The following is a 125,567-nucleotide window of genomic DNA, read 5'->3' on the forward strand; positions in this document are numbered from 1 at the left end:
GATGAGAATCCTTTCAAGCCAGGTTTCTTGGTGGAAATTTCATTAGGCTGCTCGTCTCTTTTGAGTAGTAACACATTGAGTGTAACAACGTGTAGATCCACTTAACCAACACAAGTAAATTGTAATGTGTTCGCATTTGCTGCAAGTGAGTGAAGCAGCCTCCTAGATTTCCCCCAGCTTGTAGCTCCCATCCCCCCGACAGGAAAGTCTCCGACTTGACACCTGACCACCTGACACCCAGCCAAGGAACCGCATCTAGCCAGACATCATTTTCAATAGAGCTCGGTTTTCATATAAACTGGAGTATAACCTTTTCTTTCTGCACCTTTATATAGCAGATATCTTGGGCACCCAACCAGATCGGAGGAGCTCAGCCCAGAGAGGACAGGGAACTCCCCAGAGGCCATTATGGGCTTGTCAGAGTTAGCAGACAAAAATACAGGGTACCCAGTTAAATCTGAATTTCAGATAAACAGCTGATTTTTTTACTCTGAGCAGAAGACAAATATTGCACAGATGTACTTAGGCCAGGAAAACTTCTTGTTTCTTGTTGTTTATTTAAAATTCCAATTTCAGGGCAGCCCCGGTGGCCCAGTGGTTTGGCGCCTGCCTTTAGCCCAGGGTGTGATCCTGGAGACCCGGGATCGAGTCCCACATCGGGCTTCCTGCATGGAGCCTGCTTCTCTCTCTGCCTGTGTCCCTGCCTCTCTCTGTGCCTCTCATGAATAAATAAATAAAATCTTAAAAAAAAAGTCTCTTAAAAAAATTTCCAATTTTACTAGGACATCCTGTATTGTATCCGCCAGCCCCATCACCATCAGGGGAAGGCGTCAGGCAGCGGAGGTTCAGAATTCCGACCTGCCCCACAGGTCCTGGCTGCTGCCTGGCCTGCAAAGCCCCTCCGCAGGCCCAGAGCAGCTGTTGGCAGCTCTTCCAAAGGCCGGCCAGCTTGGGCCCGGGCGCGGGGCATGCAGTCGTGGAGGAAAACTGCCTGCCTGCGGGGAGCTTACAGCCTCGTTGGGAATGAGGACAAGCTTCCGAGAGTCCACGCTGTCCCCAAACTTGGCAAAGTCACACGTTTTTATATCGGGAGGGTGCATGGCAACTCCCATCCAATTACCAAAGTGATCCCCACCCCCCGATGAAGAGCCACTGATCTGAAGTTCATCTCAGCACCCTTATCATCACCTGCTGAAAGACACATAAATCTGTTTCCCAGGCTGAGTGACAAAGTGCTTTCTCACCCATAAAATCTGCCTTGAAGCAATGAATGAATGCATTTGAACAGATTTATGCAAACCAGTGTCTCCTGCAGTTTCAGGTATCTGGTGGGGATCAGCACTTATGCTCCATCCCTGCCCCTCCCCCAGTGCACCAAAAGCTCTCAAGTACCTGGTGGCCATGGTGACTCTGCGTCTGGTCACCTCGGAGGCCAGGTCTCCCAGGTTGTTGCCATTGATTGTGGGGCTCTTCTGGGCCATGGCCTTGCATGCAGAGGACTCAAGGAATTTGGGTTCACCGCACCTGTGAATCTATAATACAAACGCCAGTAAACATCCCTCAGGGGTCAGATGCGGGTCCAGCACAGGATGGTTTGCAGAGCATTTCTGCTGCCATGTCCTCAGCGGGTCCTCCCTACAACCCCACCTCCTCATACTCCTCAAGCCTCACCTGTCTCGAGGCAGATATTTCTTCAAAATCGAGGGCAGTTATGATTACCCCCAAGTAAAAAGCTGGGGGAAATAGAGGCCCAGAGAGGTGACCCGTCTCTCCCCAGGTTGCACAGCCAGGCCCTGTGCCGTCCTGCTTCCCCTCTAACAAGTGCTCCTCCTACGGAGCCGTCCCTTCCCAGAGCTGTTTGGCATCACTGACACATGCAGGGCTTTATTCCCAGAGTGCTTGCCTTCTAAGGAACAGGAAGGGGACACGGGCCAAGCTGGGGCTGACAAGGCTACTTGTTCAGATGCACACCTGGCATAGACTCTGGGCGCTTGATTGTTAACAAAGTCACAGCAGCCATCCATTTAGGGCCGGCTACCCTGGGATGTCCTTTTATGTTCTCTTATGTGACAACCACAGTAACTGTGCAAGGAAAGTTCTAGGATCCCCGTCGAATGACCAGGGAACCGGAGCTGTGGAGGAATTCAGTGGCTTCCCTGGCACGGAGCTGGAATCTGAACCGAGGCCTGCCTGGCTTCAAAGACTCCACTATGCAGCCAAGCGACCCCCAAGTTCTGTCCCAGGGACAAGCCACCTCAAAGGAACAGGCGAGGAGGCTCCATCACACTCTCGAGGTGACCCTGTGGCGTCAACTGCGGTGGCCTGAGCTCACCAGCCTGATCTTCTGGCTGGGAATTTGGTTCTTAGGAGGACGCCAGACCCATTTACCTTTTGATCCCAGCTCGGCTCGGCGTAGGACCCCTTCCACACTTCAGCTCATGGTCCCGGGGAGGAACGCCCCATACAGACTCCGTACCCACAGGGCAGCTATGCCTCCTCCTCAGAGAAGGGAAAAACCAACATGCCACCGCTGTCAGCCCACGCTTGTTTTATTCCCATGTAGTCAGGCGCTCTCAGGAGCTGCCCTTAATGGGATTGCTTGGCCCCTGGGAAGGTAGCAGCTGATGCAAATTTTCCCTGAAGACATGCCTTGATCAGGAACCCCCACAGATGTTGCAGGGAGAAGAGCAGGGGAAGGGCCCTGCGGCACGTGGGATGCGAGGAAGCCCCGCCTTAGATGCTGGTAATTGTGACATCCTGACATGTGATCTAACGACCACGTTTTCTCAAGCGAATTCACGTGCACTCCTCCCCCTAGCCTTGCTCCCAGCCTTGCGGATGATTCACAGCACTTGGCTGTGACTGTGCCTCTCCCTGCTGAGGCGGCAGGTGCTTCGGCTTTGACATGGAAAGGATTGGTTTCAGGACTCTCGCTTTTGAGCTGAGCGATCTTGGGCAAGTGATTTCACCTCTATGAGCCTCGGTTTTCTTACCTGCGAAAGGGGAGTGACACTCTTCCTCCTAGGGCAGTAGTGATGGTTGAGAAAATATTTGCAAAAATCCCTCATTTTTACATTTCTTCTCTTAAAAGTGTTTAAATATACGCCCTAGGATGTATATAGATGTATACATACATTTAGCCCCAGGATGAATACAGATCTGTGTGTATACATAGGTTGCCCCTCATGTCATGCCGTTGATGGAAACCTTTTCCTCACAACTATAGTTTTTGAAAGCAGGAGCTCTATTTTTCCCTTCCCTCCCCTCCCGGGGCCTGGCAGAGTGTTGAGATCCTAGTGGGAGCCCAACAATGACTTACATTGAGTTGGAATCTGTGATAGCATTGTGCTCCCATGTTTTCTTCAGCCATATGATTAGGGAAGTCTCTGAAGTATGTAGGATTTTCAAAGTGTAAACAAATATCTGCATTGTGTCTGAATATGTCACAAGCAACTGTTATGTGTCAACTTCGGAAGGGACACAGTGACTGCATTGATTTCTTAAAGTGGTTTTGTGTTTGCTACTGTTTGACACAATAGCTTTGGAGGACATTTCAGCTTTAGATAGAAACCTTTGTTTGCTATCATTCAGATACATCTAGAGCAATTAAATGCATTACAAACCCAGTCACTTCCTCCTACACTAGGTATCCTTTATGATGGTCCATTCGTATCTGAGACATGTTTCCGAGTTGTGACATCCAAGCACAAAGTTTTCGGTCCAGATGGGTAAGAAGCAGCGCTGGTAATAAAGCAGTTTGGCAGTAAGAGGGTCTTTCCTCACACTGAGCACAATAAAACCCCAATGGAAGGAAACTGCTGCTTGCAAAGCTGGGATTCAAAATATCGTCTGCCTGGCATCAAAGTTTACGAACTTAACCGTGTTTGTCCACTCATGAAACACATGGGTGGGTAAGATAAAATGGGAACGTGTATTCTCTAGAAACAACAGACAAACATATACAACTACCAACATGATTATTAATTGTAAATAATGGCAGTGAACCTTCTGTTAGGCTCTCTTAGTTAAATGCGTGGCACACGGAGTGAGGTGATTTGAGTGATAGGAACTGCTGTGAGGGTCCACACGGCAGAAGAGGGATGGGAATCCTCTTGGAAGAACAGGATGGGTGACCCTACCGGGCTTCCCAGGAAGACGTGAACTGGAAAGTCTAGGGACTCCATTACTTCGCCATTCCTACAACAACAGGTGCCCCAGGCTCCAGGACTCTACAACGACTGTGACTCACTCACAATCACGGGGAACCTTACAAACCCAGTATGATGTCTGTAGATTGTAGGATAAGCAGCACTAACGTGAGATTGTGAGCCCCTGCCGGTACTCAACCCCCTGGCCCACTCCAAAGTCTTTGCACTGCTTGGCTGAGTGCCAACCCGAGGCATGCTCACCTCCCGCAGCTGTGACTCATCTCACTTTAAAGCTGTGACTGCAAACTTCAAGTGGGAGCTTATCCCAGGCCTAGAAACCTCTCATCTCAAACCTCAGACACTTCTTCCCAGTCTTCATTGTGCGTGGGAGGCTGAAGCAGTGGTAAGAACCCACAAAGCACATCTCCCCATATTCTTCTCCTCTTCATCCACACCTACAGTTGAACCACCGGCCGTCGGAACCCTTTTCCAAAGTCACGCTCACACTCGAGCACCAGACTTCATCCTCCCTCACCCACTCACACGTGGTCTTTGCTCAGCAGTCCTACCCTCCCAAACATCAAATTTCTGCTCTCTGTTGGCTCTTTCCTAACAGGGTACAGGCATGTTATTTCTTCTGTCTTAAAACCCTCTCTTGAACCCACTGATTTTCCCCACACAAAACAAATAGGCAAAAGTTTCTTGGAAAAGAGTGGTCTATATCTGCTGTCCCTAATTCCTTTCCTTCCATGCTCCATCAAACCCATTCCAGTGGCACTGGAAACCATCAACGGCTCCCTCCTTCTGGAGACACTTTCTTCCTTGACTTCCAGGACACCACATTCCCCTGCTCCAAGTGCACTGGTTACTCCCTCAGTTCCTTGGCTTGTTTTTTCCTATCTTCCTGCATTCTTACCATTGGAGCATCCTAGGCTCAATCCTTGAATCTCTTCTGTTCTCTACACACATTTCCCTGTGATCTCACTTAGTTGTATCATTTAAATACCATCCATAGGATGATGACAACCCTCTGTCTTTCTGTGGTCCAGATCTGTCCCCTACACTCCAAATTCAGACATCAGCTGCCTACTGGACATCTACATTTAACTAATAACCATTTAGGAGCGACATGTCCAAGACTGAGCTCCAATCAACTCCTTCAAACATGTGCCACCATCTTTCTCATTTCTTTTCATGGCAGCCCTCCCCCAACCTTTCGGCTGCATGAGCCTCAAATCTGGAAGTCATCTTTGCCTTTATCTCTCTCTCTCTCTCTTTTTCTCAGATTCACGTTTAGTCCATCATTGGAGTTTTAGCTCGATCTTTAAGTTATACTCAGAATGCAGGCAGTTCTCACCACATTCACTGTCACGCCCTGGCCCACAGCTCATCATCCTTGGCTAAATAATTGCAATGCCTCCTAACTGGTTTGCCTGTTGCATCCTTGTCCCTCTGTTAGCCTGTTCTCAACACACAGCCAGAGTGATCCTTTTAAATTACATCATGTACTCTTCTGCCTCAAACTCTCCAGTGGCTTTCCATCTCACTCAGAGGAAAAGCCGGAAGCCTTTACAGTGGCATTCAAGGCCCAGTACAGTCTGCCCTCTTCACTCAGCCCCAATTTTTCTGACCCCAACAATGATCACTTTCTCCTTTTCTGACTCTGCTTCAACTTCTGGCCTCCTTACTGTTCCATAAACACCCAGGGACACTCCCTCTTTAAGAAGCCAGGCTTTGCACTTGCTGCCTCCTCTGCCTGGACAACTCTTGCTGCAAATATCTAATCTAAAGTCTGACTCCTCTCTTCCTTCATGTGTCTGTCTGTTCAGTGCTGCCTGAACAACGAGGCCTTCCTGGAGCGCTCCAAAAAGTAGGAGAGTGAACGTCTGCTATGTTCACTGCCGTATCTCAACACCTAAAAACAATGTTTTGGCATTTCGGCGTGTGGTAGTGGATGCTGTGGTGTGCCCGCCGGATCTGCTTTCGGACAAGGCCCTTGTCATCCTGGCTGCTGGCAATGTTGGCGGCTGACAGCTTTCAGCTGCAGACAGGTGCCTTGGCCAAGTTCATGCCCCTCCCCTAGAGACAAAGGAGAGCCCTCATCCAGCCCAACGTGGGGGGATGAATGCCCAGCCTCCTTGCCTCACTTTGGAGTCGCCGGTTGGATGTGGGATGTCCGGATCTGCAGCTGCCTGTAGAATAAGCTGAGGCCTTTATTGTGACTCCTCCTACTTGCTCTGCTCTCCTGCAGGTCCTGACATGCAGGCCCCTCCACCAGTGAACTTCCCGCACATAAATCGTCACTTCAGGGGCACCTGGGTGGCTCAGTGGTTGTGCGTCTGCCTTTGTCTCAGGTCGTGATCCTGGGGTCCTGGGATCAAGTCCCACATCAGGCTGCCCACAGGGAGCCTGCTTCTCCCTCTGCCTATGTCTCTGCCTCTCTCTGTGTCTCTAATGAATAATCAATCAAACAATCAATCAATCAGTGTTTCCCAGGAAACTCAAGCTAACACCGGTGGGCGCCAGCAGTGCTTTGAGGAAGTGGAGCCTAAAAACAGATTTTGGCGGTGGGTTACCAGGCAAAGGCGCCCCGTCTCCGGTGGCAAGCGGAGCACTCACAGCCACGGGCGAGTGGTAACGGCCAGTTGTTCAGGTTCTCATCGGTGGTGCATGGGGACGGGATTCTGCTGAATAGTACAGTATCTCACGCTTTTGAAAGGCTCCTGGGAAGGACTGTGAGGACTTCCTGCCGACGATGGAAAGCGTGGCTCTTGATCTGCAGTTGAAGGCGAGGTGAGGAGGAAGCCACCTTGGCAGCATGGAAAAGGACCCCACTTCTCCCTGACCGAAGGACAGCGGACGCGGGGCGTACGGCGAAGACTTCAGTCCTGAACTACGTAGCATCCCAGAGAAGGCGGGCTTCTCGGTCCCAGCAAGGCAGGAAGGGATCAGGATCCCGAGACTTGGGATGGAGACTTGTGGGGGCTACATTTGGAGGCCGTGAAAGCCCCCAGGGCTGCGGGAGTGACCCCGTGCTCCCCACTGGAGACCCGCACTCCTGCCTGAAGCTGCGCCAGGGGCCGCTGCCTTGCAAGGCAACACGCGCGCTCAGGATGCGCCTTGTGGCCCGCAGACCGCTATGGGTGTCCGGTCACCACGTAACTCACCAGAAGGTGCCGGGTCCGCTGAGAGAGGAAGGGACTAGAGCTGAGCTATGCTTCATTCCCCAGCAGGGACCCTGGGGGCTGGCGCCCACCCGCTCCCATGGCGGCTCTTGGAAGCTGGGAGTAAGGGACAGCCCACGCTGGATAAAGTAGAAATTCTAGAACAGATGGAAGAAGGGAACAAAAGGATTAGAGAAATGGACATCCTAGACCGGAAATAATGTAGAAAGGGCAGAAAACTCGCCAGTTGAGTACGCTCTGCGGGTGAGCCTGGAGGATACTCACTTTACCAAAGGGACCAAGTAATTCCTGCACTAAGGGGTTCCAGCATTACTGGGAAACTCAGGGGGTGGCTGGCCTCTGTAGGCCGAGGTCACAGCACGAGACGCAATTGTTGCAATTGGCCTCACAGAGCAGTGAGCAAAGGAGGTTATAAAATAAGAGGTCAGTTGGGATCCCTGGTGGCTCAGTGGTTAAGCATCTGCCTTCAGCTCAGGGCCTGATCCTGGAGACCCGGGATCGAGTCCTGTGTCAGGCTCCCTGCATGGAGCTTGCTTCTCCCTCTGCCTGTGTCTCTGCCTCTTTCTGTGTGTGTCTTTTATGAATAAATAAATAAAATTTAAAAAAAAAAGAAAAGAGGTCAGCTAGGCATGCGCAATGATCAGAAACATAGAGGCCAGGAATAGAGAGTCCTGGTCCAGGTGTGACCCAGTGAGTCCCCTCGGTCTATGCTCAGTGGACATTTCCAGATGTTTTGAATATATAATTGGACATATTTGTAGGCTGGCAGTATTCTAACATGGGGCCCTGGCCTCAAGTCAGAGCTGTTCCGTGGAAAATGCTAGGTTGCCTCCCCTCCCAGCAGAGTAAATAAATGCCTGGGGGTAAGGTGGGAACAGCCCTGGTCAATGCTCTCCTTAGAAACCTAAAGGGTGGGACACCTGGGTGGCTCAGCGGTTGGGCGTCTGCCTTCAGCTCAGGGTATGATCCTGGAATATGGAATCAAGCCCTGTGTCAGGCTCCCTGCGAGGAGCCCACTTCTCTCTCTGCCTCTCTCTCTCTCTCTCTCTCTGTGTGTCTCTCATGAATAAATAAATAAAATCTTAAAAAAAAAAAAGAAAGAAACCTAAAGGGTGCAGGGGTAGTAGCTCCTAGAACATCCCTACTTAATTTGCCCCTCTGGCCTTTACAAAAACCACACTGAAGACGATACAGCAAACTCAACAGTTGTAACCCGACGTAGTTGCAGCTGCCACGTTCAAAGTCCTGTTTGTTAGAGCAGACTGATGTGGGCCTACCCCACCAGTGAAGTTTTTAGGGGTCCAACGGTCTGGGGCATGCTGTTCCATTACCTCCCAATTAAGGGACTAAATATCATACCTCCCACCACTCACCACTCATCTTAGAAGAGCATGGTGACCGGCAGGCTTCTTTGGATTCCGAAGCAGCATATTCCAGACTCAGGAACACTGCTCCACCTACATACTGAGCAACACGGAAGCGTGCCAGCTCTGAGCAGGTTCTGGAACAGGGGAAGCCCCTCCAGGTGCAGATGGTGGGGCAGGTGCACTCACAGCCACTTGGTCAGTACTACCTAGAAGGCTTCAGGGCATTAAAGGTACTGGTGATGAAACAAGCTGTTGTGTGCGAAGCTCCAGTAGGAGAATTGCAATGCAAGGCCATCTGTGATGGAGTTTTATACAAGCTTCCTGGGGGATACTGAGCCCCTGTCCTTGGGATACGAAGGGATGAAATGGCCAGAACTGCCCGTCTTGAGTGGTTCTGCTAGACCCTCAGAGCCCTGAGTCTGAGCAGGCCCTGCCACGATCCATCGTAAGAGGCAAGTGACACCTCCAGAACAGCAGAAGTAAGGCCCAAGGGACAAGCTTGACTCAGGGCCCCACAGCTTCCAGCAGTATCACACCAGAACCTCTCCCTAAGCTCACCCCAATGTGTGCATCAAAGTTCCCTGATGGTCAGCTCAGACAGAAGGGAAAACCTCCAGTCTGGTTCTTGTCAATTCGACATGTGGGTCTGACCCACAGTTGGATATGTGGCCTCGAACCACAGCGATGAGGGCAAATCGTCCTGCACTTGGGTGACTGGAATGGACACATTCTAGATATGGTTTCGCTTTTTCTGCCTGCAGGACCTCAGCTGGCATCGGCGGAGAGCTTATGGAGTGTTTTTCCATCCTGGTGGTATCCTGTGTGTCTTTGGACCACAGAACCTACATGACGTCAAGAGACGTGCAGTGGGCATATGGCAGGGAGCCACTCTGTCTATACACCTGCTACCCCCTAAAAGCTGCCAGCCTGCTAGGATGGAAGGGCCTTCTGAAGACACAGTGGAGGGGTCATGTAGGGGAGAGGAGAATACACTCCCGGGTGCTGTGGCAGGAAGCGTCTAAGACTCCCTGATGATCCTGGCCTCCTGTCATCCACCACTTTGTGCAATCTCCGCCCCTTGAGTGTGCACCTACTGACTCCTAAGAAACCGAATATGGACAAGTGACAGGATGTCACTTCCAAGACAGTGTTACAGGAAGACCGTGGATTCTGTCTTGAGTGCTTTCTCACTGCCTCTCGGATGGATTGCTTGGAAGCCAGCAGTCATAACAGGAGGCGGCCCCGTGGAGAGGCCCAGTGACCAGGGGCCTGAGGGCTGCTGACAAGCATGAGTGATCATGGAAGAGGACGGTCTCCCCATGAGCCCTAAAATGAGGCTGCAGCCTGTCATGAGCTTTACGGCACTCACAAAAGGCCTGGAGCCAGAGGCACCTGGCTGCCCCGCACCTGTATTCTTGATCCACCGAAACAGAGACAATATTTGTCACTTGAGCTACTAAGTTTTGGGATAATTTGTTACACAGCATTGGGTAAAATAGATGGATTACCCTTTTAGAAACCAAGGGTGGAGAGGAGTTTACCATCACTCCCAGTGACCCACTTGGAGAATTTGGGTTTCCCATCCCTGCAATGCTGGGCCCTGTGGGGTTAGAGATTGAGAAGGGGAATACATCTACTAGTGACACAGGAACATACCCATTCAACTTTTTTTTTTTAATATTTTATTTATTTTCTTAGAGAACAGGAGCAGGGAGAGGGGGGAGAGTGAGGGAGAATTTCATCGCTGAGCATAGAGCCTCACTCAGGGCTTGATCTCATCATGACCCCGAGATCATAACCCTATGATCGTGACTGGAGTTGAAATCAAGAGTTGGATGCTTAACGGACTGAGCCACTCAGGTGTCCCAGGAACATACCCATTAAACTTTATAGCTTAGAGTTACTTTGGGATCATTTGACAAGGAACAAGTGAGGAAAGAAGTTACAGCTGGGCAGAGATACTTGACTCTAGTCAGGAGGAGGCTGGACCAGGGAAGAATATATAAGTCTCCTGCCCAGAATTGCCCTCAATTGAAGACTGCCCCCACCCCCAAATGAGGCGCTCCCTCCTCCTCCCAATAATCAATGTGAAGGTAGACGACCTACAAGGACCTACATACCAACAAGGATGTTGGGAGGAATCGGCTGATACACATTGATTAGAACAGTGCCTGGCACACTGGCACTTTCCAAATGGTTGCTCTTTTAACACAGACATAGCAAGACATAGCAAGACTGCCTCTCTCTGTGTGTGACTATCATAAGCAGCTAGGAAGCAGCTAGTTTTGGACATGTGGGGTCAGAGTATTACCCTTTGTGACCACTACTTTTCTCCTGCAACCTCTTGTCAAAATAGAGCTGGGAAATGCCTCTGTACTAGAGTATGGATGGCAAGCTGAGGAGGAGCAGCATGGTCTGGCCCTAGTGGCCAGGCTGTCCCATCAGTGACCTAAACCACCAAGGAAGGAAGTAGCGCTCCCGTCTCTCACACTCCCTGGCTCTTTGACTAAACTGAGTTCATGGGATGGTGGAATTGCACTTTTTTGGGATGTGGGATCTAGCAAGGATGATGCCTGCCACGTGTCAGGTGCTACACAAATGCTTCTGGAATAAAGTCTCCCATGTACTCTTTTGCATGGGTAAGAACGGGGCTGACTTGTGGGAGGCCTATTCGCCATTCTGTGCTTTCTGATCACATCTCAAAATCCCTTTGGTACAAAGGTTAAAAAAATTCAAGTACTTGAACCATGCCCTGATTCTGGGGGTGGGGGGGGAGGGACAATGTGGGTAAAGTTTATGAGTAACTCCATTTTTCCCCTGTAAGGCTTTAAGCTGGATATAAAATCTGGTAACATAAGCATTTAAGAGGAAAATTTGTAACATCCTTTTCTAGCCCCAGATAGAAATCCAATACCCAGTCAATGCCCCCCCGATGGGCATCACTAGCAGCTTCTGTGGGGAGTGTAGCTTTACTCTTGGTGTGATACTCTTTTCAGCCTCTCATACCGAAGTTTGACAGCAGCTCCTCCTTGGCACCGATTAACTTCATTTACGTTAGTATTTACATTTTGTGCCAAATATTAAAAACTGTCTCGGTTGAACAGTATGTGTACTTACAGTTTGAAAACCACAGCCCTAAGTCAGAACACCAGGTATCATTTCACACAGAGCAGCAGGACATTAACGGACATTGAACACTTTCCCTCTGGACAAGCCAGGATACATCTGTCCCTCCTCTTTTTGCTCCTCACACTATCCTTGGACCGGAGACTTAACTCATCTGGAAGCACAGGCCTGCTTGAGGACATTTCCCTGCTCTGATTCTGCACTGAACACTAGCACACTTGGGGGCTCCCTTTTTACTTCAGATAAGCACTGCTGGCTTCAGCTTTTTTTGCTCAGAAACCTGTAAGATCAAAATTTATAAATAAGCTTACATAGCTGGTGTGTCAAATGGGAAGAAACAAAGCCAGGTGAGTACTGCCTAAATGCCTTTAGAAGATCTTAATCATCAGCTAGAAACCTAAGCAGTGGAGATAGACAGAGGGGGGATGGAAAAAGCCTTCACTGGAAGATGGCTCAAGGCATCCAGAAAGCATGTCAGGTTACTAGTGATGGCAGTCTGACCGACCTCAGGCCCCAGCTGTGCCTCTGCCTCTTCCACCAGACTATGCTAAGAATCGGACTTCCGTACTCCCAGCAACTGATACGTGGTTAATTCTTGACCCCTCGCCTAATGTTACCAGAGTCTTATCTCTTGTTTAAACTCTCCTGTTGAGGTAAAATTTTCTTCTCCTATGGTACCTATTCCTCTGTTGAGGGGAAGGTGTTTTTAAAAATTATTCTTACAGTGGAATATGGAGTACATTAGTGAGTCTTAAGCAAACTTCAACCACTTGCTAGATTTCACTCACGTGATGCCCACAGGTGGTTGGCTGTTAAGTCTATATTATTCAATTGCTACCAATTTAGCCCTAAAAAATTATTAAATTAGGTGTGGGGAAAACTAAAGAATCTGTAAAAATTCAAAGGAACTCTGTACTTATACTTTAGGTAAAAGACACTACCGGGCATCTCAAAGAAATGGCATAGGCTTCATCAAAACACTGGATGGGGGATCCCTGGGTGGCGCAGCAGTTTGGCGCCTGCCTTTGGCCCAGGGCGCGATCCTGGAGACCCGGGATTGAATCCCACGTCGGGCTCCCGGTGCATGGAGCCTGCTTCTCCCTCTGCCTGTGTCTCTGCCTCTGTGTGTGTGACTATCATAAAAAAAAAAAAAAAAAAAAGAATCCCAAGTAACACCAGGTCAGAAGCTTCATTTCTCTGTTTCTGTGTTAAGGTGAATATGACCTGCCAACCCATTGTACCTCAAGGAAGGCTGAAAGTCAATAGCACTCTCGGCCTGAAATATGTTGTCATTGCCTTCGGGACTATTTCAGAAAAACCATATAGAGCCACCACTTTGAGCACCAACAGCCGACTCAACCCTACCCTGAGGGTATCAATGAAGACCAGTACACAGGAGGAGGAAAGGGGCCAAGCAAATGATTTCCTTGGGCAACATGCGAACGCCAAGATGGCCAGGGTGACATTAAGACATCAGTGTCCAGTTCTTTTCATTACACAAGCAGAGATATTATGGCTGAAATTTCTTAATCACTTAAGATACAATCAAATTAAGATGCTTTCCACAAACAGATCAACTGTGGCTAACTGGATTATGGGTAGAAAGGAGACTGGGAAGGGAATGTGTAAATACTGCTGACACCAATGAGCTGTGAGATCCGCTGGGTACAGGAAACTGCTAGAAGACCTGCTAGAAGACCTTGTGCTGGACACATTTACCTAAGGGTCCTCTCAGCTTTTTTACGCCTAGGGTATATTCTGATTCTATCTGCTACATCTAGACTCCAGCCAAGCCAAGAGTATGTTGGAACTTTGTTATCTGTACTGTGAAAATAAGCAAATTAAATCTTGGTGATCATGGTTTCCAGTTAATACAACCCACTCAACAGCACACATGTGGTTGCTTGCAAACATAGAGTGCAAACTATACAGGTGGTCACTTAACAATCAGGAGGATTGAACTTAAGGATTAGGATATGAAAAACAGGGGCAACTGAATTGACTTAGTAAGGCAAATACGTGAAGTGGTGATTATAGTTCTTTTGGTACACGTCTGTGATCCTAGCATTAGTCACCCATAAACTTTAAAAGTGAAAAGCCTGGCCATCTAGGTAGGGCTGAAGAGTACTGGAGTGTTCTATGTATTTCAGAATTACAGCATCCATGAGTAAAGAAGGAACACAGGTCATCAGTAAGTGAATTACTAATTTTCCTAAAGCTGGGCCTGGAAGCAATGTGTTCTGGATATGGAATTTTAGGCAATTAAAATCCCTCAGCACCTCATTTATTTTCTTTTTTATTTTTATTTTTTTTTTATGATAGGCACACAGTGAGAGAGAGAGAGAGGCAGAGACACAGGCAGAGGGAGAAGCAGGCTCCATGCACCGGGAGCCTGACGTGGGACTCGATCCCGGGTCTCCAGGATCGCACCCTGGGCCAAAGGCAGGCGCCAAACCGCTGCGCCACCCAGGGATCCCAGCACCTCACTTTAAAAATGAGTAATGATACAGCAAATCCCGCACAGACCGTTATCAGTGATAAGGACTGTGGATGTGCTGGGAAAAATACGAAAAATAAATATGTCAGCACTGAGATCTCCTTTGGGCCCTTTCAGTATCAGCCCTGAAGAACAGCAAAGCTGTCCTCTTCACTCAGCACTTGGCATCATCCAGAAAGACTGCTCTCCTCCTCGACATACTTGTTCTCAACAGGAGTACGGCTACCCTATTAGCCTCCATGACAACAATGACTCTGACCGAATAAACTTTATAGTTCTTAAGAGTCAGAATCAAGTCTTTGGATGATAATATTTTCCTAGAGCATAATGTACTCTTGATCACTAGTTTTTAGTATGTGACAGATCTTGCTCCAGATTTTAGGAATGGATTAGAAGTTCCAAGATTCATTATTTAGAGAATACTTTATTAGTTTCTGTAATCAAACCCATGTAGATAAGACCTTACATATTTAATACAGTGCGTTACCCCTGTACAAATGGAAAAAATTATGTTTAACATTTCTAGACCAATATGGCTGTTAATTTCTGTACAATGCCAACCCAACACGGTACAACTGGGATACTTTTTCCAAAGTTGACAGCACAGCTAAAGTTTCCAAAAATTCAAATTATTTATATATATATATGTATATGTATGTATATATATATATTTATTTATTTATATAAAAAGACCAATAGCAGTATGTTATGCATCAATAGCAGCAACAGCTTTTCCAGGTTCTGCAGTCATCTGAACAAAATTATAGAGACATCCAGCACACTCCATTAATAAAAAAGAAAAAAAGGGTAAAAAAAAAAAACAAAACCCCAGAAAACAGCAAAGTTCTGTTACTGTTGTGGTACCTGGCACCATTTTTTTATTAGCTTCTCAATCATCATCTGGAAAGAAAACATTCTAGAATAACGTCATTAAAAACAGCTCTCATAAAGCACAGTCACTATTACGTATCATAAAGCAGGTACAAGATATTTTACATTCACAGAGGTATGATACAGTACTGTCCTACATCTATAATACTACAGGATACAATTAAAAAGGCATTATTTGAGACTTGATTCTACTTTTCCAGCAGAGGGCCCAAGGGATGGTATAACACAGCTCTGGTAAAGAAATGCACCTTCTTAGATAGGATTTCCTTCCATTAAGGGTACAGTTCTAGGTATCACTGCTCTTGATGAACATCAGCTAAAAACCGTTAAAACAAACAAACAAACAAACAAACAAAAAAACCCCACTGGATTCATACAAAGATAACCGAGTGGAGGCAAGCCAGACTCAACCTAAATAGTATTTTACCCAATCTGTCATGTTTTAAGACATGACAACTCTGTGGAAGAAAGGAGACACCAAGTAGCACTTCAAAGCTTCGGGCCACAACTCAAACACAGCATCATTTCAAACAGAAGCAGTAGCCAAACCCTACCCGCTTGGACAGGTCCAAGGAGGTGGACAGCATATTTCATCACCTGCTCACTCATCCAGGAAGAGGGGGAGATCAGTGACTGTACTTTGTGTTCAACTCAATCACAATGTTACAAAAATAGCAAGCTGCCATAATAAAAAATAAGGCTCCTCTATCCAGCACCAGTTATCTTCAGTTCTTGACCACCAAGCCCACAAATGCCACAATCACATCCAAAGAACATAAGGGAACAAAAAGACCACACCTGATGTCTTAGCTGGAATCACCATTGTTCAGGCTCAGCTATTCCCCAGCGGGGTTATTTTCCTCCTAATTCTGGTGTTTCATCTAACCATAAGGATTTCAGTTTTAAATGATATGCACTCAAGAACATGTGCAGATATTTGTATATAAATTCTGCCTGAAGATGCGTGGTCATCAACAGAGTGCACATTATACAGTAGGTGCAAGCTGGCAAAGCCTCATTTTACTGGTGCAGCAGCTGTGTGTCCATGTACACTGCTCCTATGTCCCCTGTACACCTCCCAGCTCTAGACTGGATAACGTCACAGACCATTTTACCCCTTTGGCTGCTGGCATTATCCGACTTCATTCTCCCTCGTTCCCCTCTCCCCCCCCCCCAACCCCCTGCAATAAACCACAGCCTTTATGATTTTGTTTCTTCCGTTTTGATGGCCTGAGGTTTGATTGGTCCAGTTCTAACAGGTTTGGTGGCTATGGTAGGTGCAGGAGGTGGCTTTTCTTCTACTTTTTCCTGACAGACACCAGGAGGGTCAGTCAGTGTTTCAGGAGGTTTACTTGAATCACTGTCCACTTTTGGAGCTTTGCTTCCTATCTGTTTGCTCTGTTGTTGTTCAGAGAAGAACCGCTGCGTGGACTGAAGAACCTCTGCTCTCTGCTTTGCCTTAAAAAATGAGAAACAATGACTGAGAACGCTGCAGCGTTAGCTAAGCCTGTCCGTCCATCTCCGTTCACTCTTTACCAACCACAAATCCATTTTCCCCATGTGTTTTGCCCAAACCAAAAGTACCTCAATGATCTTTCAGCTTTTAATGGATAGATTTCTTCCTATCTTGGCAAACATTCCATGTGATTTTTTTTTAAACATTTGAAAATAATAGGACCACCTCCCACCACATTTTCAAAGTTTGCCCTCTTATAAAATAATAAGACAGAAATTGCTGTTGGTCTGTATCTTTTCCGGAACAAAACTTATTGATATCAAATTCTATTTAGGGAAGCTGCTCGCAAATTTGAAGACATATATATGTAACACTTAAAACTTCTATTTATCAATATGTGGTCTACAATAAAACGAAAAGGAAGCACTTATATTGTGGCATTACCAACACCTAGGACCAAATGTCTTGTGGCTGAGTCCTCTTCCCACAGCTCTCTTCTGCAGGGGAAGAGCATCAGAAATTAGTAACTACAACTTCACTTGATCACTAAGTTCTGATAGCTCCTACCACATTCTGAGCTGGTAAAATAATTTCCTACGTTTATGGACTATGTGTCCCAAAGAATATACTTACGTCAATCTGTAAACTATACCACTGTAACGTACACAATTAAACCTTAAGTTTCTGTACCTCTTGCATATAACAAAGAGCCCTTCATGTTCTATAGGAAACCTGTACTATCCAAAGATCTAAAGCAATTTCAAGAAATTTTTACCCTCCCCCACCCCATTCTAAGCTCTAATGTCATTTCCAAAATGGGAATGTATGAAAATCAAGTGCCAAGGAGACAGAACAACAACTGGAAACCATGAACAAATAGTTTCCAAAGATTTCTACACATACAAGTATTTTTAATAGTTATGAACAGAAGGAAATCCTAGGCACACAGCCTTAATAAAAGTAGATCATATTTAACAAGAGTTCCACTGCAGAGTAGTTTTTAAATTTGATTATTCAGGATGAGAAATGAGGGAGATCAATGTAGAAAGGAACTAGCCAGTCAACTAAATTTTCTAACAGGATTATCATAAACATGTTTCTAATTCAGAGTAAAGCATACTATGGACATTGCCCTGTTTTAAGGCAGCAAGCTTTTCTTTGTTCTAGTCTGACCTGATATATATCTGTGTGTGTGTGTGAATGTGTATACACACATACACACATACATATACATATACATAGTGACGAAACAGGCAAAATTACTAAGACCTCTAAAGTCAAGTCTAAATACAGAATAAATGGATTCAGCTGGCTGTACAGGCAGACAGGTAAGGTTTACACTATGGAAACTGTCCCCACACAGACTCCTCAAGGCACTCTTCTGCATCAGCAAACCTCACGTTTACCAGTGCCTTTTATTATGAAGGATCCCAAAGTGCTTTTTTCAGTTCTTCATCTACAACTGCACAATCTGTTGTGGTATACAGCCAACTCAAATGGCAGGCAAAAAAAAACAAAAAAACAAAACAAAACCAAAAACCAAAAAAAAAAAAAAAGTATGGAAACAGTTTGAGAAGAAAACTGTACCTGGATGACTCATGAATAAAGAAATAAAAATCAAGATAGGTAAAATCTCTTACCCACTCCAGAGTTTTCACATAACCATGATTTATATCTTAAGTCTGGGAAGGGGGAGGGAGGGATAAAAAAGAAAATAAAGGGAAAAAATGAAAGAAAATGGGGAAGCTTATAATAATCCACATTACTTTTTTGCTCTTCAAAAAAATGTAGCAGATGAACTCAGATCTCCCTCAAATGTTTATTTTATAAGCAATTCACTTTGCCAGAGTTTAAAATGTTAACTTGTTTGCTATCTAGTTTCAAAAAACTAAAAAAAATAAAAAAATAAAAATTAAAAATAAAAAAAAAGAAGAAGAAAAAAAGGGGGGAATAAGGGAGAAAAAAAAGAAATAAAAAAGAAAGGAATGAATAAAAGTAGTTAGCTTAGTTAAATCAGCTAAGACAATGAATGCCTGGATATGTGGTTATGGGTCCAGAGGCATCTTAAGACATGGTTCAGAGACAGATTCTTGCTCTGTTGGCTGTTAACACTGTACTAACCTTCATGTCTTGTTCAGCCTTCAACGCAGCCTGGGCCTGATTACCTCTGACTCCAGATAGTGATCCACAAGGACCCCTGGCTACATGTGGCAAACGAGCATGGCTCATGAGGCCTGTGGTCAGCGGAGGAGGCATCTGACTGGCCAGTGCCATTGGCGGCCTCTGAACAGGCGCTGGGAAGGTGTTAGTATGTGGGGCTCTTACCAATGGAGGGACCAGGTTAGGCTGAGAGAGAATCTGAGTGAAAAAAACAAAACATACAACATTGAACTGTTAAAAAAAAAAATTTTTTTTTTGCCAACTAGACCAGGTTGGCTTATCTCAGAGTAAATCTGTGCCCATTCTGCCAAGTGAAAGGAAGTGTAGGGATATGTGCCATTCTATTACAGGGACCAAGAACAAACAGGCCATGTTTGGAGAATCTAATAGGAAAATTAGGCAAAGCATGCTATGGCACTGCAGTTTGATCTAGCATTTCAGCTACAAATTCTGAAGGGGAGATAGAAAAGCTATTAATTAGGATAATGTTTTTAAAAAGATAGAATTGCAGAAAAGGCACACACTTATACCAAACATAATCTGAAGATAAATAAAAATAACACCAATTCAACAAATTGTTTTTTCAGGAACCAATTCTAGTTTGTGATAGTTACTAGTTAGTCTTTCCATTCGATCAGCAAAGGGGAAGAAAAGCCAATGTTTTTACACATATATTAGAACATCTTTTGGAAATTTTACCTTAACTACACAGTTATCTAAAAAAACAAAAACAAAAACAAAAAAACAAAAAACAAAACAAAACACGACACAACAAAAAAAACTTTAAACCTAGAAAACTTTAAGCACTGGGACCCTTCTCAGAAAAGTCCACTTCTTCAAAAAATATAAAAGAAACAGGACTGAAATGACCAGAGCTGTGTGGGGAATCTTTTGACTGTTTCTCTTGTCTGCTTTAGAACTAGACGGTTACTACCTATATCTCACTAAAAACTGCTGAGAATATATATGAATGTTATAAATGTACTGTTAAATAAGAAACTGTTTCTCATTAAAAACTATGTCTCTAAACTAGTTATAATATGGCAAGATTATGAAATCAGAGAATTAGCCAGAATAGCAATTCATTTGCAAGTAAATAATACTCATTTCTCACTCGTATCTGCCCACCTGGGGTGCAAACTGTGTAGGAAATGGTTGTGTCATTCTCACAGTGGCAGGGGCTGACTGGAACTGCTTCTGATAGACAATGCTGTTCATTTTGCTGGACTGGCTGTTCGGACTTGTGGAAGTAGCCCTTGGAAAAAAGCCATCACTGGTCAGTACAGTAGTGCCAAATAAATAATGCTGTTAGATTTTGAGAGACATTGCTCTTGGTAGATTCTTCATATGTGGTAGCTGATAAAAATTTACCAAAGTGAGTTACCAAACATTATGGTAGTGGGGAGACAGTGGAGGGGCAGAGGTGAGAAAGAATACTAGCTAGATTTACCCTGTATTTAAAAAAATCTTAATATAGTGTGATATACATTCTTAATTAAATAGCTTAACATTTTACATAAAGCTCTAAGAACATCTTGTGCTTACCACAGGCCTGGTGACATAGTAAGTATCTAACAAACAAACTGTGCTTAGTTGTTTGGAAATTCAAATGCCCATTTTACCGGAAGGGACTAGATGTTGGTGTGGTGCTTCTACCGCTGATTGGCGGTGTGCCTGGTTTTATATCAATGCCACTTCCGAAGGCCTTCAGTTCCATTTCAGACATCTGAGAAAACACACAGGGTGGACTTAGCATTTCTGGAATTCCATAAACGAAAATGCTATGCTTAGTATTTGAAATATGAATATTTATTCCAGCAATGGGCAAAGAGCCTTAGTACAAAAATCCTGTAATTAAGTTTCAAATACCATGGAATTATTAAAGCCAATTTGTGGGTGAAAAGAGATTGTGTAAACCCAATTCTGCCACAAAATTTGTGATTTTTGGGATCCCTGGGTGGCGCAGCGGTTTAGCGCCTGCCTTTGGCCCAGGGTGCGATCCTCGGGACCCGGGATCGAATCCCACGTCGGGCTCCTGGTGCATGGAGCCTGCTTCTCCCTCTGCCTGTGTCTCTGCCTCTCTCTCTCTCTCTCTGTGACTACCATAAATAAATAAAAAATATAAAAAAAAAAAATTTGTGATTTTTTTGTTATTAGGTAAAAACCAGAGGAAGTGAAACACATTAAAAAGTAAATTTAAAGTAAACAAAACAAAACAAAACACAAAAAACATTGGGGCTTGGGGTGCCTGGCTGGCTCAGTTGGTGAACTGTGCAACTCTTGATCTCAGGGTTGTGAGTTCAACCTCCATGATGGATGTAGAGATTAATCTTTTAAAAAATTTTAAAAATCTTAAAAAAAAAAAAAAAAAAAAGCCCTACCACCCTGGAGGATGGTAAAAACTGGTGCATTTACAGATACACAGATACATATATCTAACACATGGCCTTAAATTCTCAGAGAAATTGGTAAATTTTTCACTTACTTTTCCTGTGGTTGCGATCATGCTATGCTGTGTTCCAGCAGGGATCAATCCTCTGAAAGGCTGGCTTACTTGTGCAGGACGACTCAGGCTCTGGGCCTGGGCCTGTGGGGTGGTATGCTGTAATGGGGGCTGAAGAGTCTGTGGCAGAGCAATTAAAGGTTGCCCCGTAGATCCAAAATTAGGCAATGAAAGCTGGGATGCTGGTAAAGGTACTGTAACCTAAAAAATAAGTGAACAGAAACTGCAGCAATTCACTTATACCTGTTGTCTGTATATCCCCGTAACACTAACAATTCTTCAAAAAACTTCTGAATAACATTTTAAACAGCATACATCAATCTATTAATAAATTTCACATATAATCTTTTACTTAGTAACTACCTCCATGCTTTCATTAAAGGTGTAATAACAAAACAGATTAGTAGTGCAGACGCTATGTAACCAAAATCATTATGACTATCTTTGAATAACTCCATGGTTACGTGTCTAACAGACCCATAATACAACAATAGTTGTGGGATACAATTAAGGAAAGTAGTGATGTTACAACTTCCCAAACAGACATCTCTATACTGTTTTCATGTCTGATCAAAATGAGCTCTGACAAACAGTATTTGATTTGAATGGCAATAAGATAAATACATGTATAAATTTTCACCCCTAAAATAGTCACCAGAATTTGTTATAAGACATTGACTAATGGTTTGTCTCTCTCCTTCAGTCCTCCATGAATTTTTAAAAATAGATTAATGACATGCTAAGAGATAGTGCATGTCTGTCATTTACACAATTCACACTCTGCCACACCGTTCAAAGTATTTTATTAATATTTTTTTTCTTTATGATAGTCACACACACAGAGAGAGAGAGAGAGACAGAGAGGCAGAGACACAGGCAGAGGGAGAAGCAGGCTCCATGCACCGGGAGCCCGACGTGGGATTCGATCCCGGGTCTCCAGGATCGCGCCCTGGGCCAAAGGCAGGCGCCAAACCGCTGCGCCACCCAGGGATCCCCAAAGTATTTTATTAACCAGTGTGGTGGTCCTTAGTCATCCTTCCCTTCTAGCATAGATGGGTAAAGTTGCCTCTCTTGCTTATATGTAACTATATATCCTAGACAATGTTTCTCAAACTTTTATATTCATGGAATCCTTTGTTAAAATGATTACATGGAAACCAGTTTGAAACAAAGAGCCAAAAAGCAGAAGTGACTAAAGTGGGGTTGAGCAGGTTCCACCACTAGTGGACCCCATAGAATTCCTAGGAAACCTCAGTGGAAAGTATGAAAACCACTGCATATTCTCCCCATCTTGGTTCTATTTAAGCTACCAAGCAACAACTAAAGCAATAATAATAATAATAATAATAATAATAATAATAATAATAATAAAGAAAATTGAGGAAATTTACCATGCCATAGTTTACCTGCTGGAGAGCACTTGGTGACTGGGCAGTGTTATAAAAATTTGTCTGACCAGGCTGTTGTACTTGTCCAGAATAAAGATTTGAAGCCTGGGTAAGATTTGCTCTAGCCTAGAAAAAAATTTTGTGAGAAAATAGCATTAAGATTGAAAAATTACCAATTCAGACATCCAGGGTGTGGCTTCAAAGCACTCTAAGAATTTTAGTATTAGATAGAAAGACCCTGGTTTTTCTCACCATGTCTTTTAACATTTTTTCTTTAAAAACTGTTCCCTTACATAATGTGCTACACAGGAATACAGTGATAGTGCATGATTCTATTCTAGCCCCTTTGTTACTTCTTACCTGGAGAAGATGTGTATCAATTAGTTGGGAACCTCCTAGTCCTGATGCCTGACCCAGCTGATGTTCATACAATATAGGAATAGGCTGTGTATTTGAAGTTTGTTGAAAGGCAAGACCGGATTGTGCCTTTGCAAGTTCCTGGTGTTGGACAGCTGGAAAGTTGTGGATGGCAGTACCAGAAAGTACCACAGATGGCTGGGACAGGCTGCTTTGCATAAAGGCTGGCTGAGATCTATAGGGGTATTGAAGAGAAAAGACGTATGTTAGTAGTCAGTTCTATTTTGGAATCTGGAAATCTTGGGAATGAGTATCCCAAATGACCAAGTATTCTACTAAACACAATTAAGAAGAGAGAGAGAGAGTATACTGTGTCTAAGGCATTTGTTTCATGAGTTAGAGCCCCATACACAACAAAGTTCTAGGAAAAGGGTTGCTTTTCCGGAGAAACTAACAGTGTTTTCTACTCTTTTTTATGTGTTCACTAGCAAGCTCAGAAACAAATCTGTTTCTCTTTGTTATTGACATCTTATTCAAATTTATAACACTAAAAGCTGATTTTATTATTTGTATTTCATTACTCCCTTCATATATATATACACACACACACATATAAAGATTTTATTTATTTGAGAGAGAGCAAGCTGGAATGAGTAGGGGGAGGGTCTGAGGGAGAGGGAAAGGGAAAGGATCTCAAGCAAACTCTGTGCTCAGAGCCTGACACGAGGCTTAATCTTATGACCCTGAGATCATGACCTGAGCCGAAACCAAGCAATGGACTCTGACTGAGCCACCCAGGTGCCCCGTATATTTCCTGTAAGAGATCTCAAGACTTCTATGAAATGAGGCAGAGTAGTAATTCACCATCAGGATCACTCATAAAATTTCTATTTTTATTGAGGTATAATTAACATATAATATTGTATTAGTCTCAGGTTTACAATATAATCAATTAATATGTGTTATGAAATAATCACAGTTAAGTTTAGTTAACATCTGTCTCAATAGTTACAAAAAAATCTTTCTTTCTTGTGATGAGAACTTTTAAGATATACTTTCTCAGCAAATTTTTGTTTTGTTTTGTTTTTTTTAAATAGAGGAAGAGAATGAAGGGAGATGAGGGGCAAAGGATGAGAGAATCCCAAGAAGGCTCCACGCCCAGAATTGAGGCTGACAGCAGGCTTGATCTCACAACCCTGAGATCATGACCTGAGCTGAGATCAAGAGTCTGATGCTTAACTGACTGAACCACCTAGGCGCCCCTCAGCAACTTTCAAATTCACAACACAGTATTATGGTGAAGGGCATAAACTGCTAGTTATTTATAAAGTAAGTCATGGGGATGTAATGTACAGCATGGTAACTATAGTTAATAATACTGTATTACATATTCGAATGGTTTTAAAAAAAATACAGTGCTGGAATCTAACTCTAGACTACCCTTTTACCTCTGGAATGGGGGCCTTCAACAAGCTATACTTTTAAAAATGCTAAAATAAAGAGTTACTAATCAAAGTAGTAGATTAAAGATAGTATCATCCATAAATAACATTATGCTTTGTTAAAATTGACATATGTGGCAGAGCAAAAGCCATTAAGCAGGAGTGCTGGCCTAGGGTCACAAGCAATCTTTATACTGTGTATGTGTCAAATATAAAATGGGAAAACATAAGCATACTGTTATAAACTACCCAGTCCTAAGATGCCTGGGTGATGCAGTTGATTAAGTGACCCCTTGGATTCAGCTCAGGTTGTGGTCTCAGGATCCTGAGACAGAACCTTGTATCGGCTGGGCAGCCCGGGTGGCTCAGTAGTTTAGTGTCGCCTTTGGCCCAGGCATGATCCTGGGGACCTGGGATTGAGTCCCACATCAGGCTCCCTGCTTCTCTCTCTGCCTGTGTCTCTGCCTCTCTCTCTCTCTCTCTGTGTCTCTCTTGAATAAATAAATAAAATCTTAAAACAAACAAACAAACAAACAAACCCTGTGTTGGGTTCTGTGCTCAACGTGGAGTCTGCTTTAGACTTTCTCCTCTGTCCCTTCCCTCTACCCCGTGTGCTCTCTCAGTAAAAATAATCTTTAAAAAAAAAAAAACCCAAAACCAAATAAATAAATAAACAAATAATAATAATAATAATAAAAACAAAAAACAAACCCACAACTACTCTGTCCTGGCAGAAGTTAGTTCAGGGATTCTATATTAATAAACACTATGCTGATGAGGTTGAGAGCACGACTAGCAGAATGATGTGACAGGGATACAAACAACTGCTTTCAGAGTCTAAACTGGCACTTTCCAATACAGCTGTCATTAGTCACAATTATACATACAGCTTACATTATCTTTCTATAGAACAGGCCTGTCTTAAGAAGTACATCTTTCAAGGCAATCATTAAAATGGAGATGGATTACAGGGGCACTTGTGTGGCTCAGTCAAGTTAAGCGTCTGCCTTTAGCTCAGGTTGTGATCTCAGAATCCTTGGATAGAGTCCCACATTGGGCTCCCTGCTCAGTGGGGAGTCTGCTCCTCCCTCTTCTTCTGCCCCTTCCCTGGCTTGTGCTCTCTCCTCCCTCACTCACTTTCTCTCTCAAATAAATTAATAAAGTCTTTAAAAAATATAAATTGGCTGAAATGACCAGAAATTAAGTTTCAGGACATAATCAACATGCTTATCATTTAAAGGAATTTTCGGGATCCCTGGGTGGCGCAGCGGTTTAGCGCCTGCCTTTGGCCCAGGGCGCGATCCTGGAGACCCGGGATCGAATCCCATATCGGGCTCCTGGTGCGTGGAGCCTGCTTCTCCCTCTGCCTGTGTCTCTGCGCCTCTCTTTCTCTCTCTCTGTGTGTGTGACTATCATAAATAAAAAAAAAAAAAAAAAAAAAAGGAATTTTCTAACAGGATCATCCTAGCTTCTGGGGGCGGGGGGGAAGAACAGTAGGGATATGGCAAGAAGGCTCAGTAATTACAAAAGCATGTACCTATATGGTTGAAGTGAAGAGGTGAATAACTCCTGAGCCTGGGAAACAGCAGGTCCAGCACCCAAACTCAGTTGGGCCTGATGCTGTCCTTGTAGTGGTGCATAAATAGGGATCGGGATTTGTTGAACTGAAGCTGGCTGCAATGCAATAAAATATAATATGTGAACACCATATACACAAATCACAGCATTTGGGAAAATAAAAGTTTGAGATATGAAAAGAATAAAGACTAATAAAGCATATGTTTATATCAACTCCCTTTTAAAATAAAACCAAATGTAAGCATCTAAAATTTCCTTTCAATACATTATTTATTCTACATTGTTAATCATTAAGCTTTGACAAATTTGGGAAAGTTTGAAAATTTTGCCAATACATATCAAGGTAATCATGGATCGTCCCATGTTGCCAATAGATGATTTTAACTTCAAAGAGCCTTTATTTGTAGCCCAAGATAACTGTTACACCTTTAGCATGACAAGAAACAAATACAGGATGAGAGAAGTCCATGGTATTTACCTGTGAAAGACCTGGTTGGAAGCCCTGCTGCTGAGCCAAGGATGGTGGAGCCAAGCGTGCATGTTGGGTATTGAATAAATGACTTGTGTCCATATAGAAAGCAGGGATTTGAGCTATAGACCACCAAGAAAAAACAAGCAGTTTTAAGTATCTAGGCTTCAAAATTTTCCAAATAGTAACTAAAAACCAAGTTTTGTAGCAGATTTCAAATTAAAAGAGCCCTCTGACCCTTGCAAACATAGGTTTGAATTGCAAATTTTTTTCAAATAATTCACTGAGGTATTGTAAATGTATTTTCTCCCTATGATTTTCATGGTAACATTTTCTCTTCTCCAGCTTTACTATAAGAATGTATTGTATAATACACGTAACATACAAAATATGTGTTAATGAACTGTTTATGTTATTAATAAAGCTTCTGGTCAACAATACGCTATTTGTAGTTAAATCTGGGGAAGTGAAAAGTTAAATGTGGATTTTTGACTGTGTAGTGTGCCGGCATTCCTAACCCTTGCATTGTTCAATGGTTAGTTGTATTTGTTGTGAAGGTATGGAAAAACAGATGCTCAGATACTGCTAATGGAATACAAACAAGTGAAATCTGACAAGATCTTCTAAAAGTGAAAATGAACCTACTGGTTTACCAGCAAATCTACTCTAATTTTCTATCTACTTACTAGAATTTAACAAAATATTTCAGAGGAATTGGCATTTAATAACTGAAAGTATTTGGTATAGATTCTTAACGGATCTCTATATATTACATAAACTATATTGTGATTTGCTGATTTCATATGATAGTATTATTATGTTTTGGAGAACTTCCCGTATTCTTTTTAACTTATCACTACTATAAACAATAACTGCAATGAATGAACACTCTATGTCTCTGAATAAAAAGTAAGTTTATCTATATGATAAGATTCCTATGAAAACGGTTACTACAGTTAAGTATGTACACATAAAATAGAGATATTTTTCTAAAAGAATTATGTCAATTTATATACTCACCAGCAATACGCCTTAAAAAACTGCTAATAATAACTGCGACGCTTAGAGAAACTGGGCATTATCGATCTTTCTACTAGGTATTATCAATCTTTCTAATACTTCTCACACAGAAAGGCAAGAAATTGCCTCATTGTTCTTTTATTTTGAATTTAAATCATTAGTGAATTTGAATATTTTTCAAGTATTTACTATTTAAGATTAACACTGTGATATTTAGCAGGATAAGTTATCCCAATACCCCCAACATATAATTTTTTTCTTCTTTGCTCATCTTAGGTTTATTCTTCCCTATGAATTTTACTATCGCTTTATCAAGTTTTAGGTAACAAAGTATTATAACTTGACTGGAATAGCATTAAGTGTATAAGTTACTTTGCAAATTAAATTCTAGGAGGAAACAAATCTTCAAGCAGATCAAAAAATACCTAAACTTGAAAAAGAGAAAAAAAATATTTTAAGAAGTCTTCATTTTCCAAATTCCTTATACCCAATCCTAAAAATCTTACCTGCTGCAGATTGAGACACATAGACTTGTGGACTCTGTTGTTGCTGGGCAATAAGGGAAGGCATACAGCTCAATTGTGAAAAATGACTTGCAGAAGGCAGGCTGCTTGTCTGTAATTGCTGGGGTTTCACTTTACAAATGTTAGGAGGGTCTGATGTGGTTGTAGATTTTGTACTCAAAGAAGAGGTAGTATATGTACCAGCTCCTATATGTGGGAGAGGGAGAAAGGCAGATATTTTAAAGTGCCACTGTTCTACACTGTAAAACAACTCAAATGCCAGCTGGACACCGGAAAATTAATGTTTACGCCCTGCATGTACTTACCACATACTTAAAAGTAACAATCACCAATTGTAAACAAGACTATAAAACCTGGAGAAATATATTAAATAGAAAAATGCAAAGAGAAGGAAATTAAAAAATCAAACTCACAAAATAAGGTGGCCAAGAGCCTACAGGGTTGTTATAGTTCATCCTCAAGCTAATAGTTTTTTAATCGTCACAAAGACAAGGATGGTCAAGCGCTTTATTCATTTACAGCTAGGCATAAAAGTAACAACATAGAAGGACAAAATGCTGCACCTTAGGAATATTTAAGAATGCAGGGGTGCCTGGTTGGCTCAGTCGGAACAGCACTGACTCCCGATCTTGGAGTCATAAGTATAAGCCCCACACTGGGTCTAGAGATTGATAAATAAAATAAATTTTAAAAAACATGTAAATAGACCTAAGGAGATCACAACTGCTCCTAAAAAGTCATGTAAATTAAAGGTTAGATTTTATTCTTCTTTCCAGAAACATACCTTAAGGGTAATCTTAAGAGTTTCATTATTTAGGAATAAATATTTAAACATCTACTAAGTCAGGCTTAAGAACATAAGAACACAGAAAGGGATCCCTGGGTGGCGCAGCGGTTTGGCGCCTGCCTTTGGCCCAGGGCGCGATCCTGGAGACCCGGGATCGAATCCCACGTCGGGCTCCCGGTGCATGAAGCCTGCTTCTCCCTCTGCCTGTGTCTCTGCCTCTCTCTCTCTCTCTCTGTGACTATCATAAATAAATAAAAATTGGAAAAAAAAAATCGAAAAAAAAAAAAAATAAGAACACAGAAAAACAAAGCACTGAACCTTAATAATAATTAATGTAAAGGGGCCTTCTCCTAGACAGCCATATAAGCTTAAAGCTACAGTTAGTTCTTTCTCTTCCTGTATATATACCAGCAAAAAAACAGGTGTATAATAATGCCTTAAAAGGAAAATAAAAACAAACTTTTTTAAAAATTTAATTTATTTAATCATGAGAGACACACAAAGAAAGTCCAAGACACAGGCAGAGGGAGAAGTAGGCTCCCCGCGGAGAGACTGATATAAGACTCAATTCCAAAACCCCGGGATCACAACCTGAGCCAAAGGTAGATGCTCAACCACTGAGCCACCAAGGCATCCCTAAAGAAAACCTATTAATAAATAAGTAGAATTATACAACTTAAGATCTAGAAGGGTCAAGTAGTTCTGTTGATCTGTGGGTGTTAATGACGGTAATAATACAGTGAATGGCAATAGTCCTATCCGATTAAAAAGTGAGATGCAGTCATTATTTTCAGACTTCAAATGATGTTTTATCTAAGAGAGAACTAAGGTCAAAGCACCTTTGTTCTTCCACTTGAGTCTCCACCAGTAGGATAACTGGGCAAGAAGTATAAAAATTTATCTTATCAAGCAGAGTGGGAAAATCAGACCTGGAAGAAAGGAAGGACACTTGACCCATGAACAACACAGATTTAAACTGTGTGTGGGTCTACTTACATGCAGATTTCTTTTCAATACAGTACAGTACTGTAAATGTATCTTCTCTCATGATTTTAATACCATTCTTTTTCTACATTATTGTAAGAATACAGTCTATAATAAATATACAAAGTATGTGTTAATTGGCTATGTATGTTATCAGTTAAGGCTTCCAGTCAATAGTGGCTGTTGTGGGGGTGGGGGGGGAGAGGAGGAGGAGTCAAAAGTTATAACCAGGGGAAAAAGTTATATTCCATTTTTGACTGCATATGTGTATTGGCAGCTGTCAGTTTCCTTAACCCCCTGCGTTGTTTAAGGTTCAACTGTGACTGAACCTTCCCAGTCCCTTTATTTCCTAATCTCCCCACATTACTCTCCTCCTGCTTGCTTTATAGCCCCAACCCCTACGCACCCAATGACTGGGGCCCAAGCTAGTAAACATTATGAAGATGTCTTGTAAATTCGTGGTAGGGAATGCATGAAAAGAGGGAAGAGAAGTGGAACACCCTCTTTGATTTGAATATTTGTGTCTTAATATATACTTTTCATCCCATATAACATCAAAATAACCATAATACATCCCAAAGACCAATTCTTTTGGTACACAATGCCAGAATAGTGAAAAACAATAATGCAATCACTAAATGAAAACCAGTCAGAAGGTAAAATCTGTCCTGGATAGATCTCGTTATCTGTTGGAAAGCAGCTCCTGCTGCTTTCTAAATATTAGAGAATATTGGGAAAATTTGAAAGGAAATTTGTTTTTTTTTTTTTAATTTTATTTATTTATTCATAGAGACAGAGAGAGAGAGAGAGAGAGAGAGAGAGAGAGAGAGAGAGAGAGGCAGAGACACAGGCAGAGGGAGAAGCAGGCATCATACAGAGAGCCTGACGTGGGACTTGATCCAGGGTCTCCAGGATCACGCCCTGGGCTGCAGGCGGCGCTAAACCTCTGCGCCACAGGGGCTGCCCCGGAAATTTGTTTTCAACAGAAGAAACATTGTTATACATATGGTAAAAGGGTGTACTTTCCTAGAGTCAACCAATTTAGAAATGTAATTATTTAAAAACCGTAAAGCCCCCAAATGAGGTATAGTTTAATGAAAGGATTATACGTTAGTGAAATATTTAAGGAAGAAAAGCACTTTCTAACCTGGGATGTTGATGGATTCCCTTTAGAAACAAACAAAAACCCAATAAATATCTACTCAAATAAGAAACTGGAAATTCTCTATCCCTAACCCTTCACTAGAAAATATATGTCATCCCAATAGATTTAAGTCAATAGCTCCCTCAAATTAGATACAGACCACAAAAATTTACAACCTGTGTCATTCTGTTTTATTTGAGTTCGACTAATTAGCTGTATAAGAGTTAAAAAAAATAAAAATAAAAAGGTGAATTCTACAGAAAAATTTAGATGAATAAACATCTTTTCACCAACTACTTATTAATATCTATAATGGGGAGAGGAGCATGACACAAAGGGCAGGGCATAGGGGTGGGCAGAAGGTCCAGCAAGCAAAATTTTAATAAGCCATCAAAAACTATTTGTTTAAAATTAGGAGAGGGCTAAGAGAGGGGAAGGCATAAGAATAGCAAGAGCTTACTACAAAATAGCTGATAATTAGACCTTGTGAAGTCTTATACATTTTATAAATAGTAAGTTTGGGGGGGATAGTAAACAGGAAAAGATCATAAGAAATTTTAAATAAGATATTTAAAGGAAAGGTACCAAAACCTTCTACCTGATAGTGATGTTGTGGGAGTGACTGAAGCAACAGGAATCTGAGGCATTGATGCGCTTGAGAATGAGTTGTAGTTAGCAGTGCTTGGTCCGCTGGCACTACTGCTGACTCCACTTGCAATTGGAGGTGCTGTGGAAGTTACTGGCGATCCCTTCTCCCTTACATTTGGAGAATTCTCCCATGCCTTCCGTGCAGACTCCATCTGCAATAAAATGGACATTGTCTTAAAGCAAAACAAAACAAACAACAAAAAACAAAAAAAAACAAAAAAAACCCAAAACACACCAAAAAACCTGTAACACAATATATACATACACAAACATACATACGTGTGTGTATATACCTCAACTCCAAATATAAGCTTTCAAAACACTGCAAAAAAGACAAGATTAGGATTCCTAAGGCTTTCCAACCTTTCACTTTGCCGTTTATCTTTCTTTGTTCCCTTATTCTAATTGGGAGGCAGTGAACTATGTCTCTAAAGAGAGCTTGTTGACAGCTCTGGCAAAGAAGTTAGCAAAATATAAAGTCAGTGCTCCTGTACCCTTGTGGTGAGTAAGGAAACAGGAAGGTCATGCCTCTTTAGGACTAACCAAAGGCCCTGACTCCAGGGGGAAGGGCACTAAAAGGCCCTCCATAAATACTCATTCCTTCCATTCTCTCTCTATAAGGTAGCAGTTCTCAAGCAAATATCAGGTACCTCTATAAGGTAGCATTTCTCAAGCAAACATCAGGTACTGTTTTATATTCAGTGTTTTAAATGGCAAAGTAACCAGATAGGTTTTAGGCTTGGGTGCAGAAGAAATATGTCTTGTTCTACATCCAGATTTCATCAAGCATTTCAGATACTGACTATTGCCATTTGTACTTGTGGCTAACAGGTTTTAGCTACAGTGTCCTCGTTTTTTAAAATGCAGAAACAGATTGAGGTGCCTGGGTGCCTCAGTCAGTTAAGCACCCAACTCTTTGTCTTGACTCCGGTCATGATCTCAGGGTTGTTGGACAGAACCCTATACTGAGCTCTGCGCTCAGCTCAGTCTGCTGGAGATTCTCCCCCTCCTTGTGCCCCCTCTGCCCCCAGCTTGTGCGCCCCTCCCCTTCTCTTTCCAAGACAATAAAATCTTTTTAAAAATATAGAAACAGATCTATCTAGACCAGTGCTATTCAAAAGACATATAAATGCAAGTCGTATTATAATTTTAAATTTTCTAATAGCCACATTTTAAAAAATAAAGAGGTAATACTAACTTGATAGCATTTTTAACCCAATTTTTATTTACAATATAACTTAAACCTGTAATCAACACAAAAGTTCAGATGTTTTAACTTTAAACATTAACATTTCAGATCCAGTGTCTATTGTATTTTTACGCACTTACAGCGCATACTTCAACTTAGATTGGCCACATTTAAGCACTTACTAACTACACGTGGCTAGTGGATCCTAAACTGGCAAGCACAGATGTAGATCCTCAACAGGAAGTGAACAGATACATAGACTTTCAAGTTTTTAGATTCTACTAGCTAAAAACAGGAAAACAAACCCAAGGTAAACTATAAAATTCAGCTGCAAAAAAAATCCAGTAACAATCTTTAATGCCATAGTTAGGAAGCTGTCAGTCCTTGAAGCACCAACTGTAAAATTTTTCACCTTAGTTTAATTTTAAGAATGAGAAATAACTACATATCTTCCCTGCTTTCTTGTTAAAACACATAGTACATATAATCTAACTTTTTCTTAGATGACTAATACCATCACTGTAATACCAAAACATTGGGATGTTTTTATGATTGCTTGAGTCTTCTCATAATCACCTTGCTACTTTCAAATGTGTTTTATTTTAAAATAAGAGTCTTGCGGGGGGGGGGGGGAGTTAGAGAAAATGCAATTTGCTTGTATTGTCTGAGATTCTATGGTTTAGAGCAGTTTTATAGAGCACACAATGCCTTTTACACTAATTCTATTGTATTGGGAACACGTCAATTATAGCTAATCAAACTTGTAAATATACAGGCCACACACATTTGGCTTCATTTCATTTCTTTAGCAACAAGGAAATTTCGATTCTCTATTTTTGGAAAATCAAAGAAACAAGTACTACTATTTAATTATACCTAATCTTCTACTTGACAAATACGCTTGTCAATAAAATCCACCCAATAAAACTTTTCTATACTTTATATATTATCCAAGTAGAGAGATGTCAGAGAAATATAAAAAGTGAAGAAATTAGAGAAATTTTTATGCTAATGAAATTTAATTTAAATTCACCTTAATTCTAAATGTATATAGTTCTTCTTGGAATGTTAAAAACATTAGGCAAGGCTGAATGGGTTCTCTGAAGAATTAACAGCTGGCCTAAAGAATAATTTATGATATTCTATTTGCTTATGTGAAACTGGACTAGCCTTGACTAGCATATAGTCAAAACCACACATAAGACAGTATGAAACACGGACTGAGACAGTCACTCCCATGGGAAAACCAGAAAGATCGAACAGGAACTGGGAGGAGACTAAGGAGTGGGCAACGACTGGGCCTGACACAAAGTACAAGTGGTTGTCTCATAAAATTTTACTTTCAAACTTCTAGAAGTGAACGTTCAAAGATTCACTGTCAACCAATGCAGCATTAGGAAGTCCTGCTAATAGAGGTTAAATACTTGCCCAGATTATAAAACTGAACAAACATCACCAATGGGATAAATCTATGCACTTAAAAAAAGAAATTCACTAAATTTCATGCCATTTTTGTTAACCACCGACTAATCTGGAGGTGAACAACAGATTTAAAATTCTCTCAAATAACCCAACTTAAAAAAGCATAATACAGCTCAATATTATAAACACAAGAGGAGGGGGGAAAAAGCCTACATGCATCTCTTGATATAAAAAACACATGTTGTCTATAATCTCTTTTGCCCTTTTATTACAAAATTGTCCAAAAAATCAGATCAAAATGACCTCCATTAATCAATCAAGGTTATCTTCATAAAATATTCCTTAAAAAAAAAAAGATTTTATTTATTTATTCATGAGAGACACAGAGAGAGAAGAGGCAGAGACACAGGCAGAGTGAGAAGCAGGCTCCATGCAGGGAGCCTGATGTGGGACTCGATCCTGGGTCTCCAGGATCAGGCCCTGCCTGTGCTGAAGGCTGCGCTAAACTGCTGAGCCACCCGGGCTGCCCTTCATAAAATATTCTAATTATTACAAAGCATTCATTTAATTCACACAACTTACAAGAAAGACAGAAAATTAGCAGTCTTATCATTATGGGACCATAGGATAAGAAAAAAACATGCAAGACACCGTGCCAGTTGGTTTGTTTTGTATACAACTAATATATCCAAAACTTAAGGTCTCTAAGAAGGACTCAGTATAAACATGAAATATAAGTGCTTTCCTATATTTTTAAGATAAAATTCACAAGTGTAACAGGCCTCCCTTTAAAATGGTATTAGAAGTTAATAAAATGTTAAGATATAATTTGACATAACTCTATTTCCTCAGCTTAGTATTGTTGCTTACCATACAAGACGAGTAAAAATACCAAAAGAGTATTTTTAACTTATGCCCCCTTGCATGCAATCATCAAGGACTTTTAGAGAAGGATGTTGTACATACCTTGAAGGTGAGGCTGAAAGTAGTGGGAGGAGCTGAAGTTAGGCTGGAGCTCTGTTGTATAGTCTCCCTCTTAGGGAGGGGGAGGGTGTTGGGCAGGGGCACCTGAAAAGGTAGGCAACACATATCATAATCTAACTAAGTCTGCTACAAAAGCCCCACTACAGACAACACTGATTGTACTGGTCTAGGGGTATTTTTTCATCAGAGCCCAAAGGAATATTTGATTACTTAGAATTACATTGTGTCTGCACTAATTGATAATTTTGGATATCTTAGAGAAATACTACCTGCTTTTTTATGCATATAATTACAGAAGAAGAATCTGTCCCAAATATAAGGTATATACTTGAAGGCACTGCCTCATATATTTTAATGTGTATAACAGTCACCTGGGATGTTATTAAAGTGCAGATTCTGGTCAGTTGGTATGGGGGATAAGGCCTGAAATTCTGCATTTCAAATGAGTTCCCAAGTGATGCTGATACTGCTGGTCCATGGACCATACATGGTGTAGCAAAGCTCTAAGGAATATAATTTCCACCTTTAAGATTCTATCAGAAGCATTTGACACAATACTGCAAATATTAGAAATTAATCTCTTTCCTGCAATATAGCCAACATTCTTATAACTAGACTAAAGAACAGAAGTAAAATCGGGAGGGAAGTATGGAATATCGCACCACCCTGTTACACTAAACAAACTGCTTCCTGGTAGTTATAACATGATTATGGAGAATATTTTTAAAAACATGAAGATATTAAGATACTCAGATTTCGTTTTTCCCTCTAAGTCTCTGGATCTTGAAATTTTATTATGTACTATTGTATGACTGATTCTAATGGTTCACTTAGTTATTCTTAGTTAGATAAAATGAGATGCTTGGAGGTTATATGATAATCACTTTGTGGTACTATGGAGTATCTAACACAGATTGATAATATATGGACTACTTAACAGAGATTATATATGAATATTCAAAAACACCACCAGCATTTAAATCTTCAAGATACTCAAGATTCAAAATGATTGTAATAATAGGTAACACTAAGCAATAAATAGCCAAATGAAGATCCTTAAAGAGTAGATTAAACTTTGATGAGGGATATAAGCCGTAATCAAGAACAGTTTTTTCAAAAGACAAAAAAATCTATGCATAAAACGGAACCATCAACCACACTAAGGATAAAAAAGAAACCTTTCAAAAGGTCGAAAATTTTTCCCATGTGTGACATTTGTTTTTAACACTACATTAGTTAGTTCAGAATCAACACCACACTTGGCACAAATACACACCACTGTGAAATCATTTCAAACTGATGACCATTTATAATGTTCCCTGACCCAAACTGGATGTTCCTGTTTTCAAACATGCTCTGGAGACACAGCTAAAAATTAAATGCAGACTATTTGCTTAGATACAAGAATGGTCTCTCCCCTTCAGTTATCCTGCATGCATAAGTTATATTACATTTTAATTAGATCACACAGAAACCATTAAAACACTCGTATGGATATTTTCAATCACATTTAAGGGTACTGAGAATAATGATTTTTCCTTATTTGTATTTCATAAATCACATTTAGAGAGTAATTTGGCATAGAGCACCGTATACTTTCTTGAAAAAGTGACACCTAAGAAATACTGTATTTTTTAAATGAGAAGACACAGGTAAAATTAAACTTTATTGATGCATTACTGATTCAGCATTTGATAATTGACATAGTGGCACGGACTCCCTGATCATTGACAGGGAGTCTTTTTTACCCTTCCTAATTTCCCATTACTTCTTAAAGGAAGCTAAATAATTTTAGGATTTCCTCCAAAAGGTCAGGGGAAAAGGATTTGGCACATTGAGTGAAATTCTACTACATCTGAAAGCTAGAGAAATTCTATGAATTGGCTCCTACAAAGCTCTCCCACCACAAAGAGAAACTGTACACTTGCTTTTCTCTCTTTTCTTCCATCCTACAGCCTGACAACAAAGTTGGATTTAACTACCCTAAAAGCATCTCACATCTCTACAATTCTATACTCGATGCTAGAAGGAAGCATAGATAGCATAAGAAAAATGCTGTAAGACATAAAATTCTTCTTCTCAAAATGATATAGAAAGCTATATTTAAAACAGGGAGCAGCTGCGCAAATTTCTACATCTCCAGAACAAGGGCCATCCATGTAACTTCTAAAGTGGTCTTCTACAAAGGGTTACCTAACTTGTCTGGGTTTACAATTTTTTGTCAGCCAATGAACAAGGCAAAATGATGGACTGTACTGCCTTAACATAATCTTTAATTATAACATGGACATTCTGGAAAACTACAGCCAAATTTACATGACTTACTATCACTTTTTAACACAGCATTTAAGAGTCTGAAGTGCTTATATATACATTTCAGCTCAATCTTCACAACAGGCATGTTGCTAAGGTACAGAAAGATTTTTTTTAAATTCAAAAAGAAACTTGGTAACACTCTTTGTTGAGTGACTTTTTACTGCATTGTAAAAAGTTTTCATTTAAGAACACCAATGCCAACAAAATAAACTACTGAACCTGAAGAATGTGGGAGAGAGGAATAAAAATTCTTAACGAAACCAGGTTAATAGGATTAGTACTTATGAAACTGAGCCTAAGTGTTGCCTATTTTTGTTAAGTATTAGTGCTCCAAAATTAGTGCAAATTTACTACAACCCTTTCCCAGAGAAGAATTACATACTGGTCACACAGTACATATTAGAGAATAGCCAGGTTCCTAAGCATACTTTCCACATCTGAGGTTGATTACTTACATTATTAACCAAAGTATCCTCCATCTTTGCATTATTAGTAGCCACAGTGTTAGGCAGAGAAGAAGAAGGTGTAGTATAGTCTGTTACAGACTCCTGTGGAGTAGTAATAGAAAAAAATACACTGTAAACTAAATTAATGACTCACTTTCTAATGGCAGCCTAACAGTTATAAAGTTGTTTTAGAGGAAAGCAGGAGAGGAGAGCATCTCTTAAGACTCAAATCTTAGAGACAATATTGTGATAAAACAAACATGGACTCACTACTGAAGTGGTACATTTCAACTACAGCTGAGGTCCTGTACATTTTTTTCAAATGCATTGCTCTTATGTCAACTATACTTCCAATTAAAAGTTTTTTTTTTTAAACTTAAATACACTTCACAGTATTAGGAGGTTGCCAACAGTACTATTTCTGTGTCGTTCTCATAATCTATAGCTTATTTCCAAACACTGATTTTTCATGCTCTTCAAAAAACAACATAGATAAATGAATGTCAAGATCTTTGTTGTTGCAATTAGGTTTTAGGATAAACTTGTTTATCATCATGAATCTCTTCTTTAAATATGGTAGAGGTAGATCTTAAGTTTTTTATTTACATATATTGATTGTATAGCAATTAAAAAGACAAAAATATTCAAATAACATGAAAGTTTCCACTTACCTTTCTTAATATGTACCAGAGTGAACACAAAATGGCAGATATAAATTTTGCTATTCCCATAAATGTTAGTACATATAAATCATTCAGAAATCATTCAGTGTATCTTTGTATCTTGTCTTAATGAGTATTTTTAAAGATATGCACCTTTCAATGTGGTTCCTAAATGCAAGTTACTTCCTCTGGTGCTCAATCAATAAAACAGTGATCTATTCCAATCGGGAAAGAAAACTGGCTATTTTGGAGTTACTAAAAATTTAATTTGACTTAGTTTCTGTCTTGAAAATCTTACTAGTGGGCAAGATAAGGCTCCACTATAACTCTTAATAAAATAAAAATATAGTGCAATCCTTTCAAAGCCTGTAAACCCAGTGAAAAACATTCTATGTACATATTTTTCACTTTGAACCATTTAACTGTCCAGAATTAAGAGTAAATTTCCACATAAAGAAATCATTTACTTAGAAATTTCTTCAGATCACAAATGCATATGATGGAATAAAATATTATCTGCAGATATAATAACCCATATAGTTTACAGAATTGTATGCCTCAAGCCAAAATAAAAGAAAAAGAACAACAGAAAAAACGAGTACTGGTGCTGTTTTCCCCACATGGTTTGCACCAATGAGCTGGTGGCTGGGGCATGTTGCCTACCTTCACATTAGCGCCGTATTCTGTGGATGATACCGAAATCATTGCTCCTATTTCAGTAGACATTTCTGAAACTGTTTTGGTTTCCTTTGTTGTTACAGAATCTGTACTTCTGACTGTAGCTGGGCTTGGTTTCTCTTGTCCTTCTGGCTCCACCTGTTGGGCATCTTTTACTTTTCTATTTTTCAATGAACGCTCTTTTCCAATAGGACCTGGTTTGTGTTCCTTATTTTCTACTGGACTCAAATCTGGAAGCTAAAAATCCAGTGTTTATGACAAAAATGTATCATGATCAAAGAGATTTATTGAAAATTAAATTCAACTTCAACACCATTACTAGTTCTCCCATAAGTATTAGTGGCTTTCATACAGTTCTATCTAGAATATCAATTATATTTACCTTCTGGGCTTTGATAGGGCCTGCCCGTGGCTGCTTCTGCCGTTGTTCTTTAGGTTCGGGTATCTTGTCAGTAGTTTTTTCCGAAAGTACAGGCACAATTTCATTTTCATTCCCATTTGAGGCTGGAGCACCAAACTGAATTGTGTCAATTCCAATTTCAACTCCGCTTTCTTGACCATTCTTTGTTCCCTAGAAAGATAGTATTTTAAAACTTCCTTATCAAAACAAACAGTCAAATGTGACTGAATGATGTATGTAGAAGCATGCATTTCAAAAGTACAATGGAAGGAAGTTTGAAGTAATCTATGTATTAACTGACACTGATCGTGTTTTGAAAACTTTCCTTTAGCTACAATTGATCTGTATTAAAAAGCAATAAAATGAAAACCAGGATAAGACTTTGGTTGTTACTTGTTTATTTTTAAAGATTTATTTGAGAGCGAGAGAAACTATGCATGCAAAAAGGCAGGAGCGGGGGTGGAAGGGTGGGGGAGAGGGCTAAAGAGAGAAGCAGACTCTATGCTGAGCCTGGAGTCCAGCAAAGGGTTCTATCTCAAAACACTGAGATCATGACTTGAGCTGAAATTAAGAGTTAAATGCTCAACTGACTGACCCACCAAGGTGCCCCCAGACTTCAGTTTTTCAAAGTCCTGGCTTTTAAGTGTCATGAGTTTTGCTGTGAGCAAATTACAGCAGCAAGTTATTTGCTCCTTTAAAATAAATTTAAAGCAACAAACACACAAAGATAGCACTAGCAACAAATAAACAGATGAATGAATAATGGAGAGAAGAAAGATAGCAACACTAGTGTCACCTACTTTTAAAAAGTATACTTGGAAATAAAATGAAATAATGTCCATTAAAATACTCTGTGATTGGTAATAAAGTGCACACACCTTAGGAATCCAATTAAACTGCTAATTTCTATGGCATCTTCTTTGTGCTAGGCACTGACCAAGATAGACACTAAGAATCTAACTTACAGAACTTGCATTATATAGTGAATGGAGAAAATGAACAACTAGAAAATCAGATGAGAGATATGCAAAAATCAAAATATGGTTAAGCCACTTTAGATTGGTAGACAGAAAAAGACCCTGAGGAGGTCACACTGTAACTCAATCTACAAGACCAAAAATCAGGGCACCTGGGTGGCTCAGTTGATTAAATGTCTGCCTTTAGCTCAGGTCACGATCCCACGGGTCAAGCCCTGTGGTGGGCTCCCTGCTCCGTGGGGAGACTGCCCAAACTCTCCCTGTCCTCTCACCCTCCTCTCTCTCAAATAAATAGTCTTAAAAAAAAAAAAAAAAAAAAAGACAAAAGCAGCGGGAAGTGTTCCTGGCAGAGCAAACACCTAGTGTAAAGGTTAAGACTGAAAAAAAGGCTACTGAGGCTGGAATATGGCAGGTATTAAGAGCAGTGGTAGAAGGTGAACATGCAGAAGGCTAGAAAAAACAGGGTTTTATAAGTCAGAGGATGTTTATAACAATACTTAACATTTTTAGAAAAAATGGATAAAACTCAGGACAAAGTTCAACTTCAGGCACCAGTCTTACAATCCAATCATAGTTCCTATCAGTTTCGGTAGCCCTGAACTTAAGGTATCAATTACTGTATGAGGTTACGATTATATTTATCAGTGTAACAATGTCAACAATAAGAACAAGTCATGCTCTTTAGATTTATTATTAATATCTGAATATTCTCTTTCAAATACAGGCAAACATTATTGATATGACTTAGAATAAGAATCTCTATTTGCTTCAGTCAATGCTGAAATTCTAGTCAATTTAAATATACAGTTAGTAGTATAAAAGTGAAACAGTGCAGTAATTAATCACTGAAAGCTACTGATTTTATGTACAGAAAGAATTAACTTATTTTTTTTTAATTTTTTTTTTTTAATCTTTGATAGTCAACGAGAGAGAGAGAGAGAGAGAGAGGCAGAGACACAGGCAGAGGGAGAAGCAGGCTCCATGCACCGGGAGCCTGACGTGGGATTCGATCCCGGGTCTCCAGGATCGCGCCCTGGGTCAAAGGCAGGCGCCAAACCGCTGCGCCACCCACGGATCCCCCAGGAAGAATTAACTTATAAATAGTCCAATGAAATGCAAAAACAGATGGACAATTAATAGAACTATTAGAGAATGGTAGTTTTAGGAAGAATATCATATGCTTTGAAATAAAAATGGTGTATAAAATATATATAATACAATGAAGGGTAGTAACACTTAGACCATACTATCTTATCAATCTTTGTGAGTCTACTTAGCGTATCTAACATTTATTATCATTGAACAAAATTATCATTAAGTTGTCTCCAGATCCCTTGAGAAATTTCTTATGTACCCTCCCTACTTTGCTTTTCTCCTCAGCACTGATCACCATTTAGCATACTCTATAGTATGTATTATTGGTCCCACCTCCATCTACAATGGGAGCCCCCAAAGTGCAGGGCTTTTTGTCCTTTCTGTCACACTCTTTCCCTGTTCTGTAAATCCACAGTTTAGAACACTGCCTGGAAGATCACAAGTGCTCAAGAAATTTTTGTTCAATAAGTAAGTGAAAAACTGCTAACCTAAGTTCTCATTTACCAAAACTGCACATTCAAGAAATTATGTTAGAATTTCCTGTAAACTCTGCTTCTAAGTAATTTTATTACCTAATTTTCAGGCTAAAAATATGGTAGAAAACTTGAAAAACTAATCACTGCACTCATATTCTCTGTATCACAAGCACTTTTATTGAGACTTCAATTTAAAAATGTTAAGCTTAGGATGTCTAAAGGTGAGAAACAACTTATATATAGGGATCCAGCAGCAATAATATTACCTGGGAACTTGTTGGAAATGTACTCAGGTTTCAATTAGACCGAATGAAACAGAAACTTTGAGCATGAATCTCAGCAATCTATTTTACTAAGCTGTCCGAGTGACTGGGATGCACATTCCAGTTTGAAAAACTGTTTTAAGGTAACTCTGCTCCACTAACTCTGCTAAGGCCATTATGACATCTACTCCTACCTCTGATGAAGCAGCCGATCCAAACGATGTTAGGGGCTTACTCCACGCGCTGACTGAGGGTGGCTGTGGTGGACTAATGGGACCTACTGGAAAGAAGGAGTCATTGCAAATGCAACCATTAAAATTTAGAGGCTAATAATCCTAAGTACTTTATCTTTTCCTTTAATGGCAGCTAGACAAAAAAACAAAGGTTTTCACAATACACTCAGATTTTTGAATACCAAAATAAATATAAGATTCCCCGCCCCCAACAAACCTGTATTTTTTAATCAATGCAAAAATTGTGCCCATAAAATATGCTATTAAAAGTGTAACACATTTGTTTTAAAACAAAGGTTTTAAGAAAGGAAACTAGTAAAAATTACTGCTTCTTATTAAGAAAAAGGAAGTGGCTACAAAAAACCATGCTGAGCATACAATCAAAAAAACAAACCCCAACATCTCAGGCCATAGCCCCTCCTTCTCTTCTCTGTTGAACTTACATTTCTTTGAGAGGTCATTCAGCACAGCTGGTGGGGCCACCTTGTTATCCCATAATTCAGTTGTAATTGTGCCATGTGACTGTGAAGTCTGGATAGACTTTCCTGTGGCTACGTATTCTGTGCCATTAGGTGTCTGAGCTGAAGGTAGTCTAATTGAAGGTGGTGGCTGTTTTGAAGACTGTGTTGTAGTCTGTAGCTGACTCTGGACTGGTTTATGAGTCTGTCCCTGAGTCTGGGCTGGTGCACTGGGGGCTGGAGCAGGGATGGGGACCAGGGCTGGGGCTGAAGCTGAGGCAGGGACTAGGGTGGAGGCAGGGGCCGGGGCTGGGGTTGGAATTGGGGCTGGGGTGGCAGGGGCTGAGGTGGGGGCTACTGGGGCTGAGGTGGTGGGGGCTGGAGCTGAAGCTGAAGTTGGGGTTAGGGCTGAAGCAAGGATGGGTATTGAGGCTGAGGTGAGGATGGGCACAGAAGCTGGGGATGAAGCTGAGGCAAGAATAGGGGTTGGAGCTGGAGCTGAAGAAGTCACTGTGGCTGGAGCTGAGGTGGAGGGTGGAACTGGTGTGGAGGCAGAGCTCGGGAGTGGAGCTGGGGCTGAAGTCAGGACTGGAGCTGGGGCTGAGGCTGGCACTGGGGCAGAGGCTGAGGCTAGACCTGGAGTCGAGGCTGGAGCTGGAGCCAGAGCCTGTGCTTGCTGGGTCCCCGTAGCCTGTTTTTTGGCAAACCGTGGAGGAAGCTTAGAAGTCTGACTTCTTCCTTTCTCATTTGCATTCTTTTTATTCCAGACCTGAAAAAATTCGTAGGAACCATTTTTGTCAATAATGTAACTAAAAGCATAGTTCACCAACACAGTCTCTGACAAGATCAAATAATTTAACTCATTTACTTTTCAAAATAGGCACTTAATAAGAGTAAAAACGTCAAGGCTGCTACAGGGGGAAAAAAAGACAAGTAAGTATTTATTATACATTCTTGATAAACAGTTCTACAATCTCTCTTCCATAATTTTAAAATTCAAGTTATGGAATTTTTCAATGAATTCATTCGGCAGCAAAATCTGATCCAATCTGACGAAGAGCTACTTATTGACTTCACTCATGTTTGCCACAGAAACATTAATCTGTGGTGTTGCTGGGGTGTATGCTGTACAATTTTTACCTTATAAAGTAAATGAATACACAAATGAATGATTCTAAAAATACCTAGTCTCAAGGCTTATATTCAACTTAATATTACCATTCACGTATGATTTTTACAGTGTTTGTTTTTGAGGCTTCTCATCTATTAGAGCATGTTATCACTATGATCTATGTGTTTTACTTAGTTTTATCCTGTGTCACCGTTTAGCAAAATGGGTGTTTGGGGTGATTTAAACAGAATAACTGACCTTGATTCATACCATGAGTATAAATGAACTAATGTAGATTATAATCACAAAACCTTTATAGGTGAAGAGTCTGCAATTTATTGATCATAGCAGTTGTGTTCACTGGATTTCAAAGATTATATTTTGGGCAACAATCTCAATAACTAGCAACAAACTAAAACACTAAACCTGTATGATTTGTTCTTCCTTCTTTCGACGTTCTTCATCCTGTAAACGCTTTTGTTGTTTTTTGGAAACCACTTCAGTAAAACCGTCATCATTCAAATTTGACTGGGGATCTTCAACTACTGTTACTTCAGGATGGTCGTCAATTATAACAACACCTATGAGTATGGAAAAAGATTTAAAATGATATATATTTTTTCAATTGAAAAGGTAAATAAAAATATTTAGTCCAGTAGTGATTAAAAAAAGAAGGGCGAGACAAAAATCTAGTTCTTATAACTCACAATATAACCCAATTCCCATCCCACACAATGGCCATTAGTAATTATTTGAAAAGAATGCATAAACATGAATGAAAATAGTTCACAAACAAACTTAAAGTCTTTTGACTTTCTAAAGTCAAAAGATATAGATATGATAGATATGATATAGATCTTTTTTTTCTTCAATAATATAGTGGTGATGTCTTAAAACAATCGGTATCACTCTACTTTCTTCAAATTGCTTAATCTCTATAACTGTGCTATAAGGGTCTGTAATGGGCTATAAAGGCCTACGCAGCACCTCACTTCATTTGCATCTAACCATTCTTAGAGGTGCATATTAGTATTGTTTCCCCTTTCTAAAGGATGAAATAAACTCTGAGAGGCTGATATGCTAAAGATGAGCTGGTGAATACCCAAGCAAGTCTTATGGCTCTTAATGACTGTTTTAGGGAGACCATTTGTTTACAACATGTAGTTGTTAAAAACAAATGAAATATATGGGAAAGTTCTACGTGAATGTAAAGTGGCATAGATATACATACATCATAATAACCTAGCAGATAACTAACTTAAGATGTATCTTCAACTCACTGTTCAACTAACAGTTATTTGGGCGATATCCTGAAAAATCATATATCCCAGTAAATTTAAGAAATCTAGATCCCTTAAGTTTAATATCTAAAAGCAAAATTAAAATAGTTCAAGCAATGCAACCTGTGATTGCAGACATGTTTCCAAAACAAATATAAGAAACGGGTGAGGCAATTCAAATAAATTGTTTTAATTTTGCAAATAATGCATGTTTTAGTTGGGGAACACACAATAAAAATAGGTTGTTTGCTTGGGAATTTTACATATACAACTCAAGATAGTGATAACTTGTGAGGGATAGCAAGAGAGTCTTATTAGAGAGTGATTCATAGGGAATCCACCTGCAAACAACTCTTTTTGAATGGCTAACAATTTGCATTTATGTAAATAATGAGAAAAACAAAAAAAAAAGACTAAAACTGGCTTTCACTCTCTAAAATTTATTTATTTATTTATTTATTTATTTATTTATTTATTTATTTATTTATTTATTTATGAGAGAGATAGGGTGTGAGCACACACGGCGATGCATCTGCAAGCAGGGGGAGGGGCAAGGGGAGACGGAGAGGGACAAGTAGACACTGTGCTATAGACACTGTGCTGAGTGTGGAGCCCCACTTAGGTAGATCTCACAATCCTAAGTTCACGATCTGAGCTGAAATCAAGAGTCGGATGTTCAACTGACTGAACCACCGAAGTGCTGCTGGCTTCCTCTCTTTAAAAACCTATTACTGTTGTTTTTTAAATACTTATTTAAGTGCTTTCTACACCCAAAGTGGAGCTCAAACTCATGACCCTAAGATCATGAGTCCATCAACTGAGCTACCTAGGTGCCCCATGTTATTCTGTTTTTCTAACAAAAGCCTCATTGGTTCTGATTTATCTATGATAGTTCTACACGTGTTTTAAATCCTTAAGAGATTAACTCTGAAATAGCATAATGCTCATTTCAAATAAAAGGCCTTAGTCAAACATTTCAGCAGATGCCATACACTCCATTGCTTCACAGTGGCAAAGAGACCTCTTTATATTTCTAAGTTCATCTCAGTCTTCCACTTTGACTAAAAATGTGTGTTGAAACTTTTCTTCATAGCCATACCATCACCCATTATTTTAATTTTCTTGTCAAAGAGCTTCTTTAGAACCTTTCAAGAGTTAGTTTACTCAAGTATGTGAAACAAAAATTTGAAGAATACTTTCTGTTCATTTTCAACACGCCTGGTGCTTTGTAACAATTTGGCCTAAACATAAATTACTTAACAAGTATTAGAAAAACAACCTAAAGAGGAGTAATTCTTAATGAGTTTTTAAAATGCATAGCTCAGTTTCCACCATCAACTCAGAATTATATATGGAGTTCTTAACCTTTTTACGTCTTTTATGTCTTAATCCAATAATATAATACTTTGGGAATTTTCTACCCCAAGAATTCTCTGGAAGAAGGGAAAGTGGTAAACAGTTATTTGGGAAGACATATCTGCTATGTTTTGTGGACTTTTTAAATAAAAATTTTATTTATTCATTCACGAAACACACAGAGACAGAGAGAGGCAGAGGCACAGGCAGAGGGAGAAGCAGGCTCCATGCAGGGAGCCCAACAGGGACTCGATCCCAGGACTCCAAGATCACGTCCTGGGCTGAAGGCGGCGCCAAACCACTGAGCCACTCCGGCTGCCTGTTTTGCAGACTTTTTGTAATCTTCATTTGTCATTTTCCAAATGTGTGTTTAGACTCTCCTCTCTCTCTACGGACCGCCACAAGGTTGGCACCCAAGCTTCCTAAGAGTCTACTTTTTTCTCTCTAGATCAGTGCTTTCCAAACTCAACACTACCAGTATTCGGAGGTGGCCATCCTGTGCACGCTAGGATGTTAAGCAACATCCCTGGCCTATATCTAATATGTCAGTAGCACCCAGCCCCACACTAGGACAATCAAAACTGTCTTCGGAGATTGCCAAATGTTCCCTGGGGTACAAAATTACTCCTGTGGAGAACCACTGCTCTACATAAACTAACTAAAAACTCTTAAACATGCAATTAAGCTAAGTTTATTTCTTTCCCATGTGAATCCTAAAATGGTATTCTAGAACAATAGTTCTCAAGTATTTGTGTGCATTAAAATCACCTGGAGAATTCTATAAGATATAGATTGCGAGTTTCTGAATTTAGGTCTGAGATAGGGGTCAACATTCTGCATTTCTCACAACTTTCTAGGTGAGGCTGATGATCTGGGGACCACCCATTGAGAATTACTGGTCTAGAAATAATAATGCCAAGGTCCTAGGCCCAAATCAAGTTTAAATAACCATTAACTAGGTGAAAATCCTCATCTTTGTTTTCAATACTGGAATAACAGTACCTAACCTAACTTTGCCATTACTACTATCTGGTCTTAGTAAATCTCAATTTTACACAGTATTTCCAGCTGAAGTCTCATTTGAATGAACGGCAAATAGTGCATTTTTACATGTATAAATGCCTTCTCATAGATATTCCTTTTTTCTTTTTTCCCCCTCGTTAATGTCTTCAACAAATATTTTCTTATTGCTTGTGTTATCCTTCGCATTTAGTATCTAATTATTTATGGCTTTCTGAAAGTATTTATCCAGAGCAACACTGCCTCCCATCCTATTATTCTCTATTTATCATGCCTTAGATACCAATTTTATCAAGGGCGTAAGTCACTGAGATTAATATTTCTTGCACAGAAGATAAAGCATATGTACAGATATAATTAAGCAACCTCATTTATTCTTCAATGCTTTCCTACATCTGTTTGGCAAAGTGGAGTGGTTAATTTTCTCCTTTTTTATGAAGAAAAATGAAATCCAGCAGATTATCTTTAACAAGAACTTGATCAAGCACACAAGGCTTTGCTAAAAACTAGTTCATTTTATTAATTAGTGATTCATCATCAGCCTTTATCTCAATCTTGTAGTTCTAATTCTTTCCCTCTTCCCCCCTTTCTCTATTTTAGTATCAACTCAAATGTGACAGATAATATATGCATAAAAGGAACCTAAGACATACTTGCATAATTGTTGAGATCAAACTGTGATAGTGCATCTACTTTCTCTTTGGGTTTTTTAGGGCCTGATTTGGGGTCTTCTCTTTTTTTCCCTGTGGAATCTTTGGCATTCTTTTGTCCTGTACCATTAGGTGTTCCCTCCTGGTGGTGTGCAGAACTGCCATTAACAGGATCAACAACAGTTGTGCCTGCAGACTGGTCATCAAATGGCCTGCAAAACAACAAGTTGAGTTACTGCTACCTCCACATAACTGAACAAAAGAAAAATGATTACTGGCAGTTTCTACAGTTTAATCTAAGATAAAATACCCATGGGACAGAAGACTCTCAAATTAATAAGCTTCAGTGATTTTTATGGAGTACAACTTCACTAAACCCGAGCTTTCCAATTAAGAAGGTGGAAAGAATGTTTTCCAGGAATTAAATTCCAGAATTCCAACTGTGCCCTGAAGGTTCTTACTGTGTCTATCATGGTATGTATACGCCAATCAACATGGTTTATAGCAGAAAATTCCTATGATCCAAACAAGTTCAAAGTATTCACTGCTGGATCTTCTCCACAACAGGACAGCATATGAAAAATTTAAAAAGCATTCTGTTAACACTATGAGCATTTTTTTAGAAGTTCAATCAGATTTATAATTAACAAAAGCATATAAAAAACCACCTTTAATAGGGAAATACTTCACTTCACAAACCAATGTATTTCTATAGTTTTTGTTTCCTATCAAATTAATTCATTTTCATCTTAGCCAATAGTTTCACTTGAGATAAAAGCTTACCCAAGTACTTGACACAAAGCATGAACTCAAATATTTGAAGAATAAAATTTCTTCTAAGTGGGACTCTTTCAAAAGATTTATTTTAATTACAATCTCTAACTGCTATTTCTGCAGGTTCAAAGTTGTTATTGTCAACATGTCACAAGTCTTGCTAAGTTGTTGAAATCTACATTACACAAAAACCAGATCAAGATTTCCCCTGAATATTATTACTCAAAACTCTAATAGTTCAGTTACAGTCAATAACTACATTGCAACTATATATGCTATCCTAATTCTTTTGGCCCTATAAAGAGAGGTTCTAATTCTGTGTTATTAAGGTACTCGGGAAACACAACTGGTCGCATTTCCCTAAATTTTTTTTCTGAGTTATCAGAAAGCAGAAATATTTTTGTTGATGGGTAGGTATAGTAACCTGAAATATTAAGTGTATTGTAACTAACCAATGCAGATTAGTATTATTTGGATAAATTTTTTTATCAGCTCAGGCTGCAAACCTGGAAATTTGATAAACCACGGCACACTCTAATAACAGATGCTTACTTTTTTATCAGCTCAGGCTGCAAACCTGGAAATTTGATAAACCACGGCACACTCTAATAACAGATGCTTACTATTTATCAGGTATGTTAATACAGTTCACAAATATCATGTCTGTAATCTTTACCAATCTTTAAAAGTATGATTACTTTCTCCCTATTTTACTGGTGAGGAAGCAGGGTTTATAAAGGCAGTAAATAGCAGAACCTACATTTAAAACTAGGCAAATCAATAAATGAATAAATAAAACTAGGCATACCGATACTGTAATTTTTCCTGATATTAAAGAAATTAATAATTTACTATAAACAGCATTTTAATATTTAAAAGAACAGATCAAGCTTAGCACAGAGAAATTATTTTAAAATAAATCCAACATATTTATGTTGCTGGTGGCCTTAATGGCAGTTCTGTGCCTCTATCCAGATGGATCATTTATTGTAGTTTGCAACTCCAGAGGAAGATATAGTTTATTCCTAAGGTTCAATATTCACTTCCTAGCAACCAATACAGAGTAATAAAGCATATGCTTAAAATGTATTCATTTAAGCCCCAGAAGACACCTATGAGCACCAGTTTTTTGTAAAGAGAAACCAAAAAAGAACGAAGGGCTGTTCATCATCAATAAGATGACTTACCAAAAGGAAGACACTTCTACAGGTCCCTCTTTTAGGTGTACAGATTCTCCCAAAGCTACAAATTCCTAAGAGAATTCTAGAAAATGTTAACGAAAGAGGCAAAAGCTTCTGAGACCCATTAACCTCTCTTGCTCAGGCACCCTTACACTTCAAGAATGAACAAACAAAAAAATTAGGGAAGAACAATGTCTGGATCCTATATCCAGACTGGCTCCTTTGCTCAGTTCATGTATGAAAGCAAGTATACTGAAACAAAGTACTCACCCTCGCTTCCCAGTCTTTGATGGTGGGCCACCACTTCTCCTTTCGTTTCTAGGACCTGAGAAATTCCTTCCGGATTTTGGTGGACCACTGTTGCCACGCCGATTCTGGCGATCTACACCAGGTCTCTGGCTAGAAAAACTTCTCTTTGCTATTTCCCTTTTTGGAGGTAAAGCATTCTCTCCAGTCTTTGTAACTGCTTGTGCATTCAAATCAGCATTTTTTTTTTCATCTCTTTCACGCCTCTCATTGAAATCACTGCTTTCTGAAGCTGTTTCCCATTCTTCGTTTGCCTGATCTGAAGAGTTCTGGTTAGATAAGTCTGGTGTCTTGTTCCCAGAAATATCCCCAGCAGGATTAACTGGTTCCTGAACCACATTATTAACTGTGCCATTTGCGGGCACTGCCACCTCGTTGGTTTTGGAAGCAGCCTCCCTCTCCCTGAGACGTCTAAATCGAGGCGGCTTGTCTTGCCTCGGTGGTCGGGTAGGACGTTGTCGTCGGGGCCTTTCTCTAGCTGGGTCAAATTTTCGCTCAAATTTTGGAGGTCGTTTATCTGCTGGTATAGGAATAAACTGCTCGTGTCTTCTTGGTGGCTCTCCATCGTCTAGTTTTGGAGCTTCTGCCTGCCTTGGGTTCCACTGATTGTCCCGATAAGCAGGTCTTCGTAAGGTGGAAGGGCGAGATGGCCTGCCTCCAGGATCCCTTCCCCCACGTCTGAATGTCCCCCCTCTGCCTCGCCGTGTAGGCTCTCCTTTAGGAAGGAAGCCTGGTTTAGACTTATCATCATCCCTCACATAAGCTTTTTCGAGAGGTCTATTATCTATTCTGATATGATTTTCGGGCTTGAAAGATGACTGAGGCTTTACAGGCTTTTTGTTTTCAGACCGTTCCTCTCTTTTGGGAAGTTTGCCTTTGCTTAAACTATCTTTGTCACTTGCACTTTCATGAACTTCACTGTCCGTGTCAGTCTCTGAACCCCGCTGTCGTCTTCTTTTGGGAACAACTTCAAAATCAGAGCTCTCACTTCGTGTTTCACTTTCTTCTCGCTGTCTAAGAGGTCCTGAGGGCACATGCTCTGTCCGTGGCTTAGTGTCTCTATATTGGGGATAATCTCGAGTATGCCCTCTCCCACCTCGGCCACGTCCTCCATAAGAACCCCTATAGCTTCGGCCTCTTGAATAGTATTCACCCCGGCCTCGACCCCTGTATCCTTGATCTGGAAACCAATCTCTATCTCTAGATTCTTTCCAATAGGTCCTGGGGGGTAAAGTAGATTCTTTTTTAACTGCTGGTCTTGAATCTGGTCGAGGCCTCTCTAAAAGATCTTTGCTACCGAGTTTCTCAGGTTGTTTTTCTTCTTTGACTGTTGGTGCTGTGATGGTTTGCTGGTTTACAGTTTTAGCCACAGGCTCTACTTCAACACTACTTACAGGTTCCGAGGGCTTCTCAGCATCTTGAGGTGGCTTTAGAACCAAGGCTGAAGTTTCTGTTGAAGGAAATTTCTCTAATTCTGGTTGAGGTGGTAGTGGAACAGACTGTGGCTGAACCGGTGCTGCAGGTGGTGGGACTGGAGGAATAGGATCTTTCTTTTCTGTTTTTTCAGGTTTGACAACTTTTTCGGTGACCTTTTCTCCCTTTTCTCCTTCTTTCTCTTTCCGCTGCTCTCGTTCCTCTTTCATATCTCTAAGTATAGGTTTTTTAATGGGACCTGATCTTCTCACAGGCCTATCATTACCTTCTTCTCTTCTGTTGGAGCTTGGCCTTGGGCCCCAACGAGTTTCCGATTTAGATTTATATAGTTTTTCAGGTTTTGGTCCTTCAGATGATCGTATAAAGCCATCCTTCTTTGGTTTTTCCTCTGTTCTTTCTGCTGGTTCCTTTGAATCCATGCATCTGCTGGTTACTTTAGGAATGCTTGCAGATGGATCACTTCTTTGCTCCTCTGATTTTTGAGTATGGTTGGAACCATGGGAAACACTTCTTTTCCGGGCAGGCTGACTTTCTACAGCTGAGATCCGCTCTTCCTGAGGAGTGGATACGGTTTTTTGATCAGGTACATCAAAACAGGCAGACTGACTGACCGTGTCAGTATGGCGAGGTCTAACGTCTTCCACAGATCTGCTTAAAAACTTCTGTACTTCCATCTCACTCGATTCTCTGACAAAGTCCGCTTTTGGATGAACCTCTAACTGACTCTGTTCTACAGGATAAGCAGTAGTAATCTGCTCCTGATCCAGTGGGGCTTCAGGCCTAAAATAATGAAGAATTCAGAGGTGTAACTACCAAAACAAACTCCTTCTCACAAGTGTACAGCAAAATAATCCATCTAATTATAAAACAAAAATGGATCCTAATCATAAAAACCATTTAGAGGATTCTAATCTTTATGCCTCCTTAAAAACTTTAGGGCAGCATTACATAACAGCCAAGGGGTGGAAACAACCCTAAATATCCAATGACAGGTGAATGGATTAAGAAAATGTGGGCAGCCCGGGTGGCTCAGTGGTTTAGTGTTGCCTTCGGCCCAGAGCGTGATCCCGTTGAGCCGGGATAGAGTACCGCATCAGGCTCACTGCATGGAGCCTGCTTCTCCCTCTGCCTGTGTCTCTGCCCCTCTCTCTCTCTCATGAATAAATAAATGAGATCTTAAGAAAAGAAAAAAGAAAAGAAAAGAAAAAAGAAAAGAAAAGAAAAAAGAAAAGAAAAGAAAAGAAAAGAAAAGAAAAGAAAAGAAAAGAAAAGAAAAGAAAAGATGGTATATACATACAATAGTCTTTAGCCATCAAAAAAGGGAAAATACTGTTATATACCATCAGATGGATGAGAATATTATGCTAAGTGAAATGAATAATCACAGGACAAGTACTGTGGGATTCTACTTATATGAGATATATAATTTAATCGAACTCATCCAAACATAAAGCAGAATGATGAATGCCAGGGACTAGGAGGAATGGGAAAATTATTTACTACTCAGTGGGGATAAAATGTCAGTCATACAAAGTGAAAAAATTCTAGAAATGTGCTGTAAAACACCATGCTTATAGAACAACACTGAACCGAACACAAAAAATTTCACTGATGGTAGAAGCCACAATTAAAAACAAATGAACTTCATTCCTTAAGAAAAAAGGATGTTTAGGCCATGTTGATGGGAATTTTTAGTCCATCAAGACTACTAATTTCTACCTATAATCCAAGAGTACACTAGAGTAGGTCTATCTTCCCCCAATGAATCAGCATTACAAAATACACTCCTTGAAAGGGCAGAAGTTCTAAGTTTATGGTTATAAATTATTACAGGTCACCATTTGCTACTTCGAATTATCTCTGTAAATTAGTATTTGTCCTTATATTGGCATTAGAAGACTTCCACAAGGTATGGACAATCAAATCTCTACCACTTCTCCTTAGTAGAAAACATGTATCAACACCTAAAGCTAGACTACATGTCAAATATCTAATCAACAGTAGAAACTGGCCAATTTTACATCCAATGTTGAATTTCAGTATTTAATTCAGTGTACAAAAATACGTGATAAAATGCTCTAATCAATACAGAAATGACAGAAAAAGCATGTCCAAAAATGAGAAGACATACACTCAAATGGAAGGAAATCAGATTTGTGGCTCAATTCTAAATCAAAATGATCTTCAGGGAATGCTACACAGTTTTCATTTTACCACAATATTAATTTGGTCTATTAACAATTTTTGTAATTACCTTGCATCTTCAGGTTCTTCTGTTGCTTTGGGAGTAGTGGCCTGCTGAGGTTCAGTATGAGGATAGGGATCTGATCCCCACATTACACGAGGTTCAGAGAGGGAGATTGCATGATCTCTTGCAGATCGTGCAATATGCTCAAATGACTCAGAACTGTTTGGCGATCCTTCCATCTGCTCTCTTCTCATTAATGGCTTAGGAGGAATCATTCCTATACAGAACATCAGAAAAAGATGGAAAAAACAATCATACACATAGAATCTGGGTTATTATTATTTAGAACTTTATACTTAAACTATAAAGCAATGATAAATGAAAACTGTACAAGTTTTTCCATAAATGAGATTTTTATTGCTGCTATTAAATAGATTTAAGAATTGAAGAAGCAAACTAAGCAAACCACAACAGTAGCCTATCTTTACTTTAAAGGAAAAAAAATACAATGCCTATAAAAGTCAGGTAACATGTATGAAGCCTCTATGTGTCTCAATAAAAACATAATGAGGATTACACCAACAGTGATAGATTTCCAGAGGAAATATATCCTACAGAATATTCTATTAATAGTCTAAGTAGTTGATCAATGCTATTAATTACGCGTTTTAAATTCTAAAATTGCAGTATAAATTTTAAAATTAAGACATTATTCTTGATATTTTTATCACTCCTAAATTTTCCTCATTTTGGTAATGAATTATCTGGATTTACTCTGATAGACTCCATACATGATTGCTAATTCATTTGTTTTTCAGCTAACCTATGTGAAAACTCAAGTATACAGCAGAGAAAATTGAAAAGCTAGAATACAGAATAGAAGGACAAAATTCAAATGCTTAAACAGAAGAATGAAAATAACTTAGCAAATAACAGAATGTTTTCAGACTCAAACATTTTTAATATTTACATACAGAAAATAACTAGTATTTTGGTCTTATCATACTGTTCATACAGTGTCTGGCATTTATGTACTCTGGCAAAAGTTACAGAATTTTTAAATTAAAAATCTAGACACCCTGGCAGCACCTGAGTGTGTCAGTCAGTTAAGCATCTGATTCTTGATTTCAGCTCAGGTCATGATCTCAGGCTCATGAGACTGAGCCCCACATCGGGCTCCCTTGCTCAGTGGCGAGTCTACTTGAGATTCTCTCTCCCTCACGGTCTACCCCTCCCCTTGCTTGTGCACACATGCTCTCTCTAAAATAAATCTTTTAAATAAAATCTAGGCCCCTGGGGGCACCTGGGTGACACAGTTAAACATCTGGTCTCTGCTCAGGTCTTGATTTCAGGGTAGTAAGATTGAGCCCAGTGTCACACACTCTGTGCTCAGTGGAAAATTTGCTTGAGATTCTCTCTCCCTTTCCCCCTCCTGCTCAAGCACTCTCTCTCTAAAATAAATAAATAACATCTTAAAAAAAATCTAGGGGCACCTAGGTTGACTCAGTTAAGCATCCAACTTCAGCTGAGGTCATGATCTCAGGGTCCTGAGATCAAGCCCTACATCAGGCTCCCTGCTGGGGGGCGGGGGGGGGGAGGAGTTGTGTCTGCTTGTCTCTCTCCCTTTCCCTCTGCACCCCCTCTCCACTAGTGCTCATGTGCTCTTTCTCTCTCAAATAAATAAATAAAATCTTTAAAAGAAAATATCTAGCCACCCTACTTAAGTGCTTACTAAATTATACCTCTTAACGGAATAAAAATGGGAGGAAGATGAAAACCTCTGATCTTGCATAACTGCCAGTGAGCCATGAAACATCAATTTTAACTTACCAGGATGAATGGGTGGAATATCCATAGCAGGTCTACCTGATATCATTCGAGGATCCATGTAGGACTGCATCATGAGCCACCTTGGATCAAAACCCATAGAAGCCAAATGCTGAGGGTGAGGCTGCATGGGTTGGTAGAGAGGTCTGTGTGGTGGAGGAGGGACAGCACCACTGGATGGCTGTGAAGGGACTGTCTGGGGAAGTACACCTTGCTGCTGCTGCTGCTGCCACTGCTGCTGTTTCATCTGTTCCTAGAAAAGTAGGATCCCACATCTTGAGATTTTAGTTCCATGTGATAACATAATCAATCATATTAGAAAATAATAGGGTTTTTTTAATCCTCCAGGGAAAAGAATTCAAAAGACATTTAACAGTGAGAGGTGGTAACACAAAAGAACAAAAGATAAGTTATGACATTTTGCCTTAAATTAACTACTCATAAATTATACTGTAGAAATCATTTCACAGAAAGGAAGATGCTACCTATAATGAGGCAGAGGGGGGAAAATGACACAGAAGTTTATGGTAAAACCTATGATCAATAAACTTTTATTTAAAGGGGAAAGAATTTCAGGGAAAATTTGTGTGCTTTTAGGTTTCATGTCAAAATACCTCTCAGACTACTCTGAACAATAAACCTTTTCAATCACATATACATGATAAAATGTTTTTACTATTACCTGCTGTCGCTGGAATCGAGGTGGTAAAGACTTCTGAAACTGTTTAAAATAACCTGATAATACAGCAGGTCGAGGCTGAGACCCTGATTCTGGCTCTGTTTCATGTGCCACTTGTGTGGTCTCTTTTTCACTACGATTGCTGTCTTGTCTAGTGAAAACTGGGTCATCCTCTGTCCAAAACAAAAGGTGAATAATAATGTTATTCATCTATGACACATCACATACATGACGTGTGCACCGGCATAAAGTTATTGGATTGATATAAGCATCCATAACATCCCCCAAAAATGTTCTGTATGCTAATACTGGTAACTATCAATGAAGTTAACATTAAATTTTTTTTTTAATTTTTTTATTATTTATTTATGATAGGCACACAGTGAGAGAGAGAGGCAGAGACACAGGCAGAGGGAGAAGCAGGCTCCATGCACCGGGAGCCCGACGTGGGATTCGATCCTGGGTCTCCAGGATCGCGCCCTGGGCCAAAGGCAGGCGCTAAACCGCTGCGCCACCCAGGGATCCCAAGTTAACATTAAATTAACAAAACCTTAGAGTTCCTCAAAGCTAGATTCTTAAGATAGAGATCACATGTCCAAATGCTTTACCAAGCAAAAAATTTTTGATATTTTAGGATAATAAAACACTTCAAATACTATCTATTTCCCAATGTTGCAATAAATATTAATCCTGTCAGTATTTACCTGTGGTTCACTAGGACTTATGTAAAAACACAAATAGCCTAAACGTAAAATATAACACAACAGTCTGCTTTTTGATCAAGAGACTATTAAGAAAACCAACGAATAAAAGTCTAACAACATTGATCACCAGCTATCTTCAAACATATAAATTATTCTACGTAAAGAATATGAAGAATGATGCCAAAAAGAACTATATACACGGATTTACTAACTAAATAACAATTGTTCATCCTAAAGAAAACCACAGCCATATTTGTTCTAGAGAATGTCACTTGTCCCAATTACAATGCCAACCTTATTATAAATTATTTTCTCAGGGAACTAGGGATGAATTTTAAAAGGAAATTTATTTTGTCAATGTAAAAACCACATTTTCTCACTGGCATTACATTCATTATTAAGAATGCTGTAAAGGGCAGCCCTGGCGGCCCAGCAGTTTAGCGCCGCCTTTGGCCCGGGGTGTGATCCTGGAGACCAGGGATTGAGTTCTGCGCCGGGTTCCCTGCATGGAGCCTGCTTCTCCCTCTGCCTGTGTCTCTTTATCTCTCTGTGTCATGAATAAATAATTTTAAAAATCTTTAAAAAAAAAAGAATGCTATAAATAGGAAAGTAAAATATTGGAAAGAAAAAAGCCAGTATGTGTAACACTTAAAAATCAAAAGGGTAGGGGATCCCTGGGTGGCTCAGTGGTTTAGTGCTTGCCTTCGGCCCAGGACGTGATCCCGGAGTCATGGGATTGAGTCCCATATCGGGCTCCCTGCATGGAGACTGCTTCTCCCTCTGCCCTGTGTCTCTGCCTCTCTCTCTCTCTCATGAATGAATAAATGGAATCTTAAAAAAAAAAAAATCAAAAGGGTACATCATGCTGATAAACCTAACTAAAGTTAAACTGCCATCAAAAAACATACAAGATGTGAATGAAAATAAAAGCACCATGAAATAATGATTAAAAAGAAAAGCTAGGGGATCCCTGGGTGGCTCAGCAGTATAGCGCCTGACTTTGGCCCAGGGCGCGATCCTGGAGTCCTGGGATCGAGTCCCACGTCGGGCTCCCGGCATGGAGCCTGCTTCTCCCTCTGCCTGTGTCTTTGCCTCTCTCTCTCTCTATGTCTATCATAAACAAATAAAATCTTCAAAAAAAAAAAGGTAAATAATTTGTCCACTGACAAACTAATAATAGTCTAAATAATAGACTAAATAATAGTCTCCACTGACAAACTAATCAGTTGGGGTGAATACTGTGTATTCATTGGCAGAACAAGGACCTAATAAATATGAATTTCCTTATTTCTAATCTATAGTCCCTTCTCATTATCTATTAATGAGATTCCCTAATGTTGTTCTTAGCATCCATGGATATTAAAGTATGCCAAAGTTTTTCATTTTTTTTTTTAAAGATTTTATTTATTTATGAGAGAGAGAGAGGCAGAGACACAGGCAGAGGGAGAAGCAGGCTCCACGCAGGAGCCCGACGTGGTACTCGATTCTGGGTCTCCAGGATCATGCCCTGGGCTGAAGGTGGTGCTAAACCGCTGAGCCATCCAGGCTGCCCCATTTTTTCACTTTTTAAAAATTATTTATTTATTTATTTATTTATTTATTTATTTATTTATTTATTTATTTATTTAAGAGAGTGTGTGCATGAGAAGGGTAAGGGGCAGAGGGAGAGACAGATCCTTAAGCAGATTTCTTTCTTTCTTTCTTTCTTTCTTTTTTTTTTTTTTAAGATTTTATTTATTTATTCATGAGAGACACAGAGAGAAAGGCAGAGAAAGAAGCCGGCTCCCTGCAAGGAGCCCGATGTGGGACTCAATCCCGGACCCTGGGATTAGGTACTGAGCCAAAGGCAGATGCCCAACCACTGAGCCACCCATGTGTCCCTTTTTTTTGTTTTTTAAAGATTTTATCTCAAGCAGATTTCTCATGCAGCGCTGAGCCAGACTCAGGGTTTGCTTAATCCCAGGACCCTGAGATCATGACCTGAGTCCCAAGGCAGACACTTAACTGATTGAGCATCACCCAAGTGCCCCATTTTTCATCCCTATAGTGAAAAACTTTACTTTTTTAGTATTATCAGCAATCTGTGTTTATAATATAAGCCCATTATCAATATCAAATTATCTCTATATGCATTAATATGAAAATTTATTAAATCTGGCTGGGCCTTATCTCACTAAAAAAAGTTAAAGTATCACTCCTTTCATGGTTACGTTAAGAGCCAAATTTGATGACAACCCTACGTATAAATAAAAAATTAAAGGAAAATTTTAAATAGCTATATATTTCAAGCAGCAGGGTCTTGTAGAAAGACCATAGGTTTTGAGATAAAAACAAAGTTTCAGTATTTCTATATCAGAAAATAGTGAAATTGACCTATTTCTATTTTAAGTCACTGTTAAGCTGTTCCTTAAGAATGAGCTTTACCACACTTCAGAGCAAGGTTTAACACTATATTTTAATTCTGCTAATTAGTTTATAAGCCAATGAGGAGAAAAATAAAACCGTTGATTACAGCCAAAAAAAATTTTTTTAAAGAATAATTACAGTCTGGTAAGCATATCAACTACACTTTGAAAGCTTTTATATTTAAACAGGCAGAAAAACAAATCTGAAATCATGAACTGGATGTAGTCATTTATTTATAACAATCCCAAAATTTCCATTAAGCTCTATTCAACTAAAGTTTTGGAAGTATTAATATAGGTATACAAATGAAAACTTAAATGTCTTAGAATCAGAAAAGAGTAGAAGAATGAGTATATGTGACTATGAAACCAACACAATTTTGCAGACAAAACAGAACTGAAGTTCATCTAACAACTTTAAGAAACACAAGAGAGACTTTGTTTCCTTGCAGAATAACTCCACAATTATCCTTCCCCAAACCCTGTAACTTGTTTCTTTCAACACCCTTTATTGTTAATATAAAATAAGAAAAAATGGCTCTAGTGCATGTTTTATAGTGCAAATGTTGTCTTCACACCCTTTTATATAAGACACAGGATCTGGAGATGACAGCGGAGAAGAAAACACCAAGCATCTCTTTCCCAACCCAGACAACAAAACTGCACTGACACAATCTGTCTGATCTAATTACTCAACTCCAGAGTCTATTAAAGGCGTGCAACTTTCAAGGGAAGGCTTGGAGGATAAAACTGCAGTTAATATCAATTAGAGTTCTTAGCACAGTACCAGCTACACAGCCCCCCCCTCATGTATTTTTTAAAAGATTTACCAGAAAGAGAGAGCGCCTGAGTGAGTGGGTGTACGTGTATTAGGAGTGGCAGGGGATCCCTGGGTGGAGCAGCGGTTTAGCGCCTGCCTTTGGCCCAGGGCGCAAACCTGGAGACCCCAGATCGAATCCCACATCGGGCTCCTGGTGCATGGAGCCTGCTTCTCCCTCTGCCTGTGTCTCTGCCTCTGTGTGTGTGTGTGTGTGTGTGACTATCATAAGTAAATAAAAAATTTTTTAAAAAAAGGGAGTGGCAACAGGAGAGAATCCTCAAGTAGACCCCTGCCCCCGCACGAGCTGAAGCCTGATGCTGGGCTGGATCCCACAACCCATGAAATCATGACCTGAGCTGAAACTAAGAGTCAGATGCCTAACCAACTGAACTACCCAGGTGTCCACCTGGTTAACATTTAAACCCACGTTGGAGCAAGGAGAACAGAGAACTCGCAAACCTGAAGATAGGACGATGGAAATTATTAAGTCTGAGGAACAGAACAACAACAATAACAAAAACAGAGCTTTAGGTATCTATAAAACAAGATCAACAGAACAAATGTACACACTGAGGGAGTCCAGAAGGAGAGAGACAAAGGACAGAGGGACTATTTGAAGAAATTAATGACCAAAATCATCTCAAATTTGATAACGTGAATATAACTTCTAAGAAGCTCTAAGAACTGAGACACATTATAATCAAACTTTAAAAAGACAAAGAGAGAATCTTGAAACTAGAAGGTTAGCACCAAGGAGGTAACATACAAGGAATTCTCAAGTAAAACAATCAGATTTCTCATCAGAAAGATTACAGGTTACAAATCATCACAAAATATTAAAAGAAAAAAAGTTATCAACCAAGAAATCCTTTCTCTGGCAAAACTGCTCTTCAAAAATGAGGGAGAAACTGAAAGATTTGAAATATTTACAGATAAAAGCTATGAAAGAGTTCATTACCACAAGGCCTGCCCTCCAACAAATGCTCAAGGGAGTCCTGCAGGGTAAAAAAGGAAAGGATCGCACACAGTAAACCAAAACTGCATGACAAAATAATGATCTTAATAAAGGCAAATACATATAGACGTTATGTCCACATGATTTAAGAAATGAATACTTTTCTTAAAGTAATCATTAGTCTAAAAGCTAGTAACACAATGCTTTGGTTTGTAAGTCTACACGGTTTTCCACATGATTTAAGAAACTAATGCATTTAAAATAATTATTTGTTTCTGGGGATACGAAGTAAAAAGATGTAATTCTGTGACAACAACCAAAAGGAATACAAATGGAACTGTTAAAGGAAAAAGAACAAGTTTTTGTATATTATCGAAGTTAAGATGATATAAATTCAGTGTTACAACTTTTGGATGCTTATGTAATCCCGTTGTAAAAACAAAGAAAAGTAGATACAGAATTGAAGCAAAAGGAAATGAGAAAAGAATGTAACATGATTCAACGTTAAAAAAAAAATCAACTAAACACAGAAGGCAGTAATGCAGGAAACAAGGGGAACAAATGAATATAAGGCATATAAGAACCAAATACCAAAATGTCAGAAATAAATCCCTTCTAATCAACACTTAAATAAATTGAACTAGATTCCAATCAAAAAACAAAGACAGTCCCAAATTGATAAAAACATGTGATCCAACTATGTTATCTCCAAGAATCACATTTAAGATCCCAAAGACACACACTGAAATTGAAAAGATGAACAGATACTTCATTAACAATAGAAACCGAGAGAGCAACACACCAAATCAGCTACGCTAATATCAGACAAGCAAGGCTTTGTATTGAAAGTTTTACAAGAGACAAAGGAGGACATTATATACTAATAAAAGGTTCAGCGCAGCAAGATATAGCCATTATAAATATTTACACATTTATTTTTAATTTTTAAAAAAAAAGTTTATATTTTTACTCGAGAGAGAGAGAGAGAGAGAGAGAAAGAGAGAACGCCCAGAGACAAAGGCAGAGGGAGGAGTATTCAGGACTTGATCTCAGGACCCTGGGATCATGACACGAACTGAAGGCAGACAACCACTGAGGCGCCCAGGTGCCCCTATTTACACATATTTAAGGTATGTGTCAAGAACAGACCATCAAAATATATGAAGCAAAATACTGACAGAGATGAAGGGAAAGACTGTTCTACTTTTACAGTTTGACACTTCAATACCTTATTCTCAATAATGGATAGAACAACTAGACAGAAGGTAAGTGAGGAAACAAAGGACTAAATACAATAAACAACACATTCTTCTTAAGTGCACATAAGATATTTTCCAAGACAGACTGTATGTTAGGCCACAATATCAATGCTCAATTGATTTAAAAAGATAAATCTCATATGAAATATTTTCTCTGACCATGATGGGATGAAGTTAGAAATCAAAAAAGATAAGTGAGCCTGGGTGGCTCAGGGCATGATCCTGGAGACCCGGGATCGAGTCCCACCTTGGGCTCCCTGCATGGAGCCTACCCTCTGCCTGTTTCTCTGCCTCTCTTTGTGTCTCTCATGAATAAATAAATAAAATCTTAAAAAAAAATGGGGGGAAGGGGAGAGTGAAACAGGAAAATTCACGAATCTATGGAAATTAAACGAAACTCTTAACTAAGAGATCAAAGAATAAATGACAAGGGAAATTAGAAAATACTCGAGATGAATGAAAACAAAAATACAACATCCCCAAATTTATAGGATGCAGCAAAAGAAATACAACGAGGGGGTGGGATTTATAGCTATAAATGTTTACATTAAAAAGAAAGATCTCCAATCCAAACCCAGTGTTACAACATAAGAAAAGAGATTAGGAACAAAGTAAACCCAAGGTTACTGGCAGAAAGGCAAAAAAGATCAATACAGAGATACAAAAATAGAGAAAATTAATGCAGCTAAAAGTGGGTTCTTTGAAAAGATCAACAAAATTGACATAACTTTAACTAGGTAGGTCATCTAAGGCAAAAAAAGAAAAGACTGAAACTACTAAAATCAGAAATAGAAATTGGGACATTACCACTAATTCTACAGAAATAAAAATGATTATGAGAATATTATGGATAACTGTATACCAACAAATAAATAGGAAAGCCAAGATGAAATGAACAAATTCCTAAAAACAAACTTTGTAGTTTAAATCCCAATGTGGGAGTCCTCCATCTTTGTTACTTTATTTCAAGATGGTTTTAGCTATTCTGGATCCCTTGAGATTTATGGTATAAATCTATATAGTATATTACTCTATATAAGATTGTATCATCTGCTCACATCACCTGCATCTCTAGTATACCAATAATGATCTAAAAAAGGAAATTACAAAAACAATTCCATTTACAACAGGACCAAAAAGAATAAAATGCTTAAGAATTTTTAAAAAGTTTTTATTTAAGTAATCTCTACACCCAATATGAGGCTTGAATTCATGGCCCTGAAATCAAGAGCTACACACTCCCCAAAGTGAGCAAGCCAGGTACCCCTAAAATACTTAAGAATTAACCAAAGAGGAAAAGCCTTATACCTACAAAATATTGCTGGAAGAAATTAAGGAAGACATAAATGGAAGAAACACATCCCATGTTTACAGAACAGAAAACTTAATATTGCTAACATTATGAATACTACCTCAAAGCAACTTATACTTATGCAACCCCTATCAAAATCTCAATTGCTTTCTTTACAGAAATAGAAACATCCATCTTAAAATTCATATGGACTCTCAGGGGGACCCAGAATAGCCAAAACCTTCATGGAAAGAAAGTAACAAAGATGGAGGACTCAAATATCTGGATATAAAAACATATGGCAAGGGGATCCTTGGGTGGCTCTGCAGTTTAGCTTCTGCCTTCAGCCCCGGGCGTGATCATGGAGTCCCAGGATCGAGTCCCACATCAGGCTACCAGCATGGAGCCTGCTTCTCCCTCTGCCTGTGTCTCTGCCCCCCTCTCTCTCTCATGAATAAATCAAATCTTTCAAAAGATAAAAAATAAAAACATATGGCAAAGCTACAGTAATAAAAACAGTATGACACCAACATAAAGTCAGGCAGATAGATCACTGGTATAGAATCAAGACCCCAAAATAAACCATCGTATAGGGACGCCTGGGTGGTTCAGCGGTTGGGCGCCTGCCTTTGGCTCAGGTGGTGATCCCCGGATCTGGGATCAAGTCCTACACGGGGCTCCCTGCGGGGAGCCTGCTTCTCCCTCTGCCCGTGTCTCTGCCTCTCCTCTCAATCTGTGTCTCTCATGAATAAATAAATATTTTTTTAAAATAAATAAATAAATAAAAATAAAAAGATAAACCATCGCATACATGGTAGAATGATTTTAGTTTTAGGAGAGGCTGCTAAAGACCATTCAATGGGGGAAAACAATAGTATTTCCAACAATTCTGAATGTCCACATGCAAAAGAATGAAGCTGGACCCTTACCTAACACAATGTATAGCACAACTCTAAATAGGTAAAAGATTGAATGAATGAATGAATGAATGAATAAATAAATAAATAAATGATATAAATGTAAGACATAAAACTATCAAACTCTTAGAAGAAAACAGAAAAAAGCTTCAAGATATTAGATTTGGCCATGACTTCGTGGATTTGACACCAAAGGCAGAGGCAACAAAAACTAGAATGATTTCATGAAAACTTAAAAGTTTTGTGTATGAATAGGATATCCACGGTTAAAAGGCAACCTACGTAAAGAGAGACAAAATTGACAGATTATGTATCTGGTAAGGGATTAACATCTAGGATATATAGCCAACTCCTAAAACTTAACAGTCTGATTAAAAAAATGAACAAAGGATTCAGACTTTTCTCCAAAGATACATAAATGGCCAAAAACCACAATAATTCTCAACACCACTAATCATCAGCAAAATGTACATCAAAGCTACAGTGAGATATCACTTTACACTTAATAGGAAGGCTACTATCAAAAAACCCATAGAGGGATCCCTGGGTGGCGCAGCGGTTTGGCGCCTGCCTTCGGCCCAGGGCGCGATCCTGGAGACCCGGGATCGAATCCCACGTCAGGCTCCCGGTGCATGGAGCCTGCTTCTCCCTCTGCCTGTGTCTCTGCCTCTCTCTCTCTCTCTCTCTCTGTGACTATCATATAAAAAAAAAAAAAAAAAAAAAACCATAGAAAATAACAAAACGTTGGTGAGGATGTGGGGAGATTAGACCCTTGTGTACTGTAGGTGGAAATGTAAAATGGTAAAGCTGCTGTGAAAAACAGTATGGTGGTTCCTCAAAAAATTAAAAACAGAATTGCCATGTAATCCGAAAATCCCGTCTCTGAGTATGTAATCAAAGAAATGAAAGCAAGGTCTCAACAAGATATCTGTATACTCACATTCACAAAAGCATTACTCAAAATAGGTAAAATATGGAATCAACCCAAGTGCCTATCAACAAAGATAAGCAAACTGGTTTTATATATAGATTATTAGCCTAAAAAAGGATGAAAATTCTGCAATATGAAAAGAACTTTGAAGACATTATACTAAATGAAATAAGCCAGTCACAAAAAAGATAAACATTGTACGAGGCACTGAGAACGGTCAAAATCAGAGAAAGAAATTAGAATAGTGGTGGCCAGGGGCTGAGGAGAGGGGAGAATAGGGAACTACTGTTTAGTAAGACAGAGATTCAGTTTTATGGGATGGAAAGAGTTCTAGAGATGGACAATGGTAATGATTGCACATTATAAATGTATTTGATACTGTACACCTACTAAAAATGATTAAGATGCTAAATTTCATATTACGTGTATTTTATCAAAATAAAAATTATCGGAAAAAAGTATATTAAAATATCCAATGAAATTCAACTTTTTTTTTTTTTTTTAACCTCAATTTGGGCACCTGGGTAGCTCTGTTGGTCAAGTGTCTGACTCTTGACTTTAGCTCAGGTCATGATCTCAGGGTCCTGGGATCCACCCCACCGTTGGACTGGGCACTCCGTGGAGAATCTGCTTGAGATTCTCTATCTCCCTTTCCATCTGCCCCCACCCCTTCACACGTGTGCAGGCTCAATCTCTGTCTTTTTAAATAAATAATAAAATCAATCTTAAACACAAAAAAACAACCCTCAATTACTCACATCTGGATTATATACATATATTAAAATACACAAACAGATACACCAGAGAAGTATTATGAAGCCTTTATAAGGTAAAGTAAGAACAAACAGGACTCTCATACCTTTATTACAGTTGGTTTCACTTTCTGGTTTTTCTACCATAGGCTCTAATGTAGGTTCTTTGTGTTCGATTTTTTCCTCCACTTTTTCCCTTTCTTTCTTCTCCAACTCACATTCCTTTTCCTGTTCCTTGATCTTTTGCAGTTCTTTTTCCTTTTCCTGCTGTTGTTCTAGTTCTTTCTCTTTTTCTTGCTTTCTTTCCTTTTCCAGTTCTCTTTGTTTTTCCTGCTCTCTCTCCAGTTCTTTCTCCTTTTCTTGTTGCCTCTCCCTTTCTTTTTCCCTCTCCTTCTCTCGTTCCCGTTCCTGTTCTCTTTCAAGTTCTTTCTCACGCTCTCGTTCTTTTTCTCGTTCCCTTTCTCTAATCTCCTCTGGAGATGGCTGTTTGTCCACTATGCCAAGTTTTTCATCCAATCGTTTCAGCTTCTCTGCACATGCTGCCTTCCTTTGTTCTTCCATTCTTCTCTCTTCCTCTTCACGCCGCTTTCGAGCGCGTTCCACTGCTGCAGAAAGTTCTGACTGCTGTCGTCTTCTTTGCTTCCATATTTCATCTTCATCCGGTACTTGCTGCTTGGGGGGGAAAGGGCCTGGTCTTCCAGGTACTGTCTGTCGGTCTGGAGGAGGATGCTGAAACATTATGATAAATTATCAGATGACTATGACAGATCTATTTCCATCCAACAATGGATACCACAGACATGAAGAAGGAAGGAAAAATTCTGCAAAATGCCACTAGTGTTTCTGATAAAGCATACCTAATAAAATGCAAACAAGTAGCAACATAAGGAAAATAATAAATTTAGAGAATTCATAAAACTTAGACGAGAAAAATTAATCTAGGCCATATACCTATTTTTGTGGTAGACATTATTGCTCATATAGCATTTGTTGAATAAAATTAGAAGCTGTCATAACACGAATTTCAAAATCTAAATTTGACATGAAAGAAATCTAGAACATGAATGTTTTTCAGAGCAGCAACGTTAGAGATGGAATGCCTAAGGGAGAAAAATCCATAAAGATCAACAACAGTGTCGTGTGAGCCCTGAGAAGACAAAGGTGCATTTACAGGGCAAAAACAGCCAGCCAGAGGTGTTAAGTGAAGAAGGTGGAAACACTACTACTGCTGACACTTTAAAGGAGGAAAAATTCATAATCTTTTCACTAAAAGATCTAGAAATGCATACTATAACCCATAGTAGAATGTGGGATATTGCTTGAGAGACTGAGTTTTAATGATCTACTTTCTAATTGATATGTTTTAAAACAACTACAATCACTGCCAGCAACTACACAAAATAAGCAGAATAAAAAAGAGCACTTGAAGGGCTGAAATGTTAAGGAACTAAAAAAAAATTTTTTTTTTGTTTTAAAGATACTGATTTTAATGGCTAGTATGATGAAGAAACCTGAAAAGTCACATAACCAGTCAGAATCCTTACAAATAAGAAAATAGTAGTATGATGAAAACACTGGACTAAACATAAAAAATATATATATATGATCCGGTCTATCATTTACTAACAGTGTGGTCTTATCTGCCAGTACCCCTAACCCCAAACAACTGTTAGTCTACTTCTGGCAACAGAGAGTAGTTTTATCTTTCCTAGAATTTCAATACATATGAATACTTCAAATTATATTTTTTGTATCTGGCTTCTCATGCTGAGGATAACAGTTTTGAGGTGTCTATCAGAAATCTGTTTTATTCCATTGCTGGACAGTATTCCATCATAGGCACACTGCATCATTTGTGGATGGACATGTAGACTGCTTCTAGTTTTTTTTAACCACGAATAAATAGTTATGGACATTCGTGCCTAAGACTTTGTGCAAATGCATGTTTCATTTTTAACTCTGAATAAACAGTCATGGACTTTTGTGCCTAAGTCTTTATGTAAATGCGTATGTTTTCATTTCTCTTGGATAAATATTTAGAAGTGGAACTGCTTAGTCATGTGGTAGGTATATCTTTCCACTTTATTAAAACACTGCCAAACTGTTTTCCAAAGTGATTACAAGGTTTTACAGCCGCACCAGTTAATATATAAGGGTGCTAGCTACTTTATACCCTTACCAATATTTGGTATCCCTAGCCCTTTAAATTTTGGAAGTGCAACAAAATCTCACTGTGGTCTCAATTTGCTTTCCCTGGTAATTAAAGATGGTGAACATCATTTCATGAGCTTACTGGCCACCTGTCTATCTCGTTTTGTGAAGTGAATGTTCAAATCATTTTGTTGGGCAATGTATCCTATTGTTAGTGATAAGAGTCTTTTGTTTGTTCTTTTTTTAAAAAATATATTCCAGGACATGTTCTTGGTCGGATGTATTAAATTTTTGTGGACGTATTTTTTCATCGCCTCAAATTTTTTTTTTAAAGATTTTATTGATTTATTCATGAGAGACACAGAGAGAGAGAGAGAGAGACAGAGGCAGAGACACAGGCAAAGGGAGAAGCAGGCTCCATGCAGGGAGCCTGACGTGGGACTTGATCCCAGGTCTCCAGGATCACGCCCTGGGCTGAAGGCGGCGCTAAACCGCTAAGCCACCAGGGCTGCCCTCTAGTCCAACTGACATATTTTTTTTTCCTAAGTCATGCTTTTTGTGTCTTATCCAAGAACATCTCTGTTGACCTGAATTTAAAGATTTCCTTCTACAATTTTCTTCTAGATGCTTAGTTTTAGCTTGTTTACATATAAAAATACTATAAAGAGCACTCAGTGGTTACAAGGAAAATGACTGGCAGAGGTGATGGTTGTGATAGGTATGCCTACCACAGCAGGATGATTTGGGAACGCCTATTAAGTGGTAACACCCGAGCAATAAATTTGATCAGAAGAGTCCTCTTTCGGATGGAGGTGATGGAAAAGGAGGAACAAGAGTGGAAAATAAGACCTTTAAGGATCTACTAGGATAGTTCAAATGAAAAGTAACAGATAGTAGACAAGTACTCAGTGTAGGAATATATTCGGAAAATAGGGGTAAGGTAATTTGCTGATAGATTAGGCTGTATGTACAATAAAAATTAAGGAAGAAAGTTCTAGATTTTAACCTGAGCAAATGGGTGAATGATAATGCCATTACCTAAGATGGTAAGATAAGGGAAGAAGCAGGGCTGCATGGGTGTTGTGTATCGGGGGAAAATGTTATGGTCTGGACAATATCTATCAGAAATCCAAGTGAAAGGATGATAGGTGGCTCAGTTGGTTAAGCAACCAAATCCTGATTTCAGCTCAGGTCATGATCTTGGGATCATGAGACCCACATAGAGCTCAGAGGGGAGTCTACTTGAGATTCTCCCTCTACCCCTCCCTGAGCTCATGCTATCAAAAAAAAAAATAAATCTTAAAAAAAAAAAAAAAAGAAGAAGAAATCCAAGTGGAGATGCTTAATTGATCACTAAATACATGACTCTTGAAGTTAGGGTAGAGCTTTAAGGGCTACAGATAATATATATTTAACTACCAAAAGCACATATATAAAATCCTCTAGGAAAGGATACAGTCAGAAAAAGGAAAAAGAACATAGCCCTTAACTCTCCAACATCCAGGGGTACCTGAGTGGCTTAGTCAGTTAAGTTCCCAACTCTTGATCTGAGTTCAGGTCTTGATCTCAGGGTGGTGAGACTGAGTCCCACACTGGGCTCCATGCTCAGTGGGGAGTCGAGTTGGGATTAGCTCTCTCCCTCTGCCCCTCCCCCTTCCTATATGTGTGAACTCCCTTCCTCTCTCCTTCTAATAAGTAAATAAATAAATCTTTAATAAACAAAACAGACCCCCCCTCAACCAAAAGTATTAAAGGCCGGAAGAAATACAAATTGAAAAAAGAGAACACAATAGTGTGATGTAGCAAAAGTAAAAAAAAAAAAAAAAAAAAATAGTCTTTTAAGAAGGATGGAAAGATTAGCTATTGTCAACTGCTACTGCGATTGGGTAAAATGAAGTCAAGAGAATTGAATTTGGCAAGATGGGAATCATTACTGACCTTCATGATAATAGTTTCAAAGGTATAGTGGTAGATGAAAAGTGTTACTTATAAAGGGTTAATGAGAGAGAAAGTGAAGATAGTACGGGTAAATAGCTCACTAATATTTTGCCATGAAGGAGAATAGATAAATAGGGTAGAAACTACAGGGGGGTGGACGGTAGTGAGAGTTAAAGGAGGGTCGTTTTTTTTTCCTTTAAGTATCTTAAGATGGGAGATAATATTACCGATAAGTGATAGAAGAGGGGGCCAGAGGAATAGTAAGAGTTGCCCTTTAGTAGGAAGACAGGAAGAAGGGGATCCCTGGGTGGCTCAGAGGTTTAGTGCCTGACTTTGGCAGGGGACATGATCCTGGAGTCCCGGGATCAAGTCCCGCGTCGGGCTCCCTGCATGGACCCTGCTTCTCACCCTCTGCCTGTGTCTCTGCCTCTCTCTCTCTCTCTATCATGAATAAAAAAAAAAAAAAAAAATAGAAAAAAAAGGAAGACAGGAAGAAGTCAGAATAATAAGGGCACTGAAATGAGATACAGTTGCTTCTCTTTTTCTTAGTGAAGTCAGGACCATGTCTATCAGCTAAGAAGACAAAGAGAAAGTACGCAAAAAGCTAACAAGGTAAAATTCATAATTGTATCATAAAAGTTATAAATAAGAAGCATACAGAAATCTCTCCCTTAAAACAAATAAAATCAAATGATACAGACAGACCCCAAATAAGATTTTAAGATTTACCGGCTGCGCAAGCAGTTTTGGAGGTGGTGGCAGGTGTGAAGATGGTCCGCGTTCCTATCATAAAAATAAGGACTATTACAAAATAACAACATAAAAGATCTACTGGAAACATTTCTGAACATACGTAATCTTTTTCGGTGGCACTACAAGATTGCAAAAAGTAAACTATCTTCATCTTTTTCTCTTTTTTAAATAAAGAGTAACTTTATTAAAGTTATTGCACGATAACTTTATATTCTACAAAATCACTCTGTCATTTATGAAGATCAGAATTTCAAATGGATTTTGCAAAAAAAAAAGAATTTTATTGTATGAATTCTGAAATTCTACCACAGGTAATAATTTGGCTATGGAGAAGTATGCCTTTAATTTTGAAATTTTATTTACATAAGCCCTATTTTCTTTTTAATTTCTTCCTAATGGCAACCTAAATGTATGAGATTTACCTAAAGAAACTAAACATCTAAAACATATCGGAATCAAATATAACACATAGCCTATTCACTTGCTAATATACAGATAGATCATTGTCAAACACGCACAAATCAAGACATCAAGATATGGCATAGGATACTCCTCTATTCTTTCATAAGAAAGGAATTATCACTCCCCATATTAAGCCAGTAAGTTAAAGTCACATAAAACATGAATTTTATTTAAAAAAACTTGAAAAACCTTTTTTCAGAGTTCACAAATTTATTCTCCAATGAACTAATGCCTTAAGAATAAAACTCAAAGTTCCTCGTATAGCATACTCGTTGTTACACAGTTCTTATTCCTCTATCAAACTACCAGGGACTTCTAGAATGTGCCATGCTTTCTTATGGTTCTCTATTCTGAACAAGTTCCCACTGCTTAAAATTTTTCTCTTCCTTTTGTTTACTGGCTAATTCTCACCTCAAGTACCAAATCTTTTGCAAAACCTTTTCCAGAGAATGCTCTAAGAATTCATTATGTGTGCTCTGTCACAACACTTAACACTCATTGTATTGCAACTGATATTTGATGTCTTTTCATTTTACAGAGATTGATAGCTACCCACTTTTATTCCCTTGAAGGGACTAGTTCCTCCATCTGTTTTGTGTAAGTTCAACATATACATGCTGAGTACACCATGAATTAAGTGGACTCTCTGGATGACAGCCAGTTTGCAATGCTGTTTCTTGGAAGCAGGATCAAGTGAATCTCTTTACTCACATTATATCCTTTAACAATGTTCTTCAAAATAACTCACACCTAATAGATTTCTCTACTCCTTACTTCCCAATTCAGCATACTATTTCACATATGACTACTGATTAGAATTTGCAAAGTATTCAATAAACCATAGAGCACTTGGCAATGTTCGGAAAGAAGTTTATCCCTCCACTTTCATAGGACTGTTACAGAAAAGAAAAAAAGTGAAACTTTAGTTTCTACCTGATAATTTTAGCTACTGTATTGACAGTTCCTGTTAACATGCAATAAAATTATGGTTTAGATCTACAACTATTCAAGACAAAAGATAGTCTCATTTTCCTAATTCTTCTTTCTCAACTTTATGATTATAAAATTAATTCAACCAAAGTACATGTAATGACAAGGATATCCTTGAGTCCAACAAACCTGATTAAATGAAGGTCCCTTCCCATAGGGACCTTTTGATACTGATGGCTGGGTAGGTATCTGAGAAGATGATTTAGTGTTGCACGTTTCATCTGCTTCTTTTCGGTTTTCAGTGTTTTCAGGGGCTTTTGAACCTTGATCTTCACTAAGGAATCAAAATCCAAGTGTAATAATAAAGTAAAGTGGACAGACCACACTGTAAGTAAAAGCATTTTGTCTATATAAAAACGATTATTTCTATTTAGTTTTAGTGGGGGAGAGTGGAGTATATCAAAGAATGAAATGGTTTTGTGATCTAGTGGTGCTATTCATTCATTCAGTAAATATATACTATATATCTAAAACATGTTGGGAAATGGGTTTGGTCAGGTTATCATCACAAAATAAAAAGTACAGTACAGTAGTTATCAAATATGGACATTCACACTTACACACAACTTGGCAAAGGAATATAATGCCACTGTTTTCTATCACCCCCTGCCCAAAAAGTCTCATCTAACTGCATCCAAGTAATATTATAATTAACACCTGTATTCTAATTTATTCTGACTTTGTGACAGAAGAGAAGTCAAACTACAATTTTTTTTTTAAGATCACAAGTCCCAGGTATCTCCCAACTGGTTATGAAACAGCACTGTATTACAATGCGATGGCTAGAAAACTCTACTAACACATGCATGCAAGCTCCTTGTATTTTAACAACCCAATTTTTATGGTATATAACCCATATATTTCGGACTCTGACGCCCCTATATTAGAGAAGAGATTAAAAGTTGCCATTTTTTCAAACTTTGATGCTACTTGTTGAAGTTTATAAAAATCAAAGACTCAATTAAAGCAGCTATAGTACACCTCAATTTTTCTCCCAATTTTGTAAATATGAATCCATTCAAGTAACAAGTTTGAAATGGTCCCTGATACGGTCTTTCAAAATATCTCCAATTATATAGCCAAACTAAACATCTTTTTTAAAATACGTATTTTCTTTAGAAACATCAAAACTTTAATTCATTGATTAGCTGTACTTTTAAAACTTGGCTTATTAATCACCTTCCCAGTCAGTAAGATTTTAGAGTAAAATGTAAAAATTCTATAAAAAGGAACAAATGACTGTTAATGAACCCTCTCTGCATAAATGGATAATGTTGTAACAGTAAATTCATACTATTACTCGTGGAAGATATTCCAACAGCTTACCTGCTGTTTTCTTTAGGACTGCTACTTCCTTGCTCATCATCATCACTGAAATTCAGCTGTTCTGTATAATCTACTTCCATCTGAGCACCTATTAAAGTTAAGAAAAACTCAGATTGACTGCTGAAAAAAACCTAAAAACTAAAATGCTTAATTGATTTTGCCTCTTACCTGCCCAACCTTCATCAGCTTCAGCATCTAGATTATCAAATTTATCAAGCTCCTTTAGTTCTGATGCACTAAGGATGGAGGGGCGTTCAGGCTCAGAGGCCCATGGAGGTGGTGGGCCCCTTCCTCGAAGGCCTCTAACGAACAAGAGGTTAGGAGGGAAAAGATGCAAAGTTTTAATGATTCTAAATTGATAAATATTCAAAAATTGGAAATTAGTTCATTTTCATTCAATATTAGTACTGACTGATGTACAAAATATTTTATACCTGACACATATATGAAAAAATTCTAATATCAATACATAAATTCAGGACAATATATAATTCTTTTTCAAGTATTTCATATCTGACAATGGGTTTTTTTTAATTGCCAAAATTTTAATTAAAACAAATATATTAAAGAACAATAGGGCTAAAACTAATACTAATATCAAAATGAAGAACATTAATAAAAATGAGGAGATGGGACACCTGGGTGGCTCAGCGGTTGAGCGCCTGCCTTTGGCCCAGGGCGTGATCCTGGAGATCAGGGATCAAGTCCCATATCAGGCTCCCCTGCAAGGAGCCTGCTTCTCTCTCTGCCTATGTCTCTGTATCTCTCATGAATAAATACATAAAATCTTTTAAAAAAGAAAGAAAAAGAAAGAAAGAAAGAAAGAGAGAGAGAGAGAGAGAGAGAGAGAAAGAAAGAAAGAAAGAAAGAAAGAAAGAAAGAAAGAAAGAGAAAGAAAGAAAGAAAGAAAGAAAGAAAGAAGAAAGAAAGAAAGAAAGAAAGAAAGAAAGAAAGAAAGAAAAAGATAGATGAGGAGAATGCTTGTCTCACATGAAGAGAGAAAAAAAGAAATTAGAAGTCATTAACATCATGGAAGGAAGAAGGGATAAACAACTGTCATGTCTTGTTAGGGCCATGATTTTCAGTTTTCAGAATCTGTATTTTTGTTCTATCTTATAAAAGTCAATTATTTATCCATGGCAACTGTACTCTAAGGCCAAAATACTGAATCAATCATCACAACCTCCAGAAAAATCTCTTGTTTCTTTTTTCTTTCAACCTCCAGAAAATCTTAATTACCATCTATGTGCCTTTCTGCCCTGGTAACTTTTATCATTTAATAGTCTTACTTGTTCGTTTCAGATAAAGAAGGTGGAAACCTCATGGGACCATGAAGAGGAGGATACGCCATCCTCGGATACTGTTGAAACATCTGCATGAAGAAAACAAAATTGATAAATTTTGCAACCAAGTTTTATAGATAGATAGATAGATATAGATCACCCCAACTAAACTTGAGATTACAATTTATAGGAATATCAAAATAAAACATATCGTGAATAATTAATTGTATCAGCTGGAATCATCATTCACCCTCAATTAACAAGTCCTCTGTTAAGACTACTGGCCTAGCAAGACTTTACAAATATAGATCATGACCAGGACACATCCTAGGAAGAACTTCTGCTACTCCATTAACAAAATCACATAAATAATTATGTACTAACATGAAAATCCTAAAAAGACAACATGCATGGCACCCCAGAGAACTACAAAGCCCTAACCAAGTTCAAAGACTTGAAAGGATATAATGTGTGACTTCATCATAATGCAGTAGATTAAGTGCAGGCAGATTTGTTGGTAAAGCAAAACTCAGTTCCCAAAAAGGATGGTCAAATGCAGGGGAATTAGGAAGAAAGTCGGTATGGGAAATTTCCCATGGGTGGGTTATAGGTGGATTCTGCTTCAAGTTAATATATAGATCGTTATCACAAACTGAGGTAACAAAGATGTTGCTCTCTATAGGAACGTGGATTTGAGAGGCTAAGTTTAGGAGAAGTTCTAAGATATATTATAAATATGGTAACACCAACAAGAGAAGAAATGTCAAAAGAGGTGCTTGTAACTATTTACTCATAACCAGGCCGAAAGAAAGCAAAGAAAAAAGAAAAGAAAGAAAAAAGAGGGAAGGAAAGAGGAAAAAAGAGGTTGGGAGGGAAGGGGAAAGGAAGGCAGGCAAGAAAGAAAAGACTATATTACCTTAAATATGTCATTTATATCCTGAAATAGATTAGCTTTTCTTTAAAAAAAAAAAAAACAAACCTGTTATGTAAAGAAATTACTCTGTACTTGAAGAAAGGCTGCTTATATGATTAGTCCGTCTAAAGATACAATTTCTAAGTAGAGTTAGAGCAAAGTTAATCAAGTTAATTAAGTAAGCAGCAGATGAACCTCAAATGGAAAAACTTTGTCTAGGGAATACTCGAGAATTTTTGGTTACATCATCTTGTACTGAGGTTAGCAAAAACACTGTTGGAGGCAAGCGTTTATAGGTAAAATTTCATTAGATCCCTCCTCTACTGATTAGTCAGGCACAGATTAATTTCATATATGAAATGCTTAAAATTTAGGAATTTGCCACAAAATTATTTACAGAAGCAAACTTTACATTCTCAATATACAGTAATGCTTTTAAAAACACTTTTTGTCTTGGGCGCCTGGGTGGCTCAGTGGTTGAGTGCCTGCCTTCAGCTCAGGTCATGATCCCAGGGTCGAGGGACTGAGTCCTACAAGTTCCTGCAGGGAGCCTGCTTCTCCCTTTGCCTATGTCTCTGCCTCGGTGTGTGTGTCTCTCATGAATAAAAAAATAAAATCTGGGATGCCTGGGTGGCTCAGCGGTTTAGTGCCTGCCTTTGGTGGTTTAGTGCCTACCTTTGGCCCAGGGCATGATCCTGGAGTCCCAGGATCGAGTCCCACATCGGGCTCCCTGCATGGAGCCTCCTTCTCCCTCTGCCTGTGCCTCTGCTCCCTGCCCCCTCTCTGTGTCTCTCATGAATAAACAAATAAAAAATCTTTAAAATTCAAAAAAAAAAAAAAAAGTAAAAAAATAAAATCTTAAAAAACCCACAAAACTCTTTTGTCTTTGTTTTTTTTTTTTTTTTTTTTTTCTTTTGTCTTTGTTAATTAGTGGAATACATTTTTCAAATAAAATGACTGATGAAACCATGAACAAAAGCCACTTGGTCTCCCTTTTTACTTTTCCTTCTATCATCCTACCCACACACCCGAAAATTCAGAGGTATCTGGAAACTATTAGGAGACAGATGTAAATAATTTTTCAAGGCCAATTTACCACATAAGACTCATTTTTATCATGCTCCCACAGGAAAAAAAAAGCAATCATATTTAATCATTTGTTTCCCTCCTGTACGTATGAATAACTAAGTCATACAAAGAAAAAATATCAAAAAATATGGGCAATTAGAGCCTGTAGACTTAGGAATTAAATCATAATACAAATAAATATAACCAGATACTCTGAGATTAATGTTCTCCTGAAAATGTTAATTTACTTACTTGGGCACATGTAATTTGTCATATCATTTCACAGGAGGCTGAGAGCAAACAAATGTATGAGGGTCCCAAATCTAACTATCAATTTGTAGAAATATATGGGGTCAGAATTATATACTAAATAAAAATACAATGACAGAATTCAGCAAAATCCAGACTATGAAAAACTCCACACGATAACTAATAAATTATAATAAGCTCAAAAAAAAAAAAAAAAAAAGAGTGGAAGGAAAGTAGTAACCAAAGACAACAGGATTCCTAAGAAAAAATATCAACCAATCTCAAAGAATATATGTAATTTGGATCCTACTATGAAGAAAAAAAAAAAAGGACCCTACTATGAGATAATCAGAGAAATTAGAATAGTGACATGTTTGAAAAACCTTTCTTTTTAGGGTCACCTGGGTGGCACAGTCATTTGAGCGTATGACTTGGTTTCAGCTCAGGTTGTGATCTCTGGGTCAAGATTCAGCTCCATGTCAGGCTCTGCACTTAGGGTAGAGTCTGCATAAGACTCTTTCTGCCTCTCCCTCATAAATAAATCTTTTCAAAAATAATTTTTTTAACTAAAAACAAAACAAAACAAAACCTTGCTTTTTAGGTATGATGATGCCATGATGGATTTTTCTCCTAATCTTTATGTTTTAAAACACAACCTAAAATATGTATGGACAAAATAATGTGTCTAGGATTTGCTTCACTAATTGGAGGTGGTGGGAAATAGGTGAAACAAGACTGACCACAAGTTGAGAACTACTGGGACGCCTGGGTGGCTCAATGGTTGAGCCTGCTTCTCCCTTTGCCTATGTCTCTGCCTCTCTCTGTGTGTGTCTCTCATGAATAAAAAAATAAAATCTGGGACGCCTGGGTGGCTCAGCGGTTTAGTGCTTGCCTTTGGCCCAGGGCATGATCCCAGGACCCAGGATTGAGTCCCACATTGGGCTCCCTGTAGGGAGTCTGCTTCTCCCTCTGCCTATCTCTGTCTCTCATGAATAAATACAATCTTAAAAAAAAAAAAAAAAAAAAAAAAGGTTGAGTACTACTGAAGATGGATGGTAGATATGGAAGAAGAGGGAGGTTCCACTGTACTATTATTTCTGTTTTTGCCTATGTTCAAAATATTCCATAATAAAAAGTTAAAAAGAATGTAAAGGTACATTTACCAATAAAAATTTTAGAACTAAAGCACACATTAATCTTTTATGTGCCATGAACAACCCCTCTGGCAGTCTGTAAATCCTATGAACTTCTTCTCATAGAAATGTTTTAAATCCATAATCTAAAATAAGGAGTACTACGAAAGAAAACAATTATGCTAAAATTTTGTTAACACAACATTTTTAAAAATTTGTGATATGGTGAAGTATGTGCTTTCATTAAATAATAGGTGGGTTTACCCAGGGGTCTAATAAATTATGTGGAAGTATTACTGAGTATATATTGCTATATCCACAGCAATGTGATGACAGGAAAATATCTACGATCCCTATTAATAATTACTCCTAACACTTCTGTAATTTGTTGCCTGCATTCATAATCAAGGAAAATGCTATTTTTTTAGCTAGATGTTAATACAAATAAAAACCTAAACTTTTCACCATTCCAATTCTCTCCTCAAAACCCAGAGCAAAAACCTCTTATTTAAGAACTTGCTTCTTTAACAATACTTACATAAGGAGGCATCATAGCTCTGTACTGGGAAGCAAGAGGAGGCTGCTGTCCATTCAGTTTAGCCTGTGGAGGACCACAAGCTATCCTCTTTTCCACCACTTTGAGGATATCATTTTGGTCTGATGTTCCTGCTGTGCTTTCATCCTGGCCAGAGAGCTTTTCATCTTGGTCAGATGTTAAAGGTGAGCCAGCTGACTTACCACCATCTCTCCAACAAGCAACATCTGGTATGGAGAGAGGTAAGAAATTCAATTAAAACTAAGAAACGTCACCTTAGAATTCAGGATTGAAATTTAAGGGGGTGGGGGGAAGGGGCTAAGAAAAAAGCTGAAAATAGAACACAGAAATCTCAAACCAGGCAGATTTCAAAACTGAATAAAGTAACAAAATGCAGGGAAGCAGCAGTAAAAGTCTGATTTAGGTCCTAATGCTTTCAAAGTGTTTAGGTAATCAGGTAACAGTAGCTTCCAAAGCAGAGGAGATGTACCACAGAGGGTACCACCAAAAGCAAATACTGGAGTTGGGGCAGAAAATATTAGAACCTCTCTATCAAGCTTTACCAATATTTGATATAGAAATTAAAGTCACTGTTAAACCTAAGTCCTGAGGGAAGAGGGCTAGGAGTTCTATAGTGACAGTGATCCTCTCATTTGTTTTTAGGCTACTAAGGTTAGTTATATACACGTGTCCAAGGGGGGAAAATTCAGTGACCACATTATCTGGTAAAACTACACTCAAAATAGGTAAATGGTTTTACTAGGGTATCTTTTTGGTAGGTAGCCTCCAAGATGCCCCAGATGGGTTTCTATCTCCTGGTATTCATACCCTAGTAGTAGTCTCCTCTCACAGTATACCAGGATTATCTGTGTCACCTACAGAATAAAGCAGAAATGATGACATGTCTCTTACAGAATTAAGTTATAAAAGATAAAAGATCTTTCTTAATACAAGATATAAGGTTTCCATCTTGAGCGGTAATAGTCCTGTCTCTCTTTATGTGGGGAAGCAATATTGTGAGCAGCCCACACACAAAGAAGAGTGTTCCCGAGCCACAACTCCTAGCTAAGCAGCTCCCAGATTCCCGACCCTTGGATACTCTGAAATTAAGGCCAGTTCAGTTTATTGTTTTAAGCTGATAAATCTGTTATGCAGGAACAGATAACTGGTGAAAATCAACTGAACAAGAAAATAGTAGAGGGTGCCTGGTTGGCTCAGTGCATAGAGCATGCAACTCCTGATGTCAGGCTTGTAAGTTCAAGCCCCATGTTGCGTGTAGAGATCACTTAAAATTTTTAAAATGAATCAATGAAAGAGAAAGAAAGAGAGAGGAAAGAAAATAGAGCTGACACATCTATTTCTAATATGCATCAATTATACACTAGCAATTAAAAATAAGAAAAAGATGATTTACCCAGACCATAAAAGAAATAAACCATAAAAAATATGAAATGTGTCAGGTTATCAGAAATATAGATTGGAGGGCAGCCTGGATGGCTCAGCGGTTTAGCACCACGTTAAGCCAAGGGCCATATCCTGGAGACCCGGGATCAAGTCCCATGTCGGGCTGGCTCCCTGCATGGAGCCTGCTTCTCCCTCTGCCTGTGTCTCTGACTCTCTCTCTGTGTATCTCTCATGAATAAATAAATAAAATCTTAAAAAAAAAAATAGAAATATAGATTGGTAACCATCACCGAAAACAGAGATCTCGCATGTAATACAGGATCCTTTGAGATATTTGGTAATGACAATTGGAATATAATATGATTAATAAAAAAGACAATCTCAAGCATTTTCTATTTCTTTCTTAATACAAATATTTCTCACTCACTATCCAAATTTATTTGGTTCTTTGGTGTGAGTTCAGAAAGGAAAGGATCCTTGAATGTTAACAGAATAGCAAGTAAATGGATATAATTTAAAAATTAAAATTTGCACATTAGGGAGGTTGGCTCAAAATTTTTACTACTATAAAAATGACCAATATTAATGTGCAAAGAACTCACCCAGTATCAGAAAAGATACTCAAAGAACTCACCCAGGAATCTTGTTAAAATATAGATATCTAATTTAGTGGATTGGGTGCGAGGCCAAAGACCTACATTTCCAACATGTTAATTTATACCAATACTGCACGTGTAAAAACCACACTGGAATGAGAGCAGTTACTATCTTTTCAAACTAGGCAAGTCACACATATAATAATATTGGGCAGAAGGTTACAAAATAAAATACAAATATAATCTCATTCACTATTTTTATGAAATAGAAAATATTCTTACTTGGTGGGCGTAAACTGGGTCCAGGTCCGTAATTTTCATCATTTGTTTCTTTTTCTTTTTTCTCCTGATCCCCAGCTGCCTGCAGGCTGGGAAATTCTTGCTGAAAATGACTATTCACCTGGATTCCTACAGATTTTTTTAAAATATTAAATGTAACTTTTATACTGAAGATAATGAAAAAAACCCTCCCAGGACAGAGGTCTCTGCTTTCTCTGATAAATTATTCCAATTTTGTGTATATATATATATATATAATTATATATATTATATCATATATATAGAATTATTCCACTGTTCACATTCATAAAACTTTAAATTTTAGAATTAGAATCCCTTGGAAAGTTAATGAACAGCCATGAGGAGATAAAAATCTAAGAAAGGAATCTGCCAGACATTGTCCAGGACTCATTAAAGATGATGAGGCAAAAGAGGAGAGTTTCACTTGTTTCTCTTTTACTCTTTACATTTTCAAAAAGTCAAATTCTTTTGCTAACAACTCTAAAAATCAAATAATATTACTGAAATAGAATACATGAATCAACACTGCAAGTATCACAGTAAGGCCTTCAACGAATTTATAACTGAGCTACTGGTTTACACCTCAGTAGTCACTCATTCACTCATCTACCCACCTACCTGCCTACTTATATACTTCTATAAGTGAAAAGATCTGATTTTTATTAGCTTGAGGGCCTAGATAGGTTTTTCCATACAATGTTTTATAGATCTTTCTTGTTTTCCAAGTAGGAAATTTACATTTTGCTGGGGAATCCGTCATTCCTTGGTGAGGGGGTGGGGGACAGAGTATAACAGCTACTGTGCTTTATAGCTACTGTCTAGCTCTACTATGGAAATCCTGAGTAGCACATATTTGAAATAGAAAAGGCTAGGGAGCACAGATGGTGATGAATAAGGTTTCTAGCAATCTACACAATGACTGGGTACTTTTATGCCCCAAAGAGCAGAAGCTACAAAGTTTTTTCTGGTCACATAGGGTAAAGATAAAAACAATGTGGGACAGAGGGTATCTTAAAGATTCCTTTTTAAATCCCTATCACTTGCTCATACATGGGTCTTGGCACTGAAACTTAACTACACCAATTGATGACAGAAAGATCCTTTTTTAGGGTCTGAGTATATCCTTGACAATGTTCTCTGCCCCTGCCAAAATCCACCCCTTATCTGCTGCATGGCTGTTCAGTAACTGTCAAACCTAGCCAGTTTCCCCAGCTAATGTCCACTTACCATCTCCTTGCCCACCTTGCTTGTTACTGGCCCAAGATTTGGGAGCAGGTGCTACTTCTGGGGGAGCTGCAACCCCAGGTTTTGGCTGTGCTGGTGGAACTTCTGGTGTTCTTAAAAAAAATATGAATCCATTATTTCAGACATTATACGATCAAATCAAATAAAAACGAATATTGTAGTTAAGGTAAATTTGTGTACAGAATGTTTTGGCTACATATTTACTCACAGATGCATCTCCCTCAAATGCTTTTCCTTTGCAACATTCCTTCAAATAAAGTATAGCTATTCTATCCCCTTTCATTTCTACCTTTTAAGATAGCTTTGTTCTTCATTTTATGAAAACACACACACACCACACCCAAAAAAACGAAACACTCATTATTGAGCACAGCTACCAAGAGTCTGTTTGGAAGAAGTAAATACTTACATATAATTAGAAATAACATTATAGGCATACATACTGTCTGGACTGGTGGACTTGGCCAGGGCTAAGGCTAAGCAAATTCTCCATTTGGCAGTCAACAGGTTCATCACTGTACTTACTATTGTTATTCAGAGAGGTAACAGCAACTTGCCTGATTCATCCCCATGAGTAAAAGGTGTTTGTGTTGTCTTTGTTTTAAGAGAGGGACTGATGGAGGGGTTGGGGGATGGTAAGAGAGAATCTTAAGCAGGCTCCACCCCCAGCAGAGAGTGGATCCCAACAGGACTGGATCTCAACCCCGAGGTCATGACCTGAGCCAAAATCAAGAGTTGGACACTTAACTAAGCCACCCAGGTGCCCAAGTAAAAGGTGTTTTAAAAAAATCTACAGTTTAGGGATCCCTGGGTGGCGCAGCGGTTTGGCGCCTGCCTTTGGCCCAGGGCGCGATCCTGGAGACCCGGGATCGAATCCCACATCGGGCTCCCGCTGCATGGAGCCTGCTTCTCCCTCTGCCTGTGTCTCTGCACCTCTCTCTCTCTCTGTGACTATCATAAATAAATAAAAATTAAAAAAAAAAAAATCTACAGTTTAAAAAAAAATAAAAAAATAAAAAAAAATTAAAAACTCTACAGTTTTATTCAATCATTGTAATGATTTAATGCCTGAAAATTAAAAAGGTAGTAGTTAAGATAAGAGACTTAAGGGAGGCAATATATTCCTGGTATATACTCAGACCTGTAACTGACCTAGTACTACAAAATAATGCTACAACTAAGAAATGGAGAACAAGGTCTTTGACAAGTTTTATCCAAGTAAAGTCAAATTTTACTACATAAAGCTCCCCAAACAGGAGTACAGAAATTTGGTAACAGATATAAGCAAAAAGCATCAAAAACCCAAATGCTGATATTATTTTTCTAAATCACCACTACTTTGCTTGGTCATTCAAGAAACTAAAAGCCCAGCATAATTCCCAAAATACAGAATGCCAAATATATGCTGAATAAATAAAAGGGACATTATTAATTCCATCATAGCCTGCTTGCTAATTCTTTATTCATTCAAACAGTATTACTTGAGCACTTACAGAGTACATCAGGTATAGTTTCAGTGAACTAGGCAGACAGAAATTCTTAGCATCATGGGAATTATTTAACAGAATCAACTCTTACTTATCTTAGAAAGTGAATGCCTAATATGGTGGGAGTTTGAGGGAGCCTGACGTGGTACATAGGAAAAGCTATCATCTGTTCTACCTTGACATATGGAAATACTACCACTAAACCTACTCACAAAAGAAAATTCATTAAAAGTTGACTATTTAAAATGACTTTAAATGGCCTGAGATATCCAACATACATAGTATAATGTCTAGCACACAGAACGAACTCAAACGGAAGTTGCCTACAGGGGCATCTGGCTGGCTCAGTCGCTGGAGCATGCAGCTCTTGATCTCAGGGTTGTGGGTTCAAGCCCCATGTTGAGTGTACTTATTACTTAAAAATAAAAGCTTTAAAAAAATAATAAGTTCCCTACAAAGAAAGGGGAATAGTTTTACTTTTTAGTTGACTTTGACTCACTTTTCCTCTTCATGCTGTTCTTGTTTGGATGCCCATCCTGTGCCATCTTTAGGTACAATGTTTACATTAGGGTCATTGCCTTTGTTTTCTGCTTTGAGACTTGGGAGGTTAGCAGGTGGAGGCATACGTCGTGAAATACCAACTTTTCCAAGACTCTGCAATCCATGTCGAGCTGCAACTAAAGATCAATAACATCAACTTTCTTAGAACATCTATTTTATTGCTCCATTTTTTCTTAAAATATATAAAGACAATAAAAATTAATGGAATCTTGGACTATTTCCTTTTATTTTAAAATAAGAACTTTAAAACAGCCACACCTGCAACATTAAACCAATATAGAAATTATATTAAACTACGGAGCCACTGAAAAGAGGATTTAAGCATTCTAACAACCCTATATACTATGAAAAGGAAAATACAGGCGATAGCTGGTTTTGTAATCTTTTCAAGGAATCTATTTTAAACTCAAAATTTAGTATATTACAGAATATGCTAACTTTACATTCATAATCAACATTTGACAGTTCACTATAAACACTAGGCTCAAAAATACAAAAGACCGCAGGACTATCTCTTCCATAACTAGAAATGGTAGCAAACACCCATAATATATATTCCTACACTTATCATTCTCATTGACCAAATCCCCTTTTGCAGCCACAGTTCTACTTAACTTTCTGACAAACAGTAAAAGAAAAAGAGATATATTTTAAAACATTTAAATTTTCTTCTGTAAGATACTTATTCATCCTGTGAAAAATGAGTGCAAACATAAAAAGTCCAATGCACATATGGTTGCATAAACATGGGTTTGTCCTAGCTCCTAACAGCAATAATTCCATGAAAATCATTAAAAAAAAAAAAAGCCACTTGATTTTACTCACCTGTAGTTTTCTGAGTTTCTAAAGATTTACCCTTGTAAGTATTAAATAAACTGAGTGTTGCATACTTTTTCCCATCCTTTGCTTTTGTGCTCTGGCCTGACTTCTCCGACATTTCGGTGGAAACTCATCGAGTCCAAAACCTCCTGCCACACCCCTTCAAACCTTTAAAACACATTAGAAAGAAAAATGAGGAAAAATTTAACTTACTTTAAGAAACTCTCAGTAAATTCAAATGTTCCCAGAAATTCTGAAAAACAAAAACACTGAGGAATGAAATCTATCTTCAATAACTTGTATCAATAATAATATCACAGACTTGTTCAATACTCTCAAACTCCAAGAACCAACACACAATAAAATGAATCAAACTAAACTGCCTTGCATTCAGTGAACACCTGAGTTATTTACTGTTTGTAAGTGCTTAACTATATCATAGAGAATAAGAATTTTAATCCAGAGGAACCTGGCTGGCTCGGTGGGTAGAACAAGATTCTCTTGATCTCAGAGAATTGTGTTCAAGCCCCATATTGCATGTGAAGTCTACTTAAGAAAAATAAATTTAACATGAACAGTTCAAATACAATAAACCTATGAAGACTGTCTATCTTACAAATAGAGGTATCAATCAGTACCTACATATGGAATATATATGATAGGAGGATTACCATCATTCCTCTATAAATTGTATGCCTCTGTTTTCTGTGGTATGTATCTAACAAAGCTGTAGTAATTTAACAATATAAAATAAAAAGAAACATTCTATTTTCACTGCATTCTGCAAAGGGTAGAACATTTCCTTATAAGCTCCTTCGTACTTAAAAACAATATTCTATTTCATGGCTATGGATTAAGTGTTCAACAAATGGTAAGTTATTAGAAGAAAACAGCATTTTAATGACCACTCATATACAAAGATAATTTCATCTTTGGAGTTAATGTGTCCTAATGTGAGGTGCACCTTAAAACTAGTTTACTACTAAACAGCAAAAATACACAAATTAGTTCTCCTATTATTTCCCTTCCATTTAATGAAGTATACATACATCAACCTTTTATGGTTTTTCTTTTATTTATGGTTTATCTTTTTCTTTCTCCTTTTTTGAGTGGTTAGGGTAGAAGTAGGGCAAAAGATGGTCAATTCTACCAAACATTAATAGTTCTTTGAGAACTGAAGCACAGGAATTAAAGATAGAAAATTGACAGGTACATCAAGCAAAAAGTACTGAAAGTCAAGGAAGGGCCATGTAGACCCTATCATTATGAAAGTCATTTTATCTATTGGTTTTACATGTCAATTGCAGAATCAGCCTTACAGGCAGAGGTGTGGTTTCTTTTTTTTTTTTTTAGAGGTGTGGTTTCATACATGTCAACTGCCACACTATGTGTATAGTTCCGTAAAATTTATCCAAGAATTTTCACTTTATCTCATTTCAGTATAATAACCTTATGCTACAGTTAGTATCCTGATTTTACAGATGTGGAAACTGATGTTGAGGTAAATGAAACTTGATTTGAAATCAAGGCTCTGGGTCAGTCCATTATGCTACTACCTCCTCCCCATGTAACTGCAGAAATAAACAATCTTTCCTTGAGATAAATTGTGAAAAGGACTCACCTGCAAAGAAAAGAACCGCATAATATATAAACAGCTTCCTATCTGCTACCATAGAAGAATGCATGCAATTAATTATATCCCAAGAGTGCTAATAATGTTATGAAGAGAGCTGTACTCCCAGAAAATATCCTGTTGACATATTTTCACTAACATGAACGAAGATGTAGGAAAACATATTCATTTATAGTGACAAAAAAGGGCAATGCATATTTATTAGATGACAAAATTAAGATTCAAGGAGATCTCCAGCTGCAAAAAAGTAACTGATATAGCAAGAAAAAGTCAACTACTTGTTCTTTCATCCTCATCTGATGGCAATTTAGCACCTCAAACCTCTCTTAATATCACAACTATTCATGCAACACTCTTAGTGGACCCTCACAGGCCTACATCAGAGAGAAAGCAACAGTGTAAGACACTCCTGAAACTTAGGGGCAAACCTACAGGCCTACCTGTATCTACATCCATCTTTCTTAACGGTTTCCCTTTCTCCAGCTATTGTTACAAGGTTCTCAATCATTATCTATAAACTTACTAAAAATACAAATTCTCAGGCTCCAACCCAGATCTATCAAATCGAACTCTGAGCATGGGGTGTAGCACTATTTTTAACAAGTCCTCAGATGATGCTGAGACATAGATAAGGATAGGTTAAGCTAAAAGCAGACATAATCTAAGCAAAGGTTCATCATCCTTGAGGCACACTGGAATCACGTGGGATTTAAAATGCACCAGCAGGGCAGTCCGGATGGCCCAGCAGTCTAGCGCCGCCTTCAGCCCAGGGCATGATCCTGGAGACCCCAGATCCAGTACCACATCAGTCTCCCTGCATGGAGCCTGCTTCTCCCCCTCTGCCTGTGTCTCTGCCTCTCTCTTTCTCTCTCTCTCTCTGTCTCTCGTGAATGGATAAATAAAATCTTTAAAAAAAATAAAAAATAAAATAAAATGCACCAGCATCTGAGGTTTCGAGGTGGGGCTGGGGCAATCCTTAGGCTAAAAACTGCTCAGGTGATTCTAATATGTAAGCAATCTTCAAAACTGCAGCAGTAAAACGGATCTCTTTTCTCCCATTCCATCGAAGGCCAATCCTGGCTTTTCCGTAGGGAATCTCATCATTCCTATGGCTTCAACAACCAACTGATCATCCCATATTTCTATGCCCAGCCCAAAATTCTGTGTTTCTTAAGAATATATCCTGCTTGGGATCCCTGGGTGGCGCAGCGGTTTGGCGCCTGCCTTTGGCCCAGGGCGTGATCCTGGAGACCCGGGATCGAATCCCATGTCGGGCTCCCGGTGCATGGAGCCTGCTTCTCCCTCTGCCTATGTCTCTGCCCCTCTCCCTCTCTCTCTCTCTCTGTGACTATCATAAATAAATAAAAACTTAAAAAAAAAAAGAATATATCCTGCTGCCTATTTACATTTCTTCTTTGTTTTGCATAGCTCTAACTTTACTTAGAACACAGGAATCTATTTCATATTAAGGGTTTCAGAAACAAGCCTACCAAAACATCTGCACAGCATGAGAGGAAAATGGTAGTTTAAAAACTATCAACGGACAAAGTATCTCAACATTTGACAAAATGTGGTTATATAAGAATTCAACAAATTGAAGAAAACGAACTTGAAGGAATAAAATTAATCCTATAAACAAATAGAGAAATACTACCAATAAGCAAATGTATTAAGTATATTCAGTTTCATAAGCAAACAAAACTAAAATTACAAGACACGTTAGCTTGTTTATATGCTTACACAAGGAAAACAATGTAACATTACATCATTTAACCAGACTGACAATATATAATTCGATTCTAGTCATCAAAGAACATTAGAGGAGAGCCCTGGTGGCGCAGTGGTTTAGCGCCGCCTGCAACCCGGGGTGTGATCCTGGAGACCCGGGATCGAGTCCCACATCGGGCTTCCTGCATGGAGCCTGCTTCTCCCTCTGCCTGTGTCTCTGCCTCTCTCTCGCTCTCTCTGAATGAATAAATAAATAAATCTTTTAAGAAAAAAAAAAAAAAAAGAAGAACATTAGAGCTTGGATAGAATCATAAAATAAACCTTAAATAAATACATAAACCTAATTTTTCTACTTAAAAGAAAAACAAACTTTCCTATAAATTATAAGGAATTCTCTAAAGAAAGAAAGAAAGAAAGAGTGGAACTGACCCTAAAAGCCACACAACAGACTATAAGGTCAAAGTAAGTTTTTGCAAATATATTGTAAAACTCAAGTCTGAATAGTTCTTTTTAAGGTTCAACATTCTGTGAAGTTTTTCCTCCCACTATTAACAAAATACTCTAAAATATGCCCTTCAGGGGGCACCTGGCTGGTTCAGTTTGTAGAGTATGTGACACTTGATCTTGGGGTCATGAGTTTGAGCCCCACTGGGTGTAGAAATTACTTAAAAACAAGTAAATAAAATATGCCCTTCAGTATGTACTCTTTTCTCAAATGAGGTAAACAAAGTACATACCAGGTGTACTCTGTAGTGAGAAAGATGAACAATCAGGCTACTAGAGTTAAATTTATGCTTTCATATGCTTATAAGCTGCTCTTATTTTTATGTTTTACAGTACCTACTACACCAAAAAATTAAAAAATAAAATAAAATAAAATACACTTGATTGTAATATAAATGAACCAAATGATAATTCCATCAAAAGCTAAGAACTACCACTTAATGTGCTTAACCTAATTGTTATAAAATATGCATTTTTAAGAAACAAAATTTGGGGATCCCTGGGTGGCGCAGCGGTTTGGCGCCTGCCTTTGGCCCAGGGCGCGATCCTGGAGACCCGGGATTGAATCCCACGTCGGGCTCCCGGTGCATGGAGCCTGCTTCTCCCTCTGCCTGTGTCTCTGCCTCTCAGTCTCTCTCTGTGTGTGTGTGTGTGACTATCGTTAAAAAAAAAAAAAAAAAAAAAAAGCCAAAGTTTAATTTAGTCTTCTTGTTTTTTGGTGTTTTTCTTCTGAAAGGCTTAAGAGATACCGTGAAAGTCCCAATTAGGTTGAAAATTCATTCAACATATACTTTAGAGAAAAGCTAGTGACTTGTTCAAAAATTAAAATTACTTTTAGGACAAAGTATCAAGAGAATCCAACCAATCTAGCCTAAGCGCCATCAAGACTTAGCTTCACTTTGTATAATGTAACTAAAAATATTTTAAAGTGTAATTCCTGTTTGCGTGCTTAAAATGTATCAAAGAATCATGGCTACATGAGTTTTCTAAGCAATAATAATCATGCCTAGCAGGCTCACACTTTCATCCAAAATGAAAACAACTCAAAATTTGGATAAAGGGGTGCCTGGATGGGTCGTCAGTTGAGCATCCAAACTCCTGGTTTTGGCTCTCATGGGTTGTGCGCCTGAGCCCCGTCTGAGCCCTTATGGGACTCTGTACTCAGTGGGGTAGTCTGATTTTCTCCCTCTGCCCTTTCCCTCCTCCAGTACTCTCTCTAAAATAAATAAAATCTTTAAAAAAAATTCTTTTAAAGAATCAAACTGTTGCCCAGTAACTGAGTCTCAAATAAAAAGAATATTTATAAAAAGGGAAAAAATATCCAGCACCCAAGAAACTAAAATCTACTCTTTAGCATCCAAATAAAAATCATGCAAAAAAAAAAAAAAAAAAAAACGCAGCCAAAGAGACAGGAAAATATGAATCATTTTCAAGAGAAGAATAAATCAACTGAAACCAACCTGGGTAACCCAGCAGACAAACCTTAAATCAGTTTTTGTTTTTTTTATTACAACTGCATTCTATGTACTCAAGAAGACGACTAAATACAAACAGAGACATGAAAGATACTTAAAAATCTAAATTAGAGGATCCCTGGATGGCTCAGCGGTTTAACGCCTGCCTTTGGCCCAGGGTGTGATCTGGAGACCCAGGATGGAGTCCCACATCGGGCTCCCTGCAGCCTGCTTCTCTCTCTGCCTGTGTCTCTGCCTCTGTGTGTGTCTCTCATGAATAAACAAATAAAATCTTTTTAAAAAATCTAAATTAATAAAAATGAAAAACACAGTGGATGGGATTAGCAGCATTTTGGACACTTTGATTAAAAAAAAAAAAAAGAACCTGAAGTCATCAGAAGACAATGAGGAAAAAAAATATTAAAAAAAAAATTAAAAAAGAGTATTACTAGGCCTTGAGAGGGTTTCTAGCAGCCTAATCTTAGTGTAACAGAGGTTGACTGAGTAGGGGAAAGACAGAAAAAAAATAATGGCCAAATTCTACAAATTTGATGAAAACTATAAATCCAGATCCAAAAGACTCAGCAAATCAATGAAGAAAACCATACCACATCATACACAAATTGTTCAAAAATAACAAAGACAGGAGCCTGGCGAGCTTAGTCGGTAAAGTATGCGACTCTTGATCTTGGGATTCTGAGTTTGAGCCCCACACTGGGTGTAGAGATTACTTAAAACCAACTAACAATAAGGAGAATATTTTAAAAGCAACAAGAGAAACAAACAAATATAACAGCAGTAGCGCCCTTGTGGGAAATCATGCAACTAAGAAAATGTGGCTGCATGCTTAATGTACTGAATGGGAAAAAAAATGGTAACTTAGATTCTATATTCAATAAAAATATCTTTCAAAACTGAAGAAGACCAGAAAGGGGGTGAGGGGGCTTTCTCAGACATGGAAAACCTGAGAGAATTCATCAATAGCAGGACCTACACTACAAGTAGTATTAAAGTCCTTCAAACAGGAAAAAAAAAAAAAAAAAAAAAAGACCAGAACAAAATCTAAATTGACAGAAAAAATGAACCACAACAGATATGGAACTAAGTGGGTGATAGATGAGATTTGTAAAATATTGAATGCTCACCACCACCCTGCCTCATTCTCCCAAAGGTCAGGAGCAAGACAAGGATATCAACTCTTTCTGCTTAACACTGTGCTAAGTTTTAACCAGTGCAGTAAGAAGAAACAAAAGGAATTCAGAATGGAAAAGATGAAATAAAAATTCTTTGTTTTGCTGACCTGATCATATTTGTAGAAAATCTGATGGAGTTTAGAAAAAGCTATTAGAACTAAAAAGAGTTCAGCAAGGTTGCAAAGAAGATCAATATATAAAAATCAATTGTATCAGGGGTACCTAGCTGGCACAGTAGGTAGAGCATGTGACTCTTGATCTCGGAGTTGTGTCTTCAAACCTCACTTTGCACAGATTACTTAAAAAAACAATAAAATAAATAAAAACAATTGTATCACTGCATAGTAGCAATAAACAACCAGAAACTAAAACTAAAGCACAACTTATAACAGCAATTAAAAATAGGAAATCCGGGATCCCTGGGTGGCGCAGCCATTTGGCGCCTGCCTTTGGCCCAGGGCGCGATCCTGGAGACCCGGGATCGAATCCCACATCAGGCTCCCAGTGCATGGAGCCTGATTCTCCCTCTGCCTATGTCTTTGCCTCTCTCTCTGTGTGACTATCATAAATAAATAAATAAATTAATTAATTAATTAATTAATTTTAAAAATAGGAAATCCTTAGGGATACATCTGACAAAAAATGTGCAAGATTTGTATACTGAAAATCACAAAACATTAAAGACAACCTATATATATGATGCTATGTCCTGTGTATGTGTCAAAACACCCGATATGTAAGATGTGATTCCTTGCCAAATTGATCTATAGAGTCAAAGCAATCCTAAACAAAATTACAGAAGCAATTTTGAGGGGAGAGGGTGCTAGAATGTCAAGCTGGTCTAAAATTCATTAAAAAATAGGACCAAGGGGATCCCTGGGTGGCTCAGCGGTTTAGCACCTGCCTTTGGCCCAGGGCGTGATCCTGGAGTCCCGGGATCGAGTCCCACGTCGGGCTCCTGGGATGGAGCCTACTTCTCTCTCCTGTGTCTCTGCCTCTCTCTCTCTCTGTCTATCATTAAATAAATAAATAAATAAATCTTTAAAAAATAGGACCAATAAATAAAAGAATTTTTAATTTTTTTAAAGATTTTATTTATTTATTCATGAGTGACACAGAGAGAGGCAGAGGCACAGGCAGAAGGAGAAGCAGAACCTTACAGGGAACCCAATGTGGGACTGGATCCCAGGACTCCAGGATCACACCCTGAGCCAAAGGCAGACAGGCTCAACCACTGACCCACCCAGGAGTCTTAATAAAATAACTTTAAAAAGCTGGAAGATGAATAGCACCTAATTTCATGATTTTTTAAATAGCCATGAACATAGTGTGGTACTGGCCTAAAAAAAAAAAAGACAAATCAGGGGCACCTGGGTGGCTCAGTAGGCTAAGTGTCTGCCTTCGGTTCAAGTCATAAAGAGGTAGTCTAGGAATCAACCCCCACATCAGGCTCCCTGCTCAGTGGGGAGTCTGCTTCTCTCTCTGCCCCTCAGTGGGCTCATGCTCATTCTCATTCTCAAATAAATAAATAAAATCTTTAAAAAAAGACTGATCAATGAAACAGAATACAGATATATAAATATACACAGGCAACTGGTATTTACAAATGCACAGGAAACTCAGTGAGTAAGGGATAGTCTTCTTAACAAATGGTGAAGCAATTAGATATACAGGACATAAAAAAATGAATTCTGATCCATACCTCCTACCACATACAAAACAACTCAAAATGGACAACAGCAAAGGGTAGAAACTTGAAATTAGAAGACATGTATGTTCTGGAAATCTAATGCACAGCATTATTATACTCAAAATACTGTATTATACATATCGAAATTGGTAAGAGACAGGACCTTAAACGTTCTCACTACACAAAAAAATTAACGGGTTGTGATGGCAAAGTGCTAATGTTACAGCAGTCATTGTGCAACATATAAATGAATGAAATCAACATGTACACCTCAAACTTACACAATATTGTATGTTAATATCTCAATTTTTTGTAAAAGGAGCACAGACAAAATGAAAAGACCTAAAATTATAAAAAGAGAAAGCAAGGGAGAAAATCCTTGCAACCTTGGGTAAAATAAAGAATTCTTTGACAGCACACTAGATCTGCTCTCAGGGGTCCTACTTTCTAGTATTTCAGATGGTGACATATGCTGCGAATGAAACTAAACAGGACAATATGAGAAAGTAAGAAAGTAATTATTTTAGATTAGCTGATCATTAAAGGCCTCTCTGAGGGAAAGGCTTCTGATTTGGATCTAAGGGGGAAGGAATCAGCTTCAAGGCTCAAGAAAAAGCAAATGCAAGGCCCCAAGGTCCTGACATGCTTATCATGTCATATATTTAAAAAAAAAAAAAAAAAAAAAAAAAACTAGTGAAATAGAAGCTAGGAAAGGGAGAGTTGATTGAGAAGGCCTATCAGAATTTTAAATTTTATCTTGAAAGCAATGCAATTCTTAGTATTCATTCTGAGCAGAGACGTAACTTTGGTTTTCAAAAATATCCTGGTTACAATGTGGAGAATGGATTGTAGGAGGCCAAAGGTAGAACGTGGAAACATCAAACTACAAAAACTACACAACTATAAAAACCTAGGCACAAGATGATGTAGTTGTGGCTGAAAAATGGAAACTAAATAGAGGCCAGGAAAGAGGAAACAAGGACAATCTTGGTCTTGAGCTTAAAAAGCTGGACACATTGGGTGGCTCAGTTGAGCGGCTGCCTTCTGCTCAGGGCGTGATCCCGGAGTTCGGGGAGCCTGCTTCTCCCTCTCCCTTCTGTGTCTCTCATGAATAAATAAATTTTTTAAAAAAGAAAAGCTGGACATGAAATGAGGTGAGGAAGACTAGCTTTACAGAAGATGGGGGAGGAGAGGTAGGGAGAAGGGGAGGCAAGAGTTCTCAGCCATATTTAGTTTGAGATCTTTATACAAACAAGCAGGGATCTGTACAGAAAGATACTCAAGACATAGTTAAATAAATAATATATGTTAAATATTTAAAAAAAATACAAATTACATGCCAAGTATAAAAGTCTACCAAACCATATCACAAATTATCAGCAGTAGTGACACTCCTGATAATAAGGAACTTTGACTTTCTTCATTATATGTCCTGCAGTATCTTAATATAAACAGTAAAAGTACTTTGCTTTTTGTAACAGAAAACAAGAAAAAACTGCAAATGTTTTTAATAGCAATGACTTGAAATGAAAAAAATAGTTTCAAGACCAGAAAATGAAAAAAAATGCATAGGATTTATTAAAAAGAATTTAAAAGTCTATCCTCACTGATGTAACAGATCTAAAATATGCAAGAATATTAACAAAGACTATAGGTAAACAAAAAGCAGTTGAATGTGGGCTCATCTGACTTCTTTTATCTGCCTTGTGGTTATGCAACAAAAATGGGAGAAAGCAATGAAAACATGCACATAACTACTGTGTGTTAAGTGAACGTTCACTGTGCATAACACAACAGTCATTAAGGCTCCTTACACCACAATAGGTACTTGCAAGTATGGTGACACCTCTTCCTTTTGAGCACTGGCATTAGAACCTAACTCACATCCGTAGTAAAGTTTCCAAGGGATAACATATCTTGTGTGTGCTTGTCTTTAGATACTAAAACCTTAAATAATGAAACCAATGTCCTCTTAAAGCCTGATGGAGGATTTAATATAATCTCTGAAATACAATTTAGCAAAGCAATCCTCTACAGGTTACACAGAAACAGCAAGCCAGGGATGCCTGGGTGGCTCAGCAATTGAGAGCCTGCGTTCGGTTCAGGGCATGATTGGAGTCCCAGGATTGAGTCCCACATCAGGCTCCCTGGATGGAGCCTACTTCTCTCTCTGCCTGTGTCTCTGCCTCTCATGAATAAATAAATAAAATCTTAAAAAAAAAAAAAAAAAAGAAGAAGAAACAGCAAGTCTGAAATTTCCTCCTTACTGCTACAATGACAAATATTCATTCAACAAGATACAACAAATGTGTTAAGAACTAATAAACTGCTAAACTCTGCCTTAGATGTTAAGATACATCATGGAAAGATAGATGATGTCCCTGCCTTCATGGAAGTTTTAACAAAAGGTATTAAAAATATGAGAATGAAAAAACTCAGCTGGATAAAGAGATAGCAAAGAAGGAAAAGAGACTGGATACTGTGGTAAAGGTCCAAAAGATCTCTTTGGAAAGGTGACTTGAGGATAGAAAAAAATGATCAGTGGTTCTCAACATAGGCTTCAAACCGATCCAGGAAGGTTTTCAAAGATACTACAGTCCCCATGCCAGACCAATTAAATCAGAATTTTCTCAGGCATGGTCTGGCAATAGGATTCTTTGCAAACCTCCTCAGGTGTCTCTTAAATATAGGCATACATCATTTTATTGTGCTTTGTAGATACTGTGTTTTTGTTTTTTTGTTTTGTAGAAACAGAAGGTTTGTGGCAACCCTGCATCCAATAAGCAAGTCTGTCAGCACTGTTTTTCCTACAGCATTTGCTTACTTCATGTCTGTACCATATTTTGGTAGTTCTCATATTTTGAACTTTTTCATTATTATTATATTTGTTACATAATCTATGATCAGTGATCGTTTTTTAATTTTTTTTTTTATTTATTTATGATAGTCACAGAGAGAGAGAGAGAGAGGCAGAGACACAGGCAGAGGGAGAAGCAGGCCCCATGCACCGGGAGCCCGACGTGGGATTCGATCCCCGGTCTCCAGGATCGCACCCTGGGCCAAAGGCAGGCGCCAAACCGCTGCGCCACCCAGGGATCCCTGATCAGCGATCTTTGATGTTACTATCGTCATTATTTTGGGACACCACAAACTAGACAGTGAACTTAACTGATAAATGTTGTGTGTGTACTGACTGCCCACCAACAAGCTGTTCCTCGAAACACAATACTGAAATTAGACCAATTAATAACCCTACAATGGTCAGTAAGTGTTCAAGTCAAAGGAAGTCTCATGTCTCTCACTTTAAATCAAAAGCTAGAAATGATTAAGTTCAGTAAGAAAGGGATAGCCTAAAAACTAGGCCTCTTGCAGCAAAGTTAGACAAGTCATAAATTCGACAGAAAAATTCTTAAAGAAAATTAAAAGTGCTACTCCAGTGAACATAGGAACGAAAGTGAAACACCTTTACTACAGATACTGAAAAAGTATGAGTGATCTGGATTAAACAGACACATTCCCTTAGGCCAAAGCCCAATTCAGTGTGAGGACCTAACTCACTTAAATTCTATGAAGGCTGGGATGCTGAGTGGGTCAGTGGTTGAGCATCTGCCTTCTGCTCAGGGCATGATTCTGAAGTTCCATGATCGAGTCCCTTATCGGGCTCCTTGCATGGAGCCTGCTTCTCCCTCTGTCTGCCTATGTCTCTATCTCTCTCTGTCTCTCATGAATAAATAAATAAAATCTTAAAAAAAATTCTATGAAGGCTGAGAGAGGTGAGGAAGCTAAAGAAAAATTTGAAGCTGGCAGAGGTTGGTTAATGAGGTTAAACGAGAGAAGCCAACTTTATAACATATATGTAAAAGGTGAAGCAAGTGCTGATGTAGAGGCTCCAACAAAATAATCCAGAAGACCTAGCTAAAACAATTAATTTTCCACATAGATGAAACAGCCCTCTACTGGAAGAATATGCATCATAGCTACAAAGAAGTCAATGCCTGGCTTCAAAGCTCCAAAGGGCTGACTCATTTGTTAAGGGTTGATATACCTGATAACTTTGAATTAAAGACAATGCTCATTTACCATTCTGAAAACTAGCGCCCTTAAGCATTATGCTAAATGTACTCTGCCTATATTTCAGAAATGAAAGAAAGCCTGGATGTCAGCCCATCTGTTTACAACATATTTACTGATTTTTTTCTTTTAAGATTTTTAAGTAATCTCTACACTCAATGTGGGGCTCAAACTCACAACCCCAAGGTTAAGAGTCTCATATTCCACCAACTGAGCCAGCCAGGTGTCCCTATTTACTGAATATTTTCAGCCCGCTGCTGAGACCAACTGCTCAGGAAAAAGATTCCTTTCAAAACATTACTGCTCCAAGAGTTCTACAACAAGATGTTGTTTTCACTCCTGCTGGCACAACATCCACTCTGCAGCCCATGGATCAAGGAATCCCTTCAACTTTCATGTTTTACTATCTAAGAAATACATTTCATAAGGCTATAGCAGCCATAGATTCCTCTGATGGATCTAAGCAAAGTAAACTGAAAACGTTTTGGAAAAGATTCACTACTCTAGATGCCATCAAGAGGTCACACAAAACACCAACACTAACAAGAGTTTGGAAGACACTGATTCCAACCCTCATGGACTGAGGGGTTCAAGACTTCAGTGGAGGAAGCAACTGCAGATGTGGTGGAAAGAGCAAGAGAGCTAGCATGAGAAGTGGAGCCTGAAGATGGGACTGAATTGCCACAATCTTAGGATCAAACCTGAATGGATGAGGAATTGCTTCTTATGGATGAACAAAGAAAAGTGTTTAAGATGGAATCTACACCTAGTGAAGATGCTGTGAAAACTGCTGAATGGGTGTTATACACCACTGATGAATTACTAACTTTACATCTGAAACTAATAATGTATTATATGTTGGCTAATTGAATTTAAATTAAAAAACTGTTGAAATGAAAAGGATTTAGAATATTACATAGTTGGTAAAGCAGTGGCAGGGTTTAAGACTAATTTTGAAAAAAGTTCTACAGGTAAAATACTATCAAACACCACCACAATCTACAAAGAAATTGCTCATGAAAGAACAGTCAAGTGATGCAGCAAACTTCACTGTCATCTTATTTCAAGAAACTGCAGGGATCCCTGGGTGGCGCAGCGGTTTAGCGCCTGCCTTTGGCCCAGGGCGCAATCCTGGAGATCCGGGATCGAATGCCACGTCGGGCTCCCGGTGCATGGAGCCTGCTTCTCCCTCTGCCTGTGTCTCTGCCTCTCTCTCTCTCTCTCTCTCTCTCTGTGACTATCATAAATAAATTAAAAAAAAAAAAGAAAAAGAAAAAGAAACTGCAATAGGCACCCAACCTTCAGCAATCATTGCCTGATCAGTCAGTAGCCATCAACGTGGAGGTCTGATCCTGCACCAGCAAAAAGATTACAACTCTGAAAGCTAGGATGATGGTTAGTATTTTTAGCAATAAAGTAACTTTTAATTAAGAAATATACATTGTGGGGGGCACCCGGGTGGCTCAGTGGCTGAATGTCTGCCTTTGACTCAGGTCATAATCCTGGGGTCCTGGGATCAAGCCCTGCATTGGGCTCCCTGTGGGGAGCCTGCTTCTCCCTCTGCCTATGTTTCTGCCTCTGTGTCTCTCATAAATAAAATATTTTTGAAAGATTAAAAAATTACACACACACACATTGTTGGAGTGCTTGGGTGGTGCAGTCAGTTAAGCATCTGACTCTTGGTTTCAGCTTGGATCATGCTCTCAAAGAGTTCTGGGATCAAGCCCCATGTTTGGCTCCATGCTCAGTCTGTTTGAGATTCTCTTTCCCTCCCCATCTGCCACTTCAGCTTGGGCTGTCTCGCTGTCTCTCTGTCTCTCTCTCTCTCTCTCAAATAAATGAAACCTTAAAAAAAAATTTTTTTTTAAATATAATGCTAGATACCACCTTACACCAGTCAGAATGACTAAAATTAACCAGCCAGGAAATGACAGACGTTGGCAAGGATGTGGAAAAAGGAGAACCTTCATATACTGTTGGTGGGAATGCAAGCTGGTGCAGCCACTCTGGAAAACATTATGGAGGCTCCTCAAAAAAGTTGAAAATAGGATTCCTGGGTGGCGCAGCGGTTTGGCACCTGCCATTGGCCCAGGGCTCGATCCTGGAGACCCGGGATCGAATCCCACATCGGGCTCCCGGTGCATGGAGCCTGCTTCTCCCTCTGCCTCTCTCTCTCTCTCTCTCTCTCTGTGACCATCATGAATAAATAAATTAAAAAAAGTTGAAAATAGACCTATTGTATGACACAGCAATTGCACTACTGGATATTTACCCCCAAAATACAAATGTAATGATCCAAAAGGGCACTTGCACCCCAATATTTATAGCAGCAATGTCCACAATAGCCAAACTATGGAAAGAGCCAAGATATCCACTGACAGATGAATGGATAATGATGTGGTATATATACACAATGGACTACTAAACAGCCATGAAAAAAGAAATCTTGCCATCTGCATCGACATGGATGGAACTAGAGAATATTGTGCTAAGTGAAATATAAGTCAGAGAATGACAGTTATATGATCTCAATCACAAGTAGAATTTAAGAAACGAAACAGGATCAGGGTAAGAGAGGATAAAATAAAACAAGACAAAATCAGACAAGGAAGGGTACCTGTGTGGCTCAGTGGCTGAGCATGTGCCTGTGGCTCAGATCATGATCCCAGGGTTCTGGGATCGAGTCCCGCATCGGGTTCCCCATGGCGAACTAGCTTCTTCCTCTGCCTATGTCTCTGCCTCTCTCATGAATAAATAAAATCTTTTTTAAAAATAGAGAGGGAAATAAACCATAAGACTCTTATAATCACTGGAGAAACAAACTGAGGGTTGCTTGGGGGGGCGGGGGCAGGGAAAAAATGTCTGCATTTCTGTTCTTAAAAAATAATAGGCCCGGTGGCTCAGCGGTTTAAGCGCCGCCTTCAGTCCAGGGCGTGATCCTGCAGACCCGGGATCAAGTCCCACATCAGGCTCTCTGCATAGAGCCTGCTTCTCCTTCTGCCTGTGTCTCTGCCTCTGTGTGTGTGTGTGTCTCTCATGAATAAATAAATAAAATATTTTTAAAAATAAATAAATAAATAATAAAAACAATGTTATTGTACCTTTACTACACTACAACATAGCAAAAATATAATTTTCATACGCACTGGGAAACCAAAAAAATTTGATTCCCTTTACTGCAATATTTGCTTTATTATACCGTTCTGGAACTGAACCCTCAATATCCCCAAGGTATGCAACTATAGCCACAGTTGAGAACCACTGCAGAGAGGGCGGAAGGGGTGGGGGCAATGACCCAATTTTGATCTGAGATAAGAAGTTTGGTGTAGGGTAGCCTGGGTGGCTCAGCAGTTTAGCGCCGGTTTAGCGCCCCCATCAGCCCAGGGCGTGATCCTGGAGACCGGGAGACCCACGAGTCCCACGTCGGGCTCCCTGCATGGAGCCTGCTTCTCCCTCTGCCAGTTTCTCTGCCTTCCTCTCTCTCTCTCTGTTTCTCATGAATAAATAAATAAAATCTTAAAAAAAAAAAAAAAGTTGAGGTGTAAAGGTCACGTCTGGGGGAGAGGCAGGAGAAGAAGTCAGAGTACACAGAAGTCTAGTAGGCTAAGGAGTATTGCCCAGTTTATTCTAAATGCCATGAAGAGCCACTGAAGAAAATCAATAGAAAAATCTCAATTGCTGAGTAAATGCATGGCTGCATTCCACAGATCCACATCTTAAGTAACAAAATGGTACAATTCACATAATTAGTAATTTAAAAAAACCTTGAGAAACAGTTAAGCTCAACAGAGGCATTTCTTTCCAACTTGTCATATTCTCATTTCAAAAAATGTACTGTACTGACACAGTCACAGAACAAAGGAACTATATCCTCTACTTGTATCATTTTTAATTTTACAAAGCTTTTTATTATTTGCATGCTATTCAGGATATTTTTTTTACATTACTGTCCTTACTATGTACCTAAAAATCTAAATCATTAGGGTTTGAAGTTTAGTCTACAAAAACAAAGCCTATTGACTAATACACCCCTTTTAAGGGAAGAGAAAGTAATCACATTTCTAAATTCAAGGGTCTGTGACTGAGCAATGATAGTAAGAAATTAGCATTTTTCTTTGAAATTAGATACACCAAAACATGTGCATCTGCATTTTCTAGATTTGAGCAATAAACATATATTACCTGTAAGCAATTTTTTTTCAAAAAAGTGTTAAGATGAAAGAAGAAACCAAGAAGGAAAAAAAGCCTGTGTTTTAAAAGCAAACAATTTACAAAAGGTCTAGGGCAAATTTGGAAGGCAGCAGTTTATCATAATATCAACTTTTAAGATTTTATTTATTTATTTGAGAGAAAGAGAGAGAGAGAGCAGAGGCAGAGGGAGAAGCAGACTCCCTACCAAGGGAGCCCCATGCCGGGGCTCGATCCCAGGACCCTGGTATCATGACCTGAGGAGAAAGGAGATGCTTAACCAAATGTACCTCACCAAGGCGCCCCAAATAACAACCTTTCAAAATCAAAGGATGACACTCAGCAGTGGTTATAAAGAGATGGCTTTCATGAAGGACAGCTATCATAGGCTGAAAATTTTTTTTAAAAATATATGAAGGGTTTCCACATCAAAACAAGATTTGCTATTATTTTATAAAATTCCTCCAGTCTCAAAAATTATAAGATTCTAAGATTACTCACCATTACAAAAGTATTTAAAACTACTCAATACTAAAAACATTATTTTTAGTTATATTTAAAATCTAGCATTATTGGGGGGAAAAACATACTTTCACAAATTGCCAATCTGCTCAATTCAATTAAATGACAATTATCTTTTTGGTTACCATGGGCTTCTAAATATTCAAGCTCTGTTTACCTTTCTTTCCTCATTAATCTTATTTTTTTAAAGATGTATTTATTCATGAGACAGAGAGAGAGACAGAGGCAGAGGGAGAAGCAGGCTCCATGCAGGGAGCCCGATGTGGGACTCAATCCTGGGACTCCAGGATCACACCCTGAGCCAAAGGGAGGCGCTCAACCACTGAGCCACCCAGTTGTCCCTCCTCATTAATCTTAAGAGTTTGGTGAGAGTTTAGTTCCTCTGGAAAATGAAGAACAGTGTCCCAATGATTTAAGCAGTTAACACTAGAAAGAAACTGCAACCATTTCCAGATGAGCATACTATAAGCACTCAACAAATATTTTACTGAATAAAAGAAGAATCTCTAGTAAGTAATGTTATCACATACAAATATAAAAATAAACAGGTTCTGTGTAAACCATTTTCTTTGGTTTCTGTGACTCTGGCAGCTCGGTCTCTTTTTTCTATCCTTCTACATAAATGTTAACATGATTTTGCCATCTCTATCAGCTCCCTCTATGTGGTTTCTTCCTTGGACAACTCATCTATTAGGTTCATCGCTTCAATAAGGATAATTCCCAATACTTTCCTCCAAGCTACACTCTTTAAACATACATTTTTAATTGTCTATAGAACAAAATGTTTCCACTTAAATTTCTGGCCAGAACTACAAACTCAAAATGTTCGACTCCCCTATCCATTCACAGAAATGTTTATCCAGCACCTCCTGTATTATCAGGCACTATGAGGAACAAATGAAAAAGACATGTTGTCCTCATCAACTGAATGGAGAGAACAGGAAATGTGAGAAGGTTAGAAAAGGTTTACAAAGAATTGGGAGGAAAGACAGACAACTAGGCAAACCAGGCATTGACAATCAGTGCAGACAGACATCCCACTAGAGATCTGTGATAGACAGTACTCCCAAGGCTGTACAGTTTGAAGACTCTCATTAAAGTCCAGCAGCACAATCGGGAATGGTGAGCAAGCACACAGCAGCTGGAATGATAAAGAATTTGAGCTGTGCCATACATGTGTAAAGAAAAGCAAGGGAGAAGATACTGCCAGGAAAATAACATTTCACGCAAGTCTAAGCCAGAGAGTAAAGCAGAAGGTGGAAAAAGAATAAGGAGGACAGCAGAAGGAACTGCCAATTTTACTATGATTGAATAAAAGCTCCATCAATAGAAATTATTAAATGCTTACCGAGTCAAGCTTACTGTGGATTGCTTTGTTCATTTAATAAAAACGATAGAAGAAAATGTAGTATCTGAATTGAGAAAATTGGAGTCAGAGGAGCTTGTGATTTGAATTTAAAGTTTCAAGTAATGAGTGGGTTTAGAACAGCAGACGTTAAAAGTCAAGCACATATTCTATATGTGACCCAATGTGCACATGTACACATACCCCCAGAGGGCTGATAAATATGGTAAACTATTAACAAAGAATAGGGATGAAGGAACACAGGAATTTTCCATACTATTTTTTACTATTTTTCTGTGAGACTCAGATTATTCCAAAAGAAAAAGTTTAAAATGGGTGCCTGCTGGCTTAGTCCATGGAGCATGCAACTTTTGGTCTCGGGGTCAGGAGTTTGAGCCCCATGCTGGGTATGGAGCCTACTTAAATAGAAAAAAATAAGTTAAAAAGCTCACCTGCTCTCCCAAACAGGTTCTTCTTCCCAACCTCATCATAACTACTTTCCCTGACCTATAGATATCTTAAGCTTTATTTAAGTAATCTTGACATTCAATATGGGGCTCAAACTCACAACCCTGAGATCAAGAATCGCATGTTCTTCTGACTGAGCCAGCCAGATATTCCTCCCTGATCTCTAGATTTAAAACCTTGAGGGACACCTGGGTGGCTCAGTGGTTGGGCACTGCCTGCGGCTCAGGGGCTCAGGTCGTGATCCCAGGTCCTGGGATGGAGTCCTGCATTGGGCTCCCCATGGGGAGCCTGCTTCTTCCTCTGCCTGTGTATCTGCCTCTCTCTGTCTCTCATGAATAAATAAAATCTTTTTAAAAATGAGAGAAAATAAAACCTTGAGTAATCTTCCACATTTATGTCTCCCACTTCTTACATGAAGAGGGATTAATTAACTTCTGTATGTTCTAATGTAGCAATGTCTCTTGCAGCCATTTTCTAAAACTCTGAGCTATAGAGATGTAGATGTAGGTTGGGAATAAGAGCTCAAAGCCCAAGTCACCAAAATTTACCAATGAAGAAACCACTTCAGACAAAAATAACTTGCCCTGAACTCATATAGCTATGAAGAGATAGGGGCCAAGATTAAAGTCAGGCTTAATGCCAAAGCCAGTACCCAAGATAACCTCACAAATGAAAATCAGAATTCAATTTTCACTATAAAAGATAAATATCAAACCTTTAAAATATAGTAATAAATAACATGTCATTTTAGACTAAGAAATTCTAACAGACTGAAGTTTTTATTTTCAAAACTTATTCCATTACAATACAGAATAAAATATCAGGGGCTAAAAATTATAGTAACAAGATACAGCAAAAATGTATTCTATCTGTGGTAGAAATACAATAATGTTAAAAGTCTAAGAATCAATGCACTAAAGAGTGTAAAAAAAGGGGGGGGGGGATCCAGGGAGGGCTATGTACAGAATTGCTTCCCCTCTCAAAATTCATATATTGAAGTCCTAACTCCCAAAGTGACAGATGGTATTCGGAGACAGCCCTTTAGGAGATAATTAGGTTTAGCTGAGGTGATGAGGGTGTGGCCTCATAATGGGATTAGTGCTCTTACAAGAGACAACACCACAGCTCTCTCCCAGCCACATGAAGACACACAACTAGCTAGAGGGATGCCTGGGTGGCTTGGGATGTCAGAGTGGCTCTGCCGTTGTGCATCTGCCTTCGGCTCCAGTCGCGATCCCAATGTCCTGAGATGGAGTCCTGCATCGGGGTCCCCTCAGAGAGCCTGCTCCTCCCTTTGCCTGTGTCTCTGCCTCTCTGTCTCTCATGAATGAATAAATAAAATCTTAAAAAAAAAAAAAGAGGAGGAGGAGCAGGAAGAGGAAGAGGAGGGGGAGGAGGAGGAAAAAACACATAGCTAGAAAGCAGTCACGTGCAAGCCAGGATGACCTCACCAGAACCTAATTATGCGAGGACCCTGATCTTGGTCTAACAGGAATTTATTACAGCTCTAGAGGATAGAAGACCAAGTTAAGTCTATGGTATTTTCTCAAGGCAGCTGGAACTGACAAACGCAAGGGAGACATATATTAACTTCAGAAAACATTCTATCAAATTAAACTAAATTTTCCATTTAAAATGAAAAGGTCTTGCTTTGGATAAGAGACTGGTCAACTTCTAAGTTCATTTCAATCTCCAATTGTTATAATCAGTAATTCTAACATTAGAGTGACATCAAATATTTTTAAGATCACATTTGGTGCTATAATAGAAAAGCTAAGAATACCACCATATGTTGAATGCCTCTACTACAAATAGCACCTCAGCAAAAGTATTAAAAATTGTCATTTTTAAAAACAAAGTGTAATATAAATAAATCTGGTAGAGTTCTAATCAGAATGGTAGAAGGGCTCAGGCTGTTCTTAGAAAATGAAACATATGAATTAAGTTTCTGGGGCAGAATGCCTTAACAGTCAGAAAAGATATGTAGCTATCAAACCTTCTGTACCATAAATTACTGCTCTAGCGAAGTAACAAATCTGTGTCTACCATTTACTAGATGAGGTGATTGCCACATTACTCTTTTTGACAACTTACAATATTTTTAAACTGTTCATGTCACACAATTACCTCTCTTAAAACTAATGTGGTTTAAATTCCAGCTCTAACATTTAGTAGCTAGGTGTTTTTACAGCATAAGTGTGGCATATGCATGTTATGGCAGAAGCATTTCCCTAGTCATTAAAAATAATTCTGAATCTTTACTTCCTCATCTGTGGGCTGTATCTTCTAGACTATTATGAGATATAATTAATAAAATATGTATAAAGCTCTTAAAATAGTGTCTGGCACTTAAGCTTTTATTAAGTTTAACAAATGGTAATAATGCTTTCAAAACTTATACATTACAAATAAAAACCAAAGCATAAAATTTTCTTAATTAACTAATTTTTGCAAGGCAAATATGTTCAATACTTTGGGAAAAAAACAGAAGCATTCTCTTCCACGATGCTCAAGTGTCATCATGAGCCACCCTAAACCTTTCATATAAACTAACCAGCTGCCTTTAAGGGTTGGAAGTTTAAAAGTTTAAACTAGAGAACTGGTTAGCATCTCTCCCTGCTAAGCACTGGCTCTATTCCTCTATCATTAAAATGTCTTACCTCCAGACATGGAAGCCTACCTATTTTTTTTTTTTTTTTTTTTTTGCTTTCTACTTTTATTCTTTCCTTGTTTCCAATTTGTCATATATAAAATTGTACCAAAAAAAAAAAAATCCTGATCAAGAAACCAAGCAATCAGCACATGCAGGCCAATTCCTAACTTGTTTTATTATTTTTTTTTTTAGTAACCTCTACACCCAATACCAAGCTCTAACTCACAACCCCATTCTCTTCTGACTGAGCCAGCCAGGCACTCCTATTCCTTTTAAATCTTTATTCAACAGTTCTTTTTTCAGCAGGAGATACTTTTTCTGCCTCCAAAATGTCCAAAGACTCTGGCTCTATGGTTCTACATTCTGTATCCTACTTTTCATGTGAGTTACATGAATCTATATGCATTAAAACTCATAACAAGTTCCAATTTTTATCTAAATTTCAAAAACTCATACAGAAATATAATCAATCTCTGCTTCTGTCAAAAGCCTCATTTCATGGGATGCCTGGGTGGCTTATTGGTTGAGCACCTGCCTTTGGCTCAAGGCATAATCCCATGGTCCCAGGGTTGAGTCCCACATCGGGCTCCCTGCATGGAGCCTGCTTCTCCCTCTGCTTACGTCTCTGCCTGTCTCTCATGAATACAGAATTACAATCTTAAAAAAAAAAAAAAAAGAAGGGGATCCCTGGGTGGCTCAGGGGTTCAGCGCCTGCCTTTGGCCCAGGGTGTGATCCTGGAGACCCGGGACTGAGTCCCGCATCAGGCTCCCGGCATGGAGCCTGCTTCCCTCTGCCTGTGTCTCTGCCTCTCTCTCTCTCTCTCTCTCTCTCTCTCTCTATGTCTATCATGAATAAATAAAATCTTAAAAAAAAAGCCTCATTCCAATAACATATGAATTTTTTTTACTACTTTTCATACTTTTAAAATAAAATTTCTGTATTCCATTTTCCTGACCTTCAGAAGTTAATTCTGTATGTCTTACATTGTGCTTCTTAAGATCTACATATAGGGGCGCCTGGGTGGCTCAGGTCGTGATCCCAGGGACCTGGGATCCAGTCCTGTGTGGGGCTCCCCACGTGGAGCCTGCTTCTCCCTCTGCCTATGTCTCTGCCTTTCTGTGTCTCTCATGAATAAATAAATAAAATCTTTTAAAAAATTACATATAATGGTCTGTTTTTACAGGAAATATTTAATAAGTTACAGGAAATATTTAATAAGTTACATACAATATTCATCTTTAAAATACATTGGATAGGGTGCCTGGGTGGCTCAGGGGTTGAGCATCTGCCTTTGGCTCAGGTTGTGATCCTGGGGTCCTGGGATCAAGTCCCTCATCAGGCTCTCCTCAAGGAGCCTGCTTTTCCTTCTGCCTATGTCTGTGCCTCTCTTGGTGTCTCTTATGAATAAATATATAGAATCTTAAAAAAGAAAGAAAAAATAATAAAGTACATTGGATAGCGGTGCCTAGGTGGCACAGATTGTCAAGCCTCTGACTCTTGGTTTCAGCTCAGGTGGTGATCTCAGGGTTGTTGAGATGGAGCCCTCCATCCGGCTCCACACTCAGACCAGAGTCTGCTTGAGACTCTCTCCCTCTGCCCCTTCTGTTCGTGTGTGCACATGCGCTCTCTCTGAAGTAAACAAATCTTTAAAATAAAGTACATGGATAAAATAAATGTGTACTTGCCCAACTACTTAACCCCTTTCAGTAAGAAGTACTGAGCTTTTTGCTCGTTGGTGACCATTTCTCCAGTCTCCCAACGGTTTTTGGTTTTGTTCTAAATGTATCCTTATATCTCCTTGGGCAGGCCCGGGTGGCTCAGTGGTTTAGCGCCACTTTCAGCCCAGGGTGTGATCCTGGGGACCCGGGATGGAGTCCCACGTTGGGCTCCCTGCATGGAGCCTGCTTTTCCCTCTGCCTGTGTCTCTGCCTCTCTCAGTGTCTCTCATGAATAAATAAATAAAATCTCTAAAATATATATATGTATGTGTGTGTGTGTGTGTGTGCGCGCGTGCACACCTTACACCTACTTTGGAGTCTTTCAGAGCATCCACTGGTCTCCAAAGGGCCTTTGCGCAAATAGAAAAACCTATCCTTCTGGGAAGATACAGGTGATCCTCTGGGTGAGGTGCTGATGCATTGGGATAAAGGGTAGAAGTGAAGGCACAAATATCCCTGGGAGGCCTGGCCAGAGCACAGGACTCTGCAAGTAGAACATGGAGCTTTCAGTCCTTATTGCCTCAGCAATATCAGCCCAGCACATTTGTGCAGCCCACAAACTGCACAATCATACACATCAGCCCTACGCTTTCAGATTATTCATTAGGAAAAAGAAAAGAAGATCAAGTATTCTCCAACCATATATGCATCCACCTTTTTCTTAATAAACTCAGGATTTATTTAAAAAGGATGTTCCAACATCATAGAGAACCTACCCTCCCTTTATATTTATTAACTTTTTATTTTTCATAGTTCTCTTCTATTTTAAATATGGTCAAGGATCATGTAATATCAAAGAATATAAAAATTCAAAACATACATAGGAACACATTTAATGTGATCTTTGCAACAATCCTCTGAAATAGGGGATGTGGGTATTTTCCTTATTTCACAGGTGAATAAACAGGTTTCCCCGGCTATCAGAAAGCAAAGTGTTCTCATGAAACCTGTAAGCTGAAATGGCTACAGCAAAGAAACAATTACCATAATTTATATGGAAAATTTTTTGCACTATTCCCAGACTCAAAAAATAACCTCTCTTAGCCTTTTCTGATACCTTCTGACACATCTTACTAACAAATTCACAAAATGTATCATGATAAAGTACAGACACTTACAAACAGTTCAAAGCCACCATGGCTAGATGCTGAGGGTAGTTCCAAGGGAAGGAGCTTGGTGGCACCACTCTCTCGCTGCTCAGGGTGTGCCCTGCCTCTATAATGGCTCACTGCTGAATACTATTTTCACTTTCTGCCTTTTTCCATGAAAACAAAAATCCTCTTCAGAATTTACAGTTAGCAAAAGCAAGTACAAATGTATATCTTTCATAAAAGCAAAGTGGGGTGCGAACCTTCAAAAAGCACGGAATACCTGGATCTAAAATTTGAAGAAGCCATGTTACTTGCCCCCAAAGTTAACAACAGGAATAAGAACAAGAAAAAAAACGTAGGTGACAAAAGGTCTAAACCCAGGTTTTTAAACTCATAGTCCAGGGGATCCTTGGGTGGCTCAGCGGTTTGGCGCCTGCCTTCAGCCCAGGGCGTGATCCTGGAGTCCCGGGATCAAGTCCCACATCAGGCTCCCTGCGTGAAGCCTGCTTCTCCCTCTGCCTGTGTCTTGCCTCTCTCTTTCTCTCTCCCTGTGTCTCTCATGAATAAATAAATAAAATATTAAAAAAAAAAAAACAACTCATAGTCCAGAGGTCATACAAAGTATTCAAGTCACCTAAAAATCAAGAAGTCTCACTACTTATTCCTCCCTGCTTAACCTTCTACTACCCTCATTACTTGACCTAAATTCTTTTAGGGTCACCAAAGATGTCTCAGCCAAACCCAATGGTCACTTCTCTTATTATTTTTCTGAATTCCTCTGCATTTGCCTGTAATAATCATATTTTTTGGATTATTCTCTTCCATCTTGATTTTTGTAATGGTTTCCTTCTTCACTTATTCATTGTTGCTCTCCTCCTCTTGCCATAGATTGTCTTAAGACCTCCTACTACATTTCTGTCTAAACAAATATCTTCACTTTGCAGTTTATCATGGAAATGCTTGTCCCAAGGATGTAGGTAAGGCTCTAATTTACAGTTCCTCTCCTGTAATGCTGCCATTTTCTGTGATGAATCTATTCCACTCTAGGCTTTCATCACTTCTGGCTTTCATTAATTCCAACTGTTACCTGATCTATCCCAGCATTCATTTCTTATAGTGGTTATGTCCCTAAAAGATGAAATACCTAAGACTACTGATGACCTATTAGATGATTTTATGTGGTCCATAGAAGCATATTTAAAATGTTTATTCTGAAACACACCGAAAGAAACAAACTGTAACATGAAAAAAAATGTATATTCTTCTTGAAAATCATTTAATTAAAAGATCATAAGTTGAATTAAAGAAAAATATTGTCTAAGACAGGTTGGTTTGAAGATTTAAAGTCATGACTGGTCTTAAGTTTGGGCCATACTAGTCACTGGGAAATCCATGTAGTGTGGAAGTTAAGCACTCAGGCTCTGAGTCGATGACCTGAATCGCATTTACTAGCTAAGTTAACTTGAACGAATTACTTAAACCTCTTTAAATTCCAGTTTTCTAGTTGCATAACAGGCATAAAATAATTTACCTCTTAGGCTTATTGTATACATTGAAAAAGATAACCTACAAAATTATCTTAGCTCAGTGCCTGCATGGAAAGTGCCCCACAAATAAATTGCAATTCATTTTTTTTTAAATAACTGCAATGATTGATTCTCTTGGCCACCATACCTTCACTTGTAATCAACTAGACATGTGATCTATACTATAGCAAATTTTCATATATGGATTTTTTTGCCCATTATAGCTTATATGTTCATTTTTTTTCTTTTGATATAAATCCAAAGATCACATAACTTTTAACATTAATCTTTAAAATTGTAAACATCTTGGCAGCAGCAACCAAAAGCCATATTCCTGATTCACTAAGCCTTACAAAATTAAAAGAATCTTTAATGTTTGCTGAATAAATCTAAAAACTAGAAAGGAAAATCTGCTGCAAATAAATCTCATAATGCATAGTACATAAACTATTTGAAAGCATCTGACACCATTCTGATACGTAAATAAAGGGGGGGAAAAGGACAAGATATTCTTTTTTTTTTTTTTTTAATTTTATTCATTTACTCATGAGAGACAGAGAGAGAGGCAGGGACACAGGCAGAGGGAGAAGCAGGCTCCACGCAAGGAGCCCGACGTGGGACTCGATCCCGGGACTCCAGGATCACGCCCTGGACCGAAGGCAGGTGTCAAACCGCTGAGCCACCCAGGGATCCCCAGGACAAGGTATTCTTTTGCTCCACTAAGATATGTATCAGTTCAATCTCGGTTGTGGGTCTATTCTTCTGTTTTCTAATTTCACTCATTCAATAATAAAATCAAGATATATGCCAACTACCACACAAGGTGATGAAGACATGAAAACAGTTTAGTAAAAGAAAACAGGCTAATATTGGAACACAGACAGGTAATAGGAAAATTACTAGATAATATACTATGTAAATAATATCCAAGTTTTTTTTTATATTAGATATGCTCCACAAATGCTGATTATAACCCCATCCTCTTTCAATGTAGAGCAGCTAGCAGCACCACATAGGGATGAGAACATTAAATCACATTGACAGTAATGACTTTATTGCTACCTTATATTCAGACTGTAGTTACAGGCTAACCATTTAAGTTTCTGTCTGCCAACTAGAGGACTGCTGAAATTCACTAATAGCCCTTTTTCATCTGATTTGCTGGCAAACATGCACAAACACAGGCCCTAAAACATGCCTGGCATTCTGTTAATCTACGGCAAAACGACTACAAATATAACTGGCGAAAGATCAGTTTATATTTAGACTTTCTGGGGATTGGGAAAAAACATACAACAGAACATGCTCAGTGCAAGTTACCATCCCTAGAAAATACTTTTAGCCACAAAGATGTCCTGACTGATGCATCAAAGGCTTTATGGAGACGTTAAGAATGTTATGACTCAGAAAACATTAATTCTCAAGCTTCTAAACAACAGTTAACATTGACTAAGATAAACTATCACTGTTACCCTATTCATAAGTTGATAAATCTCACTTTACTGAAAGTTTATTAGTCATAAGTCAGTGAGACACAACTCTTGGATCTCTTCACCGTAAGAATAGGGTTCTGTACCAATTTGTGTAACATTTTATCAATAATCGATCCCTGTTGGGATCCCTGGGTGGCGCAGCAGTTTAGCGCCTGCCTTTGGCCCAGGGCGCGATCCTGGAGACCAGGGATCGAATCCCACGTCGGGCTCCCGATGCATGGAGCCTGCTTCTCCCTCTGCCTATGTCTCTGCCTCTCTCTCTCTCTCTCTCTGTGACTATCATAAATAAATAAAAATAAATAAATAAATAAATAATCAATCCCTGTCTTACACAAATATGGCATAAGTAGCATCTGAAACAAGTTACTCAACTGGCTTACAAGTTGAAGCAGTGTTTGGTGGGGGGCGGGGAACAAAAGGAAACCACTTGGAGGGAGGGGAAAATAGAATCTTCAAAGACATTTTACCAGTAAAGGCGGTAGGGTGACAGAAGGGTAGTGGGGAGGCAAGAGCTGGAATGAGTCAGAACTTCTGTATTTTCAGCTGTGCTCAACATACTGAACCCAAGGTTACTGACTGCAAAGCATGAAGAAATCTTTAAAAAACAAAATCTAGTAAGTGTTAAAAAAAAATAAAACTATTTAAATTCCCAAAGAATATATACTTCTTTCTAAGAATATACAGATTACTTACTTGGGAGAGTACTTTCTTCTACCAACATTTTGCCATTCCACTATTAGTTGGCCTTTTACTATGTGCTGAGCACAGCAATAACCCCTCACACACATTATTAATACTACAACAAAACTTGGAGGGAATTATTATCATCACCTCAATTTTACAGATGAAGAACTATTTTATCAACAATACAGGCCAGATCTCAAAATTTTAAAATTGTATGACATATTATACAGTTAAGTATTAACCAACTGGCTTTTAAATAGAAAAGGGTAGAAAAACTAGCTTCTCTCCTATCCCGAGTAGTTATAAGCTATTTTTTTATACCTTGCAACACTGTCACCATTGTATGCAACAATGTTTCTATACTGAAATCAAGTGGGGGTAAAAAAAACTAGGTTAACAATGCTGCATCTTTAGTTACTACCGTTCCTAAAATTACAAGGAACAGGAAGGCAGTTTGAGGACCCAGAACATCCTTTGTATTTAGACAGTCTGGGTTTGAATCTCTACAGTACCACGAACTCTTGAGTGACCTTGGTCAAATTAATATCTTAGATTTCATTTCCTCATCTGTAAAATGGGATGATAATAACAGAACATCCTTCAAGCACTTTCTGTAAGATTAGAAAAGATCATGTATGTAAAGGGCTTATTACTATGCTCAGTACACAATAAAAGGTCAACTAATGGTGGAGAGAACACAGCCACATATATAAGCTCACCAAGCCAAAATATAAAAGTAAAAAGCCTAGATTCTTACAAGTCCATTATAGAAAAGAAAGTTACAAAAAAAAAAAAAAAAAAAAAAAAAAAAAGAAAGTTACTATTTGACTACACGCTAAAGATAAAATTCAAATTCAATCTTTTCCTATTTTTTTTTTTAGGGGATCAATGCATTTGAGGTGGACCAGAAATGATGCTGCAGTGCATCTGTGACACACACCTAAAAATGGCTCCAGTCAGAGCAGCATCTTAATCACCAACAGAGGAGGTTAAATACTTTTAACAAACGCTGGAGTTAGACTTGGTGGGCGCTTAAATACCAGCCTATCGTTATTATTTGCAGGAGTAAGCCATCAAGCACCGAATCACAAATTCTGATCCTTCTGCTGCATTCATTCCACACGAAAACCTTACAGCACAGCTGCCTACCGTACCACTCCAAGTACCCTGGCGAGGTCTGACTCTATAAACCTAAGCTAAGAGCGGCCAACGCAGAAATCTGGGTAGCCTTTAGGAGCCCGCAAACACCAGGCATGTTGGAAACCTCAAAAAAAAAAAAAAAAAATCTCAAAGCTTAAAACAAATATGCACCCCCCTTGAAAGGAGCTCGACGCATTCCTCTCGGGCAAAAAGAACAATTTATCAGTGTTCTCGTTGGTCCCCCCCCCCCCCCATGCCTTTTCCTTCCAGTCCTAACGTGGGGCCTTTCCCGTAGCACGGATAACATCAACCCTATCTCAAAGAGCGGGCGAGCCGCAGAGTGGGATTCACTACGCAGGTTAGGGGAGGGCGAGGCCTAGGGCCACGCAACGACTACCAACCCCTCCTCTGGAGTTGGGGCAGCACGTCCCTAGCGGAAGCAGGGTCGGTCCAGATGCCCCCAAGAGCCTCCCACGGAGTCAGGTCTTTACCCCCGTCCCCCGCCCCCCCCACCGCGGTCCCTCTCACCCAACACTAACACTCTTCGCTACAAATTCCCCTCACTCCACACGGAAAAGAAGTCGGCAGTCGAGGCCCTGGGTGAGCCCTTGAGTGGTTGGGGGGACGCATCCCACACGTTATAGGATAAAAAAGACCGCGCGGCCGCCTCTCCCAAGGATGGAAACTCCCTCCTCCTTCGGGCCGCAGCGCAAGTGAATCCCCGCGGAGGGCCCGAGTCGGGGGCCGGGTGGGGAAGCGAGGCCGACGGGCCCGGAACTCCCGCGGCAGACCACATGGGGCGGGCCTGGCTCCGGTTTCCCGCTCCCCGACCAGGAGGCCGAGACTTCCCCCCCAGACGCGGACAGGATGGGAGCTTAAAAAAAAAAAAAAAAAAAAAAGAGAGAGAGAGAGAGAGGGAGAGGGAGAGGGAGGGAGGCTGGACCCCAGGCCGTCTCCAGGCGGCTTCGGCGCCCGGGCCCGCCCGCCAGGGTCGGGGTGCGCTCCCACGCCCCGGGCGGCCCCACGCCCGCCCTCCGCGATGGGGCCCGCTTTGATCGCAGCTCCTACGCCCTCGCTTTCCTTACCGGCCAGGGCGAGCGTCGAGCGGAGCGTGGCTGCGCACCTCGAGAGTCTCCGCCGGGCTCCGATCGAGGGAAGGGGGAGGGGAGGCTGGGGTGGCGGGGGCTGGAAGGACCCCCCGACTGGAAAGCCCAAGCCGCGGATGGACAAACCGCCAAAGCACTTTCGCTGCTTCCCGACAGGCAGAGAGCGAGCGAGAAAAAGAAGCAAGATGGCGGCTAGCCAGCCCCTACGTACTACGTCATGCCGCGGCGTACGTAAGGCAGGTCTCCGCAAGACCGCCCTCCGGCGCAGAGACGGCCGGATCACGTGTAGCCTCCGGGGCGGCGCAAGCCCGGCGGCAGGCGACGGCGCCCCCTGCCGGCAGGAGGGAGTTCCTGCGGCCAAAGTTCCCGCGGCCCGGCGATTTGCCGGCGCCCTCTCCAGCGGCCGCTGCGCAGGAGACCGCGGCTGCACGGTGATGGGCCTCGCGGGACTGAGCCCTTGTGTGTGGTGGATGGGTCTGAGAAGTGGTTCAGCGGCTTGGCGCTTTGTAGCAACGTTGCACCGTGCACGATCTTTAACGTTGATATCTGACAGTCTCGGGATTTTCCAGAAATGTGAATACAATATTCATAATACCGAAACCTGGCCGTGGATAAAGATATTTAAATGCATCATGATACATCCACATAATGGACTATTCTGAACCCATTAAACTCAGATTAATACTTAATGACCGGGGAAATGCTTATGCCATAACTATGCTGTAAAAACACCCGCATATGTGCATATTGATGGAAAAGACTAAAAACATGTACTCTGGATGTTAATAATGTTGATGTCAACAATAGTTTTCTTAGTGCAGATTTTTTTTAAAGATTTGTTTGTTTATTTATTCGTGAGACACACACAGAGGCAGAGACACAGGCAGAGGGAGAAGCAGGCTCCATGCAGGGAGCCTGATGTGGGACTCGATCCCGGGTCTCCAGGATCACATCCTGGGCTGCAGGTGGTGCTAAACCGCTGAGCTACCCGGCTGCCCCAATGCAGATTTTTAAAAGTATTTTATGCATGCCTTTCTGTAATTTCCAGATTTTATAGTCAGAAATCACTTTTAATGTGTAATGAAAACTTTGTGAGTCATAAAATTATGACACACAAATGATCAATGTGTGCTTACGTCTAGTGTGTACACTATGCATATAACTATATATGGCATTGGACTTATTTACATTTCATAAAGTATATATATATATTTTTTTCTAAATATTTTATTTATTTACTCATGACAGACACAGAGACAGAGGCAGAGACAGAGGCAGAGGCAGAGGGAGAAGCAGGCTCCATGCTGGGAGCCTGATGCAGGACTTGATCCCGGATCATCTTGAGTCAGAGGCAGACGCTCAACCACTGAGCCACCCAGGCGTCCCTCATAAAGCATGTATTCTTCAGGTTTTAGAATAAGACAAGAACAGGTTCTGCTAACTAATTGCTCTGTATTGAGCAAGTTACTTAGATTCCGTTTTCTTATGTGTAATATGGAGATAATGCCTATTTCTCTCTATATCAATTGTACTACAATTTAAAAACATAATAGGGACGCCTGGGTGGCTCAGTGGCTAGTGCCTGCCTTCCCCCTGGGGCATGATCCTGGGGTCCCAGGATTGAGTCCCCGCCGTGCTTCTCCCTCTGCCTATGTCTCTACCTCTCTCTCTCTGTGTCTCTCATGAATAAATAAATAAAATCATTTTCAAAAACCATAATAAAATATTTTAAAAATTGTTCTTCCACAAAAACATAATAATACCTACTTCTCAAGTTTGTGTTACTTACTCACCAAATATGCATCGAGCACCTATTATCTGTGTTAGGTACTGGGTATTTAAAGGTATAGAACAATTTAGACTTTGGTCCTAAGGCAATGGTCTAGGGATACAGACCAAATAATAGGTTTGGATATGTGAAGTGAAAGAAACAAACAGGATATCAAGATAAAAAATAACCAGGGAGAAGAGCTGGAGGAATTTATGTTAGAAAGTGTGGTTACTGAGTACCTTTCTGAGAAGGGGCCATAATGCTGGGACCTAAATGATAACAAGAAGCAGTAATTTGCAGTGCCTGGATGGCTCAGTTGGTTAAGGGTTTGCCTTCAGCTTGGGTCATCATCTCAGGGTCCTGGGTTTGAGTCCAGGGTCAGGGCTCCCAGCTCAGTGTGGAGTCGGCTTCTCCCTGCCCTTTCTCTCTCCCCCTCCCATCCACCTGTGCTCATTCTCTAAAATAAAAAAAATAAAATTGTTAAAAAAAAAAAGAAGTAGTAATGCAAAGAATAGGTGAAAAGTGCTCTGGACCAAGTGAACTACAATTGCAAATGCCCTAATCTGGGAAAGAGCTTGGAATGTTCTAAGAACTAGAAGAGGAGTATGTCTGGAACTTAGTTAAGCGAGAGAGTGACAAAAGATGGCACTAGAAGGAGAGACAAGAGCCGGATTCAGAGGGGCCTTAGAAGCCAGGTTAGGGAGTTCAGAATGTCATCTAGGTACAGTGAAAAGCATTTGGAAGGTTTTTTTTTTTTTTAAAGACATGGGGGATTTTATTTTTTATTTTATTTTTATTTATTTATGACAGTCACACATTGAGAGAGAGAGAGAGGCGGAGACATAGGCAGAGGGAGAAGCAGGCCCCATGCACCGGGAGCCCGATATGGGACTCGATCCCGGGTCTCCAGGATCGGTCTCCAGGGTCTCCAGGATCGCGCTCTGGGCCAAAGGCAGGCGCTAAACCGCTGTGCCACCCAGGGATCCCTGGAAGGTTTTAAGAAGAGGAACCACACCATCTGATATTTTGCATTTTAAGATAATCGTTACTGCCGAGTGAAGAGCATGAAAAATAGATTAGGGGGAGGCAAGAAAGGAAACCAGGAGCCCTATTAGGCAATAATGAAGTAATTACAGTGGTGAAGAATGACAGTGGCCTGTACTAAGATGGAGGCAGTGGAGATAGAAATGGATATGGCATATATTTTGGAGCTAAAATATACTTGCTTGTGGGACATTATGGCTTCTAAATGTGGGAGAAGAAAATCTATGATGACAGATTTATGGCTTGAGCAACTGGGTGAATGACAGCAACATTTATAGAGATTACGGTGAAGAGGGAAGGAAAATCATTTGGTTGGTGGAGCAATATTAAAAAGAAAAATTGGGGAAAATTAAATTTTGGACATGCGAATTTTGAGATGTTTGTGTAATGTCTAACTGTAGATCAAGTATGCAGTTGACATGCATGTCTAGAACTCAGAGGGGAGTCAGAGTTGGAGAGAGATTTGAATCTCATAGACATGGGCTTCACACCTATACACACACATTTCATAGACATATGTTTAAAGTGCTGGAAGCAGATGATATCACTTAGGGATAGAGTAGGGAAAGAAGAAAAAATGGCCAGCTCTAAGGAACAGTGATATGTAAAGGTTAGGTGGAGGTGGAGGCAGTAGCAAAGAACACTGAGGAGAAGCCAGAGAACTGTCAGAAGACGATGATGTCACAGAAGCCAAGAGAGGAGAGGATTACAAGACGGCATGAACATTCACATAAGTTAAATGCTGCTGAGAGGTCAAGTCGTACAAAGGAGTAGCCAAAAGTGTCCGTTGTTTTTGGCAACCTGGAAGTTACTAATATCTTTTATAGGAAGTTTTGGTGGAGTAATGAGGTCAGAAAGTCATATGATGGTGAGTTGAAAAGGAGATAGATGTTGAGAAAGTAGAGAAGACCATGGATAAACAATTATTTCCAGAAGAACTTGAATTTTGCCATGAGATAAAAAAACAAGGTTGTTGGAAGGAATGTGGAGTAAAGAGAGACATTTTTAAGTATTGGAGACAGTAGATCATGTTTGTATGATGATGGGCATAATCCAGGAGGAGGAGGATAACAATTAGATAGAAGAGAGGAAATGCTAAGGCAGGGAGGCCCATGAGAAGGTGTGAAGGGGGATTCAGAGCTCCGAAGGAGGAGGATTTACGTACAGTAGTTGCAGCTATAGGGAATATTGATGATTCGATGTTAGAAACAAAAGGGAAATCCCACTGACAGCATGTTTTCTCAGTGAAGTAGAGAGTGAGGACACCTGCTGAGAGGGCTTGACTTGTAGGAGTTTGAGGGGAAGATTCAAAAGTAAAAGAGTGAAAAATTACGCCTAGTGTGAGGAGGAGCATAGGATTGGCATGCTCCGCTGAGAGCGTTTTTAAAGTTTGTGATGATCGATGTAAAATATGCCATTCAGTTTATTTATATGATTTCTCCAGCAGTGTGCAGCTCTTTGGTACAGCTATGAAGAAGACAGGTAGATTGATCCATGCTGGGCTTTACCAGGCAAGTATAAGATAGGGCCGTGAGGGTATCTGTAACTAAGGGACCATAATGACGATAATATTGACTTTGAGCATATGGTAGACATGTGGTAAGTGGAAACTTGCATCCACTTTATGAATTATATATGGTATATTTTAAATTCAAGAATTCCCTGCCATCTCTCCTCATCCCTCAACCTCTTAGCACAACCTCTGAGCTGTCTTTCCCACCAATATGGTCAAGGATTGTCACTGTAGCAATGTTAGAATAAATAGAATAATAAACACAATTAAGTCACAAGCACACACTAACACCCTGTTCCCCCCGCCCAGCATTGATATCAATGGTCTTTTGAAATAGAAAAGTATGGATGATATAGGGTCATTGCCAGGGGAAGCCCCAAGAGGACAGGGAAACCTTACCTTAGTGAATTTTTCCCAACCCTTTAAGATCTGGCTTACAGTATTTTAATCTCAGAAGTACCTAAAATAGCTCCAGCAATCAGATGAGTTTACATTATCCACGGTGATGAGAATTATATATATATTATATATATATATGAGAATTATATATATATATAATATAACCAGAATATTAATGCTAGTTTTCAATTTATATACCAGAAAACTCAAGACTGCAAAGTCAGTGTGTTTTCTACATAAACAAGGCTTACCTAGGAAACCTAGGCGTTATCAGAAGGCAGCTTGATGAACACAGATTCAGAACAATGTAGGCTTATGTGTATAGATTGTTCTTGATTCATCTATCTCCATGGCAGGATGATTTTGTCCCAAAGATAGAAATACTCAATTTCCATGGTTGCAACTTTCTACATTGATTTCCAAGAGTAGGGACATCCTGGCATGCTATTGATTTGAGCATCTTCTCTCCTTGACAGCACTGGATGGGCACTGGCCCAGAAGTGCCCCTATATGCTCCTTTCTGTTTCCACAGCTACCCAAAACCTCTTAGCAATCTTATTTCAATGAAAATCAAGTTGCAGTCAGGTCAGGCCAGTTTGTGTTTTATAGGTGACTTTATTTACTTCTGGTCTTATCCGTTGTGTGTATTCTTAAAGTTTAGCTCTCAAAGAGCAGTCTTATTTCCCTTATTTCCAATATCCTGGGAGGAAGTGGACTGAAATCTGTAGGTATTGGTACGATGTCCAGAGCCAAATAATATTCTTTTAAAATTTACTTTGTATTGTATTACTCGCACCTCTCCTAACATCCCTTCAGCATAGGTAAATTTGTCATAATGGAAATGTTCTCATGACATAGTGAATGGAAATTTGTCATTCAACTTCCAGTTCTACTTTTTAAAAATTAATTTTAGGATTACATTATCAAATTGCCAATTGGCGATATGCAATCAAGCAAACTGTTTCTTACTGGAAACAAACTGATTCTCCAAACAATATGGCCTCTTTTCTTTGTGATTCTCCAGTCTTATTTGCTAATGTTTTTTTTTTTTTCCCAAGAGAGAGTGTACACATACACACAGACACACACACATACGTGTGAGAGAAGGGGGTGGGGGCAAAAGAGGAGGGGGAGAGAGAGAATCCAAAGCTGGCTCTGATGTAGTTTTTAAATATAGGTGAGATTCGGTGGGTGGGGTCCAGAGCCAAGACCAATAAAGAATTCTTGAGATATCGTTGGCGCAAACAGGTAGTTTTATTAAAGCAGGAGGGCAGGACCCATGGGCAGGAAGAGCTGCTGCCCTGGGATTGTGAGGGGTGACTGATTATATACTTGGGAGGTGGGGGTAAGAAAAAAGGGAAGTTTTTTAAAAATAGATTTTATTTATTCATGAGAGAGAGAAGCAGAGACAGAGGCAGAGGGAGAAGCAGGCTCCATGTTGGGAGCCCGATGTGGGACTCGATCCTGGGACTGAGGGATCACAACCTGAGCCAAAGGAGATGTTCAACTGCTGAGTCACCCAGGCATCCCTCAAAAGAATTTTTTTTTAAGATTTTATTTATTCATTCATGAGAGACACAGAGAGAGAGAGAGAGAGGCAGAGACATGGGCAAAGGGAGAAGCAGGCTCCATGCAGGAAGCCCAACATGAGACTCAATCCCCAGTCTCCAGGATCACACCCTGGACTGAAGGCGGCACTAAACTGCTGAGCCACCTGGGCTGCCCTCAAAAGAATTTTTGTAGCTAAAGAGGACCTACAAGATATTGGAGGCCTTGCCATTGTCAAGTTAAGGTTGTTTTTCCCTCTAGTAAACCATTAATATTAAGACAGTTGGCAGTTTCCTTCTAGAAATTAGGTTATTGATGAGAATGCTTTATTTCTCGTAAATCACTAAGACATTTTTAAACTGAGGGAGACATAGGTCTTACTGGACTGTGATTTCTATTAGTTAACCATTTGTTTTTCCTTCCCTTAGCTTTAGGGCAGCCAGGTCACACAGATCCCACCTGGGAGTTGAGGGGGGTCGTTGTATAGTGTCAGCTTGTGCTTTATCCTCAGCTTGCCTTTTCCTTTCTCATCAGCTCCACACTAAGTGTGAAGCCTGACAGGGAGCTCAGTCTCACAACCCTGATACCATGATCTGAGCAGAAATCAAGACTTAGATGCTTAACCAACTGAGCCACCTAGATGCCCCTTGCTAATGGTTTTATTGTCTCTACCCTTCTCATTGGATTGATTCTATAAACGTAGAGGCACTGAAGATTTATGAGATGTTAGATAAAAATAAATTTTTTTTAATTTTTTTTTTTATTTATTCATGATAGGCACACAGTGAGAGAGAGAGAGGCAGAGACACAGGCAGAGGGAGAAGCAGGCTCCATGCACCGGGAGCCCGACGTGGGATTCGATCCCGGATCTCCAGGATCGCGCCCTGGGCCAAAGGCAGGTGCCAAACCGCTGCGCCACCCAGGGATCCCAAAAATAAAAGAATCAACGACCATACCATATTTTATTAGCAGAAGTATTTCTTAGAGGTTTATGTGCACATGGCAATTTTGATTTCTTTTCACCAATGATCCAGCAAATCATATTTAGTAAAACTGTGAAACATTATAAGCTGATACAATGAAAATCATAATACCCAAGTATTATATGAAAATGTAATCTCATTTACTTAACTTCAACAGATATTGAACTTTATTAATAAAGAAAAATATTGACAGTGCCTCAAAAATTGTCTTTTGTAGAGTTAGAAGAGGTTATTAAATATATGTCGTATATAAAATATTACATTATACATAATGTGGAATAAATATTTTTGTTCTTATCAGTCTATTATTAATTGGGTCAACAAACCCTTCTTATAATGGAATAAAAGGTACAATCTGGTTTATTTATTTTTATTTTTATTTTTTTAAAGATTTTATTTATTTATTCATGAGAGAGAGAGAGAGAGAGAAGCAGAGAGAGAAGCAGGCTCCACGCAGGGAGCCCAATGTGGGACTCGATCTTGGGACTCCAGGATCATGCCCTGGGCCAAAGGCAGGTGCTAAACCGCTGATCCACCCAGGGATCCCTACAATCTGGTTTAAAGTGTTTATCACAAATCCATTTATCACAAATCCTGTGTTAATGAAATCTGAATTAACTAGAATTCCTCTTCACCTGAAATTTCCCCAGATTTTTCTTAACTAAGAGAAGCAACTAAATTCTTGGAGCAGTGGACCCAAGTCAACAGAGAAAACAATATTTGGGAGCATAAGGGAGGAGGGAGGGTGGGAGGAGATGGGAGAAAACAAAATTGCCAGGCTCACAGCTTTGCCTTGAGCTGGAATTTCACCGGAGTCAGGAAGTGAGTAATGATAAAGGACAAGAATCTACAGACCAAAGGGAAAGAGGGTGGGTCTAGGGAAAGCAGAGCAGAAAAGGTTCAAAAAGGAAGCTAGCCAGGGGGTAATTGAAAGTACAGAATAGAGGATGTCTTAACTTGTAAGGCCAGAAAATAGAAACTTGACACATTATTGATGGATATACAGTGCTCAATAATTACCTCTAAAACTGTAACACTGGCTGCTGCCTGTAGCATTCCTCAAAGTATAAGGCACTTTTTTTCCTGCCCAACCAATTATATATACAATGTAAAAATGAAACCACCCAGTTTCAAATCTTTTATTGCTCCATGGTAATTAAGAGAAGTAAGGTTGATAGTACATTTCTTTGTTAGCACTGAGACTGGGTATTTTATTTTTAACTGACTATAGTTCACATACAATATTATATTAGTTTCAGGTGTATAACGATTCAACATTTATATACAGTATGAAATGCTCACCTTGATAAATCAGTGTAGTGTAGTTAACACCTGTCACCATACAAAGTTAATATAATAGTATTTACTATTTTCCTTATGCTGTACTTTTCATCCCTGTGATTTACTTGTTTTATAACTGGAAGTTTGTACCTTTTAATCCCCTTCATCTATTTTTACCCATCTCCCTTCCCCCCTCCCCTCTGGCAACCATCAGTTTGTTCTATTAGTGAGTCTGTTTCTGGTTGTTTGTTTTGTTGATTCCACATATAAGTGAAATCATGTGGCATTTGTCTTTCTGAGTCCGACTTATTTTATTCAGCAGGGATCCCTGGGTGGCGCAGCGGTTTAGCGCCTGCCTTTGGCCCAGGGCGCGATCCTGGAGACCCGGGATGGAATCCCACATTGGGCTCTCGGTGCATGGAGCCTGCTTCTCCCTCTGCCTATGTCTCTGCCCCTCTCTCTCTCTGTGACTATCATAAATAAATAAAAAATTA

General features: G+C 39.3%; 1 protein-coding gene across 17 annotated transcripts; it reads right to left on the reverse strand.

Annotated features, from left to right (window-relative positions):
• Positions 1 to 14,727: 14,727 nt before the first annotated feature.
• PRRC2C (proline rich coiled-coil 2C) lies at positions 14,728 to 116,652 on the reverse strand. Of its 17 annotated transcripts, XM_025430352.3 has the most exons (36): positions 116,514 to 116,652; positions 86,333 to 86,494; positions 85,446 to 85,623; positions 83,442 to 83,551; positions 82,197 to 82,322; positions 79,918 to 80,141; positions 76,023 to 76,105; positions 74,902 to 75,035; positions 74,734 to 74,821; positions 73,537 to 73,681; positions 71,932 to 71,985; positions 67,221 to 67,842; positions 57,083 to 57,252; positions 56,404 to 56,653; positions 54,640 to 54,850; positions 50,916 to 53,165; positions 48,694 to 48,902; positions 44,811 to 44,965; positions 43,259 to 44,042; positions 42,777 to 42,862; positions 39,754 to 39,942; positions 39,357 to 39,608; positions 38,041 to 38,133; positions 35,252 to 35,353; positions 31,625 to 31,826; positions 28,094 to 28,297; positions 26,577 to 26,689; positions 26,058 to 26,194; positions 23,082 to 23,313; positions 22,725 to 22,847; positions 21,316 to 21,534; positions 20,453 to 20,556; positions 19,959 to 20,085; positions 18,792 to 19,028; positions 17,115 to 17,167; positions 14,728 to 16,672 (listed from the first exon to the last, which is right to left on the reverse strand). In XM_025430352.3, the coding sequence occupies exons 2-36, from the start codon at positions 86,442 to 86,444 to the stop codon at positions 16,600 to 16,602; spliced, it is 8,451 nt and encodes a 2,816-aa protein (XP_025286137.1). In that variant the 5' UTR covers positions 86,445 to 86,494; positions 116,514 to 116,652; the 3' UTR covers positions 14,728 to 16,599. The 17 variants fall into 17 exon arrangements, with proteins under 17 accessions (XP_025286137.1, XP_048968257.1, XP_025286133.1 ...); XM_049112300.1 differs by lacking the exon at positions 17,115 to 17,167 and having other exon boundaries at positions 83,457 to 83,551; positions 85,446 to 85,617; XM_025430348.3 differs by lacking the exon at positions 17,115 to 17,167 and having other exon boundaries at positions 22,740 to 22,847; positions 85,446 to 85,617.
• Between the last annotated feature and the right edge of the window lie 8,915 nt (positions 116,653 to 125,567).

Source organism: Canis lupus, chromosome 7 (assembly GCF_003254725.2).
Source record: "Canis lupus dingo isolate Sandy chromosome 7, ASM325472v2, whole genome shotgun sequence".
NCBI classification, from domain to species: Eukaryota; Metazoa; Chordata; class Mammalia; order Carnivora; family Canidae; genus Canis; species Canis lupus.

Coding starts and splice junctions, on each gene's coding strand:
- PRRC2C (XM_025430343.3), bottom strand. CDS start 86,444: ATGTCGGAGAAGTCAGGCCAGAGCACAAAAGCAAAGGATGGGAAAAAG. Junction 38,134..39,356: donor AATACGGCGCTAATGTGAAG/GTAGGCAACATG, acceptor ACTACTCCACAG/GAGTCTGTAACAGACTATAC. Junction 16,673..18,791: donor AGGCTGAACAAGACATGAAG/GTTAGTACAGTG, acceptor TCATTTTTTAAG/GCAAAGCAGAGAGCAGAGGT.